The sequence below is a fragment of the Perca flavescens genome, chromosome 22, assembly GCF_004354835.1.
Source record: "Perca flavescens isolate YP-PL-M2 chromosome 22, PFLA_1.0, whole genome shotgun sequence".
Classification (NCBI taxonomy): Eukaryota; Metazoa; Chordata; class Actinopteri; order Perciformes; family Percidae; genus Perca; species Perca flavescens.
In genome coordinates, this window is record NC_041352.1 from 3,019,914 (window position 1) to 3,145,829 (window position 125,916).

The 125,916-nt window shown below is 40.8% G+C and overlaps 4 protein-coding genes and 29 non-coding genes across 35 annotated transcripts; 1 reads left to right on the forward strand and 32 right to left on the reverse strand.

Annotated features, from left to right (window-relative positions):
• Nucleotides 1–37,225: 37,225 nt before the first annotated feature.
• On the reverse strand, nt 37,226–63,206 carry cnn3a (calponin 3, acidic a). The gene is made up of 7 exons (XM_028569612.1): nt 62,937–63,206; nt 43,204–43,325; nt 42,721–42,787; nt 41,499–41,636; nt 41,270–41,386; nt 39,663–39,809; nt 37,226–39,051 (listed from the first exon to the last, which is right to left on the reverse strand). Exons 1-7 carry the CDS (start codon nt 62,991–62,993, stop codon nt 38,710–38,712), a joined length of 990 nt encoding a protein of 329 aa, XP_028425413.1. The 5' UTR covers nt 62,994–63,206; the 3' UTR covers nt 37,226–38,709.
• Nucleotides 63,207–71,365: 8,159 nt separating this feature from the next.
• Nucleotides 71,366–83,733, reverse strand: alg14 (ALG14 UDP-N-acetylglucosaminyltransferase subunit). Of its 2 annotated transcripts, XM_028569848.1 has the most exons (4): nt 83,479–83,733; nt 81,920–82,068; nt 77,535–77,657; nt 71,366–71,664 (listed from the first exon to the last, which is right to left on the reverse strand). In XM_028569848.1, the coding sequence occupies exons 1-4, from the start codon at nt 83,621–83,623 to the stop codon at nt 71,434–71,436; spliced, it is 648 nt and encodes a 215-aa protein (XP_028425649.1). In that variant the 5' UTR covers nt 83,624–83,733; the 3' UTR covers nt 71,366–71,433. The 2 variants fall into 2 exon arrangements, with proteins under 2 accessions (XP_028425649.1, XP_028425651.1); XM_028569850.1 differs by lacking the exon at nt 77,535–77,657.
• Nucleotides 83,241–111,771, forward strand: steap2 (STEAP family member 2, metalloreductase). Of its 2 annotated transcripts, XM_028569846.1 has the most exons (7): nt 83,241–83,372; nt 85,515–85,687; nt 100,417–100,866; nt 102,480–102,646; nt 107,065–107,592; nt 109,798–109,962; nt 111,210–111,771. In XM_028569846.1, exons 3-7 carry the CDS (start codon nt 100,476–100,478, stop codon nt 111,501–111,503), a joined length of 1,545 nt encoding a protein of 514 aa, XP_028425647.1. In that variant the 5' UTR covers nt 83,241–83,372; nt 85,515–85,687; nt 100,417–100,475; the 3' UTR covers nt 111,504–111,771. The 2 variants fall into 2 exon arrangements, with proteins under 2 accessions (XP_028425647.1, XP_028425648.1); XM_028569847.1 differs by lacking the exons at nt 83,241–83,372; nt 85,515–85,687 and adding an exon at nt 100,256–100,325.
• Nucleotides 86,710–86,807, reverse strand: trnar-ucu (transfer RNA arginine (anticodon UCU)). Its single transcript has 2 exons — nt 86,771–86,807; nt 86,710–86,745 (listed from the first exon to the last, which is right to left on the reverse strand). It is a non-coding gene; the product is annotated as a tRNA-Arg (tRNA).
• trnar-ucu (transfer RNA arginine (anticodon UCU)) lies at nt 87,055–87,152 on the reverse strand. The gene is made up of 2 exons: nt 87,116–87,152; nt 87,055–87,090 (listed from the first exon to the last, which is right to left on the reverse strand). It is a non-coding gene; the product is annotated as a tRNA-Arg (tRNA).
• trnar-ucu (transfer RNA arginine (anticodon UCU)) lies at nt 87,773–87,870 on the reverse strand. The gene is made up of 2 exons: nt 87,834–87,870; nt 87,773–87,808 (listed from the first exon to the last, which is right to left on the reverse strand). It is a non-coding gene; the product is annotated as a tRNA-Arg (tRNA).
• trnar-ucu (transfer RNA arginine (anticodon UCU)) lies at nt 88,118–88,215 on the reverse strand. Its single transcript has 2 exons — nt 88,179–88,215; nt 88,118–88,153 (listed from the first exon to the last, which is right to left on the reverse strand). It is a non-coding gene; the product is annotated as a tRNA-Arg (tRNA).
• On the reverse strand, nt 88,461–88,558 carry trnar-ucu (transfer RNA arginine (anticodon UCU)). The gene is made up of 2 exons: nt 88,522–88,558; nt 88,461–88,496 (listed from the first exon to the last, which is right to left on the reverse strand). It is a non-coding gene; the product is annotated as a tRNA-Arg (tRNA).
• On the reverse strand, nt 89,260–89,357 carry trnar-ucu (transfer RNA arginine (anticodon UCU)). Its single transcript has 2 exons — nt 89,321–89,357; nt 89,260–89,295 (listed from the first exon to the last, which is right to left on the reverse strand). It is a non-coding gene; the product is annotated as a tRNA-Arg (tRNA).
• On the reverse strand, nt 89,606–89,703 carry trnar-ucu (transfer RNA arginine (anticodon UCU)). Its single transcript has 2 exons — nt 89,667–89,703; nt 89,606–89,641 (listed from the first exon to the last, which is right to left on the reverse strand). It is a non-coding gene; the product is annotated as a tRNA-Arg (tRNA).
• trnar-ucu (transfer RNA arginine (anticodon UCU)) lies at nt 89,955–90,052 on the reverse strand. The gene is made up of 2 exons: nt 90,016–90,052; nt 89,955–89,990 (listed from the first exon to the last, which is right to left on the reverse strand). It is a non-coding gene; the product is annotated as a tRNA-Arg (tRNA).
• On the reverse strand, nt 90,900–90,997 carry trnar-ucu (transfer RNA arginine (anticodon UCU)). The gene is made up of 2 exons: nt 90,961–90,997; nt 90,900–90,935 (listed from the first exon to the last, which is right to left on the reverse strand). It is a non-coding gene; the product is annotated as a tRNA-Arg (tRNA).
• trnar-ucu (transfer RNA arginine (anticodon UCU)) lies at nt 91,245–91,342 on the reverse strand. The gene is made up of 2 exons: nt 91,306–91,342; nt 91,245–91,280 (listed from the first exon to the last, which is right to left on the reverse strand). It is a non-coding gene; the product is annotated as a tRNA-Arg (tRNA).
• On the reverse strand, nt 91,581–91,678 carry trnar-ucu (transfer RNA arginine (anticodon UCU)). Its single transcript has 2 exons — nt 91,642–91,678; nt 91,581–91,616 (listed from the first exon to the last, which is right to left on the reverse strand). It is a non-coding gene; the product is annotated as a tRNA-Arg (tRNA).
• On the reverse strand, nt 91,929–92,026 carry trnar-ucu (transfer RNA arginine (anticodon UCU)). The gene is made up of 2 exons: nt 91,990–92,026; nt 91,929–91,964 (listed from the first exon to the last, which is right to left on the reverse strand). It is a non-coding gene; the product is annotated as a tRNA-Arg (tRNA).
• Nucleotides 92,274–92,371, reverse strand: trnar-ucu (transfer RNA arginine (anticodon UCU)). The gene is made up of 2 exons: nt 92,335–92,371; nt 92,274–92,309 (listed from the first exon to the last, which is right to left on the reverse strand). It is a non-coding gene; the product is annotated as a tRNA-Arg (tRNA).
• trnar-ucu (transfer RNA arginine (anticodon UCU)) lies at nt 92,621–92,718 on the reverse strand. Its single transcript has 2 exons — nt 92,682–92,718; nt 92,621–92,656 (listed from the first exon to the last, which is right to left on the reverse strand). It is a non-coding gene; the product is annotated as a tRNA-Arg (tRNA).
• trnar-ucu (transfer RNA arginine (anticodon UCU)) lies at nt 92,958–93,055 on the reverse strand. Its single transcript has 2 exons — nt 93,019–93,055; nt 92,958–92,993 (listed from the first exon to the last, which is right to left on the reverse strand). It is a non-coding gene; the product is annotated as a tRNA-Arg (tRNA).
• On the reverse strand, nt 93,303–93,400 carry trnar-ucu (transfer RNA arginine (anticodon UCU)). The gene is made up of 2 exons: nt 93,364–93,400; nt 93,303–93,338 (listed from the first exon to the last, which is right to left on the reverse strand). It is a non-coding gene; the product is annotated as a tRNA-Arg (tRNA).
• On the reverse strand, nt 93,649–93,746 carry trnar-ucu (transfer RNA arginine (anticodon UCU)). Its single transcript has 2 exons — nt 93,710–93,746; nt 93,649–93,684 (listed from the first exon to the last, which is right to left on the reverse strand). It is a non-coding gene; the product is annotated as a tRNA-Arg (tRNA).
• On the reverse strand, nt 93,994–94,091 carry trnar-ucu (transfer RNA arginine (anticodon UCU)). Its single transcript has 2 exons — nt 94,055–94,091; nt 93,994–94,029 (listed from the first exon to the last, which is right to left on the reverse strand). It is a non-coding gene; the product is annotated as a tRNA-Arg (tRNA).
• On the reverse strand, nt 94,341–94,438 carry trnar-ucu (transfer RNA arginine (anticodon UCU)). Its single transcript has 2 exons — nt 94,402–94,438; nt 94,341–94,376 (listed from the first exon to the last, which is right to left on the reverse strand). It is a non-coding gene; the product is annotated as a tRNA-Arg (tRNA).
• trnar-ucu (transfer RNA arginine (anticodon UCU)) lies at nt 94,692–94,789 on the reverse strand. Its single transcript has 2 exons — nt 94,753–94,789; nt 94,692–94,727 (listed from the first exon to the last, which is right to left on the reverse strand). It is a non-coding gene; the product is annotated as a tRNA-Arg (tRNA).
• trnar-ucu (transfer RNA arginine (anticodon UCU)) lies at nt 95,382–95,479 on the reverse strand. Its single transcript has 2 exons — nt 95,443–95,479; nt 95,382–95,417 (listed from the first exon to the last, which is right to left on the reverse strand). It is a non-coding gene; the product is annotated as a tRNA-Arg (tRNA).
• trnar-ucu (transfer RNA arginine (anticodon UCU)) lies at nt 95,717–95,814 on the reverse strand. The gene is made up of 2 exons: nt 95,778–95,814; nt 95,717–95,752 (listed from the first exon to the last, which is right to left on the reverse strand). It is a non-coding gene; the product is annotated as a tRNA-Arg (tRNA).
• Nucleotides 96,398–96,495, reverse strand: trnar-ucu (transfer RNA arginine (anticodon UCU)). The gene is made up of 2 exons: nt 96,459–96,495; nt 96,398–96,433 (listed from the first exon to the last, which is right to left on the reverse strand). It is a non-coding gene; the product is annotated as a tRNA-Arg (tRNA).
• On the reverse strand, nt 96,804–96,901 carry trnar-ucu (transfer RNA arginine (anticodon UCU)). The gene is made up of 2 exons: nt 96,865–96,901; nt 96,804–96,839 (listed from the first exon to the last, which is right to left on the reverse strand). It is a non-coding gene; the product is annotated as a tRNA-Arg (tRNA).
• Nucleotides 97,149–97,246, reverse strand: trnar-ucu (transfer RNA arginine (anticodon UCU)). Its single transcript has 2 exons — nt 97,210–97,246; nt 97,149–97,183 (listed from the first exon to the last, which is right to left on the reverse strand). It is a non-coding gene; the product is annotated as a tRNA-Arg (tRNA).
• On the reverse strand, nt 97,838–97,935 carry trnar-ucu (transfer RNA arginine (anticodon UCU)). Its single transcript has 2 exons — nt 97,899–97,935; nt 97,838–97,873 (listed from the first exon to the last, which is right to left on the reverse strand). It is a non-coding gene; the product is annotated as a tRNA-Arg (tRNA).
• Nucleotides 98,182–98,279, reverse strand: trnar-ucu (transfer RNA arginine (anticodon UCU)). Its single transcript has 2 exons — nt 98,243–98,279; nt 98,182–98,217 (listed from the first exon to the last, which is right to left on the reverse strand). It is a non-coding gene; the product is annotated as a tRNA-Arg (tRNA).
• On the reverse strand, nt 98,528–98,625 carry trnar-ucu (transfer RNA arginine (anticodon UCU)). Its single transcript has 2 exons — nt 98,589–98,625; nt 98,528–98,563 (listed from the first exon to the last, which is right to left on the reverse strand). It is a non-coding gene; the product is annotated as a tRNA-Arg (tRNA).
• trnar-ucu (transfer RNA arginine (anticodon UCU)) lies at nt 98,875–98,972 on the reverse strand. Its single transcript has 2 exons — nt 98,936–98,972; nt 98,875–98,910 (listed from the first exon to the last, which is right to left on the reverse strand). It is a non-coding gene; the product is annotated as a tRNA-Arg (tRNA).
• Nucleotides 111,772–115,920: 4,149 nt separating the features above from the next.
• mos (v-mos Moloney murine sarcoma viral oncogene homolog) lies at nt 115,921–118,137 on the reverse strand. Its single transcript, XM_028569528.1, has one exon. The coding sequence runs from the start codon at nt 118,010–118,012 to the stop codon at nt 117,005–117,007; it is 1,008 nt and encodes a 335-aa protein (XP_028425329.1). The 5' UTR covers nt 118,013–118,137; the 3' UTR covers nt 115,921–117,004.
• Between the last annotated feature and the right edge of the window lie 7,779 nt (nt 118,138–125,916).

The following is a 125,916-nucleotide window of genomic DNA, read 5'->3' on the forward strand; positions in this document are numbered from 1 at the left end:
ATCTTAAACCTTGTGTTGTCTTCCTGTCAACTATGCAGCTTTTTGTTTTTCTGGTTCAAAATTTTAAATTAAAACTTTTTTTTAACGTTTTGGTCGTCTTTTTCGACCCTTTTGTCACTTTTCACGACTTTCCAATGTTTTTGCGTTTTAAATCTTTTTTTTATTGTTTTGTTTTCCCCCATTTTAAAAAAACATTTTTGGTCACTTTTTTCAAAGTTGATTTATAAAAAAAGAATCAAATGCTATAAAAATGAATGAAGCTACCAAATTCATAGTGAACTCATCATCTTTTTTAAATTGTGAAGAGTATTGTGTGGGACTATCCACGTTAATTTGCCTGAAAGAACCCCACATTTCTGATATAGAAACTTTCAAAACGGGTCAGATTTGAGCCGAGGACAACAGGAGGGTTAACTAGTCGTTTTGGTGCCTAATCTTAACTTTTGTCGCGGCAAAACGCTCATATTTTGTGGACTACATTTAACCGTAAAAACTAAACTTAACTGCCAAAGTGACCGGCAGCTCGCAGTGCTCTGTACCCGCCTCAAAGTCACCTATTTTCAGGTACCTGATCCACCAACTACCACTGTAGCCTGCGTCAAGAAGCTCTGTAGCGGTTTAAACAACTAGCAACTGCCGCTGCCAGCCGGCGTCACGTGACCAGCTGGCGGTCTCCTAATTTCGTAGGATATCATACGTTTTGGTGTCCATACATTTTCGTACAATGTCATACGGACCCGTTCATGAGAATGCGTGAATAAAGATTTTTGCGGACACAACACATTTTTATTATGAATTAAAGTAGCAATATAACGGCCTACTTCCAACTTAAAATAATGACACCATTAAACACACAACTGTTTGGATCATTTCCAGTTTCTAAAATGTGAGGATTTTTCTGCATCTGCATTGAACTTTTACTTTTAATACTTTAAGTACCAGGGGTGTGATTCTTGCGGATATATCCGGGTGCGCGCATAGCTCTGGTAAACATAATGACCGGGTTGCATTAGCAGGCATTTGACCATAGCCGATTGGTCAGGGGATAAGACCTGAACAAATCAGGTGATTGAAGGGCGGGTCTTAGGAATCGTAATTTCACCATGAATTTCACAGCCGGGAAAAAGACCTCTACACAGCGCGAACAGATGTGCTGGGCTCGGTGGAAGCTAACAGAAGCTAGCTGGCGTAAGCTGACAGCTGACCAGGTGTCTCAAAGCTACCAGGTGATCGGCGGACACAGGGAGTACGTGGACTTGAAAGAGTCCGTCAGTCGTGGCCGACGAAGGTCCAGTCGGGAGTTTGGATGGAGAGTCCACTGAAGTCCACTGTGGTCTGAAGGGATAGGTTGACAGCTAACGTTAGCCAGCTGAAGCTAACAGTTGATTGACGGTGAGTAACGTAGCAACGCTACACAGGCTGGCAGCAGCACAGAGTCCTTGATAAGTCACAGCAGGGGATAGAAAGGTGTTGAGAATGACCAACAACTAATCTAAAACTTAGGGTACTTAATTTACTAGAAAACACAACAAAATATCAATTTCGTGGATTGTGAAGCGGCGTTCCAACATACATTTTTTTGAAGTGGTAAATAGCTACATGTTTCTGAGTTTCCTCAAGTATGGACTTTTAATCTTTGTGTTGTCCTCGGGTCAAATTTGACCATTTTGAAAAAGTTTTTTATATCAGAAATATGGGTTTCAACCAAATTGCAGAAAATTAACATGGATGCATGGATATGTTTTAGGGGTTCCATACAACGTTACATGCAGGTAATATATATATATATATATATATATATATATATATATATATATATAGGTATATAGGCAGGTAAAATATATATATATATATATATATATATATATATATTTTATATAAAATTTTATAGCATTTGGAAAAAAAAGTTGAAATGGTTTTAAAACCGTATCCTGACTAAACTTTAACATACACCAGTCTGTGATCCAATCAACATCCTCTGATCTTAACTGTTAGTCAAAATAACTAATAATTTCTGCTTTTTTACCTAAAAAAAAAATAGGTATAATGTCATATAAATTAAGTTTATTGACCATGAATAAAGAAAGCTTTGAAAGCTTTTTTGACAAAAACCTTTGCCAAAAAGAAATTGCCAAAAGCATAGCAAAAAGTGACAAACAACCCAGAATTTTTTTTATTACGTGGTGCTAATGACATTTTTCCTCAGGTATTTGGAGAAACCAACAAAAATCTGTATATCTGTATATTCTCAAATAGTACGTCTTAGCCAGGGGTTAAAGTGTGTGTGTGTGTGTGTGTGTGTGTGTGTGTGTGTGTGTGTGTGTGTGTGTGTGTGTGTGTGTGTGTGTGTGTGTGTGTGTGTGTGTGTGTGTGTCTGTGTGTATGTCTTGTAGTAAAGAGAAAGATTGGGAGAAGGAAGTTTGTGTGAGGTGGACCTGGTCACCACAGACCCAAATCTTGTCAGCTGTTGCTACTGTCATATGCTGCTGTCTCTTCATGTGGCTCATTATGTTTGGCACATTGTATGGGTCACTTCTTATATCATAACAAGGTAATACAATGTGTAATCAAGTGATGACTGATTAACAGTAATGTAAATGCTAAATGCCCTAATACCTGTTGATACTACAACAATGGAAAGTATAGGCTCTTAACCTTGCAGTTTTGCACATCATTCTCCATTTCTTTGCACAAAACTCTCCAGAAAGTGCCATTTGATGGTTTATTTTTCAAAATTTCTTCCGGGGGGGCATATCCCCCTGGACCCCCCTAAGGTGAGCTCCCCCACAGAACAAATCCCAATTTTACCCCTGGTCTTTAGTTAGCTCTTTATTAGTTGTTGCTACATAAACAACATAAAGTGTAATTGTATTTGCTAAATCACCCATCAATATGGTACTATTACTGGGTGCACGGTATATTTTCCTGCTTTTTTGTCCTATGCCAATCACACCTATGAAGTACATTTTCCTGATGATACTTGCATACTTAACCTAAGTAACATTTTCAATGCAATACTTTCACTTGTAGTTTTTTCCTATATCCTATTTTTTACAGTGTGGTTTTAGTGCATTTACTGGTTTATACAGCACTTATCGGTTTGGGGCCAAAATACAAGTAAAGGATCTGAATACTTGTTCCACCACTGCTAAGACTAAGCATAAATTGAAAGCTTTGAGAAACACACAGGTATGTCCAATATTTGGAAAAGCCTGGTGACACAATGGAGGAAAACAGTTACTGTTGAGAAAGGCGTTATCATGCAGCTTTAAAATTTGTGTGCACCATTTATTGATTTTGTTTGACCACAGGGTAAACATATATTTCTCCTAAAATGTCTGCTAAAAAAAACACGAGTCAGCTGTTATTGAGATGGCAATGGTGTGTTTTAGCGGTAAAGTAGAAGAAGACGTGTGGAATTATGTGAGTTGAGCCACAAAGAGTGTCCATCAGCCTGCTTATCAGTCACCTGAGGCGACTGATAAGAGCTAATTATGGGGTTGCATTCCTGGAATGCCACAGATACCGCCCCCCCTGCTGGCAACAGACACAAGGTGTGGTTTTAGAGCTACTGAGTAGCTTATAGAATTAATATAATTCTGGATTAATGCATGACACAAGGAATCTAGGTTGCTGCTGTTATTTATCATTATTCTACAAGTTAAGATCAATGGCTGGACAGAACACCTTTAAAATGGTGTTTTAAATGCGCTTGGCTTCGAGAGGTCGCTAAGTGGGCACGCAAAACAACAATACCAATGCCAAAAGCCTTCGGCAAGGAAAGCGTATGCTGCAAATTTGATGCCAAGTGTGGTTGATGGCCAATTTAATTGGCTATTTGCCAATAAGTACGGATGCTGTCATTTCCTCGTACTTGGCAAAAGTTTTGTTTTTTTTCTTGATAATGTGTTGACTTGCGAAGAAAAAGAAGAACATTTGATAAGTAAACACCTCAGTTCCCACCGCCGCAGAACTGCAGATTTAACGGGGAGTTATTCTTCAGGAAATAATGACAGGAGGTTAATGAGAAATAATGAGTGCTCTCTCAGATGCTCTCTCTCTCTGTAATACAGGGGAGACAGGACCATGCTTCGGGAGAGAGCTATGTATATAGACATGAGGGAATATTGATTTTGTATTGTAAGTTGGATCAAACTACAGCAAACAGGCCAAACACACACAGGTGTGTGCATAAAGGGAGAGATGCTGACAGCTGAAAGCACAGAACTGTCAGTCTGAAACACTGTTTATACTTTCTTTTATGTGTTTTTAGGTGAGGACAGTCACAGTTAATGGTGCAAACAGGGCCATTGCGTGTCTTACTAACACCTTCCTGGCACCCTTATCATCCAATAACTTCCACAGGAAGGTCTGGCGGCGCAACACCGAGTGGTACTCGGCAGCCTTTAACCCACAGGGAGTGGCTACGACAGCAACGCTACACACAATCCAGCCTTGTTTCTGTGAAGCTGGAAATGCTGAGGTGTTGGATTCCCTGCAGAGAGACAATGAGTGAATGAAGAGCAGCCATCGGCGGCAGTTAAAGAGCACAGAGGTCACCAACAAGAGGAGCTGTGTGGGAGGCCTCATGTATTAACGTCTCCTGCCCAATTCTCCCAGTGTAGCCAGTTCTGAGTCAGCCTGTTTTCTGACATGTTCTGATTGTCAGCTCATTCAGTAGGTGATCTGTCGATTGTTATCCTTTGGAAAGAAAAAGGGAAAATTGCCACACTACTTTCTGTCTATGAACATTAATCAATTATTTGATACATAATTACACAAGTTACCCCTTTAGTACACCTGTAAACTAACAGCTAACAGCTCTGCCATAAACTCTATCTTTAGGATACTTACAATGTCTAATTGAAAGGTGTTTTTAACCTTCTGAAGCCCAGTGGACCAGTTCTTATTAATCAGACATTTTTAATCAATAAACTTTAAAATTCTTGATTAAAAATCCTTGAATGAATCCCGCAATGGGGAAATATACACTGTTGCAGCAGCAAGGGAGAGAGGAAAAAAAATATAAAAGACACTCTAGAGATAAACAAACAGTAAATACTGTGTAAGAAAAGAACATGAAACATAATAAGAAACAAGGAGTCAAAGGAAACCGTGTCTTTAAATGTGTTTGCCTCATAATTACACAAAGTAATTTATTGAATGATTTTTTTTTTTACCAGAAAAAAACAGCAGGTTGTAAAACGATGTCTATGTTTCAGTTTTTCTGACAAATGTCTTGCAGTGGCGTGACTATTGAGGACCGTGATCTGTTCTTTTTGGTTTTCCATTAGCAAAAGCTGTGGATAGTACCTGGTTTTAGGGTTAGGCTTACTTTTAATACTTGAATTCCATTTCCCTGATGAAACTTCCATACTTTTGCTTAAGTAACATTTTCTTCCACCACTGTATGTTTGTGTGTAATTACAATAAGTTATCAAAGAAAGCAGTGAAAAGGTCTCAGGATGTATTTCTACTGATTTGTCAGTCAAACCCTGTCCAGTGACGCAAGTGGAAGTTTCTTGTTAGGTGCAAAACCTAACAGGAAACTTCCACTTTAACGCCACTCCAGTTCTGAAGTCTTTACACATGCTTCCTGTCTCATAGAATTGATTTCAAAATAGTTCTGTTGGTTTATACAGCACTTATCGATTTGGGGCCAAAATACATTTCTGATCTTCTGCTACATTAAGAACCCTCCAGACCTCTCAGGTGGTCTGGGTCAGGTCTGGTCTCTGTCCCCAGAGTCAGAACTAAACAGGGAGAGGCAGCGTTCAGTTTCTATGCACCACATATCTGAACAAAGTCCCAGAAAACTGCAGGTCTGCTGCAACTCTCAGTTCTTTTATATCAAGGTTGAAGACCTTTCTTTTTGATGCTGCCTTTCTTGAACTTGTGTTCTCGTATTTTATCTGTTTTATATTTGTTATTGTTTTTAACTGCTCTGTAATGTTTTATGTAAAGCACTTTGAATTAGGCCTGTCGCAATATGCAATAAATCAATTAATCGCATGATAAATAAAAATGAGCTTGATCATTTTAAAATGGAAATTATTGCGGTGGGAAAGATTTCCATTTTATGTATTGTTTTTGATTGTGTTTGATTTTTATTCCAGTGCATTTTTTTGTTAACAGATTGAGAGTCCATTTTATTTATTGATTTTGGTTGTTTTGTTCATTTATTGTGGTTATTTAAAATGTCGTCCAGTTCCAATGTTAAATATTCTTTAGAATTGAAAGTATATCGATGTTTGAAAAGGAATACCTGCATTATTATGCCATTATCATTATACTAGATGAAAATGGTCTCTCAACGACAATATATCATTTATCGCAATAATTTCTGGGACAATTTATCGTCCAGCTAAATTAGTTATTGTGACAGGCCTACTTTGAATAACCATGTTGCTGAAATGTGCTATACAAATAAAGCTGCCTTGCCTTGCCTTGCTATTTCTACTTCTACCGGCCATTACTATTACTCTTCAGCATGTGTGCTGTACTCTAGTCAGTGGTGTGATGGGAAGCTAATTTACTGCCCTTACTGAAGTATTTCCATTTTAAAGTTTTGGAGGCAAATAACGACATAATGCATGTTGAGTCAGATTATTAATACAAAGATGTTGACATATTTTTATGGATTATGCAGTACATAAAGTACAACAATGATGCTTCCACATTAATGCATCAATCATTTTAATTAAAAAAATAATAATATATATATATATTATTATTTTTTATTAGAATGATATACAGAATGATATATATATATATATATATATATATATATATATATATATATATATATATATATATATATATATATATAATGAAATGGGCCATTAAGCATAATAGTACTTTTACTTTTGGTACTTTAAGTATGTTTCAAAGCCAATGCTTTTGTACTTTTACTTACAAGCATTTTTACTTGTAACAGAGTATTGTAGTACTGCAGCACTGTAGTCTTGCTACTTTTACTTCAGTAAAAGATCTTAGTTGTTCTTCCAGGACTGACACTAGTATCAGTAGGTTGTGTTCCATTAATACGATACGATACATACTTTACTGTCAGTTCACATCGAAATCCGTTTTGCGTTCTCCGAGCAGCTCTGCCCAAAAGAAGAAATGAAAAGAGAAATACACACAGAGCTAGACAACAGTTACACATACAGTGGTGAAGAAGACACATCAACAGTCATGGCAAAGAAACATGTTTCATGATGATATTCTCGGATCCAGGTCTTTATTGGCAGCACACTGACTTTGTTTTAGCAACAGGATAGACTGATGTATAAAAGAGTTTTGAGCCTGTTGTATCTAAACAGCCTGTCTTCATGAACCATACATTCGAAAAGATAAGCACTGTAATTCGTAGGATTTCCACCTTTTTTGTTGTGTGCACCACATTGACTGCTGCTGTGTAAGAACACGGCTGGCCGCTTAGTTTGGTGTTTGGGATGATGGGTGGGCGTTAACACACAGGACTATCAAGCCAGGGAGCGGACTTTCACTCAGGAAATGCATGTTCCTTGGGAGTGTTTTAATACAAAGCAAAACTTTTTCCTAAACTTAACATGTCATTTCCGTGCCTAAAACGTAACTTTTGTCGCCGCATAACGCTCACTTTTTCTTGCCTAAACTTAACCCTAATCTCCGCCAAAGTGACCGACAGCTCGCGGTGCTCTGTACCCGGCTCACAGTCACCTGTTCTCAAGTAAGTGAACCACCAACTACCGCTGCTGACGGAGCACCATGCGGAGGACCATAGCTGGTTTCGCGTCACAAAGCTCTGTAGCGGCTTAAACAGCTAGCAACAGGCGCTCTGTAGCACGGAGCTCTGTAGCCAGCCGGCACTTTTCGTATGATATCATACGTTTCAGTGTGGCTACCTTTTCGTACCATATCCTACAAACCCGTTCATGAGAATGCGTTGATCTAAACAAAGGGACTCTAAATCTCCTTAGAAGGCAAAAGTTGGAATTCATAATTTGAAACATGCACGGAGTCCGAACGGAAGAGATGCTGTTAGCGAGCCTGAGCATGCTCTTCTTGTGGATTGTTTGAAATGAGTGTGCAACAGGTTGGCCAGTGATTTTAGGGCAAACTTTGAATTGCTTGTATAATTTAGTTTTAAGTTTAGCGGATAAGCTGCTGAGCCAGGCTGGGCATGACTCACGAATGAATCACTTATAAAACAGAGACATAATCTGGCCGCTGGTTCCAAAGGGTCTAAGCCTAAAGAGGAAGTCAAGGTGTTGCTATATAATCCAGTACCAGAAATACATGTTGTGCAGACAGCCTTCCTGTGATAACACTCTGCACTACAAAGATACTTGGGAAACCATCCAATTGGCCAGAAGTTGTACTCAGGAAATGCTACTGTTCTGACAAGTTACAGGGTTACTACAGCATGTCTGTACAGTATGTGCTGTGGCTAAAAGGCTGGCACAGTGTTTGTTCTTTCGAACAATAATTTCTTCAGAAAGCAATAGCTCAGGCTAACTGAAAGTCCTTCTGCATAAAAAACAATCTACTTGTCATGACCAGACTCAAATGGAATCTGCCGATTTTCTTACTGTTATCAGCGGTGGTCCAGAGTGAAAATCTGCAGAATTAGTTTTTCTGCTTGGGGTGGAGATGTGTTAACACTCAGACTTTTATTTGTTCATTTATTTTTTAATCTGGGATCCGAGTGGGATCCGAATTGGGCGCCTGCAGACTCCGTGTGGCTCTGGTCATGACTGTTGAAACACATGGTGTAGTGGGAAATACAGTATACAGTGAATTTCCACTTTCACAGACTGGGTTGGTGCACAATGCCTCAGCTTGCCCAGGAATGTGGAAAAGGGGTTGTTTGGTGTGTTGATGTGCAGGTTGTTAGGAGGGCAGAGATGGGATAGTCCCCTGTTCCAACATGACTGTCTGCACCTTCTTTCCAAAAAGCAGGGATAAAAGAATGAGATCAGATAGACTAGGAGTGATAGTTTTGTCTTTTCGCATGAAAGCAGTGGCACCTGCGGTCCCTGGTTCTAGAATAAGCTTTTTCCAACGAGGTGAGGACACAGTGTACTGTCAAACCTGGTGGGTGGGTGAAGATAAACAATGCGCTTGTTTCAGCAGCAAGCAGTGACGGGATAAATCAAAATCTTGAATGATATATTAACATTGAAAGAAGCACTAAGGGTCCCTCAGCCATTATTTTCATAGTTGTGTCCATTATTTGTAATGTGTTTCTCCCAAGGTAATGGTTGAGATCTGGGAACACAGTGACGTGATCACTAGTCTGACGGGTCAGTCAATTCAAAAATGTTCAATTCAATTTTACTGGGCACCTTCTCGACATCACAGACTATTATTTTTTTACGATATTTTTTGGGGCATTTTAGGCCTTTATTTCTATAGGAAAGCTTGGACTTGAAAGGGGAGAGAGAAGGGGAATGACATGCAGCAAAGGGCCGCAGGTCGGAGTCGAACCCGCGGCCGCTACGTCGAGGAGTAAACGTCTATATATGGTCGTGCACTATTATTCGGATATACAATTTGTTTAAAATGTGATGTGTTTTATTTAGCAGAATTACATCGGGTTGTTACAGGTTTTTAATGCTGCATTCTGATAAAATGCCACATACATTCAACCACCCCAACATTCATAGACTTACACACGCCATATACATAATTCTCTCTGTCTTACCACATTATCATAACTGTTGTATGCTGTATGCTATTGTCTGCCACTGTCTATACCTACATCTAAGTACTGACACTAAGTACATCCACTGTCACTACCTTTGCACTAACCTTCATCCTGGACTTTACATCTGCCCTTTGCGTATACTATACTGTATGTTCTTTGCGATCTTGCACTCAACCCATTCAGCCTTTTTTCTTATGCAACAGTTACTTTGTATGTATGTATTTGTTATTTCTGTAGTTATTGTTTATTTCATATTATGTTAACTATGTGTGTTTGCTTGTTTGTTTATGTATGCACCTCTCACCAGGGCAAATTCCACATAAGTCTACTTATTGTGGCAATAAAACCTTTTCTGTTTCTGATTCTGTATTGTATTTTGGATTTACCTTGAAGGTCACCGTTGTTAAAAGCAATACAAAAATCAAATAAAAAAAAAAACGTGGATTCTAAACTGGGTTTTTCTTTTCTTTCTACGTATGCCATATTTGGTTGTTATACGAATATGTTTTCAGCCTAACAATAAGCCTTCTCAGCTATTACATTATCACGCACGGCCTCCCAGCCAATCAAATCATTGATTCCATCCCGACAGGAACATTTAGTGTTATGTAGTTTATTTTGAACATTTTAAAACATAATAAAATAAAAGATAAATGTACATTTCAGCAGAAGCGAGAAAAAACGACAAAAACAAAATGCTCAGCAAACATATCTCTCAAAATGATTGTAAATGATTCAAATAAGCACGCCCATATTCAAAAAAAGAGTAAGAAGAAATTCTAGTCCTACCCACTTTTACTACTTTTGAACTTGTATACAAACAATTTAATTCTTCAGTTATTTATACATACACATACATACATTTATACATACTTGCACACACATGTACACATGTAGACACACATACACACATGCCTTCACATTAGTTGTAAATTGTAAAAAAACTATTTAATCTTTTTTGACATTTTTTTTATTATTTTCTTTTTACATTTTAGCCTGTTAAACAGGTTCCCGAAGCCTAGTGTTTTAGATTTAGATAGTTGTGGAGAAAGAATTGCGGATTTATACTTCTAAGGGGTTAAAATGTCAAAAGAAAGAATCATGGTAATGTTTTTATACTTTACTACACTATATATTGTTTACGTCAACTATAAATGTGGGTATTACTTTATACTGCATATTGCTTAGTAGTTTAATCTAATATTAAGTAATCTTAACAAATCATATTTTTAGATACTGATTCTATATCTTCTATATCTATATTTATCTAGGGATACTTTACTCTGAAATGCAGTGACGAAGTACCAAGCAGCAAATTATGAAAAATATAGTAGCTTACTAGTACCTCAAAATTGTACATATGTAGATTTTAGCATGCTCAGGATTATTTATATATAAGTATTTACTGATATTACTTTATTTATGGCTGTCCCTGTATCCCAGCAGCAATGTCACTTACATCTGCCAAAACATGCACAACATTTTAAAGGGAGCTGGCTGTAACGCGCAGACCATGAATCACTGATGTCTCAGCCTACATTTACATTGCTACGTTTTGTGTTAAAAATTTATATTTTTTTGCTACATTTACACTCGCATTCCCCTTGCTCTGGCATTCCAGAGCCCGGAGACATTTGAAAACTCTTCTGACCCGTTTTGGTTTGGAATCTGCGGGGTTGTGTTGCAGTCTCAACGGCCGCAAACGGAGACCTTTGGCAGCGCCGACACTGACGCAAACGTTTCTCCGCTTAATAAGTTCTTATTATGGGTCACCACGTCTCGTTCTCTGAGACTAAGCTACTAACGTTACCATGGCAACTACCAGCAACGGGCGGAGTATACATGCTGCCTCCTGTCTATGTCCAGAATATATACCAGAATGTTGATGAGGTATTTTGGTTTGGGCGTGTTAGTTTAAATGGGGATTAGTTCTTCCACTGGAGCTAAAAAAACACTTGTGTGCACGGAGATCACTTTTGGCTCCAAACTCTGCTTAACAAATACAAAAAGCAATCAACAAGAAATTCTCAACCTATGTTATAATTGATGGAGATGTCATTATATTTGATATCTGACCTGGCTGAATGACTAACAGCCTTTTGGTGTGTAGGTCAAAAGTAAGCACTTATCAAAAACAAGTTACAAAGTGCTTTACGTCCATTTAAAAAAAACAAGCAACCAGTTAATATAAGAAAAAAAAAGCAAGACAGAATGACAGATAATGAACAAACAACTCTAAAATCAATAAAAATGTAAAATAGTGAGTTAAAAAAAAAAAGACTGCGGCAGGTCATTCCACAACTGGGGGGCCCGAGCAGAAAAGGCCCGATCATCTTTTGTTTTCAGGTTTGACCAGGGAATGACCAAGAGTGACCTACTAGATCCAAGGGATCCTACATTTGGGGTTCTTTGTGGTGTTAACTTCCTCCAAATATTTGGGAGCTATCCCCATACGAGCCTTTAAAGTGATCATTCAAATTTTAAAATCCACTCCAAAACAGACGGGGAGCCAATGAAGTGATTTTGAAAATCGGCGTTACGTGTTTTCTCCTGCAGGAACCGGTTATGAGTCAGGCTGTGGCAAGGGACATCAAAACTATTTTCCAGACTCAGAGGTTTGTCTGCCCCCATACTGTATTACTGCGGCCTTATCAATGCACAAGTCAAAGTCTGGAAGTAAATGTAGACACTGTGATGGCTGGCGGACGATGAGGGTACCGATACAGACAGCGATAGCACCTATAAGCGTAATCTTTATCTTGAATCTTTATTGGACATTCATGTTGGGAACATTGCAACACGTTTTTGTGCAACCACCTCAGTGAACTCAACACAAAGGATGTGACTAAGAATATGATTAGTGTGTGGAAATTGTGTAGGAGAAAAAAAAAAACTCCAAAAATAACCTGCTATTGATTTTTTTTAACCAACCCACTATTTGACAGATTACACACAGAAAGGAATCTTTTTATTTTCAATGGTTACTTTTTGTCAAAGCGATTACATTTTCTGGTAGCATGTCAGTGACTCATCTTCTGTTCAGCTTTCCTAGACGTAACGTCCATTTCCGTGTTACTCCTTGTCTTTTGTAGAGCCCGACTGGATCCATATCAGTTGCTGATGGGCCCATAAAGCGCACAGAGACGTGTATGTCAGCTGTACAAACCGCCTCTTTATTCACCACTTTTAAGTGCGTTTGCTGTAAGCTCCTTTTGTTTATAGACCACCAGCTCTGTAAAATCCCATGTATCTGTAAAAGAAATTAGATTACACACTGCAGCTCCAGATGGGAAATCTTTCACCTTAGTGAGATTTGCGCAGTCTGTTTTAGGGGTCGTGTGGTTTCTTACGTGCCTAGACAGTGACAGACAGTAGCAGACTGTAAGCTTTATGATTTCCTGTAAATTCTGCTTTGGACACACAAGGGACATCTTTTCCACTGAACTCCTTCTATTCAACCAGACAATTCTTCAATGTCAAAATGTGTGATGATAATAGTAGAGATTACACATTTGTACCCATGCCTGCATTCTCCTGTGATTCCTGTTTTCTTTGACAAGTTAAATGTTGTTATGAGAACTGAAATCAGTGTCTTGAAAGATTGTGGTGTATCTATATATACATATTCAAGGATCCAGAACATTAGTCTATGGTGACTATGTTTTACCCAAAGGTTTGTCCAAAAGGACCTCAGTTACAGCCAGCACTGGCCCAATCTTTAGCCCACATACTGTCAACGGATGCAAAAAATCCGCCTGAGGACGACTGTTTACATGACCCCCACTTAAAAGTAAATCACTTTGGAGCCATTTAAAGAAATGCCCTATGGGAATTTGCTGACATATAACAAACCCATTTAGGCTGAACGTTTCCCTGGGATTTAGTCATAAAATGGCATTTATTGTAATTTCTGTTGAGATTATTCTTTCAGATTCCGTAGATTATGCGGTTAATATCCATTAGTAGACAAACAGTTCCTCTTAAATGTACACTTTTTCTATCCTATTTTGTTATCAGTTTTAATATGTCTGAATGGGAACAAACACAAAACCGAATTTTTTAATGTGCACAAAGTATGATGGTATTTTAAACTACTGATTTAGTGCCTGATGTGCAAAGCACAGAGCACGCTAGTTATTATCCACCAAACTTTCTTTTTCTTCCAATGATCATAGTTTATGTTTTCTGCTGTTTTCAGTCCTTTTCTGAGTTTTCAGTTCTTATCTGAGTTTATAATTTTTACTGTACTGCTTAGTGTGTGTCACATGGTCTATGTCACCCACTGATCTCCTTCTGCTGTTCTGCATTTTCAAAATATTCTGACCTCAACCTTTGTAACTTCCACAACCTTCACCTTTCATGCCCAATTTTAGACATCCAAATGTAGACAAATGTTTCCTTTTGACACAAGATGAGTATTTAAGCCGTAGGAAAGCTTTAGGATTTTCTGCTTCAAAGCACCAAGACAGCCCTTTCACTGTCTCGTTTACATTCATATGTCAAAATTTTAATGTATGCTTGTAATCAATCTCTTTCTACATGTTATACTTTTATGAAATAAAAAAAAATAGAAAATGCATTTCCTGCAGAAAATGCTTTTGAATGTTGAAAAGCCAAATTGGATTGCTGGCATAAGTGCATAAGAAGACGGTGAAGTAGTGAGAATAGTTGGAAGAGTGGCAATGGATTCAATTTGTACGAATTGCATTGACATGTTGAATAATATCAATAGTTTAAGGTTTAAAAAAAAAAGAAAAGTCATAGTATAGGTATGTCAAAAAAGTTAATAAAAAGTCATATTATAGCATGTCGAAAAAAAGTGATGACAAGTTATAGTTATAGAATGTTGAAAAAGTGATAATAAATGCATAGTATAGCTGGTCGAAAAAGCGATAACAAAGTCATAGTCTAGATGGTTGAAAAAAAGGTCATGAAAACAGTTTGCCTGTACTGGGAATCGTACCTGGGTCAGAGTAAGCAGAGATTATTTGTTCGTTGTGGTTGGTGCAATGCTAACCATTGAGCCACTGTGCAACCAAGAAATTTTGTTGAAAACAATCATTGATGATATGTCAAAAAAGTCAAGGGACAATATGTCAAAAAAAGTCATTAAAAAGTCGTAGCATAGCATGTTGAAAGATGACTTAAAAGTCAAAAATCATTATACAGTATAATGAAAAATGTCATTATAGTATGTTGAAAAAAGTCATAACAAAGTCATAGTATTGTATTCGAAAAATTGGAAAAAAGGTATAGTATTAATGTCAAAAAAATTCATAGTATAGAATGTTAAAAAATCCTATATCAAAAAAAGTCATAGTATGTTGAAAAAAGTGATACAAAAAAAGTCACGATATAATATGTTGAAAATTGTCAAAGTACAATATGTTGAAAAAAGTCATAGTATCATATGTCAAAAACAAGACTGGGAATCAAACCTGTGTCAGAGTCTGCTTTGCATACTTGCTGGTGCTCATTGGAGCAGTGCCAACAACTGAGCCACTGAGCATAGTATGTTAAAAAAAAAGCCATTCAAAGTCATAGTATAGTATGTCGAAAAAAGCCAAGGAAAGTCACAGTATGCTCTGTCCAAACAAATCAAAGTATAGTACTATATGTTGAAAAAATTCATGAAAAGAGCCTGGTTCAGATTCAGCAATGCCTTCTTGCTGGTGCTAGTTGGAGCAGTGTCAGCCACTGTCATAATATAGTAAGTCAAAAAAGTGATAAAATAAAGTCATAGTTGGGTGCCTGGGTAGCTCACTTATATATATATATATATATATATATATATATATATATATATATATATATATATATATATATATATATATATATATATATATATATATATATATATATTATAATATAATATAATATATAGAGGCTTACTTCTCGACGCAGTGGCCACAGGTTCAAATCTGACCTGCGGTCTTTTGCTGCATGTCATTCCCCATCTATCTCCCCTTTCATGACTTCAGCTGTCCTATCAAATAAAGGCCTAAAATGCCCCCCAAAAAAAGACATTAAAAAGTCATAGTATGGTATGTCGAAAAGGTCAAAGTATTTTATGTTGGAAAAAGTGATAAAAAAAAAAAGTCATAGTATAGTATGTTGAGAAAAAGTCACAGTATAGAACGTTCAAAAATATCATCAGCATTTCTTGTGATCTTTATTGTCATTGTGCTCAGAGTACAATGACAAATCTGTTTAGCAGCTCTTCAGCAGTGTGCATACAAAATTAAATAAATTGAACAAAGTTAAGTAAACAGAACACAGACAAAGGCAACATAGCAAAATATATACAATTTATCTTAAACAGTAAAATACAAGTGACCTTTAAACAGTGGTAATGTAAGTCAGCAGCATAGTAACGTAAGCTAGCAGCAGAAAACGGATTGTTTATGCAAAACAGCGATTCACGTTATTTCAATCTATTGCTGTGTGTGTGTGTGTGTGTGTGTGTGTGTGTGTGTGTGTGTGTGTGTGTGTGTGTGTGTGTGTGTGTGTGTGTGTGTGTGTGTGTGGGGCAGCAGTGGCTACAGCTCTTGGAAAGAAGTGCTGTATGTAGCTATCTATTATTCTCCCTTCTGGGCCGAGATATAGGTTCCCCAGGGTCAAAAGCAATCGGTTTCAATTTTCCTTTGTTCCAAGTGCAATAGAAATGCTTAATTTGCACTGAACCTTGGTTGCACTGCTCAGCAGCACTATCATGGCCTCCATTAGACTGGTTTGATACTACGGACATTTGGTTGTGTTCTGTAATTGTTGGAATATATGTTACATGTCCTTCTGTATTTTTCTGCTTGTGTTTATTGGCCTCTACTGCCGATCACATTTCCCTCAAGGGACAATAAAGGTCTGTGCTGATCTGTCTGCCTCAACCTAATCATCTGGGAAAACAAAAATGCTGTTTCAAGTTTAAATAAAGTTGTGTTTGTTATATTTAGCTCCTCTAGGACTGCAGTCCAGCTGAGAGGTTCACTGATTCACTGCTCTGTGAGAGTCCCTCTGAAACACTGAAAACAGTGTGCATTCTGTTCATAGCTGGTTCCAGATATACAGCAGGGAAGACAAGAGATGTGCAAGAATGTATCACGAACATTAATTCAAAATTATACTCCTCCTGACCTCTTATCTGGGAAAAGATGGGAGTAACACAGTCACTCACATTACTGTAACTACTATCAGACATTTTTTACATGTTTTTAATTAAACCTCTGGATCACTCCTCTGACAAAGTCACTACAGTGATCACACTCGCTGGGACTTTTTAAACATTTCCATAACATTTATAACATGCTCAACTGAACGCCATCACATGAATTGAAAAACTTGGTGCGGTCAGAACAACTTAGAGCTCGACGCCCTTTAGACGGTGGGGATGGTGCATTTCTACACCGCCATCATTGAGTCCATCCTCACCTGCTCCATGCCCATCTGGTACGCTGCTGCCACCGCCAAGGACAAGGCCAGAGTGCAGCGTATCATCCACTCTGCTGAGAAGGGGATTGGCTGCAATCTGCCCTCTCTCCAGGACACATACGCCTCCAGCGCGCTCAGGCGGGCAGGAAAGATTGTAGCCGATCCCTTTCTCCCCGGACACCACAAAAATGGTTTCTTCCCAATTGCCGTTGGTTTCAGCAGCAGGGGCCACTGACACGTACTCTTATCCCCCCCTCCCCCCTCGATATTTGTGAGTAAGTGAGGCTTGTAATTGAGAGCCAAAAGTCAATGGTTCCCATTTGGTCCCAACTATCAGCTATAAACAGAAGAATGATTACGTGTTATTTTACCCATGCACTGAAATGTGACTCAATGTCATTGAAATGGCCTAAAGAATTCTAGTCTAAGCTACATCGTTATCATTCTTTACATACTTTTATGTGTGAGCTGTTTTCACCTAATGACACTTTTAATTAAGGAGTATATTTTGATAATTTCCCACCCGTGACTGTGGGAACATGTCCCCCAGCCGTCCAAACATTGGCCTGGCAGCAACACTGTTGTGTTGCACAACACAACTCCTTCATTCTTGATGTTTATTAGCATTCAGCGCCTCTTGTCCACAGACTCCTGGCTAGAGGCACTTAACCTCCCGAAAACATTGCAAATAGTCTCAGCAGCACATCAGCAGGATAACATGAGCTTCACAGCACTACTCCCTTCCCTGAGAGAGCATTTCCTGTAATCGGACATAATTGACAATTCAGGGTCTGTTGTTCCAGATGTTGGATTACCAAATGAGCCGTGAGTCAACAAAAGTTAAAGTCCAGACCTTTTCTGGGTTGTTCGGGGGTCATTTGAATAGTTCTGTGACTGCTTTTAAAAGAACCAGATGTAAAACTGGTCCAAACATTTAGATCACCTTCATTCTCAAGGTTTTTATCTCCACCCAAAATATTCAGTCCAGGCCCTGAAACAGAGCTGTGCTCCAGCCCGGTCTCGGTCTCAGGGGTGATTCCAGGATTTTTTAACATTAACGATTTTATCAGATACAGCATAGTAAATCTGCTTAGAAATATAGGAAACATTGGATAGGATAGAAAAGAATAATGTAATAAAACATTAAATTCATTATTAGTTTCAATTGTTTTCATTTTAAACAAATTGTATATCTGAATATAAAACAGATTTTTTATAGGCTCAGTCTGCCACTTTAAAAAAAAACAATTCCAGTGCTGGTTCCATGGCTTCAGAATTTTAGACAGTCATCATGGAAACATGAATTGGTCATGTGACAAGGGTTTGGAAGATTGGTAAGAACAGGTTAGCCTCGTGAGACCGCCCTGAGCTCCAGTTCTCCACTCGCAGATCAGTCTGGCATCTTGAGATAGAGAAAATTTGGAGCCGCTCGCCAAACGACCGGGCCAATCAGCGTTGGTTTTGAGGTGGGTTAGGTGGTGATAGACAGATGGTTTATCCAATCAATTAACCAGTATTTTCAGACAGCGGTCCGGGAACCTGAAATGGTGCCTTTTATTCCTAAATTCTCGTTACACAAACGGCAAATCTCCTTTACCAACATGTTGCTAGCTTGCTGAGCTAACGAGCTATGCTTTGCCTGCAGCAGCAGGGGTAGCCTGGCTTGTGGTTGTATTTTCATACGCTTCGTAGATCTGATTGGTTGATTTGGCCCGTCTATCACTAACATAGGTGATAGACAGATGGTTCATCCAATCAGCTAAACAGTATTTTCGCCCCTTCCCAAAAGTTCTCCAACGGTAAGTTCCCAGATGGATATGCCGAGCAAATGTGAAGCAATCCATCTGGCGGAGTCAGGTTAAGAACAGGTAGCCAAGTGACAGAACTCCGATCCAATGGAAATCACAGTTGTCAGATTGAGAGCACTCTAGCCCAATGGATTGGGGCCCCTCGTGCCCCCCTTCTAGCCCCGCCTCTTCTCAGTCTCGGGTCTGATGTCGAGACGTTTTTTTCTACTTTCTCAGAACGGTCTCTGTCTATTTCTTGACTTGCCTTCATGGTGCTATTGACCAAGTCCAGTTATCTTTCTTTTTCAGCCTAGTTTTTCCCAGCCCAGCCCTGACCTAACAGGAAGTAAACAAACAGCAGAGCATGCCAAGTCAAAGTAGTGTTCCAAGGAATATGTACAGCATCATCTCCTCACGCACACCTAGAAGCCATTGTCCACTGGACTCAAGACCTCTTCTGCAAGCATATCCTTCCTGTTTCGGATTAGAGAGGACAAGTATGAACTAAGCGGAAAGTCCATGTTCACAAAGATACAGACTACAACAAATACACAAAGATGTAGATCGGCAAACGGAGTACACGTGTGGAATCTTTTAGATTAGGGAAATGAAAATAGGGAAATGAAAATGTGTAACAAAAGAAGATGCTAAACAAATATAATAGTATGGCATGTATGGCAATGTGTAGATGAATGGGAATGTATTTAGTTTTGTTTATTTAGTTTTGTTTCATATCTTCTGCACATAATGCAATGTGTGTTAATATGCATACTGTATAACATACAGAAATGAATATAAATAAATTAATAATTCTGAAGGACCTAAGAACAAAACATAAATAGAATGTAAAAAGGGAAGGTGTAATAAGCAAATGCTGCAGTTTTCCCTCACTTTGTATTTAACTATGAGGTTTAAATACTTCATTTTGGTGACTTTTTAATACACAAATATGTGCTGGATTAGCGTGTCTGCTGGAATGTTAACGAGCACGCTTTAAAAAATGTTTTTATATATATATATATATATATATATATATATATATATATATATATATATATATATATATATATATATATATATATATATATATATATATATATACATATATATATTTGTTGCGTCTAAATATGAATGTGGATAACGTTAGTGATAGTGAGATGCTTGCTGCAGTTACATTTCTAGTGATGAATCGGCGAAAACACGTTTTCTTTCTCTGATTCAGGGCTTTGTCCGAGGCGCTACCTCTCCTCTCGGTCGTTGAGCCTCCGTTAACAGTTTGTAACAGAAATAACATGGGTTATGGATCATATTATTGTATCGGACTTTACAACAGGACTTCTCTATTGGCTGTTGAACCAGGCGACGTCTCTTGCATTGTAAAAACCAGCCTGTGGAGACTCCACCAGCTGAGTCGCAGCCACACCATCAGCTGGTTGGAGTCCAGCTGGGACGGGCCGGTTCAGACCTCTGCACTGCGATGTTCTGAAACGCAAATCTTTGGTCTGAACTGGGCTTTAGTGCTAGGGAACCCCCTCAACCACCACTTTGAAAACCACTGGGTTAGTAAAGCAAAAATGTTTTGTGCCTCTTCATATAGCTAGGCTTTTTTTTTTAACCAAAATGGTTTTTGCTGCTCCGGGGGTACTTGGATGAAAACATACTGTATTTCAAAAGGAGTACATTATTGAAAAAAGGTTTGAGAGCATGCACTTCATGACTGAGCCCTGGGCAGTGGCCCCGAAATGAGTCCTGACTGCATGTTGTGCCCTCTCTAATCCCCTCTTTCCTGTCCTTCAGCTGCTCTCGTACAAAGGCAATAAAAGCCCTAAAATAATAAAAAATCAAAAAGGCAACAGCAGGAATTTATTAGGGCTGTATTAGGGCATTAACAAGTGGAAGAAGTGGTGCTGATATTGTTATTGACTTTGTTTTATATTTCTGTTGAATACAGCATATTGCCAGTTGTCATTGTGAGTGTGTCAAATCCCTTTTAGTAGTTTTTAAGCGTGTTCTCCTGCTGTCCGCGCTGCACACCGTTATTGTTCTATATTCTTCTTCCTCTTTTACATGTTCCCTGCACTATCAGGCTGTCTCCTGATTTCTGCCAGACAATAAAAACCATTTTGTTTTCCACCAGCTGACTCAGGCTCCAGAGGACACAAAAGCAGAACCTGCGACAATGCACACATACCTGTGTTATCGTCCGTTGAGTTCCTGCAGCGGGGTTAAAGGCTTACAGGCAACTCGGAAAAGCTACAGTTTTGCAACACAAAAGTGGGAAACCAGTTGATATTTTGCTCAGCGTGCAGTATTTACTGGAGCCACCAAAACAAGTGGCTCAGTCTGGCGCTTAGCACCGCCCAAGACGATTGTGATTGGTTTAAAGAAATGCCAATCAACCAGAGCACGTTTTTCTCCCATCCCGGAATGCTGAGTGGACTAGCCAGACCCTCCTCCGGAGCGCTGTGGAGGAAGGTCTGTAGATTCAATTGAGGCCTTTCTTGGATTTGACTAAAGTGGTCTTGACTTTTCAGTTTTTTACCCCCCCTGAGACTGGGGTTTGTGCTCGTTTGAGAAATAAAAGTAAAAGGCAAGTTTAATTTTTTACTTTAATTTTTTTTAAAGAATTATTTACATATTGCTTAGAAATATAGAATAAATAAAAAAACATCACAATCATTATTATATTCATTTATTTTAATTTTAAACATATTTCCAAATACAATACAATATAATACAATACATACAATACACATTTTTATAGGCTCAGTCTGCCACTATAAAAACCAAACAATTCCAGTGCTGGTTCCATGGTATCAGAATTTTGGATAGTCATCATGGAAACATTAATTGGTCATGTGACAAGGGCTGGGAAGATTTTCAGAACAGGCAGCCCCGCCTCTGTTCAGTCTCGGGTCTGATGTCGAGAGGTTTTTTTCTACTCTCTCAGAACTGTCTCTGTGTGTCTGTTTCTTGACTTGCCTTCATGGTGGTATTGACCAAGTCCAGTTATGTTTCTTCTTCAGCCTAGTTTTTCCCAGCCCACCCCTGACCTAACAGGAAGTAAACAAACAGCAGAGCATGCCAAGTCAAAGTAGTGCTCCAAGGAATTCCCTGCTACTTGAAAATGAAGATGGCTGCTGCTGCTGGAGAACAGCGGTCTTTAGAACCGGCTTTGACTCTGGAAGACTTGGAGTTCAGCTTTTCTTTGAGAAAAGAACAAAGAACGGCACTGAAGTCATTCTTAAAAAAGGAAGATGTGTTCAGAGTTTTGCCGACCGGATACGACAAAAGTTTAATCTATCAGCTAGCGGGAATTTGAAAGACAACCGTTTATCCCGCCCCTCGGATTGAGCCTTGCCAATGGTGAGTTCCCAGACCCAACAACTGGATGTGGGTCTGGCTCGTCAGGCCATACAGCATCATCTCCTCACGCACACCTAGAGGACATTGTCCCCTGGACTCAGGCAGTTCACAATGGACAAACAAGCGGAGGTCTTTCACGCAGGAGACTGGGGTTTGTGTCCCGTTTGAAAAATAAAAGTTAAAGGCAAGTGTTATTATTAACTTTGAGGAACAAACAGAACAAACAGAGCTACGTAACGTTCAGCGTCACGTGCTGACCGGAAGGGATTCAAACCCAAAAGCCCCTTATCTTAACTAAGTAGTTTTGGTACCTAAACGAACCAACCTGTGATCGCTTCACAACGTTAACGGCGTGTTTAAAATCACGCCCGTTACGTTCTCTGGTTTAGATATGATGACGGAAAACGCGCCTGTGGGTCCTACGGTATCTTCGTATGGTTTGGAGAACTTGTTGGAAAATTCTGAATGCCAAACAATATATAAAGTGAGAGGTAAAATGTGAACATTTTACATTACATGGCCATGTTTGTTTGTTTGTTCATGTTTTTTTTTATAATAGCCACTATACGATCACCATATTCACAGGGGATTGATATTTGGTCCATTTCAATCAGGAGGGACTTTGTTGCAGATATGCAAAGGTTTATTGTACATATGCATAATATGAAATGTACAGAGTCTTTGGAGATTAGACTCCATCGTCATAAAATCATTTTTAAAGGGGTAGAGAAGCCAAAACATAGCCCCCAGGATGGACCGGACCAAAGGAGTCAACGGGAGCTGTCTGCAAGAGAAAGATACTGATGACTGGAGGGAGGAGGAAGGGGCGGAGGAGGGTTGCACTCTTTGCCTGAAATGACAGCTGACAGCAGCAGAGAGAGAAACTGATTTAAAGCAGGGATGTACGCTGAGATTGGCTCATGAAACGCATGGCCGATTCGGATTGGTTTAACTGAAAAGTGAACACCTCGAACCAGCTGATCAGTTTTAGGAAGAGAGAGAGAGAGAGAGAGAGAGAGAGAGAGGTGATTGAAGTTATTAGAAGTCTTCCTGAAAGAATTTACGCTGAGCTTCATATGATGCACTTCAACATGCTATATCCCTCACGTGTGGCTCTTTGGTTCTCTTTATTTTCTCTCGTCTATTCCAGTCTCACATTCATGTTGTTGTTCCTGTTTAGCCCCTGCGGTTGCAGAGCAGATCCAGTTTTTTTCATCAGGTGGGGGGAAACATGAAGCAGCTCCACATTCACTGTCACCACCTGGCCTGCTGACAACACTGCTGCGTTCTTTAGACACTTGGTGACTGGCACCAACAACAGCCCAGACCTGTGCACGTAACCAAATTGGGACCGTTTCACAACCCTGCGGTTGCAGAGCAGATACCGTTTTCTTTTCATCAGGTGGGGGGAAACATGAAGCAATAGCCGGTTACTGTCCACGTCCCTGTGCCTAATTGCAACCAAACTGTGACCGCAACCGTTAACCTTCTCTGGTTTAGATATGAGGGCGGAAAACGCTCCTGTGGGTCATATTAGAGGGGAGGAAGCATAGAAATAAAAATATATATATATATTTTTTTTATATTTCTATGGTAGGAACAAAAACAACCCATATTGTCTTATGGTTTGGAGAACTTGTGACATTTTACATTAACCCACATAGTCCTGTTTTTATAATAGCCACCATATATGATCATCATGTTCACAGGGGATTGATATTTGGTCCATATGATGCACTTCAACGTGGTATATCCCTCGTCTTTGGCTCTCTGGTTCTCTTTATTTTCTCTCGTTTATTCCAGTCTCACATTCATGTTGTTGTTCCTGATTAGCACCTGCAGTTGCAGAGCAGTAGGATTGGGCTTTGAGAGCCGGTTCCATGAAGCAGCTCCACATTCACTGACGCCAGCCTGGCCTGCTGACAATAGTGCTGGATGCATTCTTTAGAAACTTGGTGACTGGCACCAAGCAACACAAAAAGGCCTGGATCACCCAGCTGGCAGCAGCTGACACGAGAGCTGGGAACCAGAAAAGCTGCTTTAGACACACTTCCCAAAAGACATTGGCTGTGGGGGAGGAAATGAAGGAAATCTTGTGTTAGGGAAACTTAGCACAATCTGCAGTGCGATTTTTGCTATTTATTAAATGTTTTTCTGTTATTATGACTCTGACACTGGCCGTAACCCACTTCATACCCCTCATATATACTGTGAGCACAGCGAGCAGTAAGGGCCTGTTCAATGTGTCATGGCTTTGTGAACTGCACTTTGCTCTGTGCTGAGTCAACAGCATGAGTTAAAGTGTTTGGGGCCTCTGATCCACGCGGTGGACTGTGCTCCTCCCCCCTCCTTCACTGTGCTGCCACCTCCAAACATGGCCATGTGAATATATGCAGAGTGATGTCAGGGACGGTAGGCATATTCCCCCTCATACATACACAGTGGGCTTCTAATCCAATGCTGCATTCATATCCTATGGGAAAACACAATTCACACTGCTTTCAGATGGTGGTGAAACAATAATGCTCCAGTGCAAACAGGTTCTACCGCTCATACTATGCTGGAGGTATGATCTAATGCTACTGGTCATGACCTTGTTAAGTGCCTCACACAAAGACAATAAAGAGTGAATGGTTTTGTTTCGACAGCTCTCACTTTTACTCAGTATATCATTGTAAATTTCCATTACTCTTCTGTCCTTTCCCATTCATTACTTGTTTAGGAATTTGCAAAAACAATTCATTCCAGCCTTGCACCAAGCCAGAAATCCATGTTTAGAGGAAGCTATGCATGTGTTGTGGTCACATTACAAACAGTGAGGTTGGGAAAAGGCCCGAGAGGACACGTTCAAGTATTCAAACAGGATGTTGATCTCATGGAAAACCTAGTCGATCGCAGAATAAACTTCAAAGGGAATCAAAGTGTCGGCACATTTCTCTTAACCCTTCTTAAGTCTGGTTTAAATTACCATAACCATTTCCTGTATGATTATTATCTTGAAATGGCTTTGAGAACTTTTTTTTCAAAGCATGATGTTTATTTGAGTGAACAAGAACATAAACATATGAAAGGCTACTCGCAGCATTTCCTTTCCCTTCTTTAATAGTCTGTTTTTCCCTTTTTAAAGGCTGCAGCCTGCTGGGTGTTTTGTGAATTACATTCCACCCACCCACACACACACACACACACACACACACACACACACAGTGTGTTTCACTATCTTTGTGAATTCATTGACATAATGCATTCCCTAGCCCCTTACCCCTAACCTTAACCATCACAAATAAATGCCTAACCTTAACCCTTACCCTAACCTTTACCATCACAACTAAATGCCTAACCTTAACCCTTAACCTAATCTTAACCATCACAACTAAATGCCTAACCTTAACCCTTACCCTCACCCTAACCATAACCTAACTCTATCCCTAATCCTAAAACCAAGTCTTAACCCTCAAACAGTCCTTTAAACTTGTGGGGTCCAGCATTTTGGCCCCAGAAAGCTGTCCGGACCCCTCAAATATACTGGACTCCCGGTTTTTGGACCCCACGAATATAGTTAAACAAGAACACACACACACATGCACGCACACACACACACACGCACACGCACACACACACACACACACACACACACACACAAAATGTCTGCAAAATTGACTCAAATGTAAAACACACAAATATACTGTAATGTAAACAAAAATATGATTTTACTTATTCCCCAAATCTGTATACATCCCAACAAACACAAATGGACAAATTGGATGTGTAAAGTGTTAAACATACGGAACAAATAGAAAAGTGTTGTGTGAACAGGAAAAGAAATAAGACTGCATCCTTTCTTCTGTTTTTAGGTCTGTAATGTAGAACATGGGGCTTAATCATCAATTTTAATTCATTTTAATATTTACAGGGTTTTAATTGCTTTAATGGACTTTTTAGTTTGAGATTTGATCTTTTTACCCCATATGTTCACGTAATGTGGAAATTGATCTACAATACATAAATGTTTAGTTTTGTGTGAGAATCATTGCCATTTTGTACACAGCAGAACCAATGTAAATCAACTGACGGTCCTTGTTTACAATATCCATGACAGTTCTATGCAGCAATACAAAAACAGAACTGCAATATTTAACAGTATTACACATTTTATAAAGATGTATTCTCTGTGACAGTGTATTTCCTCAGTAAGGGTGCTCAGTACTGAATCCAAACTATGGCGTCATTGTGCTGATCTCCAGATTTAAAAATAGTGTGTGTGCGCATGCAGTGTGTGTGTGTGTGTGTGTGTGTGTGTGTGTGTGTGTGTGTGTGTGTGTGTGTGTGTGTGCGTGCATGTGTCAGGGAGAGCTTTTCAACACAGACTCTGTAATTTCCATTTTTATGGATGAAATAAACTTGACTTGACTCAGCACTGAACCTGCTTTTGATCTCTCTGACCACTAGATGGCCTCACTTCATTTACCAGTTACAGCTTTCACTCACAATGAGTTGAGCTGTCCCGTAACTTAACAGTTTTACCTTCACTGTCTACGAGACAGAAATACACATTTACATGTAACATCATTACATAACTAATGCTGTAATGTAGATTGTATACAGGTCTGCAGGGTCTCGCTTATTATTTTATTGAATGAAACACATGAGGCAGGTCCACCCATGTTGCTGCTGAGGGGGTTATATAGATCCACATAGACCACCCTGTATCAGTCAGGTTTTACTGTTCAATGATTCCATGTATGGAATTCCCCCGACAGTGAGTTAACATATGTTAACATAACAAAACATTTTTTGTCAGCTTTTAATCAAATATGCACACACCAGCAGCCAGCTCCATGATGCTGCATGTGTGTGCCATGTGTGTACATAGAGCTGGTCAGTGACTCAGCATGTCTTCTGTCACAATGTTCAAAACTATTTGAGATTTGAAGCAGTGGGGTGAAACACACACTCTCAGGCTGAAAGCTGAAATAGGGTTACATGCTGTATACATGGACACTGTTGGCTTTCTGTTCACCGTACCCTTCCTTCACTGAACACAATGAGACATCTGATAAGCAGTTAAACTCCAGCCTTCAGCTGGGATGAAGCACGGCAGTGTCATATGTCAGTGACCACAGAGCTGCAGTAGAAATGAATGTCATGTATTGCAGGGAGCTGTATGATTGTGAGTGGATTTCTGTTCAACCTTGTCCTACCTGAAGTAATAGTTCCATGAGATGTTTCACATCTAAAATAAAAACAACTCACCAACACAAATACGCTGACCAAATCATTCTATTAAATGATCATCAAAACTTGCTTGAGTGCAACATGTCTGACATTTTCTAACAATAAGATTAAATTAATGTCAGCTGACATCCAAAAAGGCTTTTGGACTTGTTTGCTTGGGAACAACAACTGTTACATCAGTTTCACAAGCTGTACTCAATAACCAGACCGTCCTCACCCAGAAAAAACGACCATATAGGTCGATTGCGCAAGCAGCTTGCAACGACCCATACCGTAAATACGTTTTTTGTGAGGCGGCGACTGCTCGCTGCTGCAGTAATTATCGCGAAAGAAAACGAGGAAGTGAGCCAACAACGCCAAATTCTGTGTAGCAGCACTGTTGGGGTTTTTGATGGGGCAAATGTTATAAACAGTCTACTGGTTTTTAATCCTCCGTGTCCTCCTATGATCTATAAAGATTTCCTGAACCTTGCTTCAAATTTACGACCAACCGTCCAAAATAAACTGAAACAGAAGAAAGCAGCAGATCTTAGCAGTGGAGAAGCTGCAACCAGAGAATGATTAGACTCTCTGCCAAAAAAAATGCAAATGTTTCATTAATCCAACCATCCCTTCATTATCTATACGGTTCATTTGTTGTCAAAATAACTTCCTATTAACCCGTGTGTGGCGTTCAGGTCTGTGGGACCCCTTTTCAATGTTTGCTAAAAGAAAAATTATGCTGTTTATTATTTCTTCTAACTCAAACTCATTGGCCTTGGCTCATTTTCTGTGAAGAACATAAAAAATTACTTATTTTCAATGACTGCACATGGTACACCCCCCACACACACACACACACACATAACTATTACATATATGAGGTGTTCGGGTCTACTGGACCCGAGTGTAATAATTGTAGGTGCTATGAAACTAACATTTCAAGCACTTTCACCTGTTCTGATTAAGTTCTAAGAAATAAGCACCAATGATCAAAAATCTTGTTTATATTTTTTTACCTTTTTTTTATAATTGAATTTCCTTGTTTTCTCACAAATCATATGATCAATGTGATCTCACAGGGGTAAACGGCAAATATGAACCATAAATTATGTCTATATCATTGGTAATTGAGCTAAAGTAAACATCTGTTAAGTATTTTTACATAAATTGTTATGGTTGTATTGATTTAAAAGCCTAATAATGTGGTGATGGTGATGGTAATAAATGTTTATCTGAGGAACAGGTGGCGTCTTGTACGGCAACCTCGGCCACAGTGTGTGAATGTGTGTGAATGGTGAATGGTTCCCGTACTGTGTAAAAACTCTGAGTAGTCGTTAAGACTAGAAAAGCACGATATAAATACAGTCCATTTACATTTACATTCACTACTGTGCTGTATGTCAAAAATGTTGGGTCAAAGACTTCTTTCCACTGAGTTCGACATAGAAATTCAGCTCTGGTTCCCCCGGCCTGAGTCTCAGCCAGCACGGAGGTAGGTCAGGCAAAACCCATACGTCTGGGTCCGCCCTCTCAGGGTCCCAGCCATCAATGGGTCTGCCAGAAGACTGCCGCCTCCTCCCTCTGAATCCCTGTGTAGAGGTGCATTGAATTACAGCCTGACGGGAGTTGGATCTCCCATGCTAATAAAGTCCAGGCGTAGAGCGTTTCCACAGACTGCACTGCTCTTGTACTTGCAGGACGGGCAGCATTGGTCATGTGTCACTGGATTCTACTATTATCAGCGGTGGAAGAAGTATTCAGATCCTTTAAAAAGTACTAATACCACACTGTAAAAATACTCTGTTACAAGCAAAAGTCCTGCATTGAAAATGTAACTTAAGTAAAAATATGTAAGTATCATCAGGAAAATGTACTTAAAGTTTAAAAGTAAAAAAAATACTCAATGCAGTCATATCCTCACACCCCCACACTTTAGGGCGTTTTTCACTAAAGAACTTTCCATGACATACCTATGGCGTGTCGTCACCACGTACGTGTGTTGCATCTCCCTTTGATTGGTGAGTTGCTCAGAAAACAATTTGTAAATATCTGCATTTTTTGTGAGTGTTTTCTAATTGACTTTTAATGTTTTCGTCTGACCAAATTGAAATTAAATATCTAATCTCTTCCTCTCACCACATATTTCCACGACTCATTTTTGCTTGTTCTAGCGGGGGGAGGGGGAGGGGGTTTCCGGGTTTTTTCTTCTTCTTCTTCTATGGTATGTAGTTGCCTAACTTCCTGTAATTGGTCCCAAGTCCGAACCATCCAAAAAAGTGTTTTCATACTGCAAACGAACCGAACCATGGTTCAGTTTGGTCCGGACCGAGACCACCTATTTTGATCGGACCAAAATTTGGTCTTTTGATCCGGACTGTGGTTCGAGGCACCTTTCTCACCTGCAATTTTGGTTCGGAGCAAACTGAAAAGTCCGAAAGTCTGGACCAAATGAGGTAGGTGTGAAAACGCCCTTAGAAAGAGTAAAGGATCCAACCAGTTGTGTGTTTAATGGTCTAATCATCTCAGCTGGACTTGTAGCTGTTATATTGTCGGCTAGTTTACTTTAGAACCGATCAGTTTTTATAAACTACATGGGTTTTGTGTGCAGACATCTTAATTTGTAGTGTAACTAAAGTTGTCAGATGAATGTAGTGGAGTAAAAAGTACAATATTTCTCTCTGAAATGTAGCGGAGTAGAAGTAGAAAGTGACATGAAAAGTAAAGTAAAAGTACCTCAACATTTGTTCTTAAGTTCAGTACTTGAGTAAATTTACTTAGTACATTCCATCACTGACTACTTTCAAGTCCAACTGAAAACCAAGGCACATACCAAGAAAACTAAGTGTGGTGAGATTGTAGAAGTTTTAATGTAGGCATTGATTAGGGCACTGGTTCTTAAACTGTGGTACAAGTACCCATTGGTGGTACGCAAGCTTTCTCTACAGGTATGCGGATGGAATTTCTGATATATTTTAAATTTGTCTTTATCCAAGTAATAGTTCCATGGGATGCTTCACATCTAAAAAAAAAAAGCTCAATAACACAAATACACTGACCAAATAATAGTCCACAACGAATGATGCATAACAGTAAGGAGATATGACCTGAGTAATCTAAAGTGTGGCTTTAGTTGGCGCGGGGCGGAGGAAGTACAGCGTGGCTGACAACAATAAGTTAACTGGCAGCTTTTAGAACGCTGCAGACCGACGTGTTGCAAGCAGTCGCAAGTTGCAAGTTTCAACTCGTCTCGTCGCAAATCTGTGGTCTGAACTGGGCTTAAAAAGTCTGAGAACCACTGGATTAGTCTCTCATGAAGAAGAAACACGATCTGCTGTGTCATTCTGCAGTGGTCGAACACTGTCAGCATAAATCGTCAAACCTCAAACACACACCTCATCAGTTTGGATGGGAAGCCAGGGTTATTAACCGTTCCGGTTGGACACAGCAGACGTAGCTGTAGCTGTCAGCTGGGCCAATGAAAGTTAAACTGCGTCATTTTATCACAAGTATCTGTCAAAAAAAAAACTCTCCGAGCAGCATGTGTGGAGTGGGAGGCTACCTGCGGCTTGGTTTCAGCTTTAAAACAAGCCAGGCCTCCAGGACGGGTTGTGTTTTATGCCTTCCCTTCGAGGGCCCTCTGTGGTTGCCGCGGTTACTGTGCTTTTTTGGATTCTCTCTCTCTATAATTGAGTCTTGTGTTTTCACCCTGGATTCTGCAGGGCCTGCACAAAGCGGTGATTATTCCTGAGCAGTGGACAGGTCGGTGGAAGGGGGGGGGCTTTGAATGAATGCCAGTACATTCTCATGAAGCCCATTGGCCGCGCGCTCTTTGTCTTCAACTCTCTGAAATCCCCGGGTGCCTGGCTGAGGCCACAGAACAGACAGAGGCTTGTGTGATCCACTCGTCACAATGTGTGATGACTAAATTTAACCAGAAGGATGCAGGGTGCCACTGCTCACCACACCAATCACAAAAATAACCCTCCCGGCTCTTCACACGGTCATTATTTCATTAGACAGAAAACATGCTTAACAGCATGAAAACTATGCAAACCATTGGAAACACTGAAGAGAAACTGACATACTGAGATACATGAATATGTTTAAAGCCTGAAGGCAGAAAGCTTCTTTGGTCTTGGTTTGGTGTATAAAGATTCAGCCAGATTTGGCTTGGAAACTACACATTTATAAGGTGTGGAGTTTGAAATGTGTGTGACAGGTCGGCTGAAAGACGGTATCAAGTTGCATTATGGAAAATGTAGGATCCAGTATTTTTGGGATTTTTGGACTAAAAGTCAGGAGACAGAATTTTGAGCAATCCTTTTAATCTGTCTCTTGTTTTGTTTAGACCTAATCAGTCAGTGTTGGAAGAAGTATTCATGTCCTTTACTTAAGGAAAAGTCCTGAATTAAAAATGCTACATTGTAGAAAGAGTAAAGTAAGTAACCAGTTGTGTGTTTAATGGTCTCATCATCTCAGCTGGACTTGTAGGCTGTTATATTGTCGGCTAGTTTACTTTAGAATCAAACATCAGATTTTATAAACTACATGGGTTGAGTGTGCAGGAATCTGAATGTGTAAAGTAACTAGTAACTAAAGCTGTAAAAGATGAATGTAGTGGAGTAACTAAAGTAACTAGTAACTAAAGCTGTAACAGATGAATGTAGTGGAGTAAAAAGTACAATATTTCTCTCTGAAATGTAGCGGAGTAGAAGTAGAAAGTGGCATGAAAAGAAAATACTACTCAAATTTGTATTTAAGTACAATACTTGAGTAAATGGACTTAGTTACATTCCACCGCTGCAATCAGAAGACATAGGGTTAGGGACATCCGTCCACATCCGTTTGTATTCGATACAGCTGAAAGCTGTAGTAGCGGTTTCTAGGAGCAGCAACATTTTTCACCATCACTGAAGAACTACACTGAGTCAACAACCTGTACAGCTACATCCATCATTCAGAACGCAGCAGCTCGACTTGGCTTCAACCTCCCCAAGTTCTCTGACACTACACCGCTCCTCCGCTCTCTTCGCTGGAATCCAATTGCTGTCCGGATCCGCTTCAAGACACTAGTACTTTCATACAGGGCCACGGACGGATCAGCCCCAGCATACATCCAGGACATGGTCAAACCATATACCCCAACCCACCCACTCCGCTCTGCATCAGCCAACCTGCTTGCTGCTCCCTCACAGCGAGGGAGAACTAATCACTCGACGAACTCTTTCTTTGCGTTGGCGTTCTAACCTCCGGTGGATTTGTGAGGACCATGGTAACTGCTCCTCAGATCTTTGCAGGGTAAATCCAGACAGCTAGCTGGTCCAAGTCTCCGTACTGTACCAAGTACGGTGGTGGACTGGTAGCTGGAAAGGTGCCAGTTCACCTCCTGGGCACTGCCGAGGTTCCCTTGAGCAAGGCACAGAACCCCCAAGTGCTCAGGGCACCTTTCCATGGACATCCTTCCATTTAGTAAATGTAGATATTGTTGGATCTTTGTGATTTATAGAGTGTGGTCTAGACCTACTTAATCTGTAAAGTGTCCTGAGATCCGGAGAGTTCTGTTGTGATTTGACACTATAAATAACATTGAATTGAAATTGAATTGATTTAGTGCATGTATAGGTCCTGGGCATTTGTGTGTGTATTGTAGGCATGTGTGTGTTGTGTGTAACTAACAACAGACTGTAAAAATGTAATTTCCCCTTGGGGGATTAATAAAGTAATGTCGTCTTCTTCTTTTTCTTTTAACCGGTTCCTCTCGGAGTAGTAGTTCAACTCTGTGTCTCCATAGATGACGGGAGACGTAACAGCTGTATGATAACACAGTGCTGCCTCAGCACTCCCATCCCCCCCAAGGCCAGGGGAGGAAGATATTAACACATACTTACATTCATATACACACACATCTAACATTCATACACACAGAAGCTGCGAGGGCCGGCCCATGGCATAAGCAGTATAGGCAGATGCTAATGGCACTGGCAGTCCAAATGAGTAAAGTAAGTAAAAGTTAATAGACAAAAAGCCAAAAAAGTTGAAGACCGTGAGGGAGTCAAAGTCTCCTGAACTTTCTTCACGTATCCTGCTGCTCCTGAGTACGGATAGACTGATCGGGACGTTTTTTTGGCAGTTTGCAGATGATCTGTATCAGCGTTTTATTTGCCTGATAACTGATAAAGTGAATTAATTACAAAGTGTTCTACTTTGGCTCTGCTACAGCTCTGTGTCTGACCCTCTGCTTTGGTTTGAATCACCACTGAGTCTGACTTCATGCCCCCCCCCCACACACACACACACACAACAGTATCTGACTCTCTGTTGCTGGGGATTATGTTGAAAGTTTCTCATTTATTAAATAATTGCTTTAAGCATAAACAAAAGTTTGTGTTGGTGTTTGTAACATTCCAAAATCTTAATTTGGATTTAAAGATTTTCATTTGCACCGGGAATCCATATCCGATCCACAATATCTGTTGTCGGTTTCATTAACTACTAATAATCGCTCTCAGCCTTGAAAAAACTATCTGTCGGTCCCTAGTCCTGAGTTTTTCCATAACAAGAACCAAGAGCTACTTACACAGCTCTCTGCACTCTCACTGACTCTCTGACTTTGGTGAAGAGACACTGAGTGGGGGGGGGGTAATGGTGCATCTCACTCTGTTCAGTGCAGCAGTGTTCAGCAGGCTGGGTTTCCCTGTTTGGAGACAGATTAGTGATGGAGGTTATCTTACAGTTGGGACCTTATGTACCATGGACATGGATTCACTTTTCAATCCAAGCTCCACATATTAACAAACAGATGGTGTTTTGAACCAGATGTGCTCTAACCAAGAGATTCCAAACCAGGGCTACGTTTACCCCAGGGGGTACTTCTGCAGTTGCCAGGGGGTAGGTGGAAAGAGTGTTTTTTGGGGCTCAGACCAAAACGGCTGGGAACCCCTGAATTAACACTTTGCAATGCAATGTAAATATGAGACATAATGAGCAAGCAAAGGACCATCGTATACACTCACCTAAAGGATTACTAGGAACACCAAGGGCCAACATTTCTAAAGAATGCTTCCAGCACCTTGTTGAATCAATGACACAAAGAATGAAGGCAGTTCTGAAGGCGAAAGGGATCCCCCATACCATTACACCCCCACCAGCCTGCCCAGTGGTAACAAGGCATTACGAATCCATGTTCTCATTCTGTTTACGCCAAATTCTGAATCTACCATCTGAATGTCTCAACAGAACTCGAGACTCATCAGACCAGACAACATTTTTCCAGTCTTCAACTGTCCAATTTTGGACAGCTTGTGCAAATTGTAGCCCCTTTTTCCTATTTTAAGTGGAGATGAGTGGTACCCGGTGGGTTCTTCTGCTGGTGTAGCCCATCTGCCTCAAGGTTGTGCATGTTGTGGTTTCACAAATGCTTTGCTGCATACCTCGGTTGTAACGAGTGGTTATTTGAGTCAAAGTTGATCTTCTATCAGCTGGAATCTGTCGGCCCATTCTCCTCTGACTAGCTAGCATCAACAAGGACTGTAGCATACTGAATGTTTTTCCTTTTTCAGACCATTTTTGTAAACCTTAGACATGGTTGTGGGTAAAAATCCCAGTAACTTAGCAGATTGTCAAATACTCAGACCACCTCGTCTGGCACCAACAACCATGCCACGCTCAAAGTTGCTTAGATCACCTTTCTTTCCCATTCTGACATTCAGTTTGGAGTTTAGGAGATTGCCTAGACCTAGACCACACCCCTAAATGCATTGAAGCAGCTGCCATGTGATTGGTTGATTAGATAACTACATTAATGTGAAATTTAACAGGTGTTCCTAATAATCCTTTAGGTGAGTGTACTTCAATGATAATGTTCTAAGCCCTTATTATTTCACAATTTCTTTTAACTATGTATGAATAACCCCTGGTGCCAGAATGCCATTAGTTAGTGTACAGTTGTTTAGTTATAATTTAATTATATTTTAATATCCGAGCACAATCCTGCATCTTACTGTATGGGGAAACTAATATCTACTCAACATGCTCTACCAATGCACAGTGTATTATTACTGGGCAGTATTGTACAGAATATTTAATATATTACATACTAAAGTCAAAAATAATGGTCCGACCTTTAGTCTTTATTCTCATCTTTTGTTACCTTCTAATTTAGTTATTTTTTTAATATTTGCCTCTATTGTATTTTCAGTAACACTTTACTTGAAGGTATCTACATAAGAGCGACACATGAACCCTAACCCTAACTTAAAAAACCGAATGACACTTGACAGAAGCGTTAGGTCATAAATGTTTATGACTTGTTTATAATGTTTATGAGACGTTCATGACAGTCTCAGGTCACTCTTATGTAGATACCTTCAAGTTAAGTGTACTAGTATTTTCCACCATTTTCTACATTTACCTCATTTGTTTTTGTGTGTTTTATGTGAGTTGGCTGCTGTAACACTGATATCCCATTGGGCTTGATAAAGTACTCCATCATGGAGGTAATGGAATAGGATACATCAGGCTTTGGATACACAGACAATGCTTGTTAGTAGGATACTATGGCTGATTTGTTGGTTTGGCTCTTCTAATTGGGATTTGTTGACCATTGGGAAAAGTACAGGACATCACAAGACATTTCCTTTAAGCCTTTCTCATGATAAATACAATCACCCTTTGAAATCGAGTTAGCCATCATATGATAACAATATTCCACTTTGTTTGAAATTAGTCGGGTGATACACTTGATTCCCTTGTTGTTTCGAGAAATATCAGTACGAGTGCTATTGACGTTTTGTTGTTGTTGTTTTTTACCAGCTTCCACGTTCCTAGCCTGGCTCAGCCATCCTACTTACATTCGCTCAATTTTCATTTTCCTTCAGTACTCCGTCTGGGTTTGCGGTATATTCTTGGGTTTTCTCCGGTCAAATATTTGGCGGTCCAATCAGCAAAACAGAGGGAGTGGCTGAGAACGATGACGTCGAGGTCGTGCGCTAGTTTGAGTTGTAGTTCAGTAATGACGGCGGAGAAGGATGCGAGCGAAGCCATTCGGTCCGTTGTGGCAATGTTGCCGAATATCCAGAAGTTAAAGCCCGAGCAAGACCAGTCTGTGCCGAGTTGTGTTTGTGGCCATGATGTTGTGGCCCTCCTCCCCACGCGGTTCAGGAAAAGTTAGATTTTCCAGCTCGCTCCGTTAGTGGTGAAGGAGTTGGCGAAGGCGAACGCTAGTGATGCTAATCTGACGTCACGACCAAACGTTAGCGATTGGTTCTGGCAGATCCAGAGTGGCTCTTGGCAGATCCAATAGTTTTAAACTTCAACAGAGTACCCGCCTTCAAGGAAGTTAACACTTGTCAATGGAGAGAGGCCAGACTCTCTGTACTAATGATATGGACCAGAGTCTGGTAGGACCAGGCTAGTGGACCAGAGTCTGGTAGGACCAGGCTAGTGGACCAGAGTCTGGTAGGACCAGGCTAATGGACCAGAGTCTGGTAGGACCAGGCTAGTGGACCAGAGTCTGGTAGGACCAGGCTACCACGTTGCTGCTGTTTGCTAAGAATAAACCAACGCTTCAACCTCAGAACTAAACATTCCCGTCTCAGAGCTGCAATCTTTCCACTCCGTAAGGAATGCAGCATGAAATGACTTTAGATGTTCTGAAACGTTAACACTGTTAAGCTTCTTCCAATAGAGCTGGACACGTGATATGTTGGTAACAATAGTGTGCAGACAGGTCTTCCAGAATTGAAGAATTTAAGGCTTTATTTATAACATACCATTTCTTTACGACCAATATAACAGTGGACTGTTTTACAATGAGAGACATTGTACTTTGGTCATCTGCACTATCCGAACAGCCACCAGCCGCTCATCATTTAAAAAATAAAAACACTATCTAGTGATTAAATGTAGTTTAAAAAAAGGAATACCAGTATCAAAAACCGTGGCGGAATACAGACGGAACACAGAGGAGAGATCAGTAGGGCTGTCTTAGTCAACTAAGTCCAGTTCAGACCAAAGATTCGTGACGAGACGAGGGTAAACTTGCAACTGCTTGCAGCACGTCGGTCTGCAGCGTTCTGAAAGCTGCCAGTTTACACCAATGAGACGAGACGGGACGGGGTATCATCTCCATGGCAACGGCTCTTTGTACTTCCGTCCTAACTTCCGACTTTCAGGCATTTTAAAGCTGAATATTTCATTTGTTGCGTCTAAATATGAATGTGGATAACGTTAGTGATAGTGAGATGCTTGCTGCAGTTACATTTCTAGTGATGAATTGGCGAAAACACGTTTTCTTTCTCTGATTCAGGGCGTTGAGCCTCCGTTAACAGTTTGTAACAGAAATAACATGGATTGTGGATCATTTTATTGTAGCTGACTTTACTAGACGGGCCGGTTCAGACCGATTTTGTCTACGATGTTCTAAAACAGTTTTGTCTCGTCGCAAATCTTTGGTCTGAACTGGGCTTAGCACTCGTGATTTTGTTGACTGACGGAAGAATCATGCAAAAACATGGTTTAAAAATCTTTCTTGTGTTTACCAGAGACGTGCTCGGAAGTTTCTTGGAAAGAAGTCATTCAGCATGAAAAAATGACTAACGGACTAAAGAAATCTTAGTCGACTAAGACCAAAACGAACGATGAGTCGACTAATCGACTAAGAGGTGGGGCAGCCCTAATTAATGCCAAACATTTTAAGAGTTTGCCTTGAAAAGTGGCGTCAGGGATACTGCCCTCGGCTGGTTCAAATCTTATCTAACTATAATAATCGGTGAATCTCTGTATGTGTGTACTGTGTGCGTGTCTGAGATCAGCCTATTGATGAATTCTCTTTGCGTGGATAGTCAGTCCAGTTTCAGTCGTGGAATGCAAACACTGGAATGCAGCAGCTTCACCTGACGCTATCGGTCCACAGAGTTATCACTACTTCAGTGTTCCATCATTAAAACACATTTAAAAAGTGGGGTATTAAAAAAAAACAATGCCGTAAAAACATTTATCAGCACTGTATCATTATTCTATGCCACTACCGCTTCTCACAACCCTTTGCTGCTCAGATTAAAGAGTCTAGGTGAAGAAGGAAAAGCACTCAAGGCAACAATTCATCGTATGCTCGGAGAGAAGAAAAAGACTAGTGAGGATAGCAAAAGATTTGCTCTGTTGCGTAGTTGATAAGAGTACACTAAGGTAATACTGATCTGGAGGGGGGAGGGGAGGTCTCCGCTAATAGTCAATGCCCTGATCGTTGTAATGGGCGCTGTAGTCGTCATGGTAGCCTCCGTGGTACTCGTCCTCCGGGAACTCGGCCTGATAGTCACTGTCGCTGATCTCCGAGCCGTTGGTGCCGGTGCCCTGGCTGCCGTTGGCGTGGATGACCGGCTCCGTCGGCGGGGCGCAGTACTTGGGGTCATAGACCTGCCGCCCCAGGCCGTACACACTCATGCCCCGCTGAGACGCCACCTTGTTGGTGCCCATCTGGAGGGAGATGGTGGAGTTGTCCAGCGGCTGCTGCACCACCTTCTGGTCATAGATGTCTCTGCGGGTACCGGGGGCTGACATGCCCGCCTGCAGGAAACCACAACGCAGAGGGAAACCTTACCACATGATGCAGGCAGTGCACATACTGTATACTCTCCTTGCTAGGGTTGGGCAACCTTTTTGAGTCCTATTAATCTTCCTTTCGATTCCAGTTCATTGAGGGGGCTTTTTCAATGTAAAGAAAAGCCACAATAGAGCTCTGCTTACTGTGCTCCATGGCTGCAACACAACAAGCGCCTGGAAGTATGGTGGCTGCTATGGAAACTTCAACTTAAATTTGGAACAGATGATCGGATTCAAAACGATTCCAAGTCGGAACAGGTTCTCAATGCCCAATCCTACCCCTTGCATTAATTGCTCTGTTCTATGTACACACATTCTCCTCGATGAATACATTTAAACTAGAGCTGCACGATATGCATGAGGGAAACATATCGCAATAACGTTGTTCAATATCGTGCTCGTTATAAAAAAAGAAACCGCAATTAAGTAAAAAAAAAATTGCAACAAGACAATAATGTAATAATTGTTACAGGCCTAGTCACACTAAGTATTCAATTGTTTTGGTCTCCTCTAGGGATTAATTGAAAATACAAAGATCCAACAAGAGCAGCATTAGAAGAGGAGTGGGTTTTAACCTGGCTGGCTCCTTTGTTGGTTCCCATCTGCAGGCTGATGGTGGTCTGGTCATAGGGTTTGTCAGACTGAGTCTTTGGATCATACAGATGTCTTCTGGTTCCGTAGGCAGTCATTCCAGCCTGACTCGCACACTTGTTTGTCCCCATCTGAGAACACAAGGCCAGAGATAGGATCAAATCCAACCACATATCAGTCTTACTTAAAGCTAGAGGGCGTAGTTTCTGTCGCGCCCCCATGAGGAATTCTAAGTAAAAACTGTCGGCACTTCCACGTGATACAAGCAGAGCCCGTTGCAGTTCAGAAACCGGAAGTTTTCCCGAGAGTGGAACTTCTCTCCTTATCAGAAATTCCAACATGAAATCATGACTTTGCGTAAACATACACGCCACTTCCCTGAAGCCAAATGGCGTGTTATCTGTACGCATTTTGAGCCATCCACGTGTATGTCTACGCTGCATACAGCGGATGTAAACATACACCGTGTTATCGTGAGAACGTGCTGTACTATCGCGAGAGCGCGTGTTAAAAAAAAAAGAAGAAAAAATGGTTGGGTTTAGGAAAAGATCATTGGGAAAGGTTTTAGTAACACAAAAAAACCCTACAAAAACATGGAAAAAAACACGACGTGACCAACGTGACACGCTTAGGAAAACAATTAACGGTTGGGTTTAGGAAAGAAACATTTTTTAAACGCCACAAGCGGGACGTGAACCCAGCTCTCCTGGGTGAAAGTCCCACGTTTTATCCACCCACCACCCCAACCAACCTTGTTCTGTGGACTTACGTCCCTCCATACTACTAGCTATGCCGAAAATTCACACATAATGTAGGTTAATGGCAGCCGTACGGCATTGATGAACATGCTTAAAAGCGATTATGAGTCTTGATAAATGGCGTACGAATTGGCGTGTCACACATACACCACTTTATGAGATCAGTCTGGACATTCTCTGATACAAGCTTCCCGTGATCACCCCAACCCCAATAATTCTAATAAAAACACATTGAATAAAACAAGGTAGGTAATAATCTCTCTCTCTCTCTCTCTCTCTCTCTCTCTCTCTCTCTCATTATGATTATGGATCATTTCATTTCTATAGTTTATAGCCAACTTCTCTATTGGCTGTTGAAACAGCTGACGTCCCTTACATTCTGCGACTCGAACAGCTGAAAGTCTAGACCCTGATTATAAGACGAGCACACTTTTTCAGACTTTTTTCTAGGAAAAAAAACAAACCAATACGGTAGTCTCAACGTATTGTTTAGTGTGGACATTACACCTGAACTTAAGAGAGAACACAGCTGGTGCAACAGGCTTCCGTTTATTTATTTAAAGGCAGTTATAGACAGCGTGTTTGTCCTAATTTAAAAGAGCTCCTAAACCTACCCAATTCTGGCTTTTAATGAAGAGTTTCAAAGTCCAATGGAAGTTTTCCTGCAGGAGAAATAAGACTCCCTAGGGGAAATGCTGAATCTGTTTATTTCTCTGGAACAAACTTGGTTATACTTGAAGCTACAAACAAACCATCGGCTCTCAGTGACATCAGCCTGAAATGTAAGTGTGTGTTTTGGCCTTAAGAAGCACTTTATCACCAGTCATAGTTACCTGCAGTCCAATGACACACTGACCGGCCTTGATCTTCTCATCGTCGAAATGTCGAGCCTGTTTGTCTGCATATTTCACCCCGATGTCAATCTTTGAGTCCATACCTTTGGTCTTTCCCTAACAGAGAAGACATGCTGGTCAAAGGACTGACGGGACATTAGATTTCACATGACAATAGAAAATGTGTTCCTCGGTAGACAATGACCCTCTGTGCTCTGCCTTCACTCACCATGCTGGCCAGTGCGAGCAGTGTGGTCTGGACTTGAGTCATGTTCCCATTTTCAAACAGGTCATTGGCCTCAAAGATGTCATTGGGCTTTAGGCCAAAGGCCAGGATAGCTTTGATGAAATTCCCAAGGTTTTCCAGCTGCAGAGAGTAATGGAAAAAAAAGAAGAAGAAAAAAAAAAAGGAGTGACGGGGGCTGGGACAGGGAGTCCAACAAAAACCAGGAAGAAGCAACAACAGCACAAATAAAGCCGTTACTGGAAAGCAGTGAAAGCTTCATGAATGAGTCCACCCCTCCCTTACGGGATGGCTACATTGCACGTGTCCAACACTACGCTTCCACTATAATCAATGAAACCGGCGACGCTGGGCAGAGAGCTGCACAGTGGTGCGTATGCTTTTCATTCGAGAAATGGATCATAAAGTGTAGATTTCTTTTAATTTAAACTACCGATATATACAGGAAAAGACTTAATGAGAGTTTTTGTTTTTAGTTGTTTTTTCTCTCACTTCCGTCCTCTGATAACAGCTGACAGTAGATTGAGGTTTCACAGCTCTGTGCCGGCTCCAAAAAACTGAAGAAACAACAATACCAGAGGAAAAGCTCTCCGTCTCGCCTGTGACACGCACAATCCTACGCCGTGTACGCGCAGCAGGTGTAGCCAGTTAAAAGATACAGATAAGAACGTTATGCGTTCAATGTAGCCAAAGCATTAGTCTAACATGCAGGGTTTTTCCTGATTTTGAATGGGTCTTGGTGGGAGACTACAGAATAGTAAACATGATCGGTCTGTGTGTAAAGTCTGTGTTATTTGACAGCAATCTATTTATTTCTGGCAATTTGATAAACAAAAATGTGTATTAAGCTTGAGTAAATGAAACCCCAATCAAAAAAACTGCCTAAAAAAAATGGTTTTAATATATAAATAATCCCGTTAAAATCACAGGGAGAGGCCGGCACAGCCTGACTCTGGACAGTAAAACTGAGATTAGCTCTCCTATTCAAGGTTATGTTCTGCTTGTTCAACGGTTGTTGGATAAAATCCTATTAAACACATTCGGAGAGGATTTGAAGTTCTTCTCTTCTCTTATAATTTTGACAAGTGAATTTCCTTTGGTGCTGGCTAAAAGGGGGAAGGGGTGGGGGGATGGGCGCAAAAAATTCCTCTATGGAGGAAAACCCCGGAGACTGGTCCTAAAGGATTCATCTGCACAGTTTCCTTACCTTGTGCCAGTTGAGCTGGGAAAGGTTGATTTTCTTTACCGAACCAGGTTGCAGCTTATTGATCAATCTGAGAGAGGAAGGAAAACACAACAGAAGAAAAAAGAATATAATGCCATCTATCAACTATGGCGCAGGGCTGCACGATATCAGGGAAATATGCGATAACGTTGTTAAATATCGTGATAAGGATATTACTTGCAATCAATACAGATATGTAAGTCCACTTTCAGCATTTCTGCTCACATTTTCTTTAAACTAACACAAAAATCTCTGAGAGTGTTCGTGAAATGCTGCAGCCTTTCAAGATGCGTTTATTGCGGCGGTTGATATCCCCACGACAATAAATAAATAAAAAATAAAAAAATATATTGTGCAGCCCTACTATGGAGGATACATTTTAGTTCACGTTTGCCATCAAACCGGGAGTATTCAAAAAAATGGATTTGCAAAAACTTTGGGACACACACACACACACACACTTACTCGCAGAGGATGACTCCATCCTTCAAGCCTTTCTGGAAGTTCTCTCCGATAGACATTCCGGTCACCTCCTCAATCCAGAAACGGAGCTCCTCCTCCTTTTGTGTGTCATATTTCTGAGCAATCTAAAAGATAAAACATTGTTTTATTATTATAACAATACATGTTATGTATAACACACTTTACATTTAAAACCAATCTCAAAGCGCCACAGGGTAAAAGCATCGATATAAAAGCATCGATATAAAAGACGAAGATGAAAGCATAAAAACAGGAGAATAAAAGCAGCAACCAGCGAGGTCAATGACAAGTCAGAGGTCTCGGTAAAAAGAGATGCCCGAACTATTGGGCCTTTTATCAGCGGGTCCTTGGCTTAAAAAAAAAAACATTTAAGACCCGAGCTGACAGAAATTTGATATATATAGCAGGGGGAAAGTCTGACGGTGCTATGGAAAAATAGTTCTATCTGTAATCTTCCCATTTGCTCCTCTCATCTCCTAACATTTAAATGCATAAACATCCCACAGACACTGCTCATCCACAGCAGGGCAAAGAGTCGGCGGCAGTTTATAGTCAAAATACCACACGACACAAACCATCTGGTGTCCATCTCAGGGCAGTTTTAAGCCACATTTTTACGATGCGCCTTTTAGATCTTGTTTGCTTTTATCCGTTTTTATATTTGAACCCGGATAAAGGATTTTAGTCATCGGGCGTCTGGATCTGAAGTTATCAGAGAAACATCAGCGGATAAAACCACTGACTGAGGCAGTTTCACGCTTAAAATTTTTTTTTTAAAAATTGTGTTTTACCGATTTAAATCACAGGGTCCATTTGTTTTGGATAGGGGGAAACCTTTGCGGATTATAAATAATAATAGTTCATAATATAATGCATTTATATTAGGGATGCAAAATATGTTGCTTCTTTTTAATCGTCATCAACACAAGGGTTTTAATCTCCGTCTATTTATCGCAAGTAAAATCGTTATCCCAGTATTTACAACGTTTTCGCCTATTTACCTCATATCTTGCAACCCTAATCTATATAGTGCTTAATCATACACACTCAATGGGGAGTGACTACTCTCTACCACCACCAATGTGTAGCACCCATCTGCCCCCCACATAAAACACATGTGCTAAATCAAATTGATGACCACTGTTCCATCTGAGAGCAATGCCAGCATCACTCCGTCTTTGGCTGTTGTTTTGACTGAGAGACTCCTGGTGGCAGAACGGGACATATAGTCCGTTTAGGGGCCTTGACTTGAAGACAAAACATTACATTACACTTTAAAATGTTTTGTCCTTTGTGTCAAAAAAAGGGCAGTTTCATTTCTGCTGCAATCCATCACTTGTCCTCCCTTCACTGAAACCTGACAGCAAATCACTTCAGACACTTTGTGCCAAGTAGGGCTGCATGATTATGGAACAAATCATAATCACGCTCCTTTTGGTCCATATTAAAATCACTATTTAAAACGATTACTCATCGTCTTTTGGAAAGCTGTTGCAATTATTGAACTTAAAAAAACAAAAACAAAAACACAGTAAAAATAAGTCAAAGGCCCTGAACACCCACACAAGTGTTTATAGTTAACGTGGCTGATTGGTAAGGACATCAGTAAGGACAGCGGGTCATCTAAAGACATTAAAGCAAGGCTGGGAAAGGCTCAGGGTGCCTTCTCCTAACTCCGTCCCATCTGGAGATCAAAACAATACAGCCTTAAAACGAAGATGCTCCTGTATAACTGCAATGTAAAGTCTGTCCTGCTGTACGGTTCAGAGAGCTGGCGAGTTGTTAAAATAGACAGGAGGAGAATGGAAGTGTTCCGTAATGGATGCGTCCAACGATTATGCCAGATCTTTTGGCCTAATAAGATCTCCAATTGTACAAGAAAATGGGGAGCCGGAGCATCACCAAGGAGACCACGCCTGAGATGGCTAGGACGCTGTGTTGAGGATGGAGCAGGACCGCATCGCAAAAGTCGCCTTAATATGGACACCACCTGGCAAAAGAAAACCTGGGGAGGCCCAAAACCACCTGGTGCAGAACTGTGACACAAGAGCTGGAACAGATGAACCTGTCATGGGGAGAGGCCCGACATGCTGCCAGGCACCCAATGCAATGGAGAGTGCTCATTGGAGCCTTATGTCCCATAGGGGACAAAGAGGAATAAGTAAGTAAGTGGTAAGGACTGTGTGGATAGACTGAGTGATTGACATCTTCCTGAATCCACTGTTAGTGTTGTTGCACCCGTTAGGGTGGGACAAATGACAGCTTTGTCATCCTTATTGGTAGAAAAGATTTGTGACCTAATAAATTCCCATCTAGGCTCCGGCTTATCAGACAGAATAACTGAACTAACTGGTGTTCAGAGGCAAATCAACAGTGAAAACAAATTGAACTGTGAAATTTCCCTTAATACTTTTAAGGGAAGGGTTCTGGTTTTACCTCTAGATGGGGTGGGATAAGGGGACAATGTCTGTAGATTTGTATGACTTTATGTATCTGTATTGTATACTGTAAATACTTTGTATGGTATTGCGCCATCTACCTGCCCAGGGACTACGGATGGAAACTAGCAATTTGCTACAACCTGGCACAAGACCTCTATTACAGTCCCTGTTATTATAATTGCAGTTACAACTGCACAGCCCTGTGTAATGCACAGTCAAAACCTTGGCTCGCTGTCATGTAAAGAACAGACAGATACTAGAATCTTCATATTCCCTCCCCTCCTCCCTGTTCTGGTTAAAAGCCAAGCAGGATGTTGTGCTCCAAACTGTGCCACAGTGGACGGTTGGAGTTCAAGGTTGGATCTTCTCTGCTCGTAATAACGTCAGGGCTGAAAGCTGTGTCGCTTAGGAGCTAATGTGAGCTGGTTCTGTGTCTGTGTCGTCTGACAATACCAGAGGAACCACACACACTGAGAGGCCAAAGAGCTAGAACGATAGAGAGGGGGATTTTTTTCCCCTCTTCACGTCTCCAGGCAGTTATTTTTGAAGGAAGATTGCCAAGAACTCTCTGGGAAAAAAAGAAAAGAACAGGCATTGGAAAAAGGGATCCAATTCTTTTGATGGAACCATTAAAACTGATCTGCTGAGGAAAAAATTCTGGAAGGTCACGATTCGAGCCAGCTGGAAGTTCAAACCGAAAAAAAAAGGAAAATCAAACCTCTGTACCCGAAAGCATTTCCTGATGACAGCACAAAACTGCACACAGTTCAAAATAGGTTCAGTGAAGTCAGTGCTACGGTCTAACACACTCTTAAGAATGCACAGAATGTAGTCTGAGCCGGTCTCAGTCAGGAATTCAGCTACACATGGTCCAACCAGGGTGATAGGTGACGTTAACCGAAACACTCGAGTGTGAAAACAAATACCATCCAACCGCAGCGGTTAGTCAGCATGAAGCGGGACTGAGTAGTGAACCGAGGCTGAGCAAACAGAGAGACGCTGCTATTCATTAATATACAACCACCTCCGAGCTCCAGAAACACGCAACATACCGCATACGGTGGTGAGAGGAGCCACGTCATCAACTGGGAGGACCAAGAGAAACAGCACAGGCAACAAGTCAGAGTTTCAGGAGGGGAAGAATAGATTTAGTAATAACTACTCATATTCTATATCGTTTCATCTGCCAGTGAACAGTACTTTTTTTTCTGTTTGTTTAGTCCAGTGGTTCTTACACTTTACACATTGGTTGATGTATCGCAGTGGGAATTAAACCAGGGTCTCCCACACCAAAGGCATGAGTCATATCCACTGCGCCATCACCCACCCACTAAACAGCAAGCTTGTACGTCAAAAACACTTAAATGCTACTTCAAATGTTTAGAATCCATTACTAAATCTGTGTATTATTTTAGGGAATTACGCATTGATATTTTTTTAAATTAACTTTTTAAAACAAAATCTCACGTACGCCCTGCAGCACTCCCAAGTACCTCTAGGGGTGCACATACCCCCATTGGAGAAACATTGCTTTAGTCTATAAAACGCCACGCAATTTGCAATTTCCTAAACACAAGGGCAGGTTCAGTTGCAAGTACCAACATTATTTTTCACTGCGTATTTATGTATTGGTTTGTGTTCAACCCTGATCTGGACTGGTTGTAGCTCCCTCCCTTGGGGATGATGTGCTAGTTGTGGATGATTAACTCCACATGTGCTGTATATAATTGCGTCCGGAGATTAGCGCTGCCAAAGACGACTGTGATTGGTTTAAAGAAATGCAAACAACCCACAGCTTTTTTTTCATCCTATCCCAGAATGTATCTGTGGTGTAGCCAGACCTTAATCCACAGCGTTGTGGAGATAGATCTGGCAATGCGAGACTAACCGAGACTAATGGCCTTAGGCCAAATACAGTGTTTGGAACCCCACTCCTTCCACACATTTCTAACAGCATAATTACGGGGGGTGGTTGTTCAGACTGAAAACAACAGGGGGCTTTGTGTTTTCAAGCACCAGTGAGACATGAAACACAATACTGGAAGCCCAGTTGGAGTATTAGATCTAGAAGTTTGAATGATTATAAAACTATGAGACAGGTTTTCACATTGGTTATGTTGTCTCTCATCACAACAATCACGAGGTAAAGCAGAAATACTGCATTCGCATTACAAAGTAATCGATCGGGAATGGGTTTTGACACACAACGTTGGGTTGCAGCAAAAATTGAGCCTTGTTCAACCTTTTTGCCGGACGATGCTGCATTTTTTTTGTTGCCGGAGGCCTCTGTGTTGGCAACACCACTGCGTCACCGTACTAGGGCTGTAAATGATAAAGCTGTCATCTTCCTGGGCTTGGACAACAGCCTCAGGAAGAGAATCTTTCCTGCGAAGAAAATCTTTCCTGCGAGTCTAAACTGGAAGCATCCCAGTGACTGGGTAATCACAGGGCAGCACCCACATCATCAGAACTCTGGTGTCAGCACATTACTTGGGAACTGCTATGCTTTGCCATCAACACTGTGCTTCCCATCAGTGGGAGGGGAAACATAAACAAGAACAGACCGTGACGAGTACAGTATCTGACGTAGAAACAACAACAAGGGTCGGGTTATGCTCCAACAGAAGTAGTTTGTACAAAGTGTTGTCCGACCACATACCTAATTAAAAAAGTGTTCATAGCCTTGCAGAATGGCCTACACTCGGAGGGGGGAGTAAAAAGTAGGCGAGTAATCGATACAGCGTAGTATCGCAATATTTTCCGTGGCAATACTGTATCGATACACAGACGCCAAGTATGGATCTTTTATTATATGAAGTGTATCGTCCATTTGTCTGCTTGACGGCAATCCCATTTTGCAGCAATACAATTGAAGTGAGATGAACAAAAATTTATCTTTTTAAATAAAACAGATGTTGACAAAGTTTCCTTTTGTGGACATCATTTGAAACTTGGAAAAATTTGAAGTTGGAAAAATGATGATAAATTGCAATATATCGCAGAATATTGCAATATGTTTAAATTGCAATAATATATAATATTGCATCGTGACATAAGTATCGTGATGCTATTGTATCGTGACATAAGTATCGTGATGCTATTGTATCGTGACATAAGTATCGTGATGACATCGCATCGTGACATAAGTATCGTGATGATATTGCATCGTGACATAAGTATCGTGATGATATTGCATCGTGATGATATTGCATCGTGACAAAGGTATCGTGATGATATCGCATCGTGACATAAGTATCGTGATGATATCGTATTGTGACATAAGTATCGTGATATCGTACCGTGAGGCCTGATTCCCACCCCTACTAACCTCCATTCTGGACTACACACCTCTGCCCATTGCACATAGTACTGTATGTATTTTATGCACATTCTGCACTCAGCCCATCCAGCCTCCTATTATTCTATTTTGTATATTTCTGTTCCTGTATTTATTGTTTATTTCATATTAATGTTTAATATGTTTGTTTGTTTATGTATGCACCATTCACCAAGCAAATTCCACGTAAGTGTAACTTACTGTGGCAATAAAACCTTTTCTGATTCTCAAGTCTCTTCTGAAGGCTCATCTCCAGTCTGCACTCTGCAGGTATATAAAACCCCCAGAACAGTGCACTAAAGAGGCCAACAGTTGCACAGAGCTGCAAAGCTGGGTTTAAAAATATCTTGTAATGGAGCTTTAAATTTGAAACCAATAAGTCAGTGATAACTAGCAATTTAAAAAAATGAAGGGCGACTGATTTACAGTTCTATGACGCTCTAAAATATTTAACCAGTATCTCAATTTATCCTGGGTTCATACAACAATTTTTTCTGTTCAATTACATGAATTCAATTTTTTTTATTTTCTTTAAAAAGTGTAACTTAACAGCAGCTGAAAATCTTGTTTTCTCGAAAATGTGCTTGGGTCCTTTAATTTCTGGTTCTCAAAGACACTTATTATACTATCATACTGTTGTTGGTTGCTAGCATTTTGTTTCTAATCTATTCCAATGCATCTTTTTTTTTTATCTGCTTTTATAAGTGTGGTATTTGATTCCCCTTATTAAACAGTACATTTTTACTTGTTCTCAGCAGCAAATGTTCCTCCCTGACGTAGTTTAGATTTATGGTTTCTATTTTGGCCAAATTCCCTATCATTTCAATTACATTTCTATCAGTGGATGCTACTTGTTGTTCATTTGGCGACTTGAAACTAATCAGATTTGGTTCCAAATTAAATCTATAACAGAGTTTCCTGCAGAGACTTTGTGTAGCGGAGAAAGTCAGCCACCCAGATCCACACACATGGATCTCACCCGATGGTGTTTACTATGTGATATGGCCCGTCTGCTCTTTTTACCTGAGGGTTCAAGTTTTATTTTATTGAAATGTTTACGATGTTTAGCAGAGGTGGTCTCCACCACTATAAAACTATAAAACAGATTTTGCAGAATGACATATCGCTGAGAAAGTAAAAAACTACTTGAGGTTCTTTTAAAAAGATACTCCTGTAAATAGGCGTGAATCAGAATCTGTTTTATGGCCAAATATGTGTACACATACGAGGAATGTGACTGCGGTTAGACATGTAGAAATTGCATGACAAATGTGTTTTACTCTTCACCTTTTCAACAAAAGAACTTTTTAGTCCTAAGTTGCCTCTTTAGTAGGCTTGGGTATAGTTTGGGTTTTTTACGATACCGGTGCTAAAACAATACTTTAAAAACTGTGCCGGTGCCAAAACGTTTCCATAATTGGTGTCTGAATGGATACTTAAAAAAAAAAAAGAAAAATGACAGTCAGTGACATTAAAGACTGGCTTGTTTATTGCCTAAGGCCATATGGTGAAATGTATAAGATCTCTTTAAAATGTAATAACAATGCCTAATAACCATAACTTATTTTACCAGTCAATTGCTGTTAAACGACAAAAAAAAGAACAACTAGATGGCAGAAGGGTATTTTAACATAACATGAATGCGCCATGAGCTTACGAGTTGCAATTGAACGCACCATTAATTAATCACATTTTGTTTATTTATTTAAATCAGTTCTATGGGAAACCAGGCCACCTTGAGAGAGATGAAAACTCCAATAAGTCACAAATATGATATTAAACACCATCAATATAGGCATAGATGATCCATCTGTTAGGTGAGGGTTTATGTTCCAGCTCTGTACCGTTGTACTGGTGTCTGTTGATTTAACCTCTCTAGCAGCTCTGCACACACAAACACAATCAATCTGTTTGCTTGAAAACGACAGCCAGACGCCACCCACGGGCACACAGAACATAAAGGGGGAGAAAACAAACACTCTTCAGGATGGGGGTTTTAAAGACACTGAAGGATTCAGTCAGTATATAATACTGACTGTTGGTTAGTATTTTATTGAGGACTTTTTTGCTGCCTCATCAAAATGTATAGATTGACGTGCTTTTCTTGGTGAACCAACAAGTTTCATTCATATATTTCTTTCTGATCAAACGATCAAGATTACACATTCAAAAAAAAGGTAGCGTCATCACTCAGTTCGTAGTGTTAGTGAAGAGTTACAGCAGGGTTCTTCAACGGTTTTTAGGCCAAGGTCCCCTAGCTGAAAAAGAGCCCCCCTACTACATATATTGTATAAAATAGTGTTGCATATTAAACTGGGCCTACAGTAACGTGTAGGGCGGACTAAGGCCTTTACACAGACATTTTCATGGTGCATACAATACCAAGCTTTTAAAAATAAAAATTGTTGGCATGTTCATATATTTATACACCATGTTTTAATGTTAAAATGTGGCACAGTGAATCCTTAAGCTGAAATGTATCTGTGGATGGCTACCTTACCTATAGGCCAGTAAGCCTATCATCAATTTTGTGTACATAAAAAAAAACATTTATCTTTACTAATAATATTTGCTACTTTACTAGTAACAATGTATATTTTCAGACATATTTTCTTTTTAAACCATGGATCAGTAATTTGGTGACCCCCCTGCAGCAACTCTGAGGACCCCCTAGGGGTCCCGGACCCCCCTGTTGAAGATCTCTGAGTTACAGCATTGAGAAGGAAAAACGCTGTAACCAAAAAGTAACAAAATTGAGATAAACCTCTGTTAGTAACAAAAACAGCAACATAGTGACGGAAAGGTTATGTAACCTATTAATAAAAGCAGTGGTTCAAGATCTGCAATACTCTTCTACTGTATCTGCTTTGCAAGACAATGTGGCTCATATACAGTACAGTATGATTTACTTGTCCAATATTTACGATAAACAAAGTTAAGTATTCAGCAATGCATAGGTTTTTATAGTGTACATATTACTATTACTCTTATTTTCCCATTCCTATAGTTTTTAAAGATATCTTTCTGTTACTGTTAAATGCGTATTTTCATATCTGTTGTGTTGCACTTGAGCTGCTGTAATGTGGGAATTTCCCCACTATGGGATGGATCAATAAAGTCTAGCTTATCTTATAACTGTTCCATCAAGCTTGTAAAACACATACGTGTCACGTTTCTCCTCATGAAAACTCGGCCTAATCAAATGTCATCAACGCAAAACGTGGTACTCCTGTTCGCCATGCCACTCTGAGGCTCTATACCAAGTTTGGCAAAGCTTGGCCCTTAGGGGGCGCTATAATCAAGGTAGATGCATTTTGGCCTATATCCCAATGAACTCAATGGTAAATGGAAAATTTGCAATTGCAATTTACTACTAGGGCTGGGCAATATATCGATATTATATTGATATCGTGATATGAGACTAGATATCATCTTAGCTTTTGGATATCGTAATATTGTGATATGACATAAGTGGTGTCTTTTCCTGGTTTTAAAGGCTGCATTACAGTAAAGTGATGTTCTTTTCTGAACTTACCAGACTGTTCTAGCTGTTCTATTATTTGCCTTTTCCCCACTTAGACATCATGTCCACATTACTGATAATTATTTATCTAAAATTTATTTTATTGAAAAGTGTGAAGATATTTTGTCAAAGCACCAATTGTCAACAATATATATTTGCCTACAATATCGCCGCAATATCAATATTGAGGTATTTGGTCAAGAAAATCGGGATATCTGATTTTCTCCCCATCGCCCAGCCCTATTTACTACAGACTCACGGCGTGCAACATTTCCTGACGTTTACGTTGTCGTCGGCGTGCTTTGGGTTCCGCTCTTGTAGACTCCGCGGGTTGTCGGGGGCGACTCGGGCCGGGGGAGGCTTGGACCCTGTCATAACTGCTTGCAGTTCTAGTTACTCTAATTGTTTTGTTTTTTTTCATATTATTGAAACTGAAGGAATTATTATTATTATATAAAGTATATCTTATCTTATAATTGTTCCATCAGGCTTGTAAAACAAATAAGTGCATGTTTTTCCTCCTGAGGAGAAGAAGACGACAAACTGGCGGAGCCTGATGTGTCAGTCACCACAGAGAGCGGTTTAAAAGCTGGGGGCGGAGCCAACATGCTGACAGACTCATTGTAGGGAGCTCACTTACTCAGGCGCCTCCAGTTTTCCAGGTGCTAAAAGACATCGCATGTGTCCTGTCCATTCTTCTTCTTAACGTAAAAAATGTATGTTATTGAAGTTTTAAAATGTCCAAAATTGGTGGAAATGCATAACTTATATACAGCAACATAATAAACAGTGAACCACGGGTGCAAAAGTGTTAATTGTGATTAAAGTTGGGTTGCCAACATCTAGGTTGATAATTTATGCTGCAATCAAATTTCTGGTCAAATTAGTCTCCAATAATCACAATAATTCTGTATGTAGTCTGGGTTTTTCCTCAAATGTTTTTCATGGTCTCGTTTGCCTTCCTTGATATCAATATTTGTGTAGAGGCCCTCAATGGCCATAGTAAACTGGATGGAATGATCAGGAATATGGAGTTTTTTTTATTAAAGAATCAAAGAAACTAGGGCTACATTTACATCGTTACGTTTTGGTTTTTAAGCAGAGTTTTGAGCCAAAAGCGATCTACACACACACAAACACACAAGTGTTTTTATCTCCAGTAGAAGAACTAATCACCAAACTAATCATCAAACCAAAATATCTCCTCAACATTCTGGTATACTGGGCATAAACAGGAGGCAGCGTGGAGAGTCTGCCTGTTGCTGGTAGTTGCCATGGTAACGTTAGTAGCTTTAGTCTCAGAGAATGAGATGTCATGACCAATAAGACCCAATCAGGAGGAGACACTTTTACGTCAGTGTCGGTGTTACCAAAGGTCTCCGTTTGCGGCCGTTGAGACTAGGGGCGCACCGATCCAATATTAAGATCGGATATCGGTCCCGATATTGACAAAACAGATGGATCGGGGAATCGGAAAAAATTAACAGATCCACGGGCCGATCCCGAGTTTTTTTTCCTCTGTCACACGTGTGTGACAAAGGGAATGCTGGAAGAGTTGAGTGTACAAATAAATAAGAATTCAATACATTACATCTATGTTATTTTGTCTTAGTTAGGAAAGTCATGTTTAGTTAGGAAGGTCTGGTGCCTTTAGTCTCTTCCACATGGTGGAAGGAAGGTATAAGGTGGAAGGTATACAGTTCATTATTAATTCAGCAACGGTATTGGATCGGTATCGGGGCTGAAAAAGTCGGACCGGTGCATCCCTAGTTGAGACTGCAACACAACCCCGCACATTCCAAACCAAAACGGGTCAGAAATCTTTCCAAATGTCTCTGGTTTAGGGGCTCGGAAACACCAGAGCGGGGGGGAATGAGAGGAGGAAACACCAGAGCAGGGGGAATGAGAGGAGGAAACACCAGAGCAAGAGGAATGAGAGGAGGAAACACCAGAGCAGGGGGAATGAGAGGAGGAAACACCAGAGCAGGGGGAATGAGAGGAGGAAACACCAGAGCAGGGGGGGGAATGAGAGGAGGAAACACCAGAGCAAGGGGAATGAGAGGAGGAAACACCAGAGCAGGGGGAATGAGAGGAGGAAACACCAGAGCTGGGGGAATGAGAGGAGGAAACGCCAGAGCAGAGGGAATGAGAGGGGGAAACGCCAGAGCAGGGGGAATGACAGGAGGAAACACCAGAGCAGGGGGAATGAGAGGAGGAAACGCCAGAGCAGAGGGAATGAGAGGAGGAAACGCCAGAGCAGGGGGAATGAGAGGAGGAAACGCCAGAGCAGGGGGAATGAGAGGAGGAAACACCAGAGCAGGGGGAATGAGAGGAGGAAACACCAGAGCAGGGGGAATGAGAGGTGTAAACGTAGAAAAAGATATTAGTTTTTAAACCAAAACGTAGCAATGTAAATGTAGCCTAGGAAGTGTAATGTAATGGTGGATGGAGAGACGGGGGGGGAAAAAGACTAAACTTTGCAGAGAGAAGGAACTCTGTATCAGAGAGGTGACACTAACTCGGACCTGAAACCTGGACAAACTGAATTGTAAAATAATACACCGTTTTTCAGTTTCCTACTCCTATCGCTATTCTTTCTACAGCTCACCTGTGATGTTAGCGGGGCTGATTCCAGTGGTACAAATCAAACATGTTTGACAGGGATGCCCCAACGTTTTCTCTCCCAGCACCCATTCCAATACGTCAACTCTGGATATATGCTGATACAAAGTACTATCTGGTATCTGGTATAGTCGCTCTCTCTTTCTCCCACATTTACAATCTATAAAAGTGGTGGTGGAATTAACGCTGATAGCAGAAACACAGAACTTTGTCCTGACATCGACAAAGAATGGGTATTCAATGGGGATCAATCACGTGATCGTCAATACTTGATCCACTTACAGGATCGGTATTGGCACCAATACCACAGCAACATGTCAGACCGTTGATGGGCAGCATCTGCTTCCTGCAAACAATACGAACCCTTAAACATCATTCTTGACTCACAAATCAGAACTAGAAGTTGCCCCTCTAAACAAGCGTACCCAACATGCTGAAGTTGAACTTTGATGTGAAAACCAAACAATTTGAGGCATGTAGCAAAACCGCTTTCCTGCAATATATGGAAATACCTATGGAAACAAGAATAACAGTACCAATGGCTCGAACGTTATCAATGTTTACGTACAAAACGAAAAAAGTTACTGCACATAAAATCGGAATCATAAAAGCATTCTTTGCAAAGGTCTCCATTTTCTTCAAAAGCCAAAAGGCCTCTCTTTTCTATTCCAAGGAAGAGTATATAGCTGTACAGTCACGTAATTATCAGTCCTATAATATCACCCTGAGCCTAAAAAAAGACATCAGAATTAATTTTAATTAAATAGTTAAGCTAATTTGTTTGCAAAAGTAATACACAAATAATAGTGTAACTAAACGCAGGTCTTTAATTTTGTAAAGTGTACTTGTGCTTTATTGGGGGGTGGTGGTTTAGGAACACAACAGCACACACACACACACACACACACACACACACACACACACACACACACACACACACACACACACACACACACACACACACACACACACACACACACACACACACACACACACACACACACACACACACACACACACACACACACACACACACACACACACACACACACACACACACACACACACACACACACACACACACACTTAAGGCCTGAATGCCCCGTTAGGCTCGGTCTGAGAAGGGAGATAGGATATGGGGGAGCTGGCGACACTACAGTAGGTTAGCTGCAGGCAGTGTCGGGGAGATGTCTCTTTTCACTGCCCCGCCCCCAGGACATGTTCTGGAATAAGGGGCCAAACATCTATGAACGACTTTCCCCCGGCCGATGATGAATAGGCAACGGTGAAGTTGCAGCAGGAGTGATTTGCGCCAACGTTGTTGCGTAAGGACGCTGGAGGTAACGAGGATGTCTCGTTTGGTGAACACAAAGCGGGGGGCCAGCACTAACGAGGGGCCTCGGTAGCTGAATAGAGCTAAAAATGGAATGACTATTACATGGTACTAATCCACCACTAAGGAGTTATTTTAATATATTCTTTTGATCCTGCCAGTAAATTACTGGTTCACAATTACTGTACGTTTATTATTCCCGACCTAAAATTAGGTTCATAAGCTTGGAAGTATATGTGAGTGCAAAACAATATTCATAAGATACCTAATTTAAATTATAGATATAAAAAAAAAAAATAACCCTTTAAACCATTTGTACAAATCTTACCTAACCCTTTTCCCCCAAAAAACATTATAGAGAAAGAGTGTCAACTGGCTCATACCTGAAAGATACAGGACGTCTACTACACGGGCTAGAAAAAAAGTGATAGTGAAGTGCAGTGGGCTGAAGGCCCAGTGGATGGGGTCCTCCTCAAGGGGTTTCTGCTGAAGGATTTCAGGAATGTGATGTATGCAGCTCGGAGAGGAGCAGGGACTACTGATCACACCACATGCAATGGAACCCAGATGGGCCCCTGCCCGACCTCCTCCTTTTATGTATGTGCACTCTCCGACAGAGGAGGTTTTACTGCAATAAACTGGGCCTCCGGCACTGCAGTCCTGATAGAAAACCAGAGTCCTTACACTACAGATTTGGAATGTGGATGCCTCCAAATGGAAAAGAGGAATTTAAAAGGTCATATCTTTTTAATATGTACCCCAGGGTTTCCCCCGGAAAAGTTGTTTAGCCCGGTGGCGAGTGTCTTTTTTTGACGAGGGCCCTGCTGGGGCCAGACACAGACTGATGGCAGCATTAATGTAGAGCCCTATAGTTTCTGGGTTAACAGAATCATGGAAATTAAGAATTTAAAAAAGCTATAACACAGACTCCATTAGGGCCCTACATGAAGTCAGTGCTAAGAGCTAACTGGAGATTTAAAAATATGACTACGTCTAATTTTCCAACCGAGCCGCCCCGCTCTAACGGTAGTTTAAAAAACATCTTAAATAAACTCAATAAACTCGCCACCCCTACTTTAAGCAGTTTAAGTGACGAGCGACGATTATAAATCAAACACCCCCAGACATCGCCACTGTTAAGCCCTCTGTTATTGGTTATGCCAGGCAAGCTATTACAGTGAAGTTCAGCAAAGAAATAGAGATAACGCATAATAGCTCTTTATCTTAATGGAAAGTCTGTTATTTAGCTACAGTAACTGCATAGTCACAGAGATAGAAGACAGAGTATTAACAAAGGATCCGATATCTTAAGGACGGCTAAACTCTAGTATCTCAAAATATTAAAAACCACATGTCGCGTTCACACACACCGAAGGCGATGAGTTCACCACAACGTCATATCAATTCACTTTCAAAATGTCCTCACTTATTGCGTATTGTGGGGGTGGTCCCGGGGGTAGAAACGTCAGCAGATAATATTGGATCAAATTCACGGTTTATTAATAGTGGCTTACCACAAAGGCTTTTTATACAGTGCTGCTACTAACACTGCTACTGCTACTGCTACTAATACTATTACTACTACGCATACATTTGACATATTTCAATGTTATTTGTATTAAATCTTGAAGCATTTTATCAAATGTAATTCAACAACTGTGTACAAATAAGCCCTTCTCGTGTCAGCAGACGCTCTAAATACCTTCCGGTAAAAACTCACCACTTGGCCACTGCTGCTGGGGGGCGCGCAATCACGAAAGGCTCGTATCATGTGGACGCGCCGACAGTGTTGTTGTCATTACTTAGAATTCCTCATGGGAGCGACAAATACTACGCACTAAGTCAACAAACGAAACCAGAGGCAATCAGTGGCTGGCGAGTAATGGAAAAACATTTAAAAGTAACAGAAATTATAGTACGCTGTAAAGCAACATTAATGTAGCCTAACCATTTTAAATTTATTTTGGTGCTACACTGCCTTGCCCTGTCCCGGTTTCCTCTCCGGGAACAATTCTCCTGTATTATACACCGATTTATGACACATTTTCACACCTTTCCTTTGCGCTATTACAACCTAGCTCGATTATGAATCATAATCACAATTATTTTGGTCAATATTAAAATTAAAATCCTACTCAAATACTCATTGTCTTATGGAAAGTTGTTGCTAGTATCAAACTTAAAAAACACAAACAGCTTGAACTGTGACATTACTCTTCATACATTTCTCGTTTGAACATGTTTTTCCCCATTCAGGACTCAAGACAAAAGGAAGAGTTTATCTGCAAAAGGATGTGCAAAATAATCGTTTTTCTCGATTACTCGCGATTAAAATTTCAATCGATTGCGCAGCCCTATTACAACCTGTTTGTGACACTGTACAGCGTGTATAAGCCCTACTACTCTGCTGTTTCCTCCCCATTGGCGCATCCCCCTCCCTCCCTCCACCGGGGCTGGAGAAGGGCAGCCCGTCGGGCCCGCATGAGTCGGGCCAGCTGTCTTCCAGACACCGCTAGCCTCCCATTCCTTCTTGCTTAAGGCATCCAGGACCCAGGGGTGTGAGGGCAATGGAGGACAGCCATCTGTGGGGCCATGGCGTGCGCCTCGCCTACAGCCTGGCCTCCCTCCCTCCTGCTGGTACTCTGCTGGAGTACCAGTGGCATGAACCAAAAAACTAAAACAACTTGAAATTATTTTAAAACATAAAAATGCTGTTTTTATTATTTTGTTATTTTCATTCTTTAAAAGTCACCAGAATGCGGGAAACAAAGTATCTAAAATTAGAGTTGGGCGATAGGGAGAAAATCAAATATTACAATATTTTTGACCAAATACATCCATGTCAATATTGCCGCGATATTGTAGGGTTGACTATTGGTAGCCTGGTCCTACCAGACTCTGGTCCATTAGCCTGGTCCTACCGGACTCTGGTCCATTAGCCTGGTCCTACCGGACTCTGGTCCAGTAGCCTGGTCTTACCGGACTCTGGTCCATTTCATTTGTACAGAGTCTGGCCACTCTCCATTGACAAGGGTTAACTTCCTTGAAGGCGGGTACTCTGTTGAAGTTTAAAACTATTGGATCTGCCAGAACCAATCGCTAAGGTTTGGTCGTGACGTTGGCTTAGCATCGCTAGCATTCACCACTGACGGAGCGAGCTGGAAAATCTAACTGTTCCCGAACCGCGTGGGGAGGAGGGCCACGACATCATGGCCACCAACACAACTCAGCACAGACTGGTCTTGCTCAGACTTTAACTTCTGGATATTCGGCAGCGTTGCCACAACGGACCGAATGGCTTCGCTCGCATCTTTCTCCGCCGTCATTATGGAACTACAACTCAAACTAGCGCACGACCTCGACGTCATCGTTCTCAGCCACTCCCTCTGTTCGCTGATTGGACCGGTAAAGATTTGGCCAGAGAAAACCCAAGAATATACCGCAAACCCAGACGGAGTACTGAAGGGATACAAAAATTGAGCGGAAGTAAGTAGGAGGGCGGAGTCAGGCTAGACTACTGGTGCTTTCACATACAAATTTACACAATGAGATTTGTGATAAATAATCACCAGTTATATGGATAAAATGACTAAGTGGGTAAAGGCAAATAACAGAACAGATAGAACAGTCTGGTAAATTCAGAAAATAACATCACTTTACTGTAATGCAGTTTTTAAAACAAGGAAAAGACAATATTGTCATATCAAGATATTACAATATCCAAAAATCTAAGACGATATCTAGTCTCATATATTGATAATATTGATACATTGCCCAGCACTATATGAAACTTCAATTTGTTTGAGGGGAGAACTCCCGGCAGCAGTGGGCGGTGATAAAACGCCACGGTCAAGCTGGATGGTTGCCAGCAGCCTTCAGGCCGAACAGGAAGTCACAGGAACACTCACATCCTGTAAGGTCCGATTCCCATTTAATAAAATGTTATCATACCCAAATATCAGCTTGTACACAGTCTCAAGTTGTTAATATTATGACAGAGTAGCTGTCAAAATGCTCTACGTGGGGCTGATGTTAATAAACAGACTGTAGATGATCTGTAATCTGAACAGATGTAGTCTCTCTGACTTCTAAATGTCACTGTCAGCCACACAACATGTGTTCAGTACAGAATAAGCCTTTCAAAATCAGACAAATAGCAATTCAAATCCCTCAGATTCAAAAAACAATAAAAAGTTTATATAAAACGTCACCATGTTGAGTTGATTCTGAACCAATCAGTTAGATCAGCTCAGCGGCGAGCCAGGCGTTTCCCAGCATGCCATGGTTCTTGCGGTCGGTGACGAGCAACTGCGGCGCCTGGCTCTAAAAACCGCGGCCGCCTCGATCGCGTGAGAATATCGCTGCCAACGTATCCACGAGTTCAGAGCAAGTCGGACACGAATCACACCCACGATGCACCACAGGAGGTCGATCATGCCTGCGGCCATCAAACTACATAACTCCTCTCCCTCTGAGTGTTCCAAAACTGGACTCGCAGCACGTATCTCCACATCACATCTCTATATTCTTGGACAATAATGTGCAATAATTACTCGGTGCAATAATTTATCAGCTACATGTGCAAAGGTGTCCTTTATTCACTGCTGCTACTTATAATCACACTGTTATGTTCGTACTGTATTTATGTTGACACTGAATTTGTACAATCCATTTGAAACAATCTTTTGAACCTAATCTTACTTGAAACCTATTCTCACTTTACTTCTACTCAATGTTTTTATTTATTTCTTACTGCAGCTATGTTACTTTATACATTTACTGACTTGCTCTTTTCTTACTCTTACTTTTACCTTGAATTTGACTGTGAGCAACTGCAACTAAATCATTTCCCTGAGGGGATGAATAAAGTATTCTGATTCTGATTCTAACCAGCATGCGTTGGGAGCTGCGATCGGCGCTGATCAATTCTGCGCAGGCCTGGCTCATCTCGTCCGAGCCTATTATGATACCGCTGATATTAGTGAAATGGGATCATATTTTATGGTGAAAATGTCTTAGGATATCTTCCCGGCTGCTCTGCTTGGAAATTGTTTTGATTTGAACTATTCCGATTCCATATGAGATTCTTCCTTTTGATTCCGGTTCTTCTCGATTCTTGAATTTTGATCTTTGAAGGGGCGGAGTTAAAACAGGTCACAAGGCTAATTTCACAAATAAGAAGACAGATTTATTATTGATTCAATGGTGATTTACAGTTTTACCGGCTTTGTCATCACAAAATAAAGCCAGACTTTAGAGCACTGTGTTAAATTTGGAAGCGATGATCGAAATTGAAACCTAAATCTTCCGAACATCCCAATAAGGAGACGATTCCACTGGAATCATCTTCTTTTCTTTTTTTTTTTTTTTAAACGATTCCAAGTTGGAACCGGATCTCAATGCCCAATCCTATTTCCTAGCAGCTTTTCTATGCTGTTTTCTGATGAGAAGTCGTCATCCACACACACACACACACACACACACACACTTTATTCTAATGATTAAAACTGACACTTTTTTTGCATTGTGGCTTCCTGTTGCAGTGCTGCATACTTTCCTAAATGGTCATATTAATAATAGAAAGCGCCTATAATCCCACTACTACGTGGCAATCTAATTCTAAAAGAGTGCGACATATCAATAGATGTCGTACATCCATAAAGCAGCCCCAGCTGGCTCCTCCCCTACACAAACAATGAATTACTTTTTTTTTGTCATATCAAAGAGGTTTTCCAATGGAAACACACGGTGCATCATATCATCAAAATAAAATAACGTATCGGCTTTAACTCCATGGGATTTTAAAAGTGTTCCTGTGATCCAATCCATAAACAACAAAGAGGGACGGAAGGAAAGTTTGCTTCCCATCATTGAGGTGAGGGGGAGAAAGTGGTGTAGGCCGTATATGTCTCGAATAATCACTTTGTACCCGGTTTATAGTCGACACACGGTTCGGACAAGTTAACGTTTAGGAGCTGGACTTTAATTTGTTGTACGTGAACGTTACACCCAACCCCTCGGATGGACTTTAATACCTAAACGCTGAAATCTCTACTGTTAAACTTGGCTCACATTTCTGTCTCCTGTCTCTGTTGGTGTAAAAGTTAAACTTTTAGGGGACTGTGGTTCATTTGACTCAACGCATCGCTCTTTTTTTTTCTTTTTACGTAACACCCGGGCAGCAAAGAAGGCTCCCGAAACTCGGGGTTATTTGGGGAAAGTTTAGGCAGCCTTTACTGCTGGCAAATGGACGTTCAAATACCACTCGGTTGAATCGTCTAGTGTTGAGCGTGTCGCTTTTCCTCTGAGAGAAAGACCGAGAGCTAACAGGCTGGCTTTTATCGTAGCAGGCTACGCAGTAAAAATCCGTTAGCGAAGCCTTTCACTTTTTTCTTTTTCTTTTTAAGTGTCTGAAATATGTTTTCCACTCTGAGACAGAAAGGTAAAAAAGGCACTTACTTTGCTTCTCACTTCAGCAGATAATCCGTAGGCTGGCCCCTTATTAAAATGTGTCATTTTCTTGATTTTTTAATTCTTTTTTTTGCTCGTAAAAACCCGAATATATTTCCTCAGCTACAATGTAGCACAGATGCTGCTGTGGGAAAACTCCTGCTTGGCTGCTTCGGTTCCGTTGGACACCCAAACCGGAGGGAAATATTCCGTGAGTTTGACTGAGAAGAGTACCGGAGACTGTAGGCTGCTATCTGCAGGACAGGCTCAGATTGCAAAAAAAAAAAAAAAAAAAAAAAATCCCGTCTCTAAATGATTGACGTGGCAACAACAGCCAATAAGAGCAGCCGATTTGTACAGGGCTCCTCCCTCTCCTGTCGCTCTTTAAGAATGGGTCACACCAGTAGTGTAGTCTACGTGATACGCAGGTATACCCAGTATACTCACTCAGAAAGCTCCAGGATTTCCATATACCCACTTAAACATGCTTAATGACATACAACAACATACTTTCCATCATATTTTTGACATGTTTTGAATTGTCATGTGTTTTTTCTTTTTCTTTTCATAGGCTAAATAAAAAAGGTATTTCAGCTGTGAATTGGTGCATGAAAGTGCATCAAAATGCAGGAAACTACTCTTTGATGCTCAAAATTTCCCTGGGGGAGGACACCCAGACCCCACCCCTCAAAGTCTCATTCTGGCCCATACAGTACAGTATGCCCACAACAATACATTAGACTACACCACTGGGTCACACTACAGTTTTTTTTTTAAAACTTGAGTAGCCTACTGTACTACAGCAAATATCTGTATTTAGTATTACTGCAGACGCTGAGTATTGTTCGTGACATGAATGGCTTCCATAAACTGACTGCCTGTTGGCATGAATGGAACTGCCGTGGCCCAGTGACTACACACTCTCACCATGAGTTTACACTGGGGCTGCTTGCATTGTTCTTGGTCATTCAACACACTTCAATGTTTGACTTAAAGTGCTCATACTATCTTTTGGGGCTTTTTCCCTTTTCTTTATTGTGTTATACATGTTTTTTGTGCATGTTATAGGTTTACAAAGTGAAAAAGCCCAAAGCCCCCTCCCCCCAAAGGGACTTACCATCTCCAACAGAAAAAACACTGTTCACCAACTACTCCAGCTCTATTGTAGTCCAGCCTTTACTTCAGAGACCAACGTGGTCACTTTGGAACACACGTTATAATGCTCACCTAGCTGCTAGCATGGCACGCCCTCATACTCTGCTTCTGACTGGCTAGTAGTCCTTACCTAGGTACTGTCAGGGCACGCCCTCATACTCTGCTTCTGACTGGCTAGTAGTCCTTACCTAGGTACGGTCAGGGCACGCCCTCATACTCTGCTTCTGACTGGCTAGTAGTCCTTACCTAGTTACGGTCAGGGCACGCCCTCATACTCTGCTTCTGACTGGCTAGTAGTCCTTACCTAGGTACGGTCAGGGCACGCCCTCATACTCTGCTTCTGACTGGCTAGTAGTCCTTACCTAGGTACAGTTAGGGAACGCCCTCATACTCTGCTTCTGACTGGCTAGTAGTCCTTACCTAGGTACTGACAGGGCACGCCCTCATACTCTGCTTCTGACTGGCTAGTAGTCCTTACCTAGGTACTGTCAGGCATGCCCTCATACTCTGCTTCTGACTGGCTAGTAGTCCTTACCTAGGTACGGTCAGGGCACGCCCTCATACTCTGCTTCTGACTGGCTAGTAGTCCTTACCTAGGTACTGACAGGGCACGCCCTCATACTCTGCTTCTGACTGGCTAGTAGTCCTTACCTAGGTACTGACAGGGCACGCCCTCATACTCTGCTTCTGACTGGCTAGTAGTCCTTACCTAGGTACGGTCAGGGCACGCCCTCATACTCTGCTTCTGACTGGCTAGTAGTCCTTACCTAGGTACGGTTAGGGCACGCCCTCATACTCTGCTTCTGACTGGCTAGTAGTCCTTACCTAGGTACAGTTAGGGCACGCCCTCATACTCTGCTTCTGACTGGCTAGTAGTCCTTACCTAGGTACTGACAGGGCACGCCCTCATACTCTGCTTCTGACTGGCTAGTAGTCCTTACCTAGGTACTGTCAGGGCATGCCCTCATACTCTGCTTCTGACTGGCTAGTAGTCCTTACCTAGGTACGGTCAGGGCACGCCCTCATACTCTGCTTCTGACTGGCTAGTAGTCCTTACCTAGGTACTGTCAGGGCACGCCCTCATACTCTGCTTCTGACTGGCTAGTAGTCCTTACCTAGGTACTGACAGGGCACGCCCTCATACTCTGCTTCTGACTGGCTAGTAGTCCTTACCTAGGTACGGTCAGGGCACGCCCTCATACTCTGCTTCTGACTGGCTAGTAGTCCTTACCTAGGTACAGTTAGGGCACGCCCTCATACTCTGCTTCTGACTGGCTAGTAGTCCTTACCTAGGTACAGTTAGGGCACGCCCTCATACTCTGCTTCTGACTGGCTAGTAGTCCTTACCTAGGTACTGACAGGGCACGCCCTCATACTCTGCTTCTGACTGGCTAGTAGTCCTTACCTAGGTACTGTCAGGGCATGCCCTCATACTCTGCTTCTGACTGGCTAGTAGTCCTTACCTAGGTACGGTCAGGGCACGCCCTCATACTCTGCTTCTGACTGGCTAGTAGTCCTTACCTAGGTACTGTCAGGGCACGCCCTCATACTCTGCTTCTGACTGGCTAGTAGTCCTTACCTAGGTACTGACAGGGCACGCCCTCATACTCTGCTTCTGACTGGCTAGTAGTCCTTACCTAGGTACGGTCAGGGCACGCCCTCATACTCTGCTTCTGACTGGCTAGTAGTCCTTACCCCCTCATACTCTGCTTCTGACTGGCTAGTAGTCCTTACCTAGGTACAGTTAGGGCACGCCCTCATACTCTGCTTCTGACTGGCTAGTAGTCCTTACCTAGGTACTGACAGGGCACGCCCTCATACTCTGCTTCTGACTGGCTAGTAGTCCTTACCTAGGTACGGTCAGGGCAAGCACTTTAAGTCAAACATTGAAGTGTGTTGAATGACCAAGAACAATGCAAGCAGCCCCAGTGTAAACTCATGGTGAGAGTGTGTAGTCACTGGGCCACGGCAGTTCCATTCATGCCAACAGGCAGTCAGTTTATGGAAGCCATTAATGTCACGAACAATACTCAGCGTCTGCAGTAATACTAAATACAGATATTTGCAACAGTAGGCTACTAAAACAGAGAGGCTCAACACACAGGCTGAAAAGAGGAGCTGCAGCAATGTGCAGTACAACAAAAATATGGTGTTTTCTGAAAATTAAACCATGTTAACCTATTCTGGTACAACCTCTAAATACAATTATTAACCTGAAAATGAGCATAATATGAGCACTTTAAATCAAATTTTAACATTTGAAGGTTTCATAGAAATCATTGAAATTAGGAGGGGCTGAATGGTATATTGTCCAAGTTATTCGCATCACTTGCACTTATTAAATTTTTGCCAGCTACTGTTTCTGTTAAAACTCTAAGACACTTTATCGGCATTTACTGACTATCATTGGTGACACTAAACATCCCCTCCATTCTGAGTCTAAGCTGATCCCTTCAGGGCAAACACCAACATCTGTAAGAGATCTTTAATACCCAGTGCAATAAATCTAATTATTAAGCTCCACCAATCTGCGCCTTTCTACATAAAAAGAATATTGTGCACTGTGTATGTTGTGTATGTGTGTATGTTTGCATTGATGTAATGTTTTATATGTAATCTGAACTAATGTAACAGGATGTTATTTTTGGTGAGACCAAAGAGGATTTCCCGGCCTCGACTGGCTAATAAAAAATTTGCACTATATTCTATTCTATTCTATTCTAATCTATTACTATGTGCACAATATAAAATAAAATACTGCCGGATATTGTTTGTTACTACTGTCCCTTTCTTGCAATTTTTACCTATATGTACTCCTTATTTTTAATTTTCTTATTAAATATATATTTTTTTTATAAGCATTGATACAAAGGTTGCGATCTTCATCTCGTTGTACTTGTAGAATGACAATAAATATATTCTATTCTAACACTTGATAAGCTTAGGTGGAGAAGCAAATTCAACATTAATGTTGTGCAATTTTATTTACACTATGCTCAATTCAAATCTTTTTCCTTAAAAAAAAGATTGTGACCATAATTCTGAGAGAGAGAAAGAATTTGTCTCAGGTCTCTAAAGATAAAAGATTCCCTTTCAATTTCAGAATTCAGACCCAGGCTACATTTGCATTGCTACGTTTTGGTTTAAAATAATATATTTACACCTCGCATTCACACTGCTCTGGTTTATCTGAGCCCCTAGTCTACGTCCACCACGTTTCCTTTCTGGGACTGTTTAGGTGCCGCCGGAAATTTCACCCGATGTCCCTCTTTTATTTTTCTTACTTATTTTTATTATTAATTAATAATAAATTATTTTTCTTACTTAGTAACGGATGTGATTTAAAATGCAGCAAAGTACAATACTTCAAACTAAACATACTTAAGTAAAAGTAAAATTGCAGATTTTAAAAAGTAAAAAGGACGCACAAAAAAAACGACACAACTGCAGTAACGTACAGAAAGTTACTTTCCACCTCTGGTCTCATAGTCCATCACACTCGTGAAACAGGGAACCCTATTGCCAAAATTACCAAATTTGGGGTTAGACGCGGTGACCTTTCAGACCTCTGTAGTAACGTTATTTCTGGACATGAAGTAGCTGCAATGCAAACGCCTGACTCGGTTGCCAAAGTGGACTGATGATCACAGATCTTTCTATTCATAGCAAAGAGCCTCTCTTCACAGCATAAGTACTGATATGCAAATAAAGAGTTATGTCGTCGTCCTCCTGCGGCCAACCCCCGCAGGGTGAGTGTCCAGAGTCGTGACCCTGTCCTGGGCCGTGTCTGACATCACTCCCCTTGCTCTCTCATGCACTCCTGCCAATATGACAGACATGCCATGATTTGTCTCTCCAGTGAGCGACTGTAATTTTCATTTGTCAGCAGACATTAGGAACGACTACCGTGCACGTGTCATTGGAGCTGCTGTTCACGTTTCATTGTCAGACCTTTTGAGAGCAAAATTTAGGACATGCGTTCTAGATCAATGGCTTAGTTGTCATCTATTAAATTAATAGGCAACTATTTTGAAGATTCACTGATTCTAGCTTCTTAAAGTTCCAATATGTAATAGAAAAGACTTCCTTCACCACCACCAGTGTCTAGACTCCATCGGGGGGGGGGGAGGTGGGAGGGGGCCTCTCTACCTCTCTAAAAATGACACAGCGATGGAGTCTAATCACCAACTACGCTGTACATTTCAACCTTGTGCATCATGTGATGAATAAACCAACGAAGTCTCTCCTGATTGACATCCTGTGGGTAGACTCATCAACTGGTTCTCCTATTAGCTTAGAGAGACATCATGGCTTTCAAACGAGCAAAGTGGCAGTTGGTCAAGGCCACACCCCCACCCTCCACCTCAATAGCTACAGACACAGAAATGGTACATCCTAAGGAAAGCTCATTGTGGGACTGGCTCTAGTGGCTGTAATTCTGAACCAAGGCTGAATTTCGGGAAAGAGACTTCAGATACAGTATTAGGGGACCACTAAGGTCTATATAAAAGAGACTTCAGATACAGTATTAGGGGACCACTAAGGTCTATATAAAAGAGACTTCAGATACAGTATTAGGGGACCACTAAGGTCTATATAAAAGAGACTTCAGATACAGTATTAGGGGACCACTAAGGTCTATATAAAAGAGACTTCAGATACAGTATTAGGGGACCACTAAGGTCTATATAAAAGAGACTTCAGATACAGTATTAGGGGACCACTAAGGCCTATATAAAAGAGACTTCAGATACAGTATTAGGGGACCACTAAGGTCTATATAAAATCATCCAAAGAGCACCATGTCATGGGACCTTTAAAACCTTTTTATTTTCATTTTTAGTTTACATCCTGTACATTCAGTATAATGTATTCCCATTACAATTTCAATATGAAAGCAGCATAAACAAACATTTCCAGGGGGCATTTCAGACATAGGCAAATACATTCCTCCTCAGTCATTCTCAGACGGTCCAGTTATTTTGTTGGCATCACTTTCCATGTATTCAGTCCATTTTCTCCAGTTCTTGTCACGGATATGTCCTTTGAGTTTTAGTTGGTACGTCAACTTTTCCATTGAATAAATATACCAGATGACTCCAAGCCAGAGTTCCTTATTTGGAGGTTCAGCTCTGAACAAATTCTTAGTATTGGTCCATTTTCTGAACGGCATGCGTATCACACTATCCCACATACCTAACCAGTGCCCAGAATCCAGTTCTGTGTAGTGATTCACTACCAGTTAAAGGTATTAGCAGTGACCGAGTGTGAGTGGTCAGTGTGAACACATGACGAGGAGATGAACCCTCCTCTCTTATAACGTGAAGCATCTGTGCCTTTCCTCTCCACAGATACAGATTGGTCTATAAATAGCCCCAGATGTCCGAAACCTTTGGTCCCTCTCTTCCCTCCTCCCGTTCGGTTTAGTTCAACAAATCATCTGAGAACTCTTCCTGTCCTGTGTTACGTCCAGGAACAGGAAACACAGCACAAAGAAAGAACAACAGAGCCACGACAATGCTACGGACACCAACACCTAAACAATTAAAACCATACCCCTTTAATGGAAAAACAATTGTTACAATTGTATATTAGTTAATTCAACTTAAGTTAATCGTTATTTTACTGTTAACTAACAACAAAATGAGAATAATGTTACTATTAATAATACTAATTATTAGTTATGCTATCATTTATGTTATTGTAACAGTTTATTGTTTCTCACATAACATTTCACATATTATATTAAGGGAATACGCCACCTAGCTGTAGATAGGTGGGCCAATGCTTTTTTTGTCTCAGTGCAAGTAATTAGGTTGTTTTTTTGTCTTTTGTTGGCTCACTTTTACTCACAACATGCTAACCGGCAACATAGGATTCCATTCACTATGCTAAGCTAACTAGCGGCGGCGCTGCCGGTGTTGCACCGGACTAAAACAATGCATACACAAAAAATGCATTGGCCCACCTATCTACAGCTAGGGGAGACCGTGATAAGCCCTATTTCAACAAACGGTGGCGTATCCCTTTAAGTATTAGTTAATGATTAAGAAATTGTTTTCTCGAGTGACCTTCTAAAATCCACAATGTAGGATTAACATTAACCCTGGATTAAATCAGTTTTTCATAATCTCACCGCACCAAGCTTCAAACTCAAAGTAATCATTCCAAACCTCTTTAAGTCTCAGTTCAACCCTCGGTACACCTCCGTTTCTTTGAGCCTGTTATTCTGACCTTTTCAGTCCCGGTTTAAACTCTGATCCCTGACGGAGTCTTCTACTGCGTATCCATGGCGTTCCACTTCCGGGAGATTCTGCCGGATGCACTCTTTTCGGCACCGGGGCTGCCAATAAACCAGAGCATGTTTTCCTCCCATCCAGGAATGCTGTGTGGACTAGCCAGACCTTCCTTCAGTGCGCTTTGGAGGAAGATCTGACAAAGCAAGATTTAGAATCTTTAATTCTAACATAACTAATAATTAGCTAGCACTCTGCCGTTGGTGCGTTCAGGTGAACGAGCGGCGAACCCCTGGTAAAGTAACCTGAGTAACCTCAGCAAGCAAGCAACATGTCGTTAAAGGAAATTTGCCGTTTGTGTAACGAGAATTTAGGAATAAAAGGCACCCGGTCCATATTCCAAAAGAAGAATCCAAGCTAGCAGAATTAGGGCTACCGCTGTCTGAAAATACTGGTTAGCTGATTGGATGAACCATCCGTCATCACCACTTAAACCCGCCTCAAAACCAACGCTGATTGGTCGGTCGTTTAGCGAACAGCTCCAAATTTTCTCTATCTCAAGATGCCAGACTGATCTGCGAGGGGAAAACTGGAGCTCGCCAGATCGGGACGCTCTCACCAGGCTACTTGTAAAGTGCTTTGGATAAAGCTCTACTGTATATAAAAACGTAGCCATTTACCTTTTTTTTTTTATTCTCAGCATGGCATCATGACTTCGCTTAAACCTACACGCCACTTTCCTAAAGCCAAATGGCGTGTTACCTGAAAATCTGAAGAAATCTAATTTTATTTCCCTTTTAGGAGATTTTTTAGTGATACATAAAGCCCTCTAAGTAAATGTAAATGCCAAGAAATTACAGGATCATCGATGAAAAGCAGGATTTTTTTGTTAAAGATTTTTAAGATGGTATTTTTAGTTTTTCTTTTTTATATACTAATAAGAACTAATGTTTATCTATGTAACATCAAATGTCCTGCATTTAGAACCTTGACATATGAAATATCAAACCTACACAATGATTCAATGAAACAACCTCTAGACAAAAGTCAAAATATAAAAAATAGAGCATTTATTCATGAGCATTACAACATGTTTATACGTGTAACAGATGTCTTCACACTATTCTTCCGAGGAAAATGGATTTGGGGTACTTGTCTCTCAGAGAGGACCACTGCACAAAGAAATAGTCTGATAATGGGTACAGGATCTTCCCCGTGAGTGACAGCGTCTGCACCCGGCAAATGCTTTCAACATAAACAAGCAGGACTTTCTTCATTCCCAGAATTCCAAGCAGGAGTCCTGCCACACACAGGGGAACGCAAGTCCCTGGGCCGTTGCACAACACCTGAAACAACAAAGCACACGCACACACACACACACTAATCCCTGGGTGTCCAGTACAAAGACAGACTGATTTGTTGTTCCATCATTTTATTTGATACCCTGCAGCCAATCAGAATCAAGTACTCACCTAGACTAGTGTTCATTTTGTCACCTATTTTTAATTTAGTTTTAGTCTTGTGCCAAATGTCCTTGTTAGTTTTAGTCATTCACATTTTTTGTTAGTCAAGTTTTAGCCAACTAAAAGTCTCTTCATTTTAGTAGTGTTAGTCAAAAGAAAACTCGATATACGGTATCTTAGTCAAGTTTTAGTCAAAACGTTTTAGTCTTTTTTTAAATAAATTATTTGTGAGATTATTTCTGATTAAGGTTGGTGGTGTTTTTCCCCGAAATCTTTTGTCCGCAGTCGGGTTTTATTGCTTATCAATTCAACAGTTTGCTTTAATTGCTGCTCGATTACATTCATTGTAATGATACAACTTGTCTTGCTGTGAATATTGCCTTTCGTTAAAGGAGTAGTTTAACATGACACATGCTGACTTTTTGTCAATATCATTGTAGGTAAAATGCGACCAAATATCAAAAAAAAAAAAAAAAACTTAAAAAGGTCATGAATATTAATTAATATTAAAAAAAAAAAAAACACCTTAACCATCATGACAAAAAACGCAGCGGGCCTGCAGCGAAAAGTTGAGGACGGTCTCAACCCCGAGTCACGCTGCAGTGGCCAGTCAAGGAACCAGAGGCCAGACTTGTTGGGGAGTTCTGAGCTCTGGTTGGAGGTGGTGGGAGAGTCCCGGAACAGGAAACAGGAAACAGGAATCATCACTGCCTCTATCTCTGCCACAACATTTTAAAAACACCAAAACACAAGCTCGGAACTGCCCGAGAGTTTGTGGAACAGCTGCCTACAACAACAAAGCACTCGCTATGTCCCACTCCTCTCTTTTTTTTCTCTCGCCCCTGTGAAATAAAGCTTCCTTCAAGTGCGGTCGGAAACGTCAAAATCTATAAACAATCTGACGGAAAACAGTGATTTTGATGTATAAAGTCTACTACTTGTGCTTTGTTGGGGGTTTAAGAAGACAACAGGACGTCACACGAATGGGGCGTTTCATTGACACCCCTCCGCCGCCGAACAACTCTGCGGAGAATTGCCGGATTGCTATTTATTTGTTGGTCTGAATGCCCCGTAATTAACAGGGCAAAGAGAGCATGTGTGAGAGTCAGTGGCTGCAGCTCAGTGAGACTCAAAGACAGAAGGGGGGGAGACTGCTGGGATGAATAAGTGGCCTCAGGGCTGAGGAGGGAGTAGGGCTCTTTACAGGAAACCAGACAGAGCTGCTCTGGAGTCTGGATAAGTCGTCATCACACACACACGCACACGCACACGCACACACACACACACACACACACACACACACACACACACACACACACACACACACACACACACACACACACACACACACACACACACACACGTAACTACAGAGGACTGGCCTTTCCCGAAGCACAGCGGTTCAATCATTCTCAATGATCACCAGAGAACAGCCACTTCACACCCACACAATCAAATGCTTCTTGTTGCAGCAGATGTGAAGCATTGCAATTACAATCCTTTTACTTTTTAACCGGTAGAATTAAGTGGTCAATGCAATTTCTTTTCTTTTGTTGCTGTGCAGTAAATCAACTTAAAAAAAAAAAAAAAAAGAGTCTGCCATAAACATTAGCAGATTTCACCACTTGATCCTAAGCTCCATCTGGCTGCGGTAAATAAAACTCTGGGCAGGGGAGTTGAGATTTCCATCTCCAGACATTTCCAGACCCTGGAAAAATACATACACTTACATAATCTGGATACTGTCAGCTTTCTTAAAAGGAACTTGGCTTCTTACACCATTGTTTGGAGAAACTGCTTCCATGGCCATGTGTACACTTCGCCTGGATTCTAACAGGGTTTTTACATGGGGGGTGTTTGCAGGACAAACACAGGGACAATGCTGCTGGGACAACTGCACAGGAGTGGCCACGTATTCCAGTGATTTCAAAGCTCTCCAGGTTGTAGTCTATCACTTAAAAAAAGAAATGCAGACCTTTGTTCGAAAATGGGACACTGGTGGGGGGAGGGGGGGTCTGGTCTAAAGGACCTGATACACCAACCCGATAATCGGCCGTCGGCCAGTCTGGCGAGGTCAGTGACTCGAGTCTGTTCTATGCTGTCCGTCGGCCTTCATTTTGGCCGACCTGACTTGCTGGGTCGGAGGGCGGGCAAATGGAATCACTGACCAATCACCAATTGGTGGAGTGCTAGCCTCTTGACTAGCAAATCAGTGCACTTATGTTAGCGTGACTAAAGTCTCTCAAAATCTTGACGAAAATCTTTTAAACTGACCTTTGTCGATCTGAGATGAAGACAGATTCTGCCACTGCACGGCCTATTTCTCTTTTAAAATGTTTTCAGAAACACGTTTCGCTAAACTACCTTCGTAAAATATGAGATCGTGTTCTGAACGAGCCGCCATTATGCCCGGTTGAAAAATTCCGGGAGCAGCCAGACCCAAGTGACGCGTTCGTCCAATCAGCTGCCGGTTTTCATTTTTTGCTGACGTATTACGTCTCGCGCACGCGCAGAACGTACGCTCAAGTTGGCGTCGCTTTGGTGTGTTCTGAGGAACTTTTTGGACCAGTCCTCCTGACGGTCGGCCGTCGGGTTTTTTTCTTATTCTATTCACTCATGTTTCAGGTATCATTTTCCATCTAAAATAAATTTGTTTCCTGCTTTACATTTCCAGACCCGATAAGACTGAAAAACAGCTTTTCCCCCAGGAGGCAGTCAAAAAAACCCTCCTCTCCATCTCCTCCTTCTAGAAAGACTTGCGTGCAATAAACCCCCCAAAAAACTGGACATGCAATAACTTCACGTATATAGTGTCACCTCATTGTGTTTATGTATCTTGCTTTTTTTTATATTTTACCTTTTAAATGTTCCATTTTGTTGTTATTTTCTATTTTCTATTTGACCATTTACGTTTAATATTTCAGTTTGTCTGTTATTCAAACTGTCATATTGAGAGCTGCTAAACTGTGTTTGGTTGTTGGAAAACAATGACAATAATTATCTATTCTATTCTGCAGGTCATGATTGCTTTAAATTACAGATGCAGTGGCCGGGTTAGCTCAGTCCTCGACGCAGCGGCCACGGGTTCGACTCCAACCTGCGGGCCCTTTGCTGCATGTCATTCCCCCTCTCTCTCTCCCCTTTCATGTCCCCATCTGTCCGATGGAAATGAAGGCCTAAAATGCCTGAAGAAAAATAAAATTACAGATGCATCTGACTCATGGCAGAATCAGTACCAAGGTTTCCCCCAGTGTACTGTAAGCCTGGTGGCCCACCAGGCCTAAGATGCACCCCCCCAAGCCTAAGCCACTAGGTTGTTAGAAACTTAGACATACAGTAGTCCACTGTATTTTCAAATCTCCAGTTAGCATTCAATTATAGCCCGTATGAAATCTGTGTTATAGCTTTTTTAAGTTCTCAATTTCCACGATTCGGTCCAAGATTCTGTTATCCCAGAAGCTATTAGGCTCTACATTAATGCTGCCATCAGGCTGTGTCTGGCCCCAGACAGGCCCTCGTCGAGAAAAAAAAAATAAAAATAAATAAATAAAAGACACTTGCCATCGGGCTAAACAGCCTTTCTGGGGGAAGCTCTGCATCGGCCATATGGCAGAATCAGTACTGGGGCTGAACGATTTGTGGAAAAAAAAATCTAATTGCAATTTGTGTGCCAGATATTGCGATACGCAATTTTTTTTAGCTACATATTGCACCGTCATGTTCATGATCATGTTTAATAAAGTTATAAAAAAATAAATGAAAAATCCACTGAAAACAGGACATTTCTGGAAACGATCTGTGATATGTAACAGTAAATAGAATAATAAAAAGAGGAACGAAGGGCACCCGGATAGCTCAGTTGGTAGAACAGGCGCCCATATATAGAGGTTTACTCCTCAACACTGCGGCCGCGGGTTCGACTCCGACCTGCGGCCCCTTGCTGCAGGTCATTCCCTCTCTCTCTCTCTCTCCCCTTTCATGTCTTCAGCTGTCCTGTCAAAATAAAGGCCTAAAATGCCCAAAAAATAATCAAAAAAAGCACTCTAAAATGTTACACCAAAACGGCTGGAGGTTTCCGACTGAATCATAAGCCTGCCTGGAACATTCCTGGCACTAAGGGCCCCCGGCTTTGTTTTCCAACCAGCCACCAATGGACCAGAGGGTTCTGCTGGACAGACGTCCGCGGTGAGTGACCACTCACAGGTCTGGAATCTGTACAGGTCACACGGAGGCAGACAGAAACTACATCTGTGCTTTATCAGAGCTGATAACGCTGACTGGGGTTTAGGTCACGGACAATAAGTGCATGTACAGTAGTACACCGCAGACTCCTTGCTGTCATTTTCGGGTTTTCCCCCAGATTATTTACGTTCCACACAAACGACAACACTTCCACTAGAAATTTTAATCTATACCGAAGAAGTAGTTCCCATGAAAAGTTTCCCCAGTGTGTGTTTTGTGGTTTATCCAGAGCAACGGGGACATTTCTGGAAAGAGATGTGGTTGATGAATTCCCACGTGTCCTTTTTTCAATGTTGCAAGCAGCACAAATTCAAATTCTATTGCCTGATTTGTCCTCAGACTAAACTAAAACTTCGAAATAGAAACTTAGAAAACAGCCACTGAGGCACCGGATCTTACGCTGGGATAAAAGGTTTACTGTCCAGGCAACGATGGCGTTTTGTGAGGTTTATTTTCCTTTTTTTTTCTTGGAAATCAAACATTCTTACAAGGAACAATGGCGTCTCTTGGCTCTTTGGCGACAATGCAACCCCACGTCACGCTGCGGTGGCCAATCACAGAACCGGCAATCGGACTTCGTCGGTGTGGTTAGAGGCGGTGTGATAGTCCCGGAAAACAGGAAACAGGAAACATCACTGCCTCCATCTCTGCCACGAGAAAGTTTTAAAACACCAAGCACAAGCTCTGAACTGCCCGGGAGTTTGTTGAACAGCTGACTGTTTTCTTTCTCTCTCCTGTGAAATAAAGCTGCCTTCAAGTGCGGTCGGAAACATCGAGATCTATAAGCGATCTGAAGGAAAACAATAATGTGAAATATAAAGTCTACTTCTACAACAGGACGTCACACAAATGGGGCGTTTCATTGACACTGACCCCCCCACGCGCCATACCCCACCGGAAGCTGATTTTATTGTCTCTACCAGTACTTTACAGAACAATCAGGTTTTTGTTAAGCTAGTATCTACCTTCCTCTCCAAGCACTCCTACAGTTAAAGCTACGGTGTGTAGTTCCTGTCTCCCCCATGAGGAATTCTAAGTAATGCCAACAAAACTGTCGCCGTGTCCACATGATACAAGCCTTCTTTGACCGCGCACCGCCCCCCTCGATACAGCTGCTAGTAGCCACGGAGGACACGGAGGATTAAAAAAACATGATGGACTCTTCAGAAGAGGTCCTTATCTTCACTCGAGACCCTGGATGCCACAATCTTCTGAACATAGTCCTACTGAGAAATCCAGAGAGAGTTGTGTGGAGCTGATAGTCTTCATTAGCTTTGTAGCAACTCGTTTGGTGATGGCTTGAAAGCTTTAAACTCTATGCCTTCTCTATTTCTGCCTTGAACGCCCCGCGGCTCGCCTGTAAATACACCTGCCGCGTATCTTTAGCGGAGCAGAGAGCCGCTTCACGCGCTCTTCAGGAACGCCCCGTGACGCGGCTGGTGGAATATCAAGCATCGTCTTAAATGAAGAAAAAAAAAATTTGTTATTGACTGGTCTCTGGCTCCACTCACCATGTCGGGTCGGAGTCTGAACACCAGAGGAAGGGAGTAGCGCAGGGCGTCCAGGGTGCTGAGGACAGAGGAAGCCCAGGACTGGTGGACCTCCCGGCTCCGTGGGATGCGACAGATGGTGAACTGGGAGGAACAAGGGCACAAGGTCTTTCATGAGGCACTCGGATACGGCCCCATTCGTATCGCAACAAGCAACAGTGTTGTATTGGGATCAAACTAGCTTTAAAAACTCTCCCATCTCAGATTTCACTGCCTCTCAACAGCGCATGAACGGGTCAGTGGTTTGTTTTCCAACGAGTCCACACTTTTCCCTACACTGCCACACAAATCACCAAACAACATCTTCCTATTTTTCATCTAGTGGTATCTTACCACGCAGATCCATTTGGAGAGATTTCTGGCACCAGCTCAATCAAATGGAATTTCATTTGTGGTGCACAAGGCATTCAAAAATATATATTTACAGATAGATACAGACCCCTCTTTAACTTTAAGTTCCTGGGGCATCCGGGCAGGTACCGGGTACCTTTGTTTAGGGCTGAAAGAACAATTATTTTCATCGTTGATTAATCGGTTGATTATTTTCTCGACTAATCGATAAGTTGTTTGCTCTATAAAAAGGACAGAAAATGGTGAAACATGAGGAACAGTCTTTCCCAAAGCCCAAGGTGACGTCCTCAAATGTCTTGTTGTTTACACAACTCAAAGATAATCAGTTTACTGTCACAGAGGAGAGAAGACACTAGAACAATATTCACATTTAACAAGCTGACAGAGCATTTTGACTTGGTTACTTAACCCTTGTGTGGTGTTCGGGGTCTGGGGGACCCGTTTTCAAAAGAAAAATGATGCTATTTATTATTTATTCTAACTCAAACTCATTGGCCTTGCCTCATTTTCTGTGAAGAACATAAAAAAATTACTTATTTTCAATGACTGCACATGGTACACCCCTCCTTACACATAACTATTACATTCTTCTCCAAAGACAACTAATGTTGGAGTACCCCAGGGCTGTATTAGCTCACCTGTGTTGTTTACTTTATATACCTCTGATTGTACTGCTACTTTACCAAATCAGTTTCTGTTAAAGTAGATTCAGATGACTCAACTCTCCTGACAAAGGTGATGACCCTACACTGCATCAGGGAAATGTGGATTGGTTAGTTGAGTGGTGTGATAACAATGCTCTCATTATTAACATTGTGAAGACAGAGGAAATCATTTTTGGAATAACTCAAAATTGTCAACTGTCCTTAGTGAAGATTCATAACTCAGAAATTAGTCAAGTATCGGTCTATAAATATTTGGGTGTCATGGTAGACGACAATCTCTCATGGACTTCTCATATAGATTTTATTTGCAAAAAAATACAACAGCGTTGTTATTTTCTTTGTAGATTAAGATCTTTTGGAGCTAGCAGTCAAATCATCTCTGTGTTTTTCACATCAGTAATTCAGAGTATGATGCTTTACTCTAGTACTGCTTGGCTAAGTAGCCTCTCAGTTAAAAATAAAACAAAGTTATTTAATCAGATTAAAATTTGCGCAAAGATTATAGGACTACCTGTAGTGCACTCCTTTCAGGAGGCTCACAATAACAGTATGCTTAGACTAGCCAAAATTATTTCAAATGACTCTTTACATGTCTTGCACAGTGAATATCAGCTTCTGCCTTCAAACAGACGCTTTAGAGTTCATTCTTTTAATTGTATTAGACTTAAAAACTCCTTCATACATCAATCTATCCTATTGCTAAACCGGGTACATTAAACCCAGTGCAATATTTATTTCAGGGATATACATCTCCAAGACTTTGTCTGTGTGTATGTTTATGTCATGTACTGTTGTTATATAGGTTTTCTCTATTTCCTTATTTTGGAGTTTATGTCATCTGTGGTAATGTCTCATGTATGTTTGTTTGTGTTATTAATCTCATGTATGTTTGGATGTATGTGTATGTCCTCATTTGGATGTATGTGTATGTCATTCAATGTTTTTGGATGTATGTCTACGTGCTCATTTTAAACAAGCTACCCAGGGATGTACAAAGAATTTCAGCCTTTGGCTGACAATAAAGTTGTATCGTATCGTATATATGAGGTGTTCGGGTCTACTGGACCCGAGTGTAATAATTGTAGGTGCTATGAAACTATGTTGTCTTTCTGCATCTGCTACAGTGCATACGGAAAGTATTCACAGCGCTTCACTTTTTCAACATTTTGTTATGTTATAGCCTTATTCCAAAATGGATTAAATTAATTTTTTTCCTCAAAATTCTACACATAATACCCCATAATGACAACTTAAAAAAGTTTGTTTGAGATTTTTGCAAATTTATTAAAAATAAAAAAACGAAGAAATCACTTGTACATAAGTATTCACAGCGTTTGCGATCAAGGTCAAAATTGAGCTCAGGTGCAATCTGTTTCCACTGATCATCCTTGAGATGTTTCAACAGCTTAACTGGAGTCCAACTGTGGTAAATTCAGTTGATTGGACATGATTTGGAAAGGCCCACACCTGTCTATATAAGGGCCCACAGTTAACAGTGCATGTCAGACCACAAAACAAGCATGAAGTCGAAGGAATTGTCTGTAGACCTCCGAGACAGGATTGTCTCAATGTACAGATCTGGGGAAGGGTACAGACAAATTGCTGCTGCTTTTAAGGTCCCAATGAGCACAGTGGCCTCCATCATCCGTAAATGGAAGAAGTTTGGAACCACCAGGACTCTTCCTAGAGCTGGCCGTCCCTCTAAACTGAGTGATCGGGGGATAAGGGCTTTAGTTAGGGAGGTGACCAATAACCCGATGGTCACTCTGACAGAGCTCCAGGGTTCCTCTGTGGAGAGAGGAGAATCTTCCAGAAGGACAACCATTGCTGCAGCACTCCACCAATCAGGCCTGTATGGTAGAGTGGCCAGACAGAAGCCACTCCTTAGTAAAAGGCACATGGCAGCCCGCCTGGAGTTTGCCAAAAGGCACCTGAAAGACTCTCAGACCATGAGAAACTAAATTCTCTGGTCTGATGAGACAAAGATTGAACTTTTTGGCGTGAATGCAAAGCGTTATGTTTAGAGGACACCAGGCACCGCTCATCACCTGGCCAATACCATCCCTACAGTGAAGCATGGTGGTGGCAGCATCATGCTGTGGGGATGTTTTTCAGCGGCAGGAACTGGGAGAAAAGTCAGGATTGAAGGAAAGATGAATGCAGCCATGTACAGAGAGATACTGGAAGAAAACCTGCTCCAGAGCGCTTTTGACCTCAGACTGGGACGACGGTTCATCTTTCAACAGGAAAACGACCCTAAGCACACAGCCAAGATATCGAAGGAGTGGCTTCAGGACAACTCTGTAAATGTCCTAGAGTAACCCAGCCAGAGACCAGACTTGAATCCCATTGAACATCTCTGAAGGGATCTGAAAATGGCTGTACACTGTGTGTGTGTATATGTATGTATGTATGTATGTATGTATGTATGTATGTGTATATATATAAAAAAAAAAGCCTAATAATGTGGTGGGTCCACCAGACCCGGGAACATTGGCTGTGTAACAAAAATATGAACACCTTACAAGGGTTTAAAAAGAAAAAAAGAAAAAAAAAAGGACTAAAGCTGCTTACACACTGACCAGACGGCCGACCGTTGACAGAAAAGCCAGTCAAAATGATCAGTCTCCCCATGTTGGTCCAAAAAGTGCCACAGAACACATTGAGATGAGACAAGATACATCTCTATAACAGCAGGCGGCACTACTCTGTATTGTTGCCCAAGAAATGAAAACCGGCAGCTGATTGGACGAACGCGTCACATGGGTTTGTTTTCTCCAGAAATTCAAAGCCAGACTGTCATGGCGGCCGTTCAGAATACGATCTCATATTGTACTAAAATAGTTCACGCACCCCTAAACCAATTAATCTATTCAAAATGGTTCACAATTAATTGAATAGTTGACAACTAATCGATTCATCTTTGCAGCTCTACCTTGTTGCATGTCATGTTAGCCCCCTGGTCTATGTCTGTACCGTAAGCGGTTCAATAAAGGCAACAAAAAAAAGATCTTTGTAAAAAAAATAAAAAAGTATTTACCCTGAGTAACTTATTCATTACTGACTTGTGTCGTCATACAGATAATACTATAAATAACACATTTAAGCAAAACACATTTTGTGTGCTGATCGATTAGACATTCGACAGAACACTATACTATAGTAAAATCTTCATCAGTTGTTTTTCACTGATATGTTTTAGGTTTAATGGAGGAATTGGTTTAGTGTGTACTGCTGCCACCTCGTGGCGCACACACACACACACACACACACACACACACACACACACACACACACACACACACACACACACACACACACACACACTACCTGTGACTCAGAGTCGAAATGCCTGGAGCTTTCAAAGGTGCAGATCTTCTCCTCACTCATCCTGTCTGTGTCGGCGATGACATAGTGTCGAGGTGTGTATGCTGCCGACAGGCTCTCCATCAGCCGCAGGATCTCTGTGGTGTGACCGCCTGGAAACACACACACACACACACACACACACACACACACACACACACACACACACACACACACACACACACACACACACACACACACACACACACACACACACACACACACACACACACACACACACACACGATGGACACTAGGGGTGGGGGGAAATGTATTGTGATTATTGTTTTTGCGACGATTTTTAGAATGGATTCTTTCCCTAGAATCCATTTTTTCATTTATTTAATTTTTTTTTTTTTAACAATGATTAAGCTTAACGTTTTCTGTTGTTACGGTACCGCTGACGGCGACGACATCCTATCCGTTTCCAGCAAAACAGAGAGAAAGCAGAGAGTGCAGAAAACACGTTATGTTCTTCTTGACAAAAGGATATAAACGTCAGACTGTGACATGGGATGTCATTCTTCTAGTTTTTATATGATATATTGTCTCTAGAAGTGTGAGTTTTTGACACTTTTTGCTAAATGTTTTTCCGTTCCAAGGCTGTAGTTACTTCGTTTTTTTTTTCGCAGTTTTTGAAGTTTGTCACCTTTTTTTTTTGAAGGTTTTGTCGCTTCTTTTGACCTATTCTTTGCCATTCTAAATTTGGATTTGTGAATATGATAATTCCCTAAAATTATCAATAAATTAATTAGGTATATTTCTTTCTGTTTTTGTACTTTTGTTGTCATGGAACCCAAACAGTACATCTTTCCACAACTAAGAAAAATCAGAGACAAGTTTATCAGTAATGTATATCGGGATAGATCTTTCCAGAAAGTGATGGTGTAGGGACATTGCCAGAACAGGTGCACCATTGTTTCCAGACATATACCACATAAAGAACAGTTAACAGTTTTGTAAATTATAGTGTGTGGTCTAAATCTATCTGTAAAGTGTCTCGAGATAACTCTTGTTGTTGTTATGATTTGATACTATAAATAAAATTGAATTGAATTAACACGTATGTTAAGCTTAAACCTAAGGATATATTGCTTAGCAGGATAATACCACAGACAGTATATAAGGATAATACCTGTGTATAATTTTAAAAGAGACTTCACTTAAAGAAAGATGTCAACAAATCAGGTTCCGTGCATGGACGCTTGGCCAATCGTTGCGCGCGAATGCAATAGAAGGGCGGGTCTTGCCTAGAACTGCAGTGGGTTTATTGACATATCTGGGGTTTACGCGTTGTTAGCGTGGAAGCTATGGAAGTAAGCTAGGACTTAAAAACGCATTCTGCTTGTTCGCTCCTGCATACGTGGTTCGCTCTTATGAGCTTAGGATATGAAATAATGTCTAACAAGTTGAAATGGTAAGTTGTATGACGCCAGAGAGCAGCACATAGCTAGCTAACGTCAATGTGGTGCATTGGGCTAGCTAGGTTGACGTTAACGTTAGTTATTTGTCATTAACGTTACCTGATCCTGCAACGACGAGAACAGCAACCGGACCTTTGGCTCCAGGTTTATAGTTTGGTCCAGTCTTCACGACAATATATAACCGGATAATAACTAACAAACATGTAAGTAAAATAGCAAATACAGCTCCCTCCAGGACCGCCATGACGGCTACGGCAGCTCTGTAGGATCAAAGCAGAGGAAGTTCGCCTGCTGCTTCTTCTTCTTCTTTGGGTTTAAATGGTGGTCGGGTGTAGATCATACCAACATTGAGATGCACACCGCCACCTGTCGTACCGGCATATGTAGCACACTATCTAGTTTACATCAGTCTATAAAAAAAAACAACTTTATAGTCCCTCACCACCTTCCAGTTCGCCTCAAGACCCATCTCTTCACCCTGCTTATCCCTAGCCGCACGCCCCTCTCCTTTTCATCTGGGCCTGAATCTTGTTTTGTTTGTTTGTCTTTATTATCTATACCTACCCTGTAAAGCGACTTTGTGAAAAGCGATATATAAATTCAATGTATTATTATTATTAAAGTGCTCATATGTTTTCTTGGCTTTTTCCCTTTCCTTTACTGTGTTATATATCTTTTTTTGTGCACGTTATAGGTTTACAAAGTGAAAAAGCCCAAAGTCCCCCCCAAAGGGACTTACCATCTCCATCAGAAAACACTGTTCACAAACTGCTCCAAACAGCTCTATTGTAGTCCAGCCTTTACTTCAGAGACAAACGTAATACGTAATGCTCGCCTAGCTGCTAGCATGGCACGCCCTCATATACTGCTTTTGACTGGCTAGTAGCCTAGTCCTTACCTAGGTACTGTCAGGGTACACCCTCATACTCTGTTTCTGACTGGCTAGTAGTCCTTACCTTAGAGATTTTAGCTGTGCATTTACATGAAAGGTTTACAGTGTGTAATTCCTGATATTCAACATTACATTAGGCTGTTGTTCCTTTTATTAATGCAGAACAAAGATTTTGAATAATTGTGATAGCCTATAGAGCAAAACTTTTAGCTATTAAAATCATACTTAAATATAAAATTAAAAAAAAAATATACACTACCGGTCAAAAGTTTGGGGTCACTTAGAAATTTCCATTCCACTCCATTCCAGACACAATACCTGCTGAGATCAGTTGTATTGTTTTTTTTAACCAGGGCAGCAGTTTTCAGATTACATTATGTGCTTACATAATTGCAAAAGGGTTCTCGACTGTTGTAGAAAGAAGTGGCTGAAGAAATGCTTGAAATTCATGCTTTTTGGTCTAAATGTCATACCCAAATTAAAAGTGGTACAGCTCCCATATACTTTGACACTCAGGGGTGTGCCTGATATCATTGGAAAGGAAACATTCTCAAGTTTTTGTTACAAGTGTCAGGGCGATTCTAGGCCTTACTGACACAGAGTTACAGAGGCTAGAATGGAGATTTTTTATTTCTGTCCAAGTTATAAATCTGTAAAATTATTAAAATACACTGCTGTAAACACATTTGACAGGTGACAGACAACACAGCATTAGCCACGTCTAGGTTTACTACAGAAAAAAATTCAGAAGCTAAAAGACTCAAAAATGGATTTTATATGAATTCTTTTCTACAAATATGTCTGCGTTTTTTTATGTCTATTTGAAAAGTGCAAATAAAAAAGCCAAAAAACTACAAAATACAACACTTCTCAAATACACAAACAAACCCACATCAATCACCTTTCCAATGATATCAGGCACAACCCTGAGTGTCAAAGTATATGGGAGCTGTACCACTTTTAATTTGGGTATGTCGTTTAGACCAAAAAGCATGAATTTCAAGTGTTTCTTCAGCCACTTCTTTCTACAACAGTCGAGAACCCTTTTGCAATTATGTAAGCAAATAATGTAATCTGAAAACTGCTGCCCTGGTTAAAAAAAACAATACAACTGATCTCAGCAGGTATTGTGTCTGGAATGGAGTGGAATGGAAATTTCTAAGTGACCCCAAACTTTTGACCGGTAGTGTATATATATATATATATATATATATTTTTTTTATATTTTATATATATACCACAGACGCGTCATTTCCAGATGAAAGCTGCTGTCTCCGATCTTCCACACGGGACCTAAACGCAGCATGTGCTCAGACGACGGAGAGGTTGAACAGCATCAGACACAGCAGCAGCATCAGTATGGGCAACTAGCAGCTGGTCTGCGTCTCCGCGCTAACAGGGAAAGCTCAATGACAGGTTGGTAACATGCCATCACACTCATACAGTGTATGTAGTTTCACTGTGGACGCTTATCTGTGCATGTGTCAGTGTGTGTGCGTGTTGTCATGAGCTTGTTGTGTGTATTATGCGGCTCCATGGTAGAGCAGCAGTGGCGGTGTTGCAACGCTACAGGTGCACACACATGCACACGCACGCACGCACGCACGGCCTTGTCCTTCACACGAGCACTGTCTCTGCAGACGGAAGGGCAAGACTCGGGACAGATGTCCTCTGATAGGCTTTCACCGAGCTGCTTCGGCAGATGATGATAGCTAGGACACCAAACCCGCCTGTTTTTCAAAATGTGTTCTTATTGATGTCATATAACTGTCTAGTTTGAAGGTTGACTCTTCTTCAGAGATTAGATAGATTAGAAGTCCAATGCACTGTCCATTGCGCCACAGAGCCTCTGTTAATAATATACAATTGTCACAAAAAATAAGCATGAAGGTATTAATTCAACATGTAATACTTTTAATGTTCACTGCTTTCTTAGTTCAGCTCTAAGGTTTAAAGGACCAATATGTAATATATTTACTGTAGGCTAGTAAATCAAAAAAATGACCCAATATGTCATCACATATTAAGGAAACATGATTAATTGAAATAGACCTAAGCAACATCATTTTGTGATAAATTGCAATATGTAAAGGTTGACTCTGGTGGGACTCAAACCCACAACCTTTGAATCACTTCTTCAGAGATTAGCTAGAACTAGAAGTCCAATGCACTGTCCATTGTGCCACAGAACCTCCTTTAACAATATACAATTGTCACAAAAAACAAAGCATGCAGGTATTAATTCAACATGTAATTCTTTTAATTTTCACTGCTTTCTTAGTTCAGCTCTAAGGTGTAAAGGACCAATATGTAATATATTTACTGTAGGCTATTAAATAAAAAAATGACCCAATATGTCATCAGATATTAAGGAAACATGATTAATTGAAATAGACCTAAGCAGCGTCATTTTGTGATAAATTGCAATATGTAAAGGTTGACTCTGGTGGGACTTGAACCCACAACCTTTGAATCACTTCTTCAGAGATTAGCTAGAACTAGAAGTCCAATGCGCTGTCCATTGCGCCACAGAGCCTCTGTTAATAATATACAATTGTCACAAAAAACAAAGCATGAAGGTATTAATTCAACATGTAATACTTTTAATGTTCACTGCTTTCTTAGTTCAGCTCTAAGGTTTAAAGGACCAATATGTAATATATTTACTGTAGGCTAGTAAATAAAAAAAATGACCCAATATGTCATCAGATATTAAGGAAACATGATTAATTGAAATAGACCTAAGCAGCATCATTTTGTGATAAATTGCAATATGTAAAGGTTGACTCTGGTGGGACTTGAACCCACAACCTTTGAATCACTTCTTCAGAGATTAGCTAGAACTAGAAGTCCAATGCGCTGTCCATTGTGCCACAGAGCCTCTGTTAATAATATACAATTGTCACAAAAAAAAAGCATGAAGGTATTAATTCAACATGTAATACTTTTAATGTTCACTGCTTTCTTAGTTCAACTCTAAGGTTTAAAGGACCAATATGTAATATATTTACTGTAGGCTAGTAAATAAAAAAATGACCCAATATGTCATCAGATATTAAGGAAACATATTTGAAAAATGATTAATTAATTGTCATCAGATATTAAGAAATAGACCTAAGCAGTGTCATTTTGTGATCATTTGCAATATTGTAAAGGTTGACTCTGGTGGGACTCAAACCAACAACCTTTGAATCACTTCTTCAGAGATTAGCTAGAACTAGAAGTCCAATGCGCTGTCCATTGCGCCACAGAGCCTCTGTTAATAATATACAATTGTCACAAAAAACAAAGCATGAAGGTATTAATTCAACATGTAATACTTTTAATGTTCACTGCTTTCTTAGTTCAGCTCTAAGGTTTAAAGGACCAATATGTAATATATTTACTGTAGGCTAGTAAATCAAAAAAATGACCCAATATGTCATCAGATATTAAGGAAACATGATTAATTGAAATAGACCTAAGCAGTGTCATTTTGTGATAAATTGCAATATTGTAGTTTGACTCTGGTGGGACTTGAACCCACAACCTTTGAATCACTTCTTCAGAGATTAGCTAGAACTAGAAGTCCAATGCGCTGTCCATTGCGCCACAGAGCCTCTGTTAATAATATACAATTGTCACAAAAAACAAAGCATGCAGGTATTAATTCAACATGTAATTCTTTTAATTTTCACTGCTTTCTTAGTTCAGCTCTAAGGTGTAAAGGACCAATATGTAATATATTTACTGTAGGCTAGTAAATCAAAAAAATGACCCAATATGTCATCAGATATTAAGGAAACATGATTAATTGAAATAGACCTAAGCAGTGTCATTTTGTGATCATTTGCAATATTGTAAGGTTGACTCTGGTGGGACTTGAACCCACAACCTTTGAATCACTTCTTCAGAGATTAGCTAGAACTAGAAGTCCAATGCGCTGTCCATTGCGCCACAGAGCCTCTGTTAATAGTATACAATTGTCACAAAAAACAAAGCATGAAGGTATTAATTCAACATGTAATACTTTTAATGTTCACTGCTTTCTTAGTTCAGCTCTAAGGTTTAAAGGACCAATATGTAATATATTTACTGTAGGCTAGTAAATCAAAAAAATGACCCAATGTCATCAGATATTAAGGAAACATGATTAATTGAAATAGACCTAAGCAGCGTCATTTTGTGATAAATTGCAATATGTAAAGGTTGACTCTGGTGGGACTTGAACCCACAACCTTTGAATCACTTCTTCAGAGATTAGCTAGAACTAGAAGTCCAATGCGCTGTCCATTGCGCCACAGAGCCTCTGTTAATAGTATACAATTGTCACAAAAAACAAAGCATGAAGGTATTAATTCAACATGTAATACTTTTAATGTTCACTGCTTTCTTAGTTCAGCTCTAAGGTTTAAAGGACCAATATGTAATATATTTACTGTAGGCTAGTAAATCAAAAAAATGACCCAATATGTCATCAGATATTAAGGAAACATGATTAATTGAAATAGACCTAAGCAGCATCATTTTGTGATAAATTGCAATATTGTAAGGTTGACTCTGGTGGGACTTGAACCCACAACCTTTGAATCACTTCTTCAGAGATTAGCTAGAACTAGAAGTCCAATTGCTGTCCATTGCGCCAAAATAATATACAATTGTCACAAAAAAAAAAGCATGAAGGTATAATTCAACATGCGCTGTCCATTGCGCCACAGAGCCTTTTTTTAATAATATACAATTGTCACAAAAAAAAAGCATGAAGGTATTAATTCAACATGTAAAGCATGAAGGTATTAATTCAACATGTAATTTTGTGATCATTTAATGTTCACTGCTTTCTTAGTTCAACTCTAAGGTTTAAAGGACCAATATGTAATATATTTACTGTAGGCTATTAAATAAAAAAAAAAAAATGACCCAATATGTCATCAGATATTAAGGAAACATGATTAATTGAAATAGACCTAAGCAGTGTCATTTTGTGATCATTTGCAATATTGTAAGGTTGACTCTGGTGGGACTTGAACCCACAACCTTTGAATCACTTCTTCAGAGATTAGCTAGATCTAGAAGTCCAATGCGCTGTCCATTGCGCCACAGAGCCTCTGTTAATAGTATACAATTGTCACAAAAAAAAAGCATGAAGGTATTAATTCAACATGTAATACTTTTTAATGTTCACTGCTTTCTTAGTTCAGCTCTAAGGTTAAAGGACCAATATGTAATATATTTACTGTAGGCTAGTAAATCAAAAAAAAATGACCCAATATGTCATCAGATATTAAGGAAACATGATTAATTGAAATAGACCTAAGCAGCGTCATTTTGTGATAAATTGCAATATGTAAAGGTTGACTCTGGTGGGACTTGAACCCACAACCTTTGAATCACTTCTTCAGAGATTAGCTAGAACTAGAAGTCCAATGCGCTGTCCATTGCGCCACAGAACCTCTGTTAATAATATACAATTGTCACAAAAAACAAAGCATGCAGGTATTAATTCAACATGTAATTCTTTTAATTTTCACTGCTTTCTTAGTTCAGCTCTAAGGTTTAAAGGACCAATATGTAATATATTTACTGTAGGCTAGTAAATCAAAAAAAAAAATGACCCAATATGTCATCAGATATTAAGGAAACATGATTAATTGAAATAGACCTAAGCAGTGTCATTTTGTGATAAATTGCAATATGTAAAGGTTGACTCTGGTGGGACTTGAACCCACAACCTTTGAATCACTTCTTCAGAGATTAGCTAGAACTAGAAGTCCAATGCGCTGTCCATTGCGCCACAGAGCCTCAGTTAATTATATACAATTGTCACAAAAAAATAAGCATGAAGGTATTAATTCAACATGTAATACTTTTAATGTTCACTGCTTTCTTAGTTCAACTCTAAGGTTTAAAGGACCAATATGTAATATATTTACTGTAGGCTAGTAAATCAAAAAAAATGACCCAATATGTCATCAGATATTAAGGAAACATGATTAATTGAAAGACCTAAGCAGATTTTGTGATCATTGAATATTGTAAGTTTGACTCTGGGAGACCCAAACCTTGTCATTTTCAGAGATTAGTAGATCTAGAAGTCCAATGCCCTTCCATTGCAAGAGCCTCTGTTAATAATATACAATTGTCACAAAAAACAAAGCATGAAGGTATTAATTCAACATGTAATACTTTTAATGTTCACTGCTTTCTTAGTTCAACTCTAAGGTTTAAAGGGACCAATATGTAATATATTTACTGTAGGCTAGTAAATCAAAAAATGAAATATGTCCCTAAGCATAAATTTGCAATTTGAATCAACCTTTGAATCACTTCTTCAGAGATTAGCTAGAACTGGAAGTCCAATGAAGTCCAATGCAATTGTCTGTCCATTGCGCCACAGAGCCTCTGTTAATAGTATACAATTGTCACAAAAAACAAAGCATGAAGGTATTAATTCAACATGTAATACTTTTAATGTTCACTGCTTTCTTAGTTCAACTCTAAGGTTTAAAGGACCAATATGTAATATATTTACTGTAGGCTAGTAAATCAAAAAAAATGACCCAATATGTCATCAGATATTAAGGAAACATGATTAATTGAAGTAGACCTAAGCAGTGTCATTTTGTGATCATTTGCAATATTGCTAGTTTGACTCTGGTGGGACTTGAACCCACAACCTTTGAATCACTTCTTCAGAGATTAGCTAGAACTAGAAGTCCAATGCGCTGTCCATTGCGCCACAGAGCCTCTGTTAATAATATACAATTGTCACAAAAAAATAAGCATGAAGGTATTAATTCAACATGTAATACTTTTAATGTTCACTGCTTTCTTAGTTCAGCTCTAAGGTTTAAAGGACCAATATGTAATATATTTACTGTAGGCTAGTAAATCAAAAAAATGACCCAATATGTCATCAGATATTAAGGAAACATGATTAATTGAAATAGACCTAAGCAGCATCATTTTGTGATAAATTGCAATATTGTAAGGTTGACTCTGGTGGGACTTGAACCCACAACCTTTGAATCACTTCTTCAGAGATTAGCTAGAACTAGAAGTCCAATGCGCTGTCCATTGCGCCACAGAGCCTCTTTTAATAATATACAATTGTCACAAAAAACAAAGCATGCAGGTATTAATTCAACATGTAATTCTTTTAATTTTCACTGCTTTCTTAGTTCAGCTCTAAGGTGTAAAGGACCAATATGTAATATATTTACTGTAGGCTAGTAAATCAAAAAATGACCCAATATGTCATCAGATATTAAGGAAACATGATTAATTGAAGTAGACCTAAGCAGTGTCATTTTGTGATCATTTGCAATATTGACTCTGGTGGGACTTGAACCCACAACCTTTGAATCACTTCTTCAGAGATTAGCTAGAACTAGAAGTCCAATGCGCTGTCCATTGCGCCACAGAGCCTCTGTTAATAATATACAATTGTCACAAAAAAATAAGCATGAAGGTATTAATTCAACATGTAATACTTTTAATGTTCACTGCTTTCTTAGTTCAGCTCTAAGGTTTAAAGGACCAATATGTAATATATTTACTGTAGGCTAGTAAATCAAAAAAAAAATGACCCAATATGTCATCAGATATTAAGGAAACATGATTAATTGAAATAGACCTAAGCAGTGTCATTTTGTGATAAATTGCAATATGTAAAGGTTGACTCTGGTGGGACTTGAACCCACAACCTTTGAATCACTTCTTCAGAGATTAGCTAGAACTAGAAGTCCAATGCGCTGTCCATTGCGCCACAGAGCCTCTGTTAATAATATACAATTGTCACAAAAAACAAAGCATGAAGGTATTAATTCAACATGTAATACTTTTAATGTTCACTGCTTTCTTAGTTCAACTCTAAGGTTTAAAGGACCAATATGTAATATATTTACTGTAGGCTAGTAAATCAAAAAAATGACCCAATATGTCATCAGATATTAAGGAAACATGATTAATTGAAATAGACCTAAGCAGTGTCATTTTGTGATAAATTGCAATATGTAAAGTTTGACTCTGGTGGGACTTGAACCCACAACCTTTGAATCACTTCTTCAGAGATTAGCTAGAACTAGAAGTCCAATGCGCTGTCCATTGCGCCACAGAGCCTCTGTTAATAATATACAATTGTCACAAAAAAAAAAAGCATGAAGGTATTAATTCAACATGTAATACTTTTAATGTTCACTGCTTTCTTAGTTCAACTCTAAGGTTTAAAGGACCAATATGTAATATATTTACTGTAGGCTAGTAAATCAAAAAAAATGACCCAATATGTCATCACATATTAAGGAAACATGATTAATTGAAGTAGACCTAAGCAGTGTCATTTTGTGATCATTTGCAATATTGTTAGTTTGACTCTGGTGGGACTCGAACCCACAACCTTTGAATCACTTCTTCAGAGATTAGCTAGAACTAGAAGTCCAATGCGCTGTCCATTGCGCCACAGAGCCTCAGTTAATTATATACAATTGTCACAAAAAAATAAGCATGAAGGTATTAATTCAACATGTAATACTTTTAATGTTCACTGCTTTCTTAGTTCAACTCTAAGGTGTAAAGGACCAATATGTAATATATTTACTGTAGGCTAGTAAATCAAAAAAATGACCCAATATGTCATCAGATATTAAGGAAACATGATTAATTGAAGTAGACTTAAGCAGTGTCATTTTGTGATCATTTGCAATATTGACTCTGGTGGGACTTGAACCCACAACCTTTGAATCACTTCTTCAGAGATTAGCTAGATCTAGAAGTCCAATGCGCTGTCCATTGCGCCACAGAGCCTCTGTTAATAGTATACAATTGTCACAAAAAACAAAGCATGAAGGTATTAATTCAACATGTAATACTTTTAATGTTCACTGCTTTCTTAGTTCAGCTCTAAGGTTTAAAGGACCAATATGTAATATATTTACTGTAGGCTAGTAAATCAAAAAAATGACCCAATATGTCATCAGATATTAAGGAAACATGATTAATTGAAATAGACCTAAGCAGTGTCATTTTGTGATAAATTGCAATATGTAAAGGTTGACTCTGGTGGGACTTGAACCCACAACCTTTGAATCACTTCTTCAGAGATTAGCTAGAACTAGAAGTCCAATGCGCTGTCCATTGCGCCACAGACCCTCTTTTAATAATATACAATTGTCACAAAAAAACAAAGCATGCAGGTATTAATTCAACATGTAATTCTTTTAATTTTCACTGCTTTCTTAGTTCAGCTCTAAGGTTTAAAGGACCAATATGTAATATATTTACTGTAGGCTAGTAAATCAAAAAAATGACCCAATATGTCATCAGATATTAAGGAAACATGATTAATTGAAATAGACCTAAGCAGTGTCATTTTGTGATAATTTGCAATATTGCTAGTTTGACTCTGGTGGGACTTGAACCCACAACCTTTGAATCACTTCTTCAGAGATTAGCTAGAACTAGAAGTCCAATGCGCTGTCCATTGCGCCACAGAGCCTCAGTTAATTATATACAATTGTCACAAAAAAATAAGCATGAAGGTATTAATTCAACATGTAATACTTTTAATGTTCACTGCTTTCTTAGTTCAACTCTAAGGTTTAAAGGACCAATATGTAATATATTTACTGTAGGCTAGTAAATCAAAAAAAAGACCCAATATGTCATCAGATATTAAGGAAACATGATTAATTGAAGTAGACCTAAGCAGTGTCATTTTGTGATCATTTGCAATATTGCTAGTTTGACTCTGGTGGGACTTGAACCCACAACCTTTGAATCACTTCTTCAGAGATTAGCTAGAACTAGAAGTCCAATGCGCTGTCCATTGCGCCACAGAGCCTCTGTTAATAGTATACAATTGTCACAAAAAACAAAGCATGAAGGTATTAATTCAACATGTAATACTTTTAATGTTCACTGCTTTCTTAGTTCAACTCTAAGGTTTAAAGGACCAATATGTAATATATTTACTGTAGGCTAGTAAATCAAAAAAAAATGACCCAATATGTCATCAGATATTAAGGAAACATGATTAATTGAAATAGACCTAAGCAGCATCATTTTGTGATAAATTGCAATATTGTAAGGTTGACTCTGGTGGGACTTGAACCCACAACCTTTGAATCACTTCTTCAGAGATTAGCTAGAACTAGAAGTCCAATGCGCTGTCCATTGCGCCACAGAGCCTCTGTTAATAATATACAATTGTCACAAAAAACAAAGCATGCAGGTATTAATTCAACATGTAATTCTTTTAATTTTCACTGCTTTCTTAGTTCAGCTCTAAGGTGTAAAGGACCAATATGTAATATATTTATTTATGTAGGCTAGTAAATCAAAAAAAAAATGACCCAATATGTCATCAGATATTAAGGAAACATGATTAATTGAAATAGACCTAAGCAGTGTCATTTTGTGATCATTTGCAATATTGTAAGGTTGACTCTGGTGGGACTTGAACCCACAACCTTTGAATCACTTCTTCAGAGATTAGCTAGATCTAGAAGTCCAATGCGCTGTCCATTGCGCCACAGAGCCTCTGTTAATAGTATACAATTGTCACAAAAAACAAAGCATGAAGGTATTAATTCAACATGTAATACTTTTAATGTTCACTGCTTTCTTAGTTCAGCTCTAAGGTTTAAAGGACCAATATGTAATATATTTACTGTAGGCTAGTAAATCAAAAAAATGACCCAATATGTCATCACATATTAAGGAAACATGATTAATTGAAATAGACCTAAGCAGCATCATTTTGTGATAAATTGCAATATGTAAAGGTCAACTCTGCTGAGACTCAAACCCACAACCTTTGAATCACTTCTTCAGAGATTAGCTAGAACTAGAAGTCCAATGCCCTGTCCATTGCGCCACAGAACCTCCGTTAATAATATACAATTATCACAAAAAACAAAGCATGCAGGTATTAATTCAACATGTAATTCTTTTAATTTTCACTGCTTTCTTAGTTCAGCTCTGAGGTTTAAAGGACCAATATGTAATATATTTACTGTAGGCTAGTAAATCAAAGAAATGACCCAATATGTCATCACATATTAAGGAAACATGATTAATTGAAATAGACCTAAGCAGTGTCATTTTGTGATAAATTGCAATATGTAAAGGTTGACTCTGGTGGGACTTGAACCCACAACCTTTGAATCACTTCTTCAGAGATTAGCTATAACTAGAAGTCCAATGCGCTGTCCATTGCGCCACAGAGCCTCTGTTAATAATATACAATTGTCACAAAAAAATAAGCATGAAGGTATTAATTCAACATGTAACACTTTTAATGTTCACTGCTTTCTTAGTTCAACTCTAAGGTTTAAAGGACCAATATTACTGTAGGCTAGTAAATCAAAAAAATGACCCAATATGTCATCAGATATTAAGGAAACATGATTAATTGAAGTAGACCTAAGCAGTGTCATTTTGTGATCATTTGCAATATTGTAAGGTTGACTCTGGTGGGACTTGAACCCACAACCTTTGAATCACTTCTTCAGAGATTAGCTAGATCTAGAAGTCCAATGCCCTGTCCATTGCGCCACAGAGCCTCTGTTAATAGTATACAATTGTCACAAAAAACAAAGCATGAAGGTATTAATTCAACATGTAATACTTTTAATGTTCACTGCTTTCTTAGTTCAGCTCTAAGGTTTAAAGGACCAATATGTAATATATTTACTGTAGGCTAGTAAATCAAAAAAAGGACCCAATATGTCATCAGATTTTAAGGAAACATGATTAATTGAAATAGACCTAAGCAGCGTCATTTTGTGATCATTTGCAATATCTTAAGGTTGACTCTGGTGGGACTTGAACCCACATCCTTTGAATCACTTCTTCAGAGATTAACTAGATCTAGAAGTCCAATTCGCTGTCCATTGTGCCACAGAGCCTCTTTTAATAATATACAATTGTCACAAAAAACAAAGCATGAAGGTATTAATTCAACATGTAATACTTTTAATGTTCACTGCTTTCTTAGTTCAACTCTAAGGTTTAAAGGACCAATATTACTGTAGGCTAGTAAATCAAAAAAATGACACAATATGTCATCAGATATTAAGGAAACATGATTAATTGAAGTAGACCTAAGCAGTGTCATTTTGTGATCATTTGCAATATTGTAAGGTTTGACTCTGGTGGGACTTGAACCCACAACCTTTGAATCACTTCTTCAGAGATTAGCTAGATCTAGAAGTCCAATGCCCTGTCCATTGCGCCACAGAGCCTCTGTTAATAGTATACAATTGTCACAAAAAACAAAGCATGAAGGTATTAATTCAACATGTAATACTTTTAATGTTCATTCAACATGTAATACTTTTTAATGTTCACTGCTTTCTTAGTTCAGCTCTAAGGTTTAAAGGACCAATATGTAATATATTTACTGTAGGCTAGTAAATCAAAAAAATGACCCAATATGTCATCACATATTAAGGAAACATGATTAATTGAAATAGACCTAAGCAGTATCATTTTGTGATAAATTGCAATATGTAAATATTAAGGTTAATTGAAATAGACCTAAGCAGTGTTTTGACTCTGGTGGGACTTGAACCCACAACCTTTGAATCACTTCTTCAGAGATTAGCTAGAACTAGAAGTCCAATGCGCTGTCCATTGCGCCACAGAGCCTCTTTTAATAATATACAATTGTCACAAAAAACAAAGCATGCAGGTATTAATTCAACATGTAATTCTTTTAATTTTCACTGCTTTCTTAGTTCAGCTCTAAGGTGTAAAGGACCAATATGTAATATATTTACTGTAGGCTAGTAAATCAAAAAAATGACCCAATATGTCATCAGATATTAAGGAAACATGATTAATTGAAGTAGACCTAAGCAGTGTCATTTTGTGATCATTTGCAATATTGTAAGGTTGACTCTGGTGGGACTTGAACCCACAACCTTGGAATCCCTTCTTCAGAGATTAGATAGATCTAGAAGTCCAATGCCCTGTCCATTGCGCCACAGAGCCTCTGTTAATAGTATACAATTGTCACAAAAAACAAAGCATGAAGGTATTAATTCAACATGTAATACTTTTAATGTTCACTGCTTTCTTAGTTCAGCTCTAAGGTTTAAAGGACCAATATGTAATATATTTACTGTAGGCTAGTAAATCAAAAAAATGACCCAATATGTCATCACATATTAAGGAAACATGATTAATTGAAATAGACCTAAGCAACATCATTTTGTGATAAATTGCAATATGTAAAGGTTGACTCTGGTGGGACTCAAACCAACAACCTTTGAATCACTTCTTCAGAGATTAGCTAGAACTAGAAATCCAATGCGCTGTCCATTGCGCCACAGACCCTCTTTTAATAATATACAATTGTCACAAAAAACAAAGCATGCAGGTATTAATTCAACATGTAATTCTTTTAATTTTCACTGCTTTCTTAGTTCAGCTCTAAGGTGTAAAGGACCAATATGTAATATATTTACTGTAGGCTATTAAATAAAAAAATGACCCAATATGTCATCAGATATTAAGGAAACATAATTAATTGAAATAGACCTAATCAGCGTCATTTTGTGATAAATTGCAATATGTAAAGGTTGACTCTGGTGGGACTCGAACCCACAACCTTTGAATCACTTCTTCAGAGATTAGCTAGAACTAGAAGTCCAATGCGCTGTCCATTGCGCCACAGAGCCTCAGTTAATTATATACAATTGTCACAAAAAAATAAGCATGAAGGTATTAATTCAACATGTAATACTTTTAATGTTCACTGCTTTCTTAGTTCAGCTCTAAGGTTTAAAGGACCAATATGTAATATATTTACTGTAGGCTATTAAATAAAAAAATGACCCAATATGTCATCAGATATTAAGGAAACATGATTAATTGAAATAGACCTAAGCAGCGTCATTTTGTGATAAATTGCAATATGTAAAGTTTGACTCTGGTGGGACTCGAACCCACAACCTTTGAATCACTTCTTCAGAGATTAGCTAGAACTAGAAGTCCAATGCGCTGTCCATTGCGCCACAGAGCCTCAGTTAATTATATACAATTGTCACAAAAAAATAAGCATGAAGGTATTAATTCAACATGTAATACTTTTAATGTTCACTGCTTTCTTAGTTCAGCTCTAAGGTTTAAAGGACCAATATGTAATATATTTACTGTAGGCTAGTAAATCAAAAAAAATGACCCAATATGTCATCAGATATTAAGGAAACATGATTAATTGAAATAGACCTAAGCAGCATCATTTTGTGATAAATTGCAATATGTAAAAGTAGACTCTGGTGGGACTTGAACCCACAACCTTTGAATCACTTCTTCAGAGATTAGCTAGAACTAGAAGTCCAATGCGCTGTCCATTGCGCCACAGAGCCTCTGTTAATAATATACAATTGTCACAAAAAAACAAAGCATGAAGGTATTAATTCAACATGTAATTCTTTTAATTTTCACTGCTTTCTTAGTTCAACTCTAAGGTTTAAAGGACCAATATGTAATATATTTACTGTAGGCTAGTAAATCAAAAAAAATGACCCAATATGTCATCAGATATTAAGGAAACATGATTAATTGAAGTAGACCTAAGCAGTGTCATTTTGTGATCATTTGCAATATTGCTAGTTTGACTCTGGTGGGACTTGAACCCACAACCTTTGAATCACTTCTTCAGAGATTAGCTAGAACTAGAAGTCCAATGCCCTGTCCATTGCGCCACAGAGCCTCTGTTAATAGTATACAATTGTCACAAAAAACAAAGCATGAAGGTATTAATTCAACATGTAATACTTTTAATGTTCACTGCTTTCTTAGTTCAGCTCTAAGGTTTAAAGGACCAATATGTAATATATTTACTGTAGGCTAGTAAATCAAAAAAATGACCCAATATGTCATCAGATATTAAGGAAACATGATTAATTGAAATAGACCTAAGCAGCATCATTTTGTGATAAATTGCAATATGTAAAGGTTGACTCTGGTGGGACTCGAACCCACAACCTTTGAATCACTTCTTCAGAGATTAGCTAGAACTAGAAGTCCAATTGCGCTGTCCATTGCGCCACAGACTAGCCTCTGTTAATAATATACAATTGTCACAAAAAAGGGTCCACTAAAAAAGCATGAAGAAAATTGTCCTGTTGTTGGTCTGCCAAAGAAGTCCCATTCTAGCCTGACAAGCCAGACCCACATCCAGATGTAGGGTCTGGGAACTCACCATTGACGGAGCTCGATCCGAGGGTTCGGGATAAACGGTTGTCTTTCAAACTCCTTCTGCACGTAATAGGATAGCGCTACAACCAGGCAGAGCAACAAAGAAGGTAGCGGAGCCAGTTGATAGTTTAAACTTTTGCCGTATCCGGTCGGCAAAACTCCGAACACATCTTCCTTTTTTAAGAATGATTTCCGTGCTGTTCTTTGTTCTTTTATCAAAGAAAAGCTTAACTCCAAGTTTTCCAGAAGTCAGCTGTTCCCAGCAGCAGCAGCGATAAGCCCCGCCCACCGACTCTATACACGATGTGATTGGCTTGACCAAAATTTGGTTTTTGCAGCTTGAAAGTCAACGGAGAGTGCCTAGACCCCCCCTGGCTGCCAAATAAATTTGCTGCCACTAGGGGGAGTCTAGATTTCTAGGTTAGTCCCATTCACCTTGTTCTGAATGTGAGAGATAGCCACGCCCCCTGATTTGCATATAAGAACTGGAAATAAATACAGAGGGAAATAAATAAATGTGGCATTAGGAAAATAAAAGTCTCTTGAAATAAATAAATAAGGCATTAGGAAAATAAAAGTCTCTTGAAATAAATAAATATGGACTTATGAAATAAAAGTACCATGAAATAATTATTTATTTAATTATTTATGTATTTATTGCCTCATTTATTTATTTCATGATGTATTTATTTATTTATGTATTTATTTATGTATTTATTCATTTATTTAATTGTGAATAAAACGGCATTCCATAAGAACCAAGCAGAGCTGCCTTTTTCAACGGTCCTAATTTTCTTCAAGACTTGTCATTTTCAGCTTGTACTATTTGTTTTTTTCAAGAACGGCAACGCACGGAGAGCGAAAGGTGAGGGGCAATGGCTTTATCCTAGAACTGTCAATCATTGAAAGGTCCTTTATTTATGCCCATCTTTTCCTTTCCCTCTTACCTCCCTTAGACCCACTGAAATCCTCCTAAGCAGAAACCAGGGGGAAGAAGAAGTGACAGGGAGGAAGGATGGACTCCATCTCTATGCTGGGCGGCAGCAGGAGCCCTGTGTTCCTCACACCCCCGTCCTCCCACCACCTCCGACACGCGCAGGCCTGTTTCCTGCCCAACGGCGCCAAGAGCGGAGTTGGAGACACAGGAACTGCCTGTCTGCGCGCCCGGCCCGCAGTTGCCATCCTGGGCTCAGGTGACTTCTCCAAGTGCTTGACCACACGCCTTCTGCGCTGTGGCTTCCACGTGGTGGTCGGCAGCCGCCATCCCAAACTGGCAGCCCAGTCGTTTCCTCATGTGGTGGATGTGACACATCATGAAGACGCTGTGGGGAAAGCCAGCGTTGTGTTCCTGGCGATCCGCCGTGAGCACTACTCTGTCCTGTGGGACCTCAAGCATCTACTGGAAGGTAGCTAACAACACACACACACACACACACACACACACAGACTGAGAACCAAGGGCGTAGGTTGAGTTTCAACATTTGTGGGGTACATTGGGGTCCTCCACCTAAAGAAATGTGAGCGTCAAACACTTGATTTCCTGCTTTCTTGTGAATTTTTATGCAACAATTTATTATTATTATTTATTTATGTAAAGGATATTATTATTATTATTATTATTATTATTATTATTATTATTATTATTATTAGGTTAGAGAATGAGACCTTGTTAATGCCAGAAGCTATCTTTATTTGTTATACTTCTATTGTGTTCTTTAACCCCCCGATGTTGCAAAGTAGACAGTTCCTGTTTTCCTCACGTTTTGAGCCCCCTGAACCGTTATTTTGTTGTCTTTTATTATATATATATATATATATATATATATATATATATATATATATATATATATATATATATCACAAGGAACAGGACTATCTCAACCCTTCCCCTTCACTTTTATACTGGTTTACAAGTGATGACTCAAATGCATTGCATAAGTCTGAGTCTTTTCAAAGGAAGACACAATGTAGTCCAACAGGCTAGTAGGCTGGTGAGCTCCTTGATAACACTGAACCATGGCCTACACTTATAATGAGTTAGCTCTATATTACAGGAAAGGTTCTGATCTTTTAAAATCTATCTTAACAGTAATACCCACATGCCATATGTACATTAAAAGGCCACTGTAATCATTCCTCCTGTCCACGTTGGCTATGAAGTAATCCCTTTTCAGTAGAATACAATGTAAGAAATGAGGGACGAAATCCACAGTCCATGTTCTACAAAAATAAATAAAGTTGCTTCTTTATGGTTCCCCAGATAGTGTTTTGTAGCTGAGCTGCCGTAGAGGCAGTCCTTCCAGAAAAATTAGGAGTTTTTTTGTGATTGTTGCGGGCAAAAATCCTTGATTATGCGGCACATTTTCTTAAAAAATGGAATATGCAGGATATTTATGCAATTTTATGCGATGAAATTGCGGGAACTTGCAAAAATTGCGGGAACTTGCAAAAACTGCGGTTTGATGAAAAAGAGAAAAAAAAGTAATTCCCCCAACACCCTGCTTTTCGATGATGTTCACGTTGCGTAATGACGTCACTTCATAACATTCCCATGACAACAGGGGAAAATGGCTGCTCTTGTGTGAAGTAAACGCAACATTTTTCAACTTTCTGCTAAGATATATGTGACTTTTTTTGCAACAAAAATGTAAGGATTATGAAATCATGCAAGCTCTGCATATTTTGCGCGGAAATCGGCAATTTATGCGGCAAAAGTGCGGTGTATTTGAAAAAATGCGGCTCCCGCATACATATGCGGACTTTGGCTGATTATGTATTGAATTATGTGATCACATTATCGCGTTTTTCTGGAGGGACTGTAGAGGGATAGTTACACTAAAAGGGAGTAACGCAAACAGACTAACTCTGGAGGATAACCATTTAATTTATCTATCTCAGACATTCATATGAGCTTCAGCTTTACTTTCAGATGCATTTCACACAGAGCGACAGCTCTAAATTCAATCCCCTTAACTACGGAAATGAATGTGTTTTGGGGGTTTATCTTGTTGACCTGCAGGCAAGATCCTGGTGGATGTGAGTAACAACAGGAGGGTGAACCAGTACCCAGAGTCTAACGCCGAGTATCTGGCTTCACTGCTGCCAGACTCTATCGCGGTCAAAGGCTTCAACGTCATCTCAGCCTGGGCCATGCAGCAGAGCTGCCCCAAAGACGCCAGCACACAGGTACAATCTGACATATTCTGTGCTTTGAAATAAAACCCCACAAACTTTACTCAAGGTCAACTTACATGTAGCGATGGCCACATGAAGCTTCATGAAGCGTTGTCTTTATTTTCTGAGCCCACTAGGTGTCTCTCTCTGTTCAACAAAGCACGCTGAAATGCCATTCCTTGAGCCTTTTTCCGTAACCCAAGAGCACCATCTAGTGGCCCCAACCAATACAACTAATGGTTCATGAAGCTTCATTTTGGACATCACATACTTAGAAGCTTTTTCTGGAGATTTCCATTTTAACAATATTTAACAAGAAATGTCACTGTCAAATGTCAGTTGTCACGTACTGAACAAAGCCACGCAATTACAGTAGCGCAAACTGTATGCGTCACATTGCATTTCTTTGCCACGGGAATTTGCATTCAGTTGGTGATGGAGAGAATCTGAGACTGTACTATTCGCAAGGCTGTTTTGATCTCACTGAACTACTGATTGTGATCCATGTAGCTCAGCAGGAACTTGCAAGGTGGAGTCTCTGAAGTGCTGGGCACCTTGGCGGATCGCACATCCAACACCCATGCTTCCCTCTAGGGGCTCGGACCCCTAGATACCTGGGGGAAATAGCCAGGCCAACACATTCTCACTCCCATCGCGTCAAAAAGCGACGCTAGGTCAGGTGCCTTTGGCATTTTTTTATTGAGGCAAAAAGTCTCCTTTAGCGTCATATCTAAACACGCTTTTGGTCAGGACTCTTGGCGTCACTTTTTGACAGCTCTGGGTCGGGACGTACGTTTAACTGGTGGCACGCAATCGGTCCATTTTAGAGTCAAACGACGCACCAAATTTTTATGACAACACACAAGAGCCTGATAAAGAAAACCTTGGTTAATGAAGAACGTTGATAACCACAGTCAAGATAACTATTATCTCTGATTGGGGTCTTAGGTTTTGACGAGCAAGCTAACGCTAAAAAAACTTGTGTCAAACTTGCTTATATTACACCCCTTTGGGTTATGCATTTTGTTTCCGTAAGTTGAAACAAATCAGTATGCATTGGCAAGAAGTGGAACAACCTAAGTCAATTTGATGGCTATAAGACATCATGATTTGTTAGGATCTGTCTTTTCTTATAGTATGAAATGGCAGCCAGTCACTGCAACTGGGCTGCTTGCTCTCTGAAACATTAATCCTGTTATAATTAAGGCACGGATTATAAAAAAAAAAAAAAAAAAAAAAAAGCCTTCACATCCAAAGCAAATGAAATCCTATACAATGGAGCTCCTGAAATAATCCCCCAGCCAGCCATCTGTCCTTATCAGTGGTTTGGATTATAAAACTGCAACGTCAGTTCTGCCATTACGAAGCTTCTTAAAGCTAAAATGAAATGCATGAGTTTCATGGAGGACTCGTGCTATCAGGAATATAAAGGAATCTTATTACATAAAAGTTCAAATAAGTTCAGATGGCTGGAAAGAAAATGCATCATTGACAATCTGGCAACCGACTAGGGTAAAGGGGCCGGTAAATGTTAGAAGCACCTAGAAGCATGGTTTGATATTAAGCATATAAACAGGATGTAATTTGTGAAAAAAAAGCAGAGGTGGGGGGGGGGGGGGGAGGGGTGTTTTGATCATGCATGAGAAAACATGCAAGAACTAAATCCCCCTTCCAATACCACCATGGACATAGTGCCACTCGGCTAGCCATGCCGAAACACTTATTTATGAACTTCAATATTCAGTGGAACATAATCTCAAAATGAAATAGCACAACGTGGTGTCAACATAAAGCACAGCGCTTTCATGCCAGAGAGTGGCGTTCTTCTCTCGTGAGTGTTTTAAAGGTCCCATGGCATAAAAATTTCACTTTATGAAGTTTTTTTAACATTAATATGAGTTTCCCCAGCCTGCCTATGGTCCCCCAGTGGCTACAAATGGTGATAGGTGTAAACCGAGCCCTGGGTATCCTGCTCTGCCTCTGAGAAAATGAAAGCTCAGATGGACCGATCTGGAATCTCCTCCTTATGAGGTCATAAGGGGAAAGGTTACCTCCCCTTTCTCTGCTTTGCCCGCCCATGAGAAAGAGAGAGACATCATTGGGGACCACTAAGGTCTATACAAAAGAGACTTCAGATACAGTATTAAGGGACCACTAAGGTCTATATAAAAGAGACTTCAGATACAGTATTAGGGGACCACTAAGGTCTATATAAAAGAGACTTCAGATACAGTATTAGGGGACCACTAAGGTCTATATAAAAGAGACTTCAGATACAGTATTAGGGGACCACTAAGGTCTATATAAAAGAGACTTCAGATACAGTATTAATTCAATTAAATTTTCAATTCAATTTTATTTATAGTATCAAATCATAACATAGGTTATCTCGAGACACTTTACAGATAGAGTAGGTCTAGACCACACTCTATAATTTACAAATCCACAACAATTCCAACAATTACAGTAATTCCCTCAAGAGCAAGCAGTGCAACAGTGGCGAGGAAAAACTCCCTCTTGGGAAGAAACCTCGGACAGACCCAGGCTCTTGGTAGGCGGTGTCTGAGGGGCCGGTTGGGCGTGTGATGAACAGTGGCGATAATAGTCATATTAATAATGGAACAGTGACTGGATGTAGCGGGAAGCTGCATGACATTGCAGGGCACCGCTGAGCTCAGCAGGGAGTGCAGCAGGACCACGGCGACAGCTGGAACCAGGATCTTGGTGCCAACGTTCTCCAAGGAAATACGCTGGGGGAAAAAACATAAGGACTCTGGGGAGTTTACTCCCCGGAGTCCTTATGTTTTTTCCCCCAGCTAGGATTAGTAACAAGCATTTCTGGGACGGGATACACACAAATAGTAATAATAATAGAAAGGGAGAGGAGAGAGCAGCTCAGTGTGTCAAAGGAAGGAAGGAAGTCCCCCGGCAGTCTAGAACTATAACAGCGTAACTATAACAGCGTAACTAAGAGAGAGACAGGTCATATTAGGGGACCACTAAGGGACCACTAGGGGACCATAAAAGAGACTTTAGATACAGTATTAGGGGACCACTAAGGCCTATATAAAAGAGACTTCAGATACAGTATTAGGGGACCACTAAGGTCTATATAAAAGAGACTTCAGATACAGTATTAGGGGACCACTAAGGTCTATATAAAAGAGACTTCAGATACAGTATTAGGGGACCACTAAGGTCTATATAAAAGAGACTTCAGATACAGTATTAGGGGACCACTAAGGTCTATATAAAAGAGACTTCAGATACAGTATTAGGGGACCACTAAGGTCTATATAAAAGAGACTTCAGATACAGTATTAGGGGACCACTAAGGTCTTTAAAAAAGAGACTTCAGATACAGTATTAGGGGACCACTAAGGTCTATATAAAATCATGCCCGCCCAGAGAATTTGGCCCATCCATGAGAAAGAGAGAGACATCATTGCTTGCAAACAAGCAAGGTGGCAGTTGGTCAAGGCCACACCCCCACCCTCCACCTTGCCCCGGCCCGTCCTAAGGAAAGCTCATTGTGGGACTGGCTCGTAGTGGCTGTAATTCTGCACCAAGGCTGAAAGAGACTTCAGATACAGTATTAGGGGACCACTAATGTCTATATAAAAGAGACTTCAGATACAGTATTAGGGGACCACTAAGGCCTATATAAAAGAGACTTCAGATACAGTATTAGGGACCACTAAGGTCTATATAAAAGAGACTTCAGATACAGTATTAGGGACCACTAAGGTCTATATAAAGAGACTTCAGATACAGTATTAGGGACCACTAAGGTCTATATAAAAGAGACTTCAGATACAGTATTAGGGACCACTAAGGTCTATATAAAAGAGACTTCAGATACAGTATTAGGGGACCACTAAGGTCTATATAAAAGAGACTTCAGATACAGTATTAGGGGACCACTAAGGTCTATATAAAATCAACCAAAAAGCAGCATATCATAGCTGCATGATGCTCACTTTTGCTGTCTAAACTCCACTACCACGGCCCCTGAAAGCACCGTCATCTGGAGGTGCCTGTAGCCGGCTCACAGTCACCTGTTGGCGGCTGAACAAATTGCCACTGTTAGCTGGCTAAATACAACCAGCAACTGCCGCTCAGAATTTATCGTTCTATGGCATTATATGACAGCGCTTTACTTAGTTTAGAATACTTTTATTTTAGGTATATAATATATGGTCTATTGGTGAAGTAGCATTGATCACTTTGAGGGCGGGGTACATTTAGTCTCCACCAAGGACAAAAATAATTCAACAGAGGCAGGGATATGTAGACCAGAAAGGGGGAACTCCCACGCATCCTCCTCGGACTGGACTGTTACACAGAATTTTACCACTAGGTGTTGCAGCTTGGTTGTCTTCACTGTACGTCTAACCAATCTTCCTCTCTGTAATCCTGGCTCTGTGTAGGTGTACATCTGCAGTGACTCGGTGGAGGCTCGACAGCAGATTATGGAATTAGCCCGCCAGCTCAACTTCCAGCCGGTGGATATGGGCACCCTGTCCTCTTCGCGGGATATTGAGAACATTCCCATACGGTTATTTCCTGGCTGGAAGGGCCCCGTCCTTGCTGCTGTGGCCCTCTCCATCTTCTTTTTTGCTTACTCTTTTGTACGAGATATCATCCACCCATATGTGAAATATAAGCAGAGTGACTTCTACAAGATCCCCATAGAGATTGTGAACAGGACACTGCCCACTGTTGCCATCACTCTCCTGGCCCTAGTGTACCTGGCAGGCCAGCTGGCAGCCGCCCACCAGCTCTACTTTGGTACCAAGTACAGGCATTTCCCACACTGGCTGGAGGGCTGGCTGCAGAGCCGCAAACAGCTGGGCCTCCTCAGCTTCTTCCTGGCTGCTGTGCATGTTCTCTACAGCCTCTGTCTGCCCATGAGGAGGTCTGAGAGGTATCTGCTGCTCAACACCGCCTACCAGCAGGTTAGTGCCATGTCCATGTCAATACCCTGGTTTCTCAAACGTCATGTGATACCTTACCCCGGCTAAAATCTGAGTTCTCATACCCTGGTTAAGAGACCAAGATAACTCCTTTTGCAGTCTATATCAACAACATTTCATTTCGGGGATTGTTCAGGTTCCACCAGAAATTCCGTGGGATGTCCCTCATTCTCGCCCGGATGTCGGTCACCTTCTGCTTTCTTTGTGTTGGCGTTCTAAACTCTGGTGGATTTCTGAGGACTATGGTTAACTGCTCCTCAGATCTCTGCAGGGTAAATCCAGACAGCTAGCTAGACTATCTGTCCAGTCTGAGTTTTCTGTTGCACGACTAAAAGTACTTTTGAACGTACACACGTTCAACCAAAACAAGTTCCTTCCTGAGGCTATTTAGCAGAGGCACTGTTGCTCCATCTGGCGCTTAGCACCACCCAAGACGATTGTGATTGGTCTAACGAAATGCCAATAAACCTCATTGTATTAATTAGCTTTGTAGCAACTCATTTGGCAATGGCTTGAATGTAATGGACGGTCATTAATTAATACTTGCCGCTTTGATTGATTTAAAGAACTGATTTTATTATCCTGGTTACACGTCTGTGCATGCTCAATATGTTTATGACTGCCCCTCCACACTCTGCTGCAGTGTTTTTTTTTTTTTGTTCTGATTGTTCTCATCTCAGCCGAGACAAAATAGACATGCCATTTCAAACATCTTTCATTTATTGTCAGAAATATCATGTTTTCAAAAGCATCACTTTCATCAAATTGTATGTAACATATTTAGACTGCAAGCAGGCACATCCGGACAAACAAGCAGGCTTTATGTTCCAGGGCTGAGCCCCGGAGAGCCCCGGCGCAATTTAACCACTGCATACAGGGTACAAATGCGTTTGTTTCTCTACACGCAAAGCTCTGATGACCGGGGCCTTTATTTGAGGCAGGCTTGTTTTAGAAAACATGCCTTTACTTCTAATTCCTTTGATTAATACATTTGGTCAAATTTTTGTATTAAACTTCTTTCTTCTCCGTCTCCTCCCATTTGTCCTGGTACATGTTTGTTACAGCATTATGCTGTTATTTCTCAACCCTCAGTGCTTCCCACACACTCATTTATTTGTGGCGACCCGCCACAATATTACCAATGACTGCCCCATTTTGATTGTCCTTTTTTTTTTTTATTTAAATTGGTTAAATTTTAGAGCATCAGGCAACACATATATTTACTCAGTCCCTCACTGCCCTGCTCTCTCTCTCTCTCTCTCTCTCTCTCTCTCTGCTTCCTGTATCTGTTTCAAATGTCTGTCTGTAGACAGATTCAGGCTTTTATTATGAAACAGTAGCAGAAACTTGTGTAAAATGTAATGACTTGTCTCATACCGTACTTCAAATGTAGCTACTGCCATCCTGTGGCATTTCTCTGGTACTACAAATTACAGTTGGGCTGGGGCATTAACACCCGACTGGAAAAAGGACAATGACTCTTTAAATCAGTAATCCAGAACAACAAATTGTTGACAGTTGGGCCACAATTTAGCACACTGACCCCAGTGGCTTCGACAAGAGTTTGATAGGCAGGTGGTTCATCCAATCACGCGCCAAGTATTTTTATTTTTTAAAGTGCCTTTCCTTTACCGAACAGTTTCCAATTACAGCTTCTCACATGAATTTGTCAGCTGTTTGGGCGGAGTTAGCAACTCCTTCAGCTGCACTACTTCCGGGAAGTCAGCTCTCATGTATCCTCGCCTATAGCTCCTCGATGATCCCTCCTCGATGCTCGCTGCTCGGGGCAGAAGTAAGCGCTTTAAAATAAGGGTTATGAGATGCAGCCCTTGTGAACTGCAACTCCAGCCCTTAAGTAGGAAGAGAAGGGCAATCAGGAAGAGTGGACTCAGGTGTGGCTCATCTTCCTGCCTCACCCGTGACATGGATACGCTTTTTGGTGCAAACGCACATGTTCTGCATCATTTTGGCCGATTGTCCAAACGAATCCTGTAAACGCACTGCCTGAAGACACACTTTTTTGAAACCTGGACCCAGGTACGTGTGGACGTGGCTTCAGGCTGCCTCCTCACACAGCTCACAGGGGAAATGGCAGGAGCCACCCACAGAGTGGGAGGGTCATCCCACCACACATAAAACAACAAGTGAAAGATGATGATTGTGATGAATTGCATCTTGTGTTGGCAGGTCCATGCTAATGTGGAGAATGCGTGGAATGAGGAGGAGGTGTGGAGGGTGGAGATGTACGTTTCCTTTGGGATCATGAGTCTTGGGCTCCTGTCGCTGATGGCCATCACATCTATTCCCTCGGTCCACAGCACGCTCAACTGGAGGGAGTTCAGCTTCATACAGGTACAAACATATTACCATGGGCGCAGGAAGCAAAAAACAATGTGGGTGGTTGGTGGAAAGTCCGATTGGGAGGTAACTTTAAACATCTGCGAGCCATGTTGGCTGCTGAGCAAAGAGGTCATTTAAAGCCCTGCCTATGTTACAGTATGTAACTTAAAAACAGAAACCTCAGACCGTGTTTGCCTCTTTTTTGGCGTCAGTAGTGAAAATGAGTCATCCTCAACATTTTGCTGCATTCTGGTTTCAGAATGAACAGTTGGAGAACAATTAGATATAAAACAGGATACAGGCTCTACAGGATTGTTTTCTTTGGCAACTATCATGTGTTCCCAAATATGCAAAAAATTTTAGGATTCGTATTATCTCAAATGGCTTTATAGCTGCCGTAAATGGAGCATGCTGCCTGACGCCCCCCTCCCCCTGTTTGGATCGTTTCCAGTTTCTAAAATGTGCAGACTGATCTCATGAAGTGGCGTATGTATGACACGCCAATTCGTATGCCATTATTGCCGTGTTATCAAGACGCATACTCGTTTTTTAGTGTTGATCAATGCCGTTTGGCCTCCATTGACTAACATTACTTTGCGATTGCGTGTGAATTGACACTGTAGCGAGTAGTATGAAAAACCCGTGAAAAACCGCAGGAGGTTGGTCTGGGTGGAGGATGGATAAAACACAGGACTTTCACCCAGGAGACCGGGGATCGTGTCCCACGTGTCATGTTTCCTTCTTGTCCCGCGTGTCACGTTTCCTAAACTCAACCATCACGTTCTTCTTTTACTAAACCCAATCGGTTCTATTTTTCCTAAACCCAACCTGTCTGCTGTATACAGTGCTCAAAATGCGTGCAGATAACACGCCACTTGGCTTTAGAAAGTGCCGTGTATGTTTACGTCTGCTGTATACAGCGTAGACATACACGCGGATAGCTAAGAAATGCATACAGATCACACGCCACTTGGCTTAAGAAAGTGGCCGTGTATGTTTACGCAAAGTCATGATATCACGTTGAAATGTGAGAGATTATTCCGCATTGGGTACTTTTACTTTAAGTACATTTTTCCTGATATTATTTACATACAACATTTTAACTGCAGGGCTTCTTCTTGCAACAGAGTATGTTTACAGTGTGGTATTAGTACTTTTACTTAAATAAAGGATCTGAATACTTCTGCCACCACTGCTGACATGGCTCAGCAGTTCTATTACTGTATGTACCATTATGAGTCTTCCTGTCTCTGCTCCAGTCCACTCTGGGCTACATCGCTCTGCTCATCGCCACCCTCCACGGCCTGCTGTTTGGCTGGAAGAGAGCCTTCGAGGAGGAAGCCTATCGTTTCTACCTACCCCCCAGCTTTGTGGTGGCCCTGGCCCTGCCCGTTTGTGTCATCCTGGGGAAGGTGCTAATGCTGCTCCCCTGTGTGGCCCACAAGCTGCACCAGATCCGCCGGGGCGTGGACAGCAGTCACTCCCGGTGCCAGCGCCTGGAGCCAGTGGGCTCGGCTGCCCACGTTTCGCCAGAAAGAGTCACCATCATGTAATCGCTGCAGCACAAAGCTGCCATATACTGCCATTAACAGTTTTATTGAAGCAAACGTGTGAATTGGGTACTTATTAGCTGTTACCAAAACTAGTGACCTTGTATGCCTATTATGTTACAGTTTGTGCACCTCAATTGTAAAATGGAATATTATCTTTCCTTCCTAAGCTCCGGAGGCAGCGCAGGGCTCAGCAGAGGAAGGAACTTGTTTTGGTGGAACATTTGCACCCCGCAAAAGAAAACTCCACATACAATATTAGATCAAGTTAACTGTTGACACAATACGGTAACGTGAACTATTTAAATTAGCTGATACATGGTTAAACCTCATTAGCTCTTACCAGTGTATCTCCGTGTGTACTTTGTCCACAGCAATCCCACCAATCGGTCCCAAAACGTCCCAGTTAGAAAGGAAATGCCGTAAACATTTTCTTTGTAAATCTTTACAATCATTCCCCAAAAGAACCAAGCAGGCCTGCCTTGTTGCACGGCCCAAATTATCTTCAAAACTTGACATTTTCAGCGTATAGCTTGCTAGTTTGATGGGATTTTGAGAACGGCAACACACACAGAGATCGGAAGCAGAGGGGCTTCAGGGGATCCAGACTTAATATTTTACCAATACTTTGTTCCCGTCTTTGTGTTCTGATGTCAAGGAGGATGGAGACTCTAGAGACCCCAGAGCCCATCCTATCCCCACCGGGGGTGAAGGTTTCCTCCTCGTCAATTATTTCGTCTCCTAGCAAACAACAGAAAAATGCCTAAAAGCTGCTCTCTGGTGATATTCACTACCAACAAGGTAAAGAATTCATAATTTAAGTTTCTATAAGCTGTCTGCCCGAAAAACTGAGCTTTTATTAATACAAAAGTGGATACAGACCTGAGGAATCAGCAAAGAGAATGGAGAGACTGTGGGATTCTGACTCTAAAGCTAACGTTATGTCCGACGTTACGGGTGTTAGCTTAACTTACAGACATATAGTTAGCCTAAAACTGACATTTGGATATTTTACGTTCTAACAAAATGCTTGCTGCAAACGTAATGTGGGACATAACGTTAGTTTAGTGGTTTAAAAGATCTATTTATATTCAAAAAGTGAAGAATTTATGCCATTGAGTTCTATCCATCCAACTCCTTAACGCTTGTGTTTTCTTCCCTTCGACCATGAACTTGTTGCCCATCCAGGTCAAAAGTGAAATTGAACTTTTGGTGCCTTTTTTCAGCATTTTTGGCTCTTTTTTTATGCTTTTGACACTTTTTAATACGTTTTTGTCACTTTTTTTCAACGATGTTTTAAATTCATGGTCAATAAACCTAATAAATTGACATTATACCTCACTTTTGAGTTAAAAAGGCAGAAATTATTAATTATTTTGACTAATAGTTAAGATCAAAGGATGTTGAGTGGATCACAGCTTATGTCAAAGTTTAGTGAGGATATACCGTTTTAAAACCGTTTAAACATGTTGAATAAAACACCCAAAATGAAAATGAAAGTAATCATTAACTTTATTGAAAGTAATCATTAACTTTACATGGATCTGCAAAGAATGCAGATCCTTGCATCCATGTTACATTTGGGCATTTTGGTTCAAAGCAACCCATATTGCTGATGTAAAAAAACTTTGAAAACAGGTCAAATTTGACCCGAGGACCACACAAGGGTTAAGTCAAAGTTGCTTTTCTTTTCTTTATACTGCCTTTTTTTCAACACTAATAGCAAATCTGCATTGGAAAAAAGTGCTAAAACATTAGCCTGTCTGTAGACGGTCTTGTATTATGTGATACTTTAAAACTAAACATGAGAATAAATGAATAGTTTTACCTGTAGCGGTGTTGAGTAAGAATGCCATTTCAATAAAGACTTTCTGTATTTTTGCAATTATTTGAATGGAGTGCTGTGCAGTTAGTGAAGTTGTCAAGTCAACTACTACTTCAGAGGACCTGGTCCTTTTCAGTGTATTTAATGTACTGTATGTGTACCATTCCATTAGCATAACTCTGTTTTGTGTGCCATAGTGTGCTGATGTGACTCTTTTGCCCTGTTGTCGTGTTCACAGTATGTCACATAAATGCAGCTGTTTCTTACAGCAGGAAGACGATCGGTGAATACATTCACTCATGTGACTCTCACAAAAACTTTGAAATCTTTCCGTCCCTTCACTTGCATTACAATGCTGCAGTGATGTACAGTAACTGTTACAGGAAATAAAACTAAAGTGTGATGGATCCTTTATCTCAGGCGTGTCTAGTCTCTACTGGTTGGTTTTCAGACTAGTGAAATGCAGCAAAATATTTTAGACAGTCTTGTTTGTGTTTTCTGCTCTATATCTTTCCAGTTAATTCACCCAAATGTAGAGTTTTATTCACATTTAATCTCTTCTGGACTTTGATAAAAACACAGCTTCAATATTTTTCAGAGTCAGAGACCTGTTTATGAATGTTTAGGCATGGCCACGCAAGCTTAAACCTTTATACAGGAAACCTCATTGGGACACACAGTGGACAGTTTCACAAAAGCAGAACTTATAAATGCAGGATAACCAATAAAGCAAGGCTTGACCTAGACTAATCTGTGCAGCCTGAGGAGGAGAGACTAAGTCGAGTCGGGCTGAGGAGGAGAGACTAGGTCGAGCCGGGCTTAAGTAATTTGGATAGATGCACGTTCATGGCTTTCTGTAACAGAACGCAAGGTCTGCATTGTATTTTAATGCAGGCTAATAATAATAATAATAATAATAATAATAAGGTAAAACCACTGCTGAGTGAACAGAAAAGGCCCCAGGGTTAATAAATATTGGCTGTTAGCCTGGTCAGGAGCAGGCTAGCTGTCAGCCTGGCTGTTAGCATGGTCAGGAGCAGGCTAGCTGTTAGCCTGGCTGTTAGCCTGGTCAGGAGCAGACTAGCTGTCAGCCTGGCTGTTAGCCTGGTCAGGAGCAGGCTAGCTGTTAGCCTGGCTGTTAGCCTGGTCAGGAGCAGGCTAGCCGTTAGTCTGGCTGTTAGCCTAGTCAGGAGCAGACTAGCCGTTAGTCTGGCTGTTAGCCTGGTCAGGAGCAGGCTAGCTGTTAGCCTGGCTGTTAGCCTGGTCAGGAGCAGACTAGCTGTACAGAATAAATCTCCCTGGTAACTTAGGTACCTGGTCTCATTCTCAAGAGAGACCTGTTTGGGACAAAACACAACATCAGTTACAGACAGAAACAGATTACAACAGTATATACAGTACGATTGTAAGATTTACCAAATAGTATATACAATATTTAAATTAAAGTGCCAAGTAGACTTAAAACACTAAAATACTGGGGCGACCTCTAGCTCACCAAAGCGTGTGCCTCATGTAGGCTGAGTCCTTTGCAACGGCCTGGGTTCGAGTCCGACCTGCGGCCCTTTGCTGCGTGTCATCCCCCATCTCTCTCCCACCTTCCCTGTCTATCCACTGTCACTATCAAATAAAGGGGAAAAAGCCCCCCCAAAATAATCTAAAACACTAAAAACAAGAGCCCACAGATTTTTCCCCCCAGTGCCCTTAAAAAGATCCCCTAGCTGGTGGCCAGGTTAACTCAGTTGGTGGAGCGGGCGCACGTGTAGGGGTGTGTACCTCGATGCAGCTGGTCCAGAGTTAGAGTCCGACCTGTGGCGATTTGCTGCATGTCATCCCCCTCTCTCTCTCCCCTTTCATATCTAGTTGTTCTTTCCATTAAAAGGCAGAAATGCCCCAAAAAAAGATTTAAAAAAAAAAAAAAAAAAAAAATCCCCTAGTGGGATCAAGCTGGAAACCGACGGGATGATGAAGGCATAGGCGTAGATTTCGGGGGTTGCAGGGGATATGTCCCCCCCCAATATTTAGAAGACATGATTTAGGGGGCTCAAAACGGGGTAAAGAACACAACAGGACGGTGACAAATTTGTGATTTGTTGTGATTTGAAATGCCTTCTATGTAGATTTAAACTTAGGAGCTATTGGCTTTAACAAGGTCTCGTTCTCCAATAGATAAGTTGTTGACTGTTGAGATGTACAGTACATGATTCCTCAAAAACATCCCAAATCACGTGGTGATGTTCTGAATGTGCAGAAAGTGGGTTACCCCCCCCCAATGTTTTGAAACATGACCCTTGTATCTACTGTATATCTATGTTCTAGATTAGACAGGGCTCTTAGGTTTTCTCGCCAAAGTTGTTTGAAATAGCTCTGTAAAAACTGCTTCTTGGAACAGGCCCCAAGCACAAAGAGGCCATCTAAACGCGAGACGGCCCTGGGTTTGAACACACCTAACCAGCTGTGTTTTTGCCGAGTGGAATTCTCAAGTCTGAATGCACTTCAGGTAAGAAACTCCGAAATAAAGGGGCGCTGCGTTTGTCTGTCTGACCTGTACACGCTGACCTGCAAAAACACGACGACAAGAAGAGCTGAGACGCCAAATACATTGTATAAAAATAATTTTAATGAACCTATCACACTTAAATCTCACATTACAATCTCATCGTGGCAAATAAAAACTTGATTCACAACACATTTGATTCCATAGCTTAAGAAAAATGGCTAAAACAAAGTCGGTTAGAACTCTGACAGTAAATGTGGATGGTTTTTGAGTTGTCAAATGAAACGACAATGATGGATCATCAGTGCAGGAGTAAAACTTTAAAAAATGGTTTTTATGTAGATGGACCTGTAATATAGTGTGATGGCAACGTGACTATTTTAACCAACAGTAGGGGGGTAAAAGATCTTCTGACATTGAGTTGAAATAACTACATCTATCCATCCAACTCCTTAAGTCAGAGTTTGTTTTCTTCATACTAAGGAGTATCTGACTTTTTTTCAACACTAATAGCAAATCTGCATTGGAAAAAATGTGCAAATACATTAGCCTGTCTGTAGACTGTCTTGTTTTAATTTTAAGTGATACTTTAAAACTAAAAGTGAGAATACATGAATAGTTTTACCTGTAGCGGTGCAGAGACTTTGTACCAAATTCCACTCAAATATAGGACATTTTTAAAGACGCCTTTCTTTCCTACACAATTACATCATACTGCTAAGAAAACAACTGTACAGTGTCTATTCTTCATCATTATGAGCCACTTCAATTAGGCACACAATAACCAATGCTGGTGCACAATACATTTTACTTGAGACTAGTATGCAACCAAAATGCATGAACCCAGAAGGAGTGAGGGTTGGACAACTCTTTCAAAGCTGTTTTCTATTACAACAAGTGTTTTGTCGTGGGTTCTGCATGTGCCGAACTGAACCATTATATCATCTTACGGTGGTCGGGATTAGAATTATGAGTTACATTCTATTTTCGCCATAAAATAAGAAGGCACTTAATGGTTTGCTTTTTTAAACCAGGTTCGGCATTAGCCTATGGTGACCATAGGAAAATGGATAGTCCACGCTTCCTCCTGTAGGCTACTGACACATGCCTTCTAAAATGTTTCTAAAACATGACCCCTTTTTTTATGAAACGCACATCTGTGCACCAGTTATATAAAAAATAAAGTCATACGTCGGAGCGCAGCTGCTCCAGGCGAGGCAGCAGCTCCTGGGCGCTGGGTCTGCAGCGGCCGTCTCCGCTCCAGCACCGGCCCAGCAGAGTCCTACACAGCCGCCCCCGCTCGGTCCCAAACACCGGTTGGTCCTGGACGGACGGCCGCAGGTTGTGCGCCACCACCGCGTAGAGCACGTGCTGTCTGTCGCCGGTGTACGGCTGCTCCCTGGTGATCAGCTGCCACCAGGTGATCCCGAAAGAGAAGATGTCCGCTTTGGGAGACAGCCCCTCGCCTTTCAGCAGCTCCGGGGCTCTGTGCGTGTACGTGCCGCCTACGTGGCTCACGTGGGGGCTGATAGCGCTCTCCTCGCACCCGTGGTCCAGCTTCACGGAACAGCCGAAATCGCAGATTTTGCACACGTCTTCGCTGGACACCAACACGTTGGCTGGCTTTATATCCAGATGCACAACGCTGTGGGAGTGCAGAAAGCGCAAACCGCGTGCAATGTCTGCGGAGTACCTGAGCCACCGGTCCTCCCCCAGCGGCTCGGCGCATCCGTAAATGATGTGCTGCAGATTTCTGTTCCCCACGAACTCCATCAGTATCGTCCCGATGCTGCTTTCATCTCCAAAACCCACCGGCACGCAGGTGGTCGCCGCGATGACGCGCACAATGTTGCCCTGGCGCAGGTGTGCCGCGTTCAGCTCGGCCCAGAAGCTCTGCCGGGACGCCAGCTTGTTCTTGGTGCACTTCTTGACCCTCTTCAGCGCGACGGTGTCCCCGAGGTACTCCGCCTTGTAGACGGAGCCGAAGCCTCCGGAGCCCACAGGCTCCACGGAGCGCAGCTCCTTCCAGTGGATCACGGTGGACCAGAGCCGGCTGGCAACCTTGCCGTGGGGCCGCTGAGCGGGGACTTGTAAGGTGTTGCCAAAGGCGTATTTGGCCAGCGGGCTGCTACAGGTCCCGAGGTCCAGGGACTGGTTAGGCAGCAGGCGGGTTATGGGGATCGGAGAAGGCATCGTGCTTGGTTGGAGACTGTGTTTCTGTTTGTGTGTGTGTGTGCGTGCGCGCAGCCTGGAGTCTGCTGCGGACTGATTGGCAGCTCTGCAGTCTCAAAGCTTTTCAACACACACACACACCATCCAGCCACACCGCCACTTAGTGTTGAGGAGTATGTAATGCTTTCTGTTTGGGTTCAACAAGTTCATCCCGATGGTTCAACTCAGTTTACACTTTCTGCAGGAGGGGAGGGCGTTGTAAAACGAGACCCCCTTTTTTTTTTTTTTTTTTTAACATTCTGTGATAGTAAAGCACACTAATATTTAGCCTATGTGTGTCAAAAGTAACTACCACACGTGTGCGTGCCACATGGCTGCCTAATTAACAACTAGACTAGACTATCTATCGATAGTTGGAAATAAAACATGCAGGCTTTTTAATATTCAACCTATCAGACAACTTTGTGCATTTACACAGTTTAAGAAGTGTAAATGGACAAGTTGGACTTAGCATGAGGCTGGGGGGAAGGAGGAGGAGGGAGCACCACTGAGAAACATGTAACCCAGCTCAGAGCTTGTGTTTGTCCTGTTCAGTCGTTTTCACTGAGACTTTTTTTTTTTTTCCCCCAGCATGCAAGGAACAGATGATCACATTCTTAAACCCAACTTCAGTGTAAGATGGGGATGATAGCATCATCTGTCAGTCTGTCTCTGGTGGAAGAAGTATTCAGATCCTTTACTTAAGTAAAAGTACTAATACCACACGAAAAAAAATACTCTGTTACAAGTAAAAGTCCTGCATTGAAAACGCTACTCAAGTAAAAGTATGTAAGTATCATCAGGAAAATGTACTTAAAGTAGTAAAAGTACTTAAAGCAGAAATCTCCTCCAATTGTAGTGTGTGTAAAGGATCCAACCAGTTGTGTGTTTAATGGTCTCATCATCTCAGCTGGACTTGTAGGCTGTTATATTGTTGGCTAGTTTACTTTAGAATCAAACATCAGATTTTATAAACTACATGGGTTTAGTGTGCAGGAATCTTAATGTGTAAAGTAACTAGTAACTAAAGCTGTAAAAGATGAATGTAGTGGAGTAAAAAGTACAATATTTCTCTCTGAAATGTAGAGGAATAGAAGTAGAAAGTGGCATGAAAAGACTGACTGATATAGATATAACACTGAACTTGTTTCTATAACTGTAGAGTGAACATCGGCTAAGTAAAAGAGGATTTACTTGTTATACATTATGCATTCTCTTTAATCCCACGTAGTTTGACACGTATCTTTCTCTCCTTAGCAGTACTGCACTAAATATCTCTTTTTTTATCTTATTTTGGCACTTCCTTTCCTCACCTACCTCACTTCCTTTCCTCTCCTTTCTTCACCACTGATTGGTTCCTGTTTCCACCCTGACAGCCCTATTTACCTGATTGAGTTCACCTAGACGCTCCTCATTTGAGACCGCATCCCTCTCGTGCTGGGTCCTCAATCACTCCCAACTCACTATACAGTTTGCCATTTTGTAGCGCTGTCCAAATGTATAGTGAGAAATATTATACCCTGTATGGTGGGCTCAACGTATCCCACAATGCATTGAAGTGGACATCGATGGTCACTCAACCAAGCCCTATATGCCATCATGCATTGCGCTGGAGGAAAAAAAACGGACGAGAGGATAGAAAGCAGCGTGACTGCAACCTGGTGTAAACATGTAAGTAAAAAGTTAGTTTTACCAGTTTATGTAGCCTCATAAAATGTGAATGTAATGTGTTACGCCATTACGGCACAAATCAGGGAAATACATGGGGTGGCATTTCCAAAGAGGTATAAAAGCTGTTCATTAAGACTTTTATTAAAGCTTTAGCGCGTAACTTTTTGATATTAATGAACGTCCGTTCCATTCAAGCCATCGCCAAACGAGTTGCTACAAAGCTAATGAAGACTATCAGCTCCACACAACTCTCTCTGGATTTCTCAGTAGGACTATGTTCAGAAGATTGTGGCGTCTGGCGACATTCCCGCGCAGAAACTCGAGTGAAGATAATGACATCATGTTTTTTTAATCCTCCCTGTCCTCCTTGGCTACTAGCAGCTTTGTGGACCGTGGGAGGGGGCGGTGCACGATCGCAGAAGGCTTGTATCGCTTGGACGCGCCAACAGTTTTATTGTCATTACTTAGAATTCCTCATGGGGGAGACAGGAACTACGCACTATAGCTTTAATTCTTGATAACATGTTGATCCATGTTGATAACGTGTCCGGGACCCCTAGGGGGTCCTCAGAGTTGCTACAGGGGGGCCAGCGTATTATTGTTTGATGATTGGGAAAAAAAAAAAGATGTCTGACAATATACATTTACATGAATCCAACAGATTACCTCCATGTGTGCCAGAGCCTTCAGCCAAATCAACAAGAGTTATCTCCCCCAAGAGCAAACATTTAGTGAGGAAATCTTCCTTTTAAAAACCTTGGGTGGTGAGAGAAACTCCCTTTTAAGGAGAAACCTGGGAAAGACCCAGGCTCTTGGTAGGCGGTGTCTGACGGTGCCTGTTGGTTGGTGCGATGAACAGTGACAATAATAGTCAGAATAAAGATAATGGAACAGTGACCAGAAATAGTAGTTGTAGTAGTTCATGTCATAGCAGGACACTGCAGGGTGTTACAGATTGTAGCAGGGCACATCAGAGCATAGCAGGACGTAGCAGGGCACATCAGAGCATAGCAGGACGTAGCAGGGCATAGCAGAGCGTAGCAGAGCATAGCAGGGCACAGCAGAGCGTAGCAGGGCACAGCAGAGCGTAGCAGGGCGTAGCAGGGCATAGCAGAGCGCAGCAGAGCGTAGCAGGGCACAGCAGAGCGTAGCAGAGCATAGCAGGGCACAGCAGAGCTTAGCAGGGCAGAGCATAGCAGAGCATAGCAGGGCGTAGCAGGACGTAGCAGGATGTAGCAGGGCACAGCAGAGCATAGCAGGACGTAGCAGGGCATAGCAGAGCGTAGCAGGGCATAGCAGAGCGTAGCAGAGCATAGCAGGGCACAGCAGAGCGTAGCAGGGTACAGCAGAGCGTAGCAGGGCGTAGTATGACGTAGCAGGGCGTAGCATGACGTAGCAGGATGTAGCAGGGCACAGCAGAGCATAGCAGGGTATAGCAGGGCGTAGCAGGACGTAGCAGGATGTAGCAGGGTACAGCAGAGCATAGCAGGGCGTAGCAGGACGTAGCAGGGCATAGCAGGGCGCGGAGCAGGACCACGGCGACAGCTGGAACCATGATTTAGGGGCCACCCTAATCCAAGGAAACATGCTGGGTGAAAAAAACAAAAAAACATTTCTGGGACAAGGATGTACACAGATGGAAAGAGAGAGGAGAGAGGAGCTCAGTGTATCAAAGGAAGTTTATTTTAATAGCTTATTATTGTATGCATCATAACAATTTATGTATGTCTCTCTTTCAGCTAAGGGTTCCTTGGCCAAAAAACGTCGAAGACCCCTGGCTTAGACATTATGGCTGATAATCAAAATCCTCATGGAGAACATGAACAGGATTTTTACATCCGGAACCACACTGTTGACACTATTTCTGCTTCCTGGCGTCTGCGTTGTGGTCGCCCTACGACTAGATGACGGCCAAACCAGGCCCCTCGCACATTTTGATCTGGCCCGCGTATCAATTTAGGTTCACAATAAATTTTGGGCCTCCTAGTTGCGCGCCAAACCAATAGGACGGTAACTGTTTTCAAGCTGTAATTACGCGACACTCAAAGCAGAATTTGGCAGATTTGCTGACTTTGAGAGTCAGAAATTCCCCCAGAAGCAGAGAGTTTGTATATTCAGGCTGTGAGTCGGCTATGTGGCAGCCTGCTTTTAAAAATGTAATCTTTGTTTTGCTGGATTTGCTAAACTCTACGATCGCGAAGGAAGTGTTCTGCAGACGTTTTTGGGGGCTTTGTCGGCCAAACTGTAAGTGAGAAGACTATATGAAACCTGTAATAAATCATGCAGTCTAAGATATTGGACTTTTTCCAAATAAAAGCATTTTATTAAACTAAACATGTCTGGCTCTTGATGGGATTTTCATTTTCCAATGTGGCCCTTAGTGAAATTGAGTTAGATGTTCTGTTAATGGAAGACACTAACAGTTTCCTGTTCATCATTAGTTCTGCTGGCGATCTCCCACACTCTAGCGCACGTGTCAAACCCAAGGCCCGCGGGCCAAATCCAGACCCTTGCAGATTTAGATCTGGCCCGTATATCAATTTAGGTTATAGATTTTGGCCTGCCTAGTTGTGCGCCAAACCAAAAACACGGGAAAGTGTTTTTTAAACTGCAATTACATGACATTCGAAACAGAATTTGGCAGATTTGTAGACTTTGAGAATCAGAAATTCCCCCAGAAGCAGAGAGTTTGTATATTCAGGCTGTGAGTCGGTTTGTGGCAGCCTGCTTTTAAAAATGTAATCTTTGTTTTGCTGGATTTGCTAAACTCTACGATCGCGACTTTGAGACTCAGAAATTCCCACAGAAGCAGAGAGTTTTCATATTCTGGCTGTGAAAAAGCAATGTCATCATTGTTTTTGCTTGATTTGCTAAATTCTATGATGGCAAAGGAACTTTTTAGCAGACTTTTGTAGGACTTTATTTCGACAAAAAGCGTCAAATTTCTCAAAAAGCCACACAAAGTTGGAAGAAACATCAGAAATGAGGAAAAGCTACAATAAAAAATTATGATATGATACAAAAGCATGTTAATAAACGTGATGTGATTCTCTTTTTCCAGTGTAGTGTGGGCTCGATGTGTGTAAATCAGAATTTCCTGGAAAACAAACAATATTCTTCAGTCAAATGTTTAGCCATTACAGTATTGGATACCTCTGTCTCGGAAATCCCACGTCTGGAGATGATTGATTTTAAGGCCCGGACACAGAGCCAACGGCCAAATATCGGCAGAAAAGCCAGTCGGGCTGATCAGTCTCCCCAAGTTGGTCAAAAAAGTACCGCAAAACACACCAAAGAGACGAGACGTAATACGTCTCTATAACAGCAGGCGGCTCTAATCTGTATTGTAGCCCAAAAATGAAAACCGGCAGCTGATTGGACGAACGCGTCACGTGGGTTTGGTTTATCCGGAAATTCAAAGCCAGACTGTCATGGCTGCTTGTTCAGAATACAATCTCATATTGTACTAAAATAGTTCACCGAAACGTGTTTCTGAAAACATTTTAAGAGAGAAATAGGCAGTGAAGTTGCTGAATCTGTCTTCATTTCAGATCAACAAAGGTCAGTTTAAAAGATTTTCGTCAGCTTTTGAGAGACTCTAGTCAAGCTCATTCTGCTCCCCGTTTCCTGGGTTAGCTCTCCACCAATCAGATGGGTCATTTGAGTCCGACTGGCGGCAGTGCCCGCCCCGCTGATTATACATGTCAACTCGGCCCAAATGAAGGCCGACAGCCCCTCGGACGGCCGACGGCACGGAACACACCGAACAGACTCGAGTCACCGACCACGCCAGACTGTCCAACGGCCGATTATCGGCTCTGTGTGTATACGCTTGACCACCTGCTTTGCCGTGAGGTCTGAAAGAAGAGTTAACTCTTGCTTGAGTGGTGATCTACCACAAATAGATAGTCTTTGCCACGTAGGTGGAATATGTCTGTTCCCACCTTTCTCCATTGGCTCTCTGTCCTGCTATGTGGTAAAAGTGGTTCTTTCCTCAGTTTATATCTGCTTTTTCTGAAGTTTTTGTTCCCTTTTTATTGTTTCCTTTTTATTTTTGTCACCTTTTTTTTGGAATGTTACCACCGCGTCCTAACAATGCTTAACTGATAACAGAATCTCTGCTGTGGCTCAAAAACTGATCTTGACTTTTTTGTTTGTTTTTGTTTTAAATTATATTTTAGGGGTGCCGGGACAAAGTTTAAGGGTGCTTCAGCACCCCTAAAAACGGACTAAAATCACCCTTGCTGCACATCGTGTTCACTGGAACTCAGTCCTGTGTCAGTCAGGGGGTGGGGCAAGAAGGGGGGCACGGGGTGGCACCGGCCCCCTCTGAAATATGATTGGCACCCCTGGTGCTCCCCCACAATTCATTGGGCTAGACAGCTGTCAATCTGACAATTGTGATTTCCAATATTTCAATATTCCTATATTTCTAAGCAGATTGTCTATGATGTATTCTGATTTTCAGTGATCTAGCTAACTATGTGGCCCATAAAAAGTGTAAAATAGTCATGAACCTTGAAGTGATTTTCCAAAAGCTTTGGGTATTGCAATTTCATTCAGCTTATGTGTGTTATGTAAATAAATGTAAGCGAAGTGATGCAAATAGCTCTTGGCCACTTTTTTAAAAGTAGCCCTTAGATAAAGAGAAGTTGGGGACATTGCTAGCATTAGCTGGTAACTTTAAAGGAAAGTCTGCAGATGTTCTGTTCTGCCGTACATGCAGATGAATGTCTCCAGTCCCCAGAGGTCTGTGTTTATCTGCCGGTTAAACTTCCGTAGGATGACACTCTTCAGAAGGGTTGAAAATCGGCAACTTTCACTCTTTAGCCTTTAGCTTAGCGCAGCGCCAAATCAACCATAAACAACACTGGCTCTAGCTGTTTGCTACTTCCTGTTTGTGGCTGGAGGGAGCCCACCCATTGGTTGTTGACAATGTCCACGTGATTTAACTTCACTACCAAGACTTGAAACTTAGGATAATATCAAATATGTTTTGATTTTGTCTGAATGTCCAGACGGGAGAAAGACTGGGACTGAGTTTTATGACCTTACGCCAAACGATGGAGACAACGGGAGCGCCCCGACTCTAGCGAGACTCTCAGCGTTTCATTCTGAAATCGGGAAATTAGTCTGGGAGAGTGGAATAGCTCGAAAAGTGGTTTGGTGTAAGGTCGGCATTACACAGAAGCAGACAGAATCGTAGTGAATGACCCGTTTCTAGGAATGACCAGACAGACCTGCAGTTGGATCCTTCTTCTTATGTTTATTAAACTTTCATTACATTGTGTAAAAAAAACACTGGAGTTGACGACTGCAGCTCTTCTCTCTCATAGCAGCAAGGTATGTAAATCAAATCAGGTTATTCTGCCAGACAATAAATAATCTGCCTCTTTGGATGATGTCAATGTTTAAAAAAACAATAGATAAAAGCTGCAGCATTCATTTTTATTTCACACAACCTGTAAACATATATATATATATATATATATATATATATATATATATATATATATATATATATATATATACACATATATGTTTATGTGAATAACTTTGCCCTATATTTATCAAAAATACAACAGTAGTTTGTAAAATAGATTTGAAGTAAAATATTAAGAATTAGCAAAGTCCATCATTGTCACATGGATGGCATCGTTGAAATGCAACAGGTAACGAAACCAACACGGCTGGACTGTGCCCCCTTTTTTTTTCGGGACTTCCTCAGCTCACGTGGAGTCGCGTTTTTCTCAGCGTCAGCACCGATGTCTTCATCTCTGCCGAGTAACTTTCACTCAGAGCAATGACTCCGTTTTCCCATTATATCACAACACACTGGTGTGTGTGTGTATGTGTGTGTGTGTTGGAGGGGGGGGGGCATTGTGATATTACAGGCAAGTCTGTAAAAAGACTACAAATGTCACAGTACAATAAAAAATATATGTAGCTATATATATATAGTACAACCAGGCACACGCTCCCAACTGTTCAGCTAAACTGGATACTTTTGTATTTACAAATGATACATTTTAAGAACTAGAAAAGAGGTCTGTAGCACCTTTTTTTAGGAGCTTTAGAAGTATGTTAGCAGCTTGATCCAATACCAAAAATATATTGCAGTATTGCAGTGTTTTCTTTTACATACACATTCAATAAACGTTCACTGGTACCACTGAAGCTTATCAAGAAGTTTGACATAAATTGCTAAAGGTCTG

Bases quoted from the DNA above. Each gene is read 5' to 3' on its own strand.
- cnn3a (XM_028569612.1), bottom strand. From the start codon at position 62,993: ATGACACATTTTAATAAGGGGCCAGCCTACGGATTATCTGCTGAAGTG. The intron at 43,326-62,936 runs GTAAGTGCCTTT...TTTATCTTTTAG, and splicing joins CTGCTGAAGTGAGAAGCAAA to ATTGCTCAGAAATATGACAC. The intron at 39,052-39,662 runs GTTAAAACCCAC...GGTTTCCTGCAG, and splicing joins CCAACAAAGGAGCCAGCCAG to GCGGGCATGTCAGCCCCCGG.
- alg14 (XM_028569848.1), bottom strand. From the start codon at position 83,623: ATGGCGGTCCTGGAGGGAGCTGTATTTGCTATTTTACTTACATGTTTG. The intron at 82,069-83,478 runs GTAACGTTAATG...GTGTGTTTCCAG, and splicing joins TCTCGTCGTTGCAGGATCAG to GCGGTCACACCACAGAGATC. The intron at 71,665-77,534 runs GTGAGTGGAGCC...TTGTTGTTTCAG, and splicing joins TCAGACTCCGACCCGACATG to GTGTTGTGCAACGGCCCAGG.
- steap2 (XM_028569846.1), top strand. From the start codon at position 100,476: ATGGACTCCATCTCTATGCTGGGCGGCAGCAGGAGCCCTGTGTTCCTC. The intron at 102,647-107,064 runs GTACAATCTGAC...GGCTCTGTGTAG, and splicing joins CCAAAGACGCCAGCACACAG to GTGTACATCTGCAGTGACTC. The intron at 109,963-111,209 runs GTACAAACATAT...TCTCTGCTCCAG, and splicing joins GGGAGTTCAGCTTCATACAG to TCCACTCTGGGCTACATCGC.
- mos (XM_028569528.1), bottom strand. From the start codon at position 118,012: ATGCCTTCTCCGATCCCCATAACCCGCCTGCTGCCTAACCAGTCCCTG.